At 44.9% G+C, this 118,070-nt stretch overlaps 3 protein-coding genes across 3 annotated transcripts; 2 read left to right on the forward strand and 1 right to left on the reverse strand.

Annotated features, from left to right (window-relative positions):
- Positions 1–13,868: 13,868 nt before the first annotated feature.
- On the forward strand, positions 13,869–30,011 carry LOC137325632 (di-N-acetylchitobiase-like). Its single transcript, XM_067990898.1, has 8 exons — positions 13,869–14,000; positions 18,551–18,689; positions 22,161–22,369; positions 23,904–24,075; positions 24,164–24,261; positions 25,422–25,583; positions 28,224–28,405; positions 29,933–30,011. The coding sequence occupies exons 1-8, from the start codon at positions 13,869–13,871 to the stop codon at positions 30,009–30,011; spliced, it is 1,173 nt and encodes a 390-aa protein (XP_067846999.1).
- A 6,217-nt stretch (positions 30,012–36,228) lies between these two features.
- LOC137325633 (di-N-acetylchitobiase-like) lies at positions 36,229–78,949 on the forward strand. Its single transcript, XM_067990899.1, has 8 exons — positions 36,229–36,435; positions 47,296–47,434; positions 54,030–54,238; positions 55,786–55,957; positions 56,046–56,143; positions 57,678–57,839; positions 60,916–61,097; positions 78,700–78,949. The coding sequence occupies exons 1-8, from the start codon at positions 36,229–36,231 to the stop codon at positions 78,947–78,949; spliced, it is 1,419 nt and encodes a 472-aa protein (XP_067847000.1).
- Positions 78,950–81,077: 2,128 nt separating this feature from the next.
- Positions 81,078–95,765, reverse strand: LOC137324948 (di-N-acetylchitobiase-like). The gene is made up of 7 exons (XM_067989639.1): positions 95,634–95,765; positions 91,024–91,162; positions 87,120–87,328; positions 85,413–85,584; positions 85,227–85,324; positions 83,905–84,066; positions 81,078–81,263 (listed from the first exon to the last, which is right to left on the reverse strand). Exons 1-7 carry the CDS (start codon positions 95,763–95,765, stop codon positions 81,078–81,080), a joined length of 1,098 nt encoding a protein of 365 aa, XP_067845740.1.
- Between the last annotated feature and the right edge of the window lie 22,305 nt (positions 95,766–118,070).

A 118,070-nucleotide genomic window follows, 5' to 3' on the forward strand; every position in this document is an offset into this window, starting at 1 on the left:
TATCGTATCAGGCAATGGAACCCTGTGTGAGAACCTCTCTGGATGCATCGAGGGCATCCTGAAAACTATCGTGCAGGGAACCCCCAGCTTCTGTCGCGACACTACAGACTTTCTACAAAAACTCAGTACCCACGGACCTGTTGAACCATGAACACTTCTCACCACGATGGACGTCTCGGCACTCTACACCAGTATCCCCCACGATGACGGCATCGCTGCAACAGCATCAATACTCAACACCAACAACAGCCAATCTCCAGTCGCCATCCTACAACTCATCCGCTTCATCCTGGATCACAATGTCTTCACCTTCAAAAACCAGTTCTTTACCCAAACACACGGAACAGCCATGGGGACCAAATTCGCACCCCAATACGCCAACATTTTCATGCACAAGTTCGAGCAGGACTTCTTCACTGCACAGGACCTCCAACCAACGCTATACACCAGATACATCGACGACATTTTCTTTCTATGGGCCCACGGTGAGGAATCACTAAAAGGGACTACACGATAACATCAACAAATTCCATCCCACCATCAAGCTCACCATGGACTACTCCTCAGAATCAGTTTCTTTCTTGGACACACGAATCTCCATCAAAGACGGGCACCTCAGCACCTCACTCTACCGCAAGCCCACGGACAACCTCACGATGCTCCACTTTTCCAGCTTCCACCCTAACCACGTCAAAGAGGCCATCCCCTATGGACAGGCCCTGCGAATACACAGGGTCTGCTCAGACGAGGAGGAACGCGATGGACACCTACAGACGCTGAAAGACGCCCTAGTAAGAACGGGATATGATGCTCGACTCATCGATCGACAGTTCCGACGGGCCACAGCGAAAAATCGCGTAGACCTCCTCAGAAGTCTAACACGGGACGCAACCAACAGAGTACCCGTCGTCATCCAGTACTTCCCCGGAGTGGAGAAACTACGCCATGTTCTCCGCAGCCTTCAACATGTCATCAATGATGACGAACACCTCGCTATGGCCATCCCCACACCTCCACTACTCGCCTTTAAACAGCCACCCAACCTCAAACAAACCATCGTTCGCAGCAAATTACCCAGCCTTCAGGAGAACAGCGTCCACGACACCACACAACCCTGCCACGGTAACCTCTGCAAGACATGCCAGATCATCGACACAGATACCACCATCACACGAGAGGACACCACCCACCAGGTGCATGGTTCATACTCCTGTGACTCGGCCAACGTTGTCTACCTCATACGCTGCAGGAAAGGATGCCCCAGAGCATGGTACATTGGCGAGACCATGCAGACGCTGCGACAACGGATGAACGGACACCGCGCAACAATCGCCAAACAGGAGGGTTCTCTCCCTGTTGGGGAACACTTCAGCAGTCAGGGACATTCAGCCACCGACCTTCGGGTAAGCGTTCTCCAAGGCGGCCTTCGAGACACAAGATAACGCAAAATCGTCGAGCAGAAATTGATAGCCAAGTTCCGCACCCATGAGGACGGCCTCAACCGGGATCTTGGGTTCATGTCACACTACACGTAACCCCACCAGCGAACAAATGTTATCTGTTTTTAATATAACGGGTCATTGACTGTCTTCCTTATCTCTCTCTCTCTCTTTTTTTGGGGGTTTGTATATTCGGTGGCCTTTTCAGGTGACACCTTTCTGTCTGCTCACTGTGATTGCCTTGGCAACGGGCCGTAATCACCAGGCATTGTTCTGCATTTTTAAAATGCGAAGGATTCGAAAATGTCATTTCCACACCGCCTGAGGAAGGAGGAAGCCTCCGAAAGCTTGTGGGATTAAAAATAAAATTGTTGGACTATAACTTGGTGTTGTAAAATTGTTTACAATTACCAATCTTTGTGTCATTGGCAAACTAAGATATGAGACTTTCTATGCCTTCATCTAAGTCGTTAATAAATATTGAGAATAATTGAGGCCCCAAGACAGATCCAAGACAGGTCTGGCTCTAAACATTAGAGCCAGACCTTTCAGGAGCGAGATTATCCAATCCAATATTTCACATTTCTCCTCCTTAACTACAATCTTTGCATCGTCCCCCTCCTTTGTGAAGACAGACGCAGACAGGGTACAATTTCAAAATTTGCAAATGACACAAAACTTGGAAGTGTAGTGAACAGTGAGGAGGATAGTGATAGACTTCAAGAGGATATAAACAGGCTGGAGGAATGGGCTGACACGTGGCAGATGAAATTTAACGCAGAGAAGTGCGAAGTGATACATTTTGGCAGGAAGAACGAGGAGAGGATATGCTAAATGGTTCGATTCTAAAGGGGGTGCAGGAACAGAGTGACCTGGTGGTATATGTGAACAAATCTTTGAAGGTGGCAGGACAGGTTGAGAAAATGGTTGAAAAAGCATATGGGATTCTGGGCTTTATAAATAGAGGCATAGAGTACAAAAGCAAGGAAGTTATGGTGAACCATTATCAAACTATGGTTCGGCTACAACAGGAGTGTTGTGTCCAATTCTGGGCACCGCACTTAAGGAAGGATGTGAAGACCACAGAGAGGGTGCAGAAAAGATTTATTAGAATGGTTCCAGGAATGAGGGACTTTGGTTACGTGGATAGACTGGAGAAGCTGGGGTTGTTCTCTTTAGAGCAGAGAAGGTTGAGAGGAGATTTGATAGAAGTGTTCAAATCATGAAGGGTTTAGGTAAAGTAAATAAAGAGAAACTGTTCCAATTGGTAGAAGGGTCGAGAACAAGAGAACACAGATTTAAGGTGATTGGCAAAAGAACCAACGGCAACATGAGGAAAAACTTTTTGACGCAGCGAACAGATATGATCTGGAATGCGCTGCCTGAAAGGGTGGGAGAAGCAGATTCAATTGTGGCTTTCACAAAGGAATTGGATGAATACCAGAAGAGAAAAAATTTGCAGGGCTACGGGGAAAGAGTGGAAGAATGGGACTAACTGGATTGCTCTTACAAAGAGTCAGCGCGGGCTCGATGGGCCGAATGGCCTCCTTCTGTGTTCTAACCATTCTATGATTCCATGATCTAAACAACCGCAAACGTAACACCCCAATTCAAGAAGGGAGTGAGACAGAACGAAGGTAACTATCGACCAGTTCGCCTAAAATCTGTCATTGGGAAAATGCTAGAATCCATTATTAAGGAAGTACTAGCAGGACATTTGGAGACTCAGAATACAATCAAGGAGAGTCAACATGGTTTTATGAAGGGGAAATCATGTCTGACAAATTTATTCGAGTTCTTTGAGGAAGTAATGGGCAGGGTGGATAAAGGGGAACCAATGGATGCAGTATATTTGGATTTCCAAAAGGCATTCGAGAAGGTGCCACTTAAAAGATTACTGCACAAGATAAGAGCTCATGGTGTTGGGGGTAATATACTGGCATGGATAGAGGATTGGCTAACTAACAGAAAACAAAGAGTCGGGATAAAAGAGTCATTTTCAAAATGGCAATCTGTAACTAGTGGGATGCTGCAGGGATCAGTGCTGGGGCCTCAACTATTTACAATATTTATCAATGACTTGGATGAAGGAACAGAATGTCTTGTGGCCAAATTTGCTGACGATACAAAAATAGGTGGAAAAGCAAGTTGCGATGAGGACACAAAGTGTCTGCAAAGGGATATTGACAGGTTAAGTGAATGAGCAAAAATTTGGCAGATGGAATACAATGTGGGAAAATGTGAAGTCATCCACTTTGGGAGGAAAAATAAAAAAGCAAAATATTATTTGAATGGAGAAACAACACAAAATGCTGCGGTACAGAGGGATCTGGGTGTCCTCGTACATGAAACACAAAAAGTCAACATACAGGTGCAGCAGGTAATCCGGAAGGCAAACGGAATATTGGCCTTTCTTTCCAGGGGGATGGAGTATAAAAGCCGGGAAGTCATGCTACAAATGTACAGGGTGCTGGTGAGACCACACCTGGAGTACTGCGTACAGTTCTGGTGCCCTTATTTAAGGAAAGACATACTTGCATTGGAGGCACTTCAGAGAAGGATCACAAGGTTGATTCCGGGTATGAAAGGGTTGTCTTATGAGGAAAGATTGAACAGGTTGGGTCCGTACTCATTGGAGTTTAGAAGAATGAGAGGAGATCTTATTGAAACATACAAGATTCTGAGGGGGACTCGATCGGGTAGATGCTGAGAGGATGTTACCCCTCATGGGGGAATCTAAAACTAGGGGGCATAGTCTCAGAATAACGGGTCGCACGTTTAAGACGGAAATGAGGATGAATTTCTTCTCCCAGAGGGTCGTGAATCTTTGGAATTCTTTACACCAAAAAGCTGTGGAGGCTGAGTCATTGAATCCATTCAAGACTGTGTTCGACAAATTTTTGATCAGCAAGGGAGTCAAATGGATATGGGCAAAGGGCGGGAAAGTGGAGTTGAGGTAAAAATCAGATCAGCCATGATCTCATAAAATGGCGGAGCAGGTACGAGGGGCCGAATGGCCTACTCCTGCTCCTATCTCTTATGGTTCACAGGAGGGTCAATATGGTTTGTGTAAATTGATCTATTTGAAAAGTTCACAGCTCATCTCATTTTTCTGCAAATGTTCATGCACAATGTTTTAACAAACAGAACTGGGTTTGGTGCTTTGTATGTCAGCTCCCATTTTTTGGCAATTCTCCAACTACACACATTTTCTACCATACAAACCATACGCACCGTACAAATCGACTGCAGTTATACGGCGCCTTGGTGAGACCACACCTGGAGTATTGTGTTCAGTTTTGGTCTCCTTACCTTCGAAAGGATATGCTTGCCACAGAGGGAGTGCAGTGAAGGTTCACCAGATTGATTCCTGGGATGGCAGGACTGTCGTATGAGGAGAGATTGGGTCGACTCGGCCTGAATTCACTCGAGTTTAGAAGAATAAGAGGGGATCTCATGGAAACATATAAAATTCTGACAGGGCTAGACAGACTGGATGCAGGGAGGATGTTTCCCTTGGCTGGGGGGTCGAGAACGAGGGGTCACAGTCTCAGGGTACGGGGTAGGATATTTAGGACTGAGATGAGGAGAAATTTCTTCACTCAGAGGGTGGTGAACCTGTGGAATTCTCTACCACAGAAGGCTGTGGAGGCCAAGTCACTGAATATATTTAAGATGGAGCTAGATAGATTTCTAGACACAAAAGGCATCAAGGGGTATGGGGAGAGAGCGGGAATATGCTATTGAGATGGAGGATCAGCCATGATCATATTGAATGTTGGAGCAGGCTCGAAGGGCCGAATGGCCTACTCCTGCTCTTATTTTCGATGTTTCTATGTTCTGAACTTTGCTGAATCCTGTACACAGAGAATATTGAATCATGAAACACTGCAAAGTTTGCATTCTACAAAGAATGGACAATGCACAACTCTCCATTGTGTTTTGATTGATAGTCTTACCATGTAGATATAATACGGGGCTTTCTGATCATCATCCCAAGATCTGCCAGTAATTGATTTGTGCACTTGCTGTATGATCTCTTTGTCTGGGACCTGATGTCCAGCTGCATCACTGCAAGGGGCACCTCTGAAAGGAATCTTTGGCAATGCACATCAACCAGCCTGAAAAATACAAAAGGATGAAAATATAGTACTTGTGAATATAGTTACATTGGCAACTTCAAAATTGCAGTCACAGCATGACTGATCTCGAAGAGTCAAGGCTGAAGAAACATAAGCTTTATAATTTAGAGAGGAGGGTCTCTCACTGAAATATATAAATTAAATAGTACATTTACAGATAAGGACAAGGTTGTAACTTCAAACAGACAGCAACAAGACTGAATATAAAAGATTAAGGGGTGATCTAATTGATGTGTTTAAAATGATTAATGGAATTGATAGGGTGGATGGAGAGAAAGTAATTCCTCTGGTGGGAGAGTCCAGAACAAGGGGGCATAACCTTAAAATTAGAGCTGGGCCGTTCAGGGGTGATGTCAGGAAGCTACACGTGTGGTGCCGGAGGATTGGAGGACTTTTAATGTTGTACGGTTGTTTAACAAGGGAGAAAAGGATAGACCGAGTCATTACAAGCCAGTCAGTCTGACCTCGGTGGTGGGCAAATTACTGGAAACAATTCTGAAGGACAGCTTTAATCGTCATTTAGAAAGGCACGGATTAATCAAGGACAGTCAGCATGGATTTGTGAAGGGAAAGTCGTGTCTGACTAACTTGATTGAAATTTTTGAGGAGGCAACAAGGAGTTTGATGAGGGTAACGCGTTTGATGTGGTCTACATGGATTTTAGCAAGGCTTTTGACAAGGTCCCACATGGCAGACTGCTCAGAAAAGTAAAAGCCCATGGGATCCAAGGGAAAGTGGCAAGTTGGATCCAAAATTGGCTCAGTGGCAGGAAGCAAAGGGCAATGGTCAACGGGTGTTTTTGTGACTGGAAGGCTGTTTCCAGTGGGGTCAGTACTAGGTCAGCAGGGCTCAGTACGAGGTCTCTTGCTTTTTCTGGTACATATCAATGATTTAGACTTAAATGTAGGGGACGTGATTAAGAAGTTTGCAGATGATACAAAAATTGGCCGTGTGGTTGATGGTAAGGAGGAAAGTGATAGACTACAGGAAGATATCAATGGACTGGTCAGGTGGGCAGAAAAGTGTCAAATGGAATTCAATCCAGAGAAGTGTGAGGTAATGCATTTTGGGAGGACAAGCAAGGCAAGGGAGTACACAATAAATGGTAGGATACTAAGAAGTGTCGAGAAACAGAGGGACCTTGGAGTGCATGTCCACAGATCCCTGATGATAGCAGGACAGGTCGATAAGGTGGTTAAAAAGGCATAAGAGATACTTTCCTTTATTAGCCAAGGCACAGAATATAGGAGCAGGGAGGTTCTGCTCGAACTCCATAAAACATTGGTTGGTCCACAACTTGAGTACTGCATGCAGTTCTGGTCACCACATTACAGGAAAGATCTGATTGCATTGGAGAGGGTACAGAGGAGATTTATGAGGATATTGCCAGGACTGGAGAATTTTAGCCATGAGGAAAGATTGGATAGGCTGGGGTTGTTTTCTTTGGAACAGAGAAGGCTGAGGGGTGATTTAATTGAGGTGTATAAAATTTTGAGTGGCCTCGATAGAGTGACAATTGTAAACAATTTTACAACACCAAGTTATCGTCCAACGATTTTTATTTGAAATCTACAAGCTTTCGGAGGTTTCCTCCTTCCTCAGGTAAATGTTCAGGAGCTCCTTGAAGCCTACGCATTTATACATCACAGAACAATACATGGTGTTTACAGACTGCCCCTGCAACTGCCCGTTGCCAAGGCAATCACCGTGTTCAGACAGAGAGGTGTCACCTACAGAACCCCCGAATACACATTCAACAAAAAAACAAACAGGAAAAAAAAACAGAGAGAGAGAGAGGCAGAAACATCCGGAAGGCAGAGAAAGCCAGCAAATGACCCATTATATTAAAAACAGATAGCTTTTGTTCGCTAGTGGGGTAACGTGTAGCGTGACATGAACCCAAGATCCCGGTTGAGGCCGTCCTCATGGGTGCGGAACTTGGCTATCAATTTCTGCTCGACGATTTTGCGTTGTCGTGTGTCTCGAACGCCGCCTTGGAGAACGCTTACCCGAAGATCGGTGGCTGAATGTCCCTGACTGCTGAAGTGTTCCCCGATTGGGAAGGAACCCTCCTGTCTGGCGATTGTTGCGCGGTGTCCGTTCATCCGTTGTCGCAGTGTCTGCATGGTCTCGCCAATGTACCATGCTCCGGGGCATCCTTTCCTGCAGCGTATGAGGTAGACAACGTTGGCCGAGTCACAGGAGTATGAACCATGCACCTGGTGGGTGGTGTCCTCTCGTGTGATCGTGGTATCTGTGTCGATGATCTGGCATGTCTTGCAGAGGTTACCGTGACAGGGTTGTGTGGTGTCGTGGACGCTGTTCTCCCGAAAGCTGGGTAATTTGCTGCGAACGATAGTCTGTTTGAGGTTGGGTGGCTGTTTAAAGGCGAGTAGTGGAGGTGTGGGGATGGCCATAGCGAGGTGTTCGTCGTCATTGATGACATGTTGAAGGCTGCGGAGAACATGGCGTAGTTTCTCCGCTCCGGGGAAGTACTGGACGACAAAGGGTACTCTGTTGGTTGCGTCCCGTGTTAGACTTCTGAGGAGGTCTATGCGATTTTTCGCTGTGGCCCGTCGGAACTGTCGATTGATGAGTCGAGCGTCATATCCCGTTCTTACCACGGCATCTTTCAGAGTCTGTAGGTGTCCATCCCGTTCCTCCTCGTCTGAGCAGACCCTGTGTATTCGCAGGGCCTGTCCATAGGGGATGGCCTCTTTGACGTGGTTAGGGTGGAAGCTGGAAAAGTGGAGCATCGTGAGCTTGTCCGTGGGCTTGCGGTAGATTGAGGTGCTGAGGTGCCCGTCTTTGATGGAGATTCGTGTGTCCAAGAAAGAAACTGATTCTGAGGAGTAGTCCATGGTGAGCTTGATGGTGGGATGGAACTTGTTGATGTTATCGTGTAGTCTCTTTAGTGATTCTTCGCCATGGGTCCATAGAAAAAAAATGTCGTCGATGTATCTGGTGTATAGCGTTGGTTGGAGGTCCTGTGCAGTGAAGAAGTCCTGCTCGAACTTGTGCATGAAAATGTTGGCGTATTGGGGTGCAAATTTGGTCCCCATGGCTGCTCTGTGTGTTTGGGTAAAGAACTGGTTGTCGAAGGTGAAGACATTGTGATCCAGGATGAAGAGGATGAGTTGTAGGATGGCGTTTGGAGATTGGCTGTTGTTGGTGTTGAGTATTGATGCTGTCGCAGCGATGCTGTCATCGTGGGGGATACTGGTGTAGAGTGCCGAGACGTCCATCGTGGTGAGAAGTGTTCCTGGTTCAACTGGTCCGTGGGTACTGAGTTTTTGTAGGAAGTCTGTAGTGTCGCGACAGAAGCTGGGGGTTCCTTGTGTACAGGGAAGAGTATAGAGTGTACAGGAAGGATCTGTTTCCCTTAGCAGAGAGGTCAATAACCAGGGGACATAGATTTAAAGTAATTGGTGGAAGAATTAGAGGGGAGATGAGGAGAAATCTTTTCACCCAGAGGGTGGTGGGGGTCTGGAACTCACTTCCTGAAAGGGTGGTAGAGGCAGAAACCCTCATCGCATTTAAAAAGTACTTGGATATGCACTTGAAGTACCGTAACCTACAAGGCCACAGACCAAGAGCTGGAAAGTGGGATTAGGCTGGATAGCTCTTTTTCAGACTGCACAGACACGATGGTTCGAATGGCCTCATTCTATGCCTTAATTTTCGATGATTCTATACATTGTGATTTTCACATTGAACTGTGTGTATCTTTAAACTTGATGAAATAAAGTACATTTTGTAATTTAAAAAAATGATTGGAAACTTTCTTCGAGTCAGTGTGAGTGGAGCACTGTTCTTTATTGGTTTGATGGTTGATGAGGTCACTAAGGGAGTGAAAGGGGAGGGGGGACGAGAGGGACTTACTCACGTGGCTCAAGGTCTTGAGCGGCCAATAATTCGAGCTCTTATCTGCTGCCGTCATTGGAGTTTTTCACAAACATTTCATTCATTATGCTCGATACAAAATATACCCGTAAACTGTGGATTCAGTATCTGTTGCCATTTTGTAACAACGTGAACCACTTTCAGTTGCATATTAACAAGGTTTTACATAGAATGACAAACAGAGAATGTACAGCACAGAAACAGGCCATTCGGCCCAAATGATCTCTGCCTCCTCGCACCCCTCTTCATCTAACCCTATCAGTATATCTTTCTCGTGCTTTCTCCCCCATGCGTTGATGCAGCTTCCCCTTAAATGCATCTATGCTATTTGAACATAAGAACATAAGAAATAGGAGCAGGACTAGGCCAGACGGCCCCTCGATCCTGCTCCGCCATTCAATAAGATCATGGCTGATCTTCGACCTCAACTCCACTTTCCCGCCCGATCCCCATATCCCTTGATTCCCCTAGATTCCAAAAATCTATCCATATCAGCCTTGAATGTACTCAACGACTGAGCATCCACAGTCCTCTGGGGTAGAGAAATCCAAAGATTCACAACCCTCAGAGTGAAGAAATTGCTCCTCATCTCAGTCCGAAATGGCTGACCCTTTATCCCGATATCAGAGCCAGACCTTTCAGGAGTGAGATTGGAAAACATTTCGACACACAAAGGGTCGTAGAAGTTTGGAACTCTCTTCCACAAACGGCAATTGATACTAGCTCAATTGCTAAATGTAAATGTGAGATGGATAGCTTTTTGGCAACCAAAGGTATTAAGGGATATGGTCCAAAGGCAGGTCTCTGAAGCTGGATCACAGATCAGCCATGATCTTATCAAATTGTGGAGCAAGCATGAGGGGCTGAATGGCCTACTCCTGTTCCTATGTTCCTATATTGTGCCCTCTAGCTCTGGACTCTTCAGCCAGGGGAAGCAGCCTTTTGGCATTTACCTTGTCAAGCCCTCTCAGAATCTTATATGTTTCAATGAGATCATCTCTCATTCCTCTAAACTCCAGAGAGTATCGGCCCATTGTACTCAATCTCTCATCATTGGACAACCCTCTCATCCCAGGAATCAATCGAGTGAACCTTCGCTGCACCATCCCCAGGGCAAGTATATCCTTCCTTAGGTCAGGAGGCCAAAACTGCACACAGTATTCCAGGTGTGGTCTCCATAAGCCCCTGTACAATTGTAGCAAGACTTCCTCACTCTTGGACTCCAACCCCCTTTGCAATAAAGGCCAACATACCATTTGTCTTCCTAATTGCTTGTTGTACCGGCATGTTAACTTCCTGTGTTTTGTGTACCAGGACACCCAATTCTCTCTGAACACCAACATTTAATAGTTTCTCTCCATTTAAAAATTTTCTGTTTTTCTATTCTTCCGACCAAAGTGAATAACCTCACATTTCTCCACATTATAATCCATCTGCCACCTTCTTGCCCACTCACTTAACCTCTCTATATCACTTTTTGTGCCCTCCTCACAGCTGACTTTGCCCCAACTACTCCTTGTGGGAGCAAATTCCACAGAAGTAACAGATGTCAGGGCAGCAATCTGACTCCCAACGGTACTAAAATCAAGCAAAGCAATGACCCTCCGTTCCCCTCTCCCTCTATCCAGGAGTCTGTCCTGCACCAGCTTGAGTTTGTACCGGCTGCTATCATTTCCACCTGATGCAAAACAGCATTTTAAAACATCCGAGATCTTTTTAAACTTTCTGTGGAATCTTTTTAATTTTAGGAGGAAGCAAACACTCCCATTCACTCCCTCCCTATCATTAAAAATTAACTGGGAGAAAGTGGAGCTCTGCACCAGCATCCATCCAGACATGCACAGTACTCCTTTACAGCTGATATCAGTATAACTTTGGTCTGGCGACTCTGTACCGCACTCGGCAGAGACTGGTAGCTGCAGCATATCTGCAGCCTGAGTGATGAAAGGTAAAGTAAAAGGCAAATTTACCACTGATATCAGGGATTTCAAAGAGTGATCAACAGATGGGATGAATTCCCAGATCCGGTAGATGGGACGAAAATCCGAGGAATCATTTAAATAGCAACTGGATGCAACAATGGGGTGGGGATTTGGGAGTTTTCTGGATGGGCCGAGTGGCCTGCCTCGTAATTATCTTGTGTGTACATTAAATTTGATAACATTGTACGACTGCGTCACATTTGTCTTGAATTCCTCTGAGCATCAGTCAACTGTGATATTAACCCACTTATTTTGTGCCTGAGTTAAAATAGAGCGAAATACCTTCAAGAAAGAACTTGCATTTATATAGCACCTTTCATGCCCTCAGGACATCTCAAGTCAATTTGCAGCCAATGAATAACTTTTTGAAGTGGAGTCACTGTCTTTTTGTCGGCAAAATGCAGCCACCTATTTTGTTCACCGCTGAGGTCCAAAAAACAGAAAATGAGATAAATAACCAGTTATAAATGTGTCCTGGTCAAATTCTATCCCTCAACCAACACCGAAACAAAAACCAGATGATCTGGTCATTTATTTTATTGCTGTTTGCGCGAGCTGACCGTGTGCAAATTGGCTGTCGCTTTTCCAACCTTTACAACAGTGATTACGCTTCATGAGCACTTCATTGGCTGTGAACAACAATAACAACTTGCATTTATATAGCGCCTTTAATGTTGTAAAACATCCCAGGACGTTTCACAAGAGCGATTATCAAACAAAATTTGACATTGAGCCACATAAGGAGATATTAGGACAGGTAACTAAAAGCTCGGTCAATGAGGTAGTTTTTTTTATTCGTTCATTCGGTGTGGGCGTCGCTGGCCAGGCCAGCATTTATTGCCCATCCCTAATTGCCCTTGAGAAGGTGGTGGTGAGCCGCCTTCTTGAACCGCTGCAGTCCGTGTGGTGAAGGTTCTCCCACAGTGCTGTCAGGTGGGAAGTTCCAGGATTTTGACCCAGCGACGATGAAGGCACGGTGATATATTTCCATGTCGGGATGGTGTGTGACTTGGAAGGGGACTTGCAGGTGGTGTTGTTCCCATGTGCCTGATGCCCTTGTCCTTCTAGGTGGTAGAGTTCGCGGGTTTGGGAGGTGATGTCGATGAAGCCTTGGTGAGTTGCTGCAGTGCATCCTGTAGACGGTACATACTGCAGCCACAGTGATGAAGGGAGTGAATGTTTAGGGTGGTGGATGGGGTGGCAATCAAACGGGTTGCTGTGTCCTGGATGGTGTCGAGCTTCTTGAGTGTTGTTGGAGCTACACTCATCCAGGCAAGTGGAGATTATTCCATCACACTCCTGACTCGTGTCTTGTAGATGGTGGAAAGGCTTTGGGGAGTCAGAAGGTGAGTCACTCGCTGGAGTGTCTTCAAGGAGGAGAGAGAGGGAGAGAGGCAAAAAGGCTGAGGGAGGGAATTCCAGAGCTTAAGGCCGAGGCAGCTGAAGGCATGGCCGCCAGTGGTGGAGCGATTAAAATCGGGGATGCGCAAGAGTCCAGAATTGGAGGAACGCAGAGTTGTCGGAGGGTTGGACAGCTGGAGGCAGTTACAGAGATAGGGAGGGGAGAGGCCATGGTGGGATTTGAAACAAGGATGATTGTAAAGGTTAGAAACGCGGCAGCCAATTTGCGCACAGTAAGCTCCCGCAAACAGCAATAAAATTAATGACCAAATAATCTGGTTCACATTTCGTTGTTGGTTGAGAGATAGATTTTAAATTCGAGGTGTTGGTGGACTGGGAACCAATGTAGGTCAGCGAGCACAGGTGTGATTGGTGAATGGGAATTGGTGTGAGTTAGGATACGGGCAGCAGAGTTCTGGATGAGCTCAAGGTTTTGGAGGGTGGAAGATGAGAGGCCGGTGGGGGAGCATTGGAACAGTCAATTCTTGAGGTATCAAAGGCATGGATGAGGATTTCAGCAGCAGATGAGCTGAAGCAGGGTTGGAGAAGACAATGTTATGGAGGTGGATGTAGGCAGTCTTGGTGATGGAGAGGATTTGTGGTCAGAAGCTCATATCAGGGTCAAATAGGACTCCAAGTTTGCAAACGGTCTGGTTCAGCCTCAAACAGTGGTCATGGAGAGGGATGAAGCACTTTGAGACATTCTGAGGTCATGAAAGGCGCTAAAAAATGCAAGTTCTTTCTTTTTCCTTTATTATTTTCTCTGTTTGCTGTTGGCCAAGATTTGGAGGAAGGGGGAGAAGAGAACGTCCCTTTAAATGTTGCATTTCAGAGTATGAAGATTGTTTCAACATTTCACGATTGCCACATCCACCAACACAGAGAGAGAGAGAGAGAGAGACTCAGGAGGTGTCATCATCAGTCACATCCGGGTGGATGTAAATAAATGATCTTGCTGCATCTGGTGGATCTTCATATCGGGCAGAGCTCAGGCGGAGAGGATGCGCTGGAGTTTGGAATTGGCGCAGGCCCTGGTCGTGCTCGTGCTGTGGGTCTGCTGCGGCTCTGGGTCCGGCTGTCCATGTTCGGATCGGATTCTGTGCGAACCCGTGACCGTGGAGCATGAGTTCGAGGTGGGTGTTCGGGGGCTGGGGTGGGTGTTTGGGGGCTGGGGGTGGGTGTTCGGGGGCCGAGGGTGGGTGTTCGTGGGCTGGGGGATTGTGTTTGGGGGCCGAGGGTGGGTGTTCGAGGGTCGTGGGTGGGTGTTCGTGGGTCGTGGGTGGGTGTTCGGAACAGTCTGAGGGGTGTGGGTCGGGGTGAGGGACAGGTGGAGCTATTGGGATGGGGGTAGAGGGGCGGGGGGAATGTCCGATTATTGTTGAAATGCAAAGTGTATCATATTATAATCCGTATGTTAAAGTGTTAATATTGGTATAGTTACAGTTTGTATAAAATAGGACGAACAGTAGTATTGAGCAGTGCAAAGATATTTTAACAAGTGTAGCATCCATAAAATGTGTTTTTAAATATATTTCTGCAATGTGCAGAGTCTTAAATGATGTGTGATCTAACTCCTGCAGTGTGTCTGTCTAATACCATGGTTAAGGTCACCGGTTTGTGGTTTCCACAGAATATTGAAAATCCTGGAATCTCATGTCATAAAAATGACATTTGACTTTTTCACTCATTGTAAAACTGGGACCTTGGCCACGATTAAACTGAATACAACGTAACAGATCTTTATAAAATACATTGGTTGCAAAATGACTCTGTAACTGCTGACTGTATTGATGAGGTCAGTATTTACTTCAGAGCAATGTTACTAAGTGGGCAGTGTGGCAGCAACAAGTGCACCACCAATATAACCTGCAGGCTCGATGTGTTCATTCTGCTTTTATCCCACTTCTCCCACCTTCCCACCAAAAAAACATTCTTCTGACAGATGGGTGGGATAAAAGTCTCCTCTGTCTGTTGGTTCCAAGAATGAATAAACTTGAATTTATGTCGCACCTCATGTCCTCAGGATGTCCCAAAGAACTTCACATGAAATGAATCACTTTTTGAAGTGTTGTCGGCAAACTCAGCGGCAATTTTTAAAAATTTGTTCATGGGATGTGGGCGTCGCTGGCAATGCCAGCATTTATTGCCCATCCCGAATTGCCCTTGAGAAGGTGGTGGTGAGCCGCCTTCTTGAACCGCTGCAGTCCGTGTGGTGAAGGTTCTCCCACAGTGCTGTTAGGTAGGGAGTTCATGATTTTGATCCAGCGACGATGAAGGAATGGCGATATAATTCCAAGTTGGGATGGTGTGTGACTTGGAGGGGAACTTGCATGTGGTGTTGTTCCCATGTGACTGCTGCCCTTGTCCTTCCAGGTGGTGGAGGTGGCGGGTTTGGGAGGTGCTGTCGAAGAAGCCTTGGAGAGTTGCGACAATGCATCCCGTGGATGGTACACACTGCAGCCACTGTGCGCCGGTGGTGAAGGGAGTGAATGTTTAGGGTGGTGGATGGGGTACCAATCAAGCGGGCTGCTTTGTCCTGGATGGTGTGGAGTTCTTGAGTGTTGTTGGAGCTGCACTCATCCAGGCAAGTGGAGAGTATTCCATCACACTCCTGACTCGTGCCTTGTAGATGGTGGAAAGGTTTTGGGAGTCAGGAGGTGAGTCAATCACCACAGAATACCCAACCTCTGACTTGCTCTTGTAGCCACCGAATTTATATGGCTGGTCCAGTTCAGTTTCTGGTCAATGGTGACCCCCAGGATGTTGATGATAATGCCGTTGAATGTCAAGGGGAGGTGGTTAGACTCTCTCTTGATGGAGGTGGTCATTGCCTGGCACTTGTCTGGCGTGAATGTTACTTGCTACTTTTCAGCCCAAACCTGGATGTTGTCCAGGTCTTGGTGCATACGGGCTCGGACTGCTTCATTATCTGATGGGTTGAGAATGGAACTGAACACTGTGCAATATTCAGTGAACATCCCCATTTCTGACCTTATGATGGAGGGAAGATCATTGATGAAGCAGCTGAAGATGGTTGGGCCTTGGTCACTGCCCTGAGGAACTCCTGCAGCAATGTCTTGGGGCTGTGATGATTGTCCTCCAACAAGCACTACCATCTTCCTTTGTGCTAGGTATGACTCGAGCCACTGGAGAGATTTCCCCCTGATTCCCATTGACTTCAATTTTACTCGGGCTCCTTGGTGCCACACTCGGTCAAATACTGCCTTGATTTCAAGGGCTGTCACTCTCACCTCACCTCTGGAATTCAGCTCTTTTGTCCATGTTTGAACCAAGGCTGTAATGAGGTCTGGAGGCGAGAACCAAACTGAGCATCGGTGAGCAGGTTAATGGTGAGTAAGTGTCGTTTGATAGCATTGTCGATGACACCTTCCATCACTTTGCTAATGATTGAGAGTAGACTGATGGGGCAGTAATTGGCCGGATTGGATTTGTCCTGCTTTTTGTGGACAGGACATACCTGGACAATTTTCCACATTGTTGGATAGATGCCAGTGTTGTAGTTGCACTGGAACAGTTTGGCTGGAGGCGTCGCGAGTCCTGGAGCACGAGTCTTCAGCACTACAGTCGGGATGTTGTCGGGGTCCATAACCTTTGATGTATGCAATGCACTCAGCTGTTTCTTGATATCACGTGGAGTGAATCGAATTGGCTGAAGACTGTCTTCTGTGATGGTGGGGATGTCAGGAGGAGGTTGAGATGGATCATCTACTTGGCACTTTTTGCTGAAGATGGTTGCAAATTCTTCAGCCTTGTCTTTTGCACTCACGTGTTGGACTCCGCCATCATTGAAGATGGGCATGTTTACAGAGCCTCCTCCTCCCGTTAGTTGTTCAATTGTCCACCACATTTCACGACTGGGTGTGGCAAGACTGCAGAGCTTTGATCTGAACCGTTGGTTGTTGTGGAATCTCTTATCTATGTGTATAGCATGTTGCTTCCGCTGTTTAGCATGCATGTAGTCCTGTGTTGCAGCTGCACCCAGTTGGCACCTCATTTTTAGGTACGCCTGGTGCTGCTCCTGACATGCTCTTCTGCACTCCTCAATGAATCAGGGTTGATCCCCTGGCTTTTTGGTAATGGTAGAGAGTGGAATATGCCGGGCTATGAGGTTACAGATTGTGCTGGAATACAATTCTGCTGATATGTGCAGAGCAAGGTCCCACAAACAGCAAATTGCATGAATGAACAGTTAATGTGTTTCTGCTGATGTTGGTTGAGAGATAATTGTTGGCCAGGACACCAAGAGAACTCCCTGCTCTTCAATATTGCCAGCGTTCTATTAGATCCACTTTAACATCTCATCCAAAAGACAACCCCTCCAACAATGCAGCACTCTCTCATTACTGCACAAAAGTGTCAGCTCAGATGATGCATGTTTGATAGTCTCAGTCCAACTCAAAGGGCCCAAATCACAAAACTGTGATGAACTAAACTGCAGCACTAAACAGGCAGTCTCATTTGAGAACACAGGATGGTTGGTGTGGGAAATGGAAAAATGTCACACTGGTGCAGTATGGGCTGTTTCTCTTTCTCGGGAACTATATTCTGATCTAGTCTTGCTGGTCTCATGGTAGAAATGCTTGATTTGACACCAGGTACCTTGAATGCAAAATTTTTTAAACTGGAACACTAAAATCCCTTGTATAAAGAGTTTATTTAGTTTAAGTTGTCCTTTTGAAGTGTATTGAGCACCAACACTTGGAATGGAGTATTGGGATGTGAGCTCCGTTTCCTCATGTTGTTCAGTTCCTCTCACCTGCACTATTGTGGAGATGGAAGTTCTGAGAGGTTGTTGCTCTTTAGCATATTCTTTTTTTCTGGTGGCTGCATTTAGATCGACATTGGTGGCAACCTGAGAATCAGTTCACCAGCCGTTCCTTACCCCGTAACCTGGGGAAATGATAATGGGCCAAATTTTGCTCTAACAGGGCATCTAACGGTGCTTGCCGCTACTTGGACCTGCCCTTGCACGTTTTTGAGTGGCAAGTTGCTGAAAGTGCGAACTTATAACGGGGCAGTGAGTGAAACAGGGCATTTGGGAGCTGAGTGAACAGGCCAAGAAACAGGGTATCTCCTTAACCAATGAGATTGAAGGTAGTGAAATTAACAGTGCAAGGATTGAGAAGTGAGTGAAAGGGGAAGTGAAAAAAAGTTTTAATTTTAAAATTGACATTTTTAAAATCTCCAACAGCAATTAAATCCTGAAGGAATGAGACTCCACTCTTGTAATAGTTAATTATCAGTGCCAGAGATCTTGATTGCCGATAATGAACACATTCACCGTCGTTAAAAAGTTACTTGGACTGGAATGGAAAAGACGTAACTTTCCATGGCGAGTTCAGTTTGAATCTCCTGCACAAATACATGAACTTCACGTCGTTCAATGCATTTTAAGGTTGAGCAAGATAACTGGATGCTGTTTTCGTGAAGCTAACAGCGGAGCAGCCCAACTCGGTCAGCAACTTGTGGATGTTTGAGTTTAACTGCGTATCTGCCCCTCGCCTGAAGTTGCTGTACCATTTACACATAAATAAAACGAGCCCCATTCGCCTCACCGTTATTTTGTCAACAAAATCTGGGCCATTGATTGTGAAAATATATATTTTTAAATGGCAGTTTTCTGCCCTTCATTACTGCAATTGACTGCTTTATTTTGTACCAGGTCTTTGTCTTTGATGTTGGAGGAAAGGATTGGAAGTATTATGACTGGTTTAAGGTTACGACTATTGCAGCCTTTGGACCTTACGATCCTGAGCTTTTGTGTTATGCTCATGCGAATCAAGTTCGAGTTGTCCTGAGAGGTAAGTAATTTTATCACAGAAAAAACAAATGTCCTTCTGTCTTCCAATGCAAGCTGTATTATTGAGAACCACATAAAAGGACATTCAGTGCACAGCCTTGAATTGCTATTTTTGACATTACAGTGCTGAAATTCCCCTCCAGCTCCGGTACAGCTCTCGCAAATTATTCTACATTCCATCTATTGCATGTGAAAAATCTTATATCCACACACACCTCCTGTCAACAAAACCTTACTTTCTGTTCTCAAGTTTTTCACACTTTTGTTGCAACTTTTTCCATTTATAAATTCCTCTGTCCACATTTATAATGGGAACTGTCTCCGTAAACTTGATGCACTGTAATTACATCCTCCCCACCAGTGGTGGCACTGTAGCACCTCTGTTTTGCATCTTTCAGCTCAAATTGCCATTTAATTAAAAATTACAATTGATCAAAGTATTATATTAAAAATTAGGACAAAATTCATGATTTCACAATGGGGACTGAGTTACATCTGAACACCCTGGTTGAATTATCCCCCACACTCCAATCCTGCTTCGTCTGAATACTACACAAGTCTGGACTCTCTTTGTCCATTGCCATGGGAGATTGACTGGTGATGTATTTTTATTCTACTTTTCACCTCCCAAACTTGCTGGATTCGTGAGCACTGAGTGGGAGTCTTCTGATCTAGGAGTAGGGGAGGGGGAGAATTCTGAGGAGGGAGATTGTGGGATCCAGCAAGGACTCAGGAGATGGTCAGGGATTGCTGGGATCTGGCAGTATTGGGGAGATCGGGGAATGGAGGGTCTAACATGTCTTGTTGGGGAGGAGGGTGGTCTAATGGAATGCGACCAAACTGCTATTGACATCTTTGGAAGCATCAGTCCCTCACCCCTCACATGTTCCTGCAAGTTAGGTGCCCGAACCACCGCTTCCCTCATCGTCGCCCTATTCCGATCTTCTGTACTTGCCTGGAGCATTTAAGCAGAAATGCTTGGTTAAGAAAGCCGTAAAAAGCACAAACAAATCATTGGGATTCATTTCTGGAGGAAAATAATTCACAGCAGAGAAGTTATGTTAATCATGTATAGGTCCTTGGTTAGAAAACACTGAGAGTACTGTGCACAGTTCTGGTCTCCATACTACAAAAAGATACAGAAGTACTGGAGAAAGTGCAAAAAGGATTTACAAGGATGATATCAGAACTGAGAGTATAACTATCAGGAAAGACTGAACAGGCTGGGGCTCTTTTCTCTAGAAAAGGGAAGACTGAGTGGTGATCTGATAGAGGTCTTTAAAATTATGAATTGGCAAGATGTAACGAGTGCCACAGGAATCAGTGTCCTAGTACATGAATCACAAAAAGTTAGTATGCAGGTACAGCAAGTGATTAGGAAGGCAAATGGAATATTGTAATTTATTGCAAGGGGAATGGAATATAAAAGTAGAGATGTTTTGCTACAGTTGTACAGGGCATTGGTGAGACCACATCTCGAATACTGTGTGCAGTTTTGGTCTTCTTATTTAAGAAAGGAAATAATTGCTTGGAGGTAGTTCAGAGAAGGTTCACTCGACTGATTCCTCAGATGAGGGGGTTATCTTTTGAGGAAAGGTTGGATAAGTTGGGCCTGCATACACTGGAATTTAGAAGAACGAGAGGTTATCTTATTGAAACATATGAGATCCTGAGGGGACTAGAAGGGTAGATGATGAGAGGAGGTTTCCCTTTGTGGGAGATACTAGAACTAGGGGCCACCAGTTTAAAAATAATGGGTCTCCCATTTAAGACGGAGGTGTGGAGGAATTTTTTCTCTCAGAGGGTCGTGAGTCTGTCGAACTCCCTTGCCAGGGAGCGGTGGAGGCAGGGTCATTGAATATTTCTAAGGCTGAGTTAGATAGACTCCTGATTAACAAGGGAGTCAAAGGTTATAGTCGGTAGACAGGTAAGTGGGGTTGAGGTCACAATCAGATCAATCATGATCTTACCAAATAGTAGAGCAGGCTCGAGGAGCCGAATGGCCTACTCCAGCTCTCGTATGTTCATATGTTCATAATTTTCCATTTGTGGGCAAGTCGAAAACTAGAGGTCATCCAAAACTATAAGATAGTCACAAATAAATCCAATAGGGAATTCAGGAAAAACTTCTTTCGTCAGTGAGTGGTAAGAATGTGGAACTTGCAACCACATGGAGTGGCTGATGCAAATGACATAGATGCATTTAAGGGGAAGCTGCAGAAGTATATGAGGGAGAAGGATATGTCCAGGCTTTGGAGACAGGCTGAGGCCTTCAAATAAAAACTGTTCACACCATCACTTGATGGCCGTCGTGTGGAACTATATAACCACAGGCCACATTATAGGCAAAATCCAATTACAAAGGTGACAGGACAGGCGTCACCAGATGTGAACACAATTAAAATAGAAAAACAAAAGATACTGTTGACAAAGAATTTTTGAACAGAAAGATGACAGGACATACTGTTTTTAATAACCTATAAATAGATAGGTGGAACTTTTATTCCCTGGCACAGCAGCAGTCTGCCACTGATGCCAGGATTTAGAATGAAGAATGCAGTTTAATGAAAGCCCGACCCAATTGTGTCCAGAGCCCAGCACACACGCTCCATTCTTCCGACTCTGGGCGACTGAGATTTCTCCTCTTCCTCCATCAATGGCTTAACCTTCAGCTGTTACCCTCTTGAACTCCAGATTCTTCTTCTTCAACCTCTTTGTCTTGCTATTTCTCTTCCTATCTTCGAAAGCCTCATCAAAACCGACCTGTTTGACTGCGCCTTTGGTCTCTTCCCTCACGTGTCAGCATGGCTCAGCTTTAGCACTGTGTCTCTCCTCCTGGGTCAGAAGGTTTTGGGTTTACTCCAGGACTTGACACATCAGTGCAGTACTGAGGGAATGCTGCATTGCCAGAGGTGCTGTTGTAAACAATTTTACAACACCAAGTGAAAATTGGAACCAAGTCCAACGATTTTATTTGAAAATCACAAGCTTTCGGAGGCTTCCTCCTTCCTCAGGTGAATGTTTCAGAGCTGCTGTGATTCAGATGAGACCTTAAACAAGGGCTCCACCTGCCTATTCTGTTGGATGTAAAAGATGCCATTGGCACAATTCAAAGAACAGGGAGTTCTCCTGGTGTCCTGGACAACATTCATCCCTCAACCTACATCACCAAATTAGATGAACTGGCCATTTATCTAATTTCCTATTTGTGGGGCCTCTCTGGGTACAAATTAGCGACCACATCTGCTTACAAAGCAACAGTGATTATGCTTCAAAAATAATTAATTGGCGATGAAGCATTTAAGGACATCCTGAGGATGTGTCAGGCACTATGTAAATACAAATTCGAGCTAAATCTTCCTCTACTACTTCCTACTTGATGTTGGCAATTCTGTCCTGCATAGTGTCTTGGGACACAATGTTGTGCGAATGATGCTCTATAATTGGAAGTTGTTTCTTCACCCTTCACCAGGAGTTTTTTCACTATGGAACACTGTATACAAACAACGCCGAGAAAAGTGGGTCGATAAGCAATTGCAGTTGGCAAAAAGGCAATTTATGGATGGAATCAATTTGGATGTGAACATTGCTGATAAAAAACCATCTATAGGTTATTTCAAGATCCCTCAACTGGTTTCCGAAACCATGGATGTGTTCCACCGTGAAATACCTGGGTCTCAGGTAAAGAAGCCATTTTTTTAATTAAATGGGGATAAGCAATTTACTTTCTACTTAATCATAAAGGAAGATTGATATTTTTCTGGATAAGTGAATTGAAATCATGATTTTTCGCTGCTGTTTATCAGTGCATCATCTTGTTACAAAGCTGCTTTGACAATTGCTGAGGTTAGAAATTTGAGATTGAATCAGTTTAAGCTGGATATACAGCAAACTTGATGCTGCATCACTTGTAGCCCAGAATGATACAAGTGACTTGAGTTCCAGCTTCCATGGATGGCATAGTTCGAACTGTAATTTTCACATAGGTTCTCAGAAGGTTCCAGCACAGTCGGAGGCCGTTCGGCCCAGCGTGCCTGTGTTGGCTCTTTGAAAGAGCTATCCAATTAATCCCACTCCCCTGTTCTTTCCCCATAGCCCTGGAATTTTTTCCCCTTCAAGTATTTATCCAATTCCCTTTTGAAAGTTACTGTTGAATCTGCTTCCACCACCCTTTCTGGTTTTATATTCCAGATCATAACAACTCTCTGTGTAAAAAAAATTCTCCTCATCTCCCCTCTCATTCTTTTGCCAATCTCCTGAAAGCTGTGTCCTCTGGCTATCAACCCTCCTGCCACTGGGAACATTTTCTCCTTATTTACTCCGTCAAAACACTTCTTCAAAGGAAGAAATGTTTGTCTTAATGTCAAGCCCTATAACATCCTTCAGAAATGTCCCACAGTTTATATCTAATGAGTTACTTTGAAATAAAGGGACCATTAAATAGGCAAAAAAGGAAATCACTCGCTGCATTTTTATTGGGTAAAGTTTGAAGCAGACTTTTACTGCTGAGAAGTTTGCACATAACGGACTTTGCTAACTCAGATTACAGTGATTTAATTCTTGACCTTCGGCTCCCGAATGCCTTCTTGTTCAGGCAGTGACTACATGAGCCATGCAAATCCTGGTTCGTGCTGAGTTATCTGATTTCAGCTGGGATGTTGGAGGGCACAATTTACCCCGAGTGCCACTGGGTCGGGGAAGGTCAAATGAACCATCGGATCATTATCTGGAAACCTCCCACTGGAAGTGTGACCGTGCAGATGGCCACCAATTGGGTTAGACCCCCAACCATGTTAAAATAGCCTGCCAGCACTCAATGTCTGGCCTCGCGTAAAAGAACTTTGGCCACTTTGACTCGGTATTGGAGTGTGGCTGGCCCTTTTGGGACTACAATTTGGTTACAACTTAATGCCTTTTGGAGAGGAGGAGAGAAAACTGACAGAAAATTGGAGGAAGAAGGTGAGTGAGCAGTGGGGAATTGAACCTGATTAATATTTGATAACCGAGGATCCTATTAATTCTAACTCACTATTTGCCCCAACTTTATCCTGTTCCTTTTTATACAGTCATGAACACTGTCGAACTCCTAACCTGTTAAATTCACAGTTCCCATGGACCATGCGCGAGTGCATATAAAAACCATATAACTACTAGTGATATCCAACAAAAGGTATGAGATGAAACTAACTTCTTCTTGTTACTCTTTGGCCCTTAGGTCACATTTAACGTGCCTTGGTCTCCAGACTGCATTGATGGCCGATGCTATGACTTTTTGAGAATTGCAAATTCCTGTGACTTTTTATTTGTGATGTCCTATGATATGCAGAGTCAAATGTGGGACAATTGCTTTGCAAAGGCAAATGCTCCCTATTACCAGACTTTATCAGGTATGTACAATAAGACCATCTGGTTCAGGGTCTACCTGCCCGATATCAATGTGAATCTAAGACCCTCATTATTTTTTTCCCCATTTAGGTTACTCCGCTTATATCAATCTGGGTATTGATTCCAGAAAGCTCGTGTTGGGAGTTCCATGGTATGGTTATGACTATCCTTGCACACAGTTTTTTGAGGTAAGGTGTTGTCATTATCTGGCTTTCAGTAATCCGAATTATTTAGAATAGACTATTGTAAACCATTACAAAAGAGCCAGAGGTGATCTGGGGAAACATTTTTTTTACGCAGCGAGTTGTTATGATCTGGAATGCACTGCCTGAAAGGGTGGTGGAAGCAGATTTAATATTCACTTTCAAAAGGGAATTGGATAAATACTTGAGGGGAAAAATTTACAGGGATATGGGGAAAGAGCAGAGGAATGGGACTAATTGGATAGTTTATGTGACGAGCCAGCACAGGCATGATGGGCCGAATGACCTCCTCCCTTGCTGTACTTACTATGATACTATGATGTTATGATTGTCTTGTTGCTGTGCAAAATATCCCATTGATTCACTGTTCTGGAGAAATTATTTGTTTGCAGTGCTTGCTCTCTGGGCTTACCTTATCTGTGCTATTTAACATTTTATTCCACTGAGGCCTCCCCTTAACTGCATTCTTCTCGGCTGTAAATCTTAAGCTTCTCTAATCTTTTCTCAAAGCTCATCCTTTTAACACAAGGAATCATAAGAACATAGGAACAGGAGGAGGCCATTCAGCCTCTCAAGCTGTTCCGCCATTCAATTAGATCATGTCTGATCTGTATCTTCATTCCATCTACACACCTTGGTTCCATAACCCTTAATACCCTTCCCGAACAAAAATCTATCAATTTCAGTTTTGAAGTTTTCAATTGACCGAGCCTCAACAGCTTTTTGGGGGAGAGAATTCCAGATTTCCACGGCCCTTTTCGTGAAGAAGTGCTTCCTGACATCACCCCTGAACAGCCTTGCTCTAATTTTCAGGTTATGTCCCCTTGTTCTGGACTCTCCCACCAGAGGAAATACTTTCTCTCTATCTACCCTTTCAACTGCTTTGATCATCTCAAACACATCAATTACATCACTCCGTAATCTTCTATATTCAGTCTTGTTGCTGTCTATTTGAAATTACAACCTTGTCCTTGTCTATAAATGTACTATTTAATTTTATATATTTCAGTGAGAGACCCTCCTGTCTAAATTGTAAAACTTATTTTTCTCTAATTGTTCCTCTTTACACTTAGAGATCAGTCATGTTGTTACTGCATTTTTGAAGTTATCAAAGTAACTATATTTTCATCCTTTTGTATTTTCAGACTGGTAGGTGTGTATTGGAAAATATTCCTTTCCGAGGTGCCCCTTGCAGTAATGCAGCTGGACGTCAGGTCCCATACAAAGAGATCGTACAGCATGTGCACAAATCAATTACTGGCAGATATTGGGATGATGAGCAGAAAGTCCCGTCTTATATCTACATGGTAAGACTATCAATCAAAACACAATGGAGAGTTGTGCATTGTCCATTCTTTGCAGAATGCAAACCTTGCAGTATTTCATGATTCAATATTCCCTGTATACAGGATTCAGCACAGTTCAGAATGTACAGTTTATACAGTAGAAAATGTGTGTAGTTGGAGAATAGCCAAGAAAATGGGAGTTGACAGACAAAGCACCAAACCCAGTTCCGTTTGTTAAGACATTGTGTATGACCAGTTGCAAAAAATGAGATGAGCTGTGGTCTTTTCAAATCGATCACTTTGCACAACCCATATTGACCCTCCTGTGAAAATTAGCGATTGTTTGGTTTGTGAAATGTGTGCCCCTGTCTCCCATTTGATGATCAATTTAGCACAAAAGATTGACGGTAGCGTGCCCTGTACATAAGAAAACTGCACAGTAGCAAATACCACACACTCTCGACCTACTGCGTTCTAATGTCCTTCAGGGAAGGAAACCTGCCGTCCTTACCCGGTCTGGCCTATATGTGACTCCAGACCCACAGCAATGTGGTTGATTCTTAATTGCCCTCTGAAATGGCCTCGCAAACCACTCAGTTGTAAAATCCAGATACGAAAAGTCATAATAAGAATAAAACCGGATGGACCACCCGGCATCGGACCACTAGGCACCGGACACGACAACGGCAAACCAAGCCCAGTCGACCCTGCAAAGTCCTCCTCACTCACATCTGGGGACTTGTGCCAAAATTGGGAGCGCTGTCCCACAGACTAGTCAAGCAACAGCCTGACACAGCCATACGCACATATCTTTCAACCAACTTCCCAGACTCTTCCATCACCATCCCTGGGTATGTCCTGTCTTCATCAATGACCTTCCCTCCATCATAAGGTCAGAAATGGGGATGTTCGCTGATGATTGCACAGTGTTCAGTTCCATTCGCAACCCCTCAAATAATGAAGCAGTCTGATCCCGCACGCAGCAAGACCTGGACAACATCCAGGCTTGGGCTCATAAGTGGCAAGTAACATTCGCGCCAGATAAGTGACAGGCAATGCCCATCTCCAACAAGAGAGGGTCCAACCACCTCCCCTTGACATTCAACGGCATTACCATCACCAAATCCCCCACCATCAACATCCTGGGGGTCACCATTGACCAGAAACTTAACTGGACCAGCCATATAAATACTGTGGCTACGAGAGCAGGTCAGAGGCTGGGTATTCTGTGGCGAGTGACTCACCTCCTGACTCTCCAAAGCCTTTCCACCATCTACAAGGCACAAGTCAGGAGTGTGATGGAATACTCTACACTTGCTTGGATGAGTGCAGCTCCAACAACACTCAGGAAGCTCGACACCATCCAAGATAAAGCAGCCGCTTGATTGGTTCCACCACCCTAAACATTCACTCCCTTCACCACCGGCGCACAGTGGCTGCAGTGCGTACTATCCACAGGATGCACTGCAGCCACTCGCCAAGGCTTCTTCGACAGCACCTCCCATACCCGCGATCTCTACCATCTAGAAGGACAAGAGCAGCAGGCACATGGAAACAACACCACCTGTATGTTCCCTTCCAAGTCACATACCATCCCGACTTGGAAATATATCGCCGTTCCTTCATCGTCGCTGGGTCAAAATCCTGGAACTCCCTTCCTAACAACACTGTGGGAGAACCGTCACCACACGGACTGCAGCAGTTCAAGAAGGCGGCTCACCACCACATTCTCAAGGGCAATGAGGGATGGGCAATAAATGCCGGCCTCGCCAGCGACGCCCACATCCCATGAACGAATATAAAAAAATACCTAGTCACATGTCGAATTGACGTTGGCCAAGTTTGCTGAGATACTTGATGCACTGCAGTCAAAGGCTGTGATGCTTGAGCTTTCAGCAGTAACATTGAAATCATGTTTTCCACCTTTCGATTGCAATATTTTGTTCCTTTGAGCAATTTGAAAAGATTATTTTGAAATGATAGAATGTTCCACATTGAGTTAAATCAGACCTTGGATAATTCGATTTATTTTTTTAAATCATTTTCTCTGGAGGCCCATGCTAACTCTGACTTGCAAGTCATCTATCTCTTTCTATTTCCCCCAAATCATTTTTTTCCCAATCAAACACCATAATCTTTTGACTTGTTGCATCTGAATTGACATCTGGGCTGTTCATGTGGATTTTTCGAAGTTGCTGTACTGAGGGAGTGCTGCACTGTCGGAGGTGCCGTCCTTCAGATGACACGTTAAACTGAGGTCCCGTCTGTGCTTTCAATGTGTGCCTTATGTTCATATGTTGCACAGCATCCAGATGAGTTAATTGGTTTGGGTGTTAAAAAAGATAGACTTGGAGCTGCTCCTGCTCCGTTCCCGTTACTTGTGTGGACGTGCAGCGGAAAACCGCGTTTGTGCACGGAAATGGAGTTTCTGCCGACGGTCAGGGGACGGAGTGGGAGAAGCCCTGAGGAAATTGCCGGCCGTAGCCGTAAGTCCCTAATTTTTGAGTTTGTTTTGCTCATTTGTCATTGTGCATTTTCTCATCGTACATTTCAGTCCATTCTGTCTTCTGCTGATGAAGATTTTCAGCATAGTGTCTCGAACTGAGCATTGACACAAACCCCTCGCTCCTATCTGTGTAACTCTTTATTTTTTTATGGCAGGTTAATAATACATTTCATGAGGTCTGGTATGACGATCCACAGAGCATTTCAATTAAGTCAGCGATCATGAAGAAATTGAGACTCCGTGGCATAGGCATGTGGAATGGAAATATGCTGAACTACAGTGATGATCATTTCATAGTAAAGCAAACTGAAGACATGTGGAATGCTCTTTGCCCTTTGTGAGGAAAATAGCGACCTTGAACCATCTAATCTTAACAGAATGTAATCATTTAATTTTGCAAGTAAACTCAGCAAAAAGTGAGCAAGCTTCCAACATTAGAAATTAAAGATAACGCAGATCTTGGAAACAGATGTAACATTTTGTCAAGCTAACGAATTTCTATTCAATGAAAAGAAAATGTACGAATACAATTTGTACTCCAAGATCTGGTCACTTCAGGCATCTCAAGTTGTTTACAAAATGCATCAAATCTGTATTGACTTTCATAATGCTTAATGATAGTGCAGGTTAAAACATCTCGCCGCTAATTATTTACAATTCAGGAAACAAGTCAGCTTTCCCGTTGGGTAATAATCCAATTCTGATATGCACACGCGTGTTGTCTGTTTTATGCACATCTTAATTCTTGACAATGATTTTGATGATTTTATTTTGCTTAGTTATCATTTTGAACCAAGATAACTTTAATTTTCATCTTTCCTCCATTAAGGGGGGGTGAACGGACCAGATAATAGTATCCTGTGTGCTGGTAGTATTTATATTTAATTGTAATATTACAAGACAATGTAACTATTTGAATTTTATTCCACCTGAGTGCTTCACAATTGTCTATTCTTGAAAAGCAATTTAAATTTTTACGGGAACACGTATTTCACAAAATAAAATGTGATGTTTCCAAAGTAAGTGTTTTAGTTCTGTTGCTCCAGGAAAGTGGGGATTGTGTAAATATAAAACAATTGTGGTACCGGTTAAAAAAATTCCCCTCAAGTCTAATCTTGGCACATATATTTAGTAGTCCTTAGTTAATCACTTGCCCTCCCCGTTGCCAACATGTGAAACTCAGTGTTGGGGGGAGGGAGGTCTGTGTCCCATTTTATCTTTATTTACTTTGTAATATTACCCAGCAAGAATTGTCCTGGTCTTTATTCCTGACACAGTTTTCTTCTTTCACAATATTGTTTGACGAACTCTGTGCGTGAGATTATGGTCCAACCATCTCATAGATGAAAATGATAAGACAAAGAAGGCAATAAAATTGGTGCTGTCATTGAATAATACGTAAGTAAGACCATACTTGATCTTCAATATCTTTAACTGATTTCTCGAGGTAAAGTGATCGTTTCGTCGAACAGGAAGCAAAGTTGTCAGAATGGGGGACGGCGAATCAGTCCACTGATCTAATCTTTCCATGTTAGCAGACTGGAGCCCGCTGGCAATTGTACCAATGGGCACAGGAACCAGTTTAGAGCAGGCACTGAATTGGCAATGCAGAGAGCTGTCAGGGAGATCACACTGCTCATTAGGATCCGTGAGCATCATTAAAGCTGAAAGAGCTGGAAACATTACTTCATCTTATCAAGTTAATCATGGGCTGGGTGAGAAAAGGACACTTTCTTTTTTTCTTTTCCCTTTTTTTCTTGAGAATGATAAGGCAAGTTCTTTCCTTTCTTTCCTTTCCTCTTTTTTCTTTTTCGATCTTTTCTCTTTTTCTTTTCTGTTCTCTTTTTTCTTTTCTTTCTTCTAGTTTCCGTTATCCTGTGCTCTCGAGCATTTCCAGCTGTTTCAATAGGATTTGTACGTTTGCTTTAAAACAAAAGCATTGAAGCAATTCCGACCCAAAATGGAATAAGACTCTTAGTTAATGGTGTGGAAAGACCTCTGAACCAGCAAGTTCCAAGTCCAAGTGATGAGTGGCCTTTCCACTCCTAAAGGGATATTGGTGACAGATTTACATTTCAGTAACCTCTTCACATTCCTGCAAACCCGTTAACTTGCCTATTCTGCATTACTTATCAGGTAACAAGCAATAAAGACTTCAGATCCAGAATTTCTTCTTTTACTTACTTTAGGATAAATGTTAGTATCATTTTAGAGTGGTGAATTGCACAAATAGAGTCATTTCTTTTCTACAAATGTATTTATTTGAGAAAATAGCGCGATATATATATGTGAGAATACTGAGAAAATCCGACTTCTGAGAAAGAGGAAAGGATATCACACCACGGTTTCCCGAATTTCCCTCTGTCGACGAGGGTTGGGCAGGTTGCTGAGGCCTAAGCAAGGTACATTCTTGGGGTCTGGGTAGAGGGAGAGGTGCCCACTACCGGGGCCCTGACCCTCCAAAAGAGGCTTCATCAGGTCTTCAGCTGCTGCCCAGGGATAACCACCACCCATCTCCTGGTGACCTCTGTGGTCAGCAGTGCGAGGTGGGTTGCATTTACCAGTGGCAGTGCGGCCAAGGATCTGCTGGAGGCCTTCCCTGATGTGATGGGAGGTGGAGAAGGTGGGAATATCCAGGTCGCTGGGAATGCTGCAGTCGGCATCATCGCAAGATATTCCTTGATTCATTATAGTGCAACTCACTGCAGGCATACTTTGAAAGTTGTTGGAACAAAATATAGTTCAGAATTTGTTAATATGTGACAGTGGAATACCCTAATATAGAATCATAGAAATTTACGGTACAGAAGGAGGCCATTCGGCCCATCATGTCTGTGCCGACCAATAAAGAGCCATCTCGCCTCATCCCACTTTCCAGTTCCTGGTCCATAGCCCTGTAGGTTGCGGCATTTCAAGTGCATATCCAAGTACCCTTTAAATGCAATGAGGGTTTCTGCCTCTACCACCCTTTCAGGCAGTGAGTTCCAGACCCTCACCACCCTCTGGATGAAAACATTTTTCTTCAACTCCCCTCTACCAATTACTTTCAATCTATGCCACCTGGTCATTGATCCCTCTGCTGAGGGAACGAGATCCTTCCTATCCACTCTCGCTCGGCCCATCATGATTTTATACACCTCATTTAAATCTCCCCTCAGCCTCCTCTGTTCCAAAGAAAACAACCCCAGCCGAACTAATTTTTCCTCTTAGCTAAAATTCTCCTGTCCTGGCAACATCCTCATAAATCTCCTCTGTACCCTCTCTAGTGCAATTACATCTTTCCTGCAATGTGATGACCAGAAATGTATGCAATACTCCAGCTGTGGCCTAACTAGTGTTTTATACAGTTCAAGCATAACCACCTTGCTCTTAAATTCTATGCCTCGGCCAATAAAGGAAAGTATCCCATTTGCCTTCTTAGCGAGAAACAGGCTGAATATCGAAAGTTCAGAGGGAAAGTGAAAAAGGAAATAAGAGGGGCAAAGAGAGAATATGAGAATAGATGGGCGGCCAACATAAATGGGAATGCAAAAGTCTTCTATAGGCATGTGAACAGTAAAGGGGTAGTAAGAGGAGGGGTGGGGCCATTAAGGACCATAAAGGAGAACAACTCATGGAGGTAGAGGGCATGGCTGAGGTACTAAATGAATACTTTGCATCTGCCTTTACCGAGGAAGAAGATGCTGCCAGGGTCTCAGTAATGGAAGACATAGTTGAGATATCAGATGGATTAAAAATTGATGAAGAAGAGGTACCAGAGAGGCGAGTTATACTTAAAGTAAATAAGTCACGCGGTCTGGATGGGATGCACCCTACGTTGCTGAGGGAAGTAAGGGTGGAAATTGTGGAGGTACTGGCCATAATCTTCCAAACATCGTTAGATACGGTGGTGTTGCCAGAGGACTGGAGAATTGTAAATGTTCACCCTTGTTCAAAAAAGGGTGGAAGGATAAACCCAGCAACTATAGGCCAGTCAGTTTAACCTCGGTGGGGGGAAACTTTTAGAAACGATAATCTGGGACAGAATTAGCAGTCACTTGGACAAGTGTGGATTGATGAGGGGAAGCCAGCACAGTTTTGTTAAAGGCAAATCGTGTTTAACTAACTTGATGGAGTTTTTTGATGAGGTAATAGAGAGGGTCGATGAGGGCAATGCAGTTGATGTGGTGTATATGGACTTTCAAAAGGCGTTTGATAAAGTGCCACATAATAGGCTCGTCATCAAAATTGAAGCCCATGGAATAAAAGGGGCAGTAGCAGCATGGATACAGAATTGGCGAAGTGACAGGAAACAGAGGATAGTGGTGAACGTTTATTTTTTCGGATGGGAGGGAGGTGTACAGTGGTGTTCCCCAGGGGTTGGTACGAGGACCACTGCTTTTCTTGATTATATTAATGACTTGGACTTGGGTATGGAGGGCACAGTTAAAAAATTTGCAGATGATACAAAACTTGGAAATGTAGTGAACAGTGAGGAGGATAGTTATAGACATCAAGAGGATATAGACAGGCTGGTGGAATGGGCGGACACGTGGCAGATGAAATTTAATGCAGAAAAATGCAAGGTGATACATTTTGGTAAGAAGAACGAGGAGCGGCAATATAAACTAAAGGACACAATTGTAAAAGGGGTGCATGAACAGAGAGATCTGGGGGTGTATACACACAAATCTTTGAAGGTGGCAGGGCAGGTTGAGAAAGTGGTTAAAAACCATATGGAGTCCTGGGATTTATAAATAGAGGCATGGAGTACAAAAGCAAGGAAGTCATGATGAACCTTTATAAAACCCTGGTTCGGCCACAGCTGGAGTATTGTGTCCAGTTCTGGGCACCGCACTTTTGGAAAGATGTGAAAGCCTTCGAGAGGGAGCAGAAGAGATTTACTGGAATGATTCCAGGGATGAGGGACTTTAGTTACGTGGATAGACTGGAGAAGCTGGGGTTGTTCTCTTTGGAACAAAGAAGGTTGAGAGGAGATTTGACAGAGGTATTCAAAATCATGAAGGGTCTCGACAGAGTAGATAGGGTTGGCAGAAGGGTCAAGAACCAGAGGACATATATTTAAGGTGATTGGAAAAGAACCAAAGGTGACATGAGGAAAAGCTTTTTATAAACAGCGAATGGTTAGGATCGGGAATGCACTGCCCGAGGGGGTGGTGGAGGCAGATTCAATTATGGTCTTCGAAAGGGAATTGGAAAAGTACTTGAAAGGAAAATGTTTGCAGGGCTACGGGGATAAGGCGTGGGAGTGGGACGAACTGGATTGTTCTTATGCAGAGCCGGCACGGACTCAATGGGCTGAATGGCCTCTTCCATGCTATAACCTTTCTATGATGCTGTGATTCTCTGATTCTAACCACCTTATCTACCTGACCTACCTTCAGGTATCTGTAGACATACACTCCAAGGCCCCTCTGTTCCTCTACACTTCTCAGTATCCTCCCATTTATTGTGTACTCCCTTGCCTTGTTTGCCCTCCACAAATGCATTACCTCACACTTCTCCGGATTGAATGCCATTTGACACTTTTTTGTCCACCTGACTGGTCCATTGATATCTTCCTGCAGTCTACAGCTTTCTTCCTCACCATCAACCACACGGCCAACGTTTGTATCATCTGCAAACTTCTCAATCATACCCCCTACATTTCAGTCAAAATCATTGATATATACCAGAAAAAGCAATGGTCCTAGTGCTGAGTCCTACGGAACCCCACTGGAAACAGCCTTCCAGTCACAAAAACACCCGTCGACCATTACCCTTTGCTTCGATGCACTGCAGCAACTCACCAAGGCTTCTTCGACAACACCTCCCAAACCCGCGATCTCTACTGCCTAGAAGGACAAGGGCAGCAGGCACATGGGAACAACACCACCTGCACGTTCCCTTCCAAGTCACACACCATCTCGGCTTGGAAATATATCGCCGTTCCATCATCGTCGCTGGGTCAAAATCCTGGAACTCCCGACCTAACACCACTGTGGGAGAAACTTCACCCCTCGGACTGCAGCGGTTAAAGAAGGTGGCTCACCACCACCTTCTCAAGGGCAATTAGGGATGGGCAATAAATGCTGGCTTTGCCAGCGATGCCCACATCCGATGAACGAATTAAAAAAAAGCCAATTCTGGATCCAACTTGCCACTGTCTCATTGATCCCATGGGCTTTTACTTTTCTGACCAGTTTGCCATGTGAGACCTTATCAAAAGCCTTAATAAAATCCATGTAGACGATATCAAACACGTTACCCTCATAGACGCTCCTTGTTACCTCCTCAAAAAATTCAATCAAGTTCTTCAGATACGACCTTCCCTGAACAAATCCATGCTGACTGTCCTCGATTAATCCGTGCCTTTCTCAATGAGGTTAGGCTGACTGGCCTGTAATTACTCGGTCTATCCCTTTCTCCCATTTTAAACAATGTTACAACGTTAGCAGTCCTCCAATCCTCCAGCACCAGGCCTGGAACCAGACAGGATTGGAAAATGATGGTCAGAGTCTCCGCTATTTCCTCCCTTGCTTCACGTAACAGCCTGGGATACATTTCATGCTGGCCTTGTGATTTATCTACTTTCAAGGATGCTAAACCCCTTAATATTTCCTCTCTCACTATGCTTATCCCGTCCAATATTTCACACTCCTCCTTAACTACAATGTCTGCATCGTCCCCCTCTTTTGTGAAGACAGACGCAAAGCATTCAGTCAGAGCCATGGCAGATGGCTTTGAGCCTCTCTCCTTGCATTTCTTACAAGTCAATGCCAAAGTAAACAACTGTCCACTTTGACTGTGGAAAGTTTTCTGAACAAACATTTTTTTAAAAGCACAGCAGAATCGACAGTCATCACCTGCTGACACATCACTGCAATCTGTGAGTCTGAGTTTTTTCCTCCATACATCACTCAATGTACAGATCTGTCCAGATACTTTCGAGGTGAAAATCATAACAATGGTATTGAAATGCAGAGGGGAAAATCATCACTTTTAAAAATATCTCCATTTTCCATCGTGGTTCTGTCATTAATCCCATATTTTCCTATTTACAGATTTCACCGTTCCTGACGTTACGATCTTCAATAAGAATTCTGTGGACCTCAGTCGCTCAGTAGATTCCCAGAGTGACTGTTTGTGCAGGTGTACTGAAGCATAAAGACATACGGCTACCTTGTCTTTAAGGAGGATGCAGAGTGTATACATTAACTTTATATTCATTTGTGAATTTAGAATAATATGAAAATTCTGAACTACAGTGTTCATAACAAGATGGACTAACTGTCCAGTAAATTCAACATTCTGAAATGTTCTTTCAAATAGGCCAATAAGTTTTTATTTCTTAGCAACAAATTGTTTGTGAATCATTTATGTCGATAGGAATAAACAATTACTGAAAGTATTCTGTCAGCAACTGAATATGATCCCGGATCTTTTTCTAGTTTCTCCCTTGTCTTCCCTCAAGCCCTTTCTGAGCCCATCTTGTCAACGAGACCCACCTCCTGCTCCATTTACCCCTAAACTGCTGACCACCCAATTTTACTTCATGGCCCCCATGCTAGCTGACATTGGAAATGGTTCCCTCTCCTCAGGTTACTGCCCCCACCCCGCTCCCTATCAAAACCAACATCATCACTCCTCCTTCTCAAAAACTCACCCTTGACCCCTCCGTCCTTGCAAACTACCACCCCATCTCCAACCCCTGCTTGATCTCCAAACTCCTTGAGCGTGTTGTTGCCTCTCAAATCTCAACTCACCTTTCACGCAACTCCATGGTTTAATCCCTTCAATCAGGTTTCCACTCCTGCCACAGCACAGAATCTGCTCTAATCAAAGTCACAAATAACACATAAATGCCGTGGCTGCAAGAGCAGGTCAGATGGTGGGTAATTCAATTGAGGGATCTGTGTATTCTACTTTTTAAACTCTAGAAATGACCAGATGGTCCAAAATCGGCTTTTTCTCTCCTGTACATTCCTGTGTTCCTACAAGTAGAATCCCACAAAGGTTGAATCCCTGTGTCCTGCCTCTGTACCATAATTGGTGAGCTTCTTACAGTCTGTTGTGTCAGTGTGAGTAGAGCACTGTTCTTTATTGGTGGTTGTCATGGAACTTTCTGGGAGTCCTGCAGGGAAAGGAGAGGGTGGATCCGATCGGGTAGTCCCTGACCAGATGGTCGATACCATTTGGCAGAACCCCTTGTCACCAGAACTGACCAACATGCACCAAGATGGAGCCTGGATGGTGGTGAGAAGGGGCCTCCGAGTGCGGTCCTTCCAACACGCACGAAATCTCAGTGCAACCGCGAGCTGCCCTCGAGGATGCAGCGGGGACAAGACCGTCGTCAACCTCCTGATGGACTGCCCCTTCGCGCAGAAGGTATGGAGAGAGATGCGTTGGTATCTGTCCCGATTCATCCCCAACAGCTGGGTAATACAGGACGCTGTGCTCTATGGCCTGTTCCCAGGGACACACACCGAGACAGATATCAACTGCTGCTGGAAAACTATCAACTCGGTGAAGGAGGCCCTTTGGTTGGCCCGAAATCTGTTGGTCTTCCAGCTGAAGGAGCTGTCCACGACCGAGTGTTTCTGACAGGCACATTCCAAGGTCCAGGAGTAGATGCTGCGGGATGCACTGAAGCAAGTGCAGCCCAAGCAAAGGCTCTATGGGGAAAGGCCACCGAGTAAGGCCATCCCACTTTGTATTGTACAAAATGTATTCGATGATATGTACTGTGTTTTGAATTGTAATAATTCAATTATTGTACGATCTGCATTGTATTGGTTCGAACTACATTGATTGAAATTGTGTCTTTTTACGTTGAACTGTGTGTATCTTTCAATATGATGAAATAAAGTGTATTTTGAAATAGAAAAAAAAATATCGAGTTTCTTAAAGTCTGTTGTGTCAGTGTGAGTAGAGCACTGTTCTTTATTGGTTTGATGGTTGATGAGGTCACTAAGGGAGTGAAGCTCTTCTCTGCTGCCGTCATTGGAGTTTTTCACAAACATTTCATTCATTATGCTCGATACAAAATTTCCCCGTAAACTGTGGATTCAGTATCTGTTGCCATTTTGTAACAATGTGAACCACTTTCAGTTGCATATCAACAAGGTTTTACATAGAATTACACACATAGAATGGACAGCACCAAAACAGGCCATTCGGCCCAAATGATCGATGCCTCCTCCCACCCCTCTTCATCTAACCCTATCAGTACATCCTTCTAGCGCTTTCCCCCATGCGTTTATCCAGCTTCCCATTAAATGCATCTATGCTATTTGAACATAAGAACATAAGAAATAGGAGCAGGACGAGGCCATACAGCCCCTCGATCCTGCTCAACCATTCAATAAGATCATGGCTGATCTTCGACCTCAACTGCACTTTCCGGCCCGATCCCCATATCCCTTGATTCCCCTCGATTCAAAAATCTATCCATCTCAGCCTTGAATGTACTCAACGACTGAGCATCCACAGTCCTCTGGGGTAGAGAATTCCAAAGATTCACAACCCTCGGAGCGAAGAAATTGCTCCTCATCTCGGTCCTTAATGGCTGACCCCTTATCCCGATATTGTGCCCTCAAGCTCTTGACTCGTCAGCCAGGGGAAGCAGCCTCTTAGCATCTACCTTGTCAAGCCCTCTCTGCATCTTATATGTTTCAATGAGATCATCTCTCATTCCTCTGAACTCCAGAGAGTATAGGCCCATTGTACTCAATCTCTCATCATTGGACAACCCTCTCATCCCAGGGATCAATCTAGTGAACCTTCGCTGCACCGTCCCCAGTGGTCAAGTATATCCTTCCTCAGGTAAGGAGGCCAAAACTGCACACAGTATTCCAGGTGTGGTCTCCATAAGCCCCTGTACAATTTGTAGGGGGTGGTGGTGTGTGTCAGCTTCGCCTCTGACTTCTGAGTGGTTTGAATCGCTCCCACTCCCTGGGTTCTCAACCTTGGACTTAGTTGTGACAAAGTGCAGCAGACAACTGGTTTTGGTGCAAGAAACTTTGACCTTTATTCAAGAGAGAAAATACAACACAACAATCTTAACACTCTAATAAAATGGGGAACACTTCGGTACACACGAGGGAAATTACAGTGGAATGATAGCTCACCCCTCCAAATCCCACTATACTAGCTAAGTTGGACTCTAAAGGGCCAGAGTTAATGGTTGGTGGCAATATTCGGTTGGTTGTTTCGTAAGGCCCTTGTTGCCGCGAGGTGTCTGATGGTCACTGGGGCTGTTGCTCTGGTTTCTTCTTGTGTGTCAGCCTGCTTCTGGAGCTACTGACCTTCCCTGTTGAACTGCTTTCCTGTTGCCCCCTCGCCTTGTTGTTCGCTGAAGCTGCTCTTCCTTCCAGAGACAGCCAGAACAAGACAAGCAGCACACAAGCGCCAGCAAGAACCAGAGAGAGAGCGAGAGAGGTTTCGAGTTTCCACTTCTATATCCCTCTCTTACAACGGTCTTCGTCACTTTAAAAAAAACACTTCATGCCTGTTTAAACAGTTCTTACAAAGTCCTTAAGAATCTTTGATGGCTTTTTGATGGTCCCTCATCATGTTGCAATTGCTTCTCCCGATGGGTCATTGTTAATTCCAATTTTTCGAGCTTGTCACTCAAGGCTTCCTTTTGTATCCAACGTCCAAGGTGTTGATCGGTTTTGCTTTCAAACAAAGATGTGGTCCCATCATGTCTGGAGCAGTTGTCTCTTTCAATGGCAGTGAGTGTTGACCACCTGCTGTAGGTTTTGCATTAAAACAGAGACATGTCTGAAGCAGTAATTCTCCCACATTCCACAGTGTGTATTGTGGATTCGTCTGGTGACCTCTCACCTATCCTTCCATCTTAGGATTTCAGTCACTGGTCAAAGTTTTCCATACTCAGGGAAAAGGTAAATTCCAAAGTCCTTTTCTTTAGGGTTTTTCTCCGAGTTTTGGGAGATCTGTGAATTTTGAGAATCTTACAATTGTAGCAAGACTTCCTTACTCTTGGACTCCAACCCCCTTGCAATAAAGGCCAACAGACCATTTGACTTCCTAATTGCTTTCTGTACCTGCATGTTGACTTCCTGTGTTTTGTGTACCAGGACACCCAATTATCTCTGAACACCAACATTTTATAGTTTCTCTCCATTTCAAAAATATTCTGTTTTTCTATTCTTCCGATCAAAGTGAATAACCTCACATTTCTCCACATTATAATCCATCTGCCACCTTCTTGCCCACTCACTTAACCTCTCTCTATCCCTTTTTGTGCTCTCCTCACAGCTTACTTTGCCCCAACTATTCCTTGTAGGAGCAAATTCCACAGAAGTAACAGATGTCAGGGCAGCAATCTGACTCCCAACGGTACTAAAATCAAGTAAAGCAATGACCCTCCGTTCCCCTCTCCCTCTGTCCAGGAGTCTGTCCTGCACCAGCTTAAGTTCGTACCAGTAAAGTGAGACCCTCTCCGTTCCCCTCTCCCTCAGTCCAGGAATCTGTTCCGCACCAGCTTGAGTTTGTACCGGCTGCTATCATTTCCACCTGATGCAAAACAGCATTTTAAAACATCCGAGATCTTTTTAAACATTCTGTGGAATCTTTTTAATTTTAGGAGGAAGCAAACACTCCCATTCATTCCCTCCCTATCGTTAAAAATTAACTGGGAGAAAGTGGAGCTCTGCACCAGCATCCATCCAGACATGCACAGTACTCCTTTACAGCTGATATCAGTATAACTTTGGTCTGGCGACTCTGTACCGCACTCGGCAGAGACTGGTAGCTGCAGCATATCTGCAGTCTTAGTGATGAAAGGTAAAGTAAAAGGCAAATTTGCCACTGATATCAGGGAGTTCAAAGAGTGATCAACAGATGGAATAAATTCCCAGATCCGGAAGATGGGACGAAAATCCGAGGAATCATTTAAATAGCAACTGAATGCAACAATGGGGTGGGGATTTGGGAGTTTTCTGGATGGGCCGAGTGGCCTCCCTCATCTGTAATTATTTTGTGTGTACATTAGATTTGATAACATTGTACGACTGCTTCACATTTGTCTTGAATTCCTCTGAGCATCAGTCAACTGTGATATTAACCCACTTATTTTGTGCCTGAGTTAAAATAGAGCGAAATACCTTCAAGAAAGAACTTGCATTTATATAGCACCTTTCATGCCCTCAGGACATCTCAAGTCAATTTGCAGCCAATGAATAACTTTTTGAAGTGGAGTCACTGTCTTTTTGTCGGCAAAATGCAGCCACCTATTTTGTTCACCGCCGAGGTCCAACAAACAGCAAATGAGATAAATAACCAGTTATAAATGAGTCCTGGTCAAATTCTATCCCTCAACCAACACCGAAACAAAAACCAGATTATCTGGTCATTTATTTTATTGCTGTTTGCGCGAGCTGACCGTGTGCAAATTGGCTGTCGCTTTTCCTACCTTTACAACAGTGATTACGCTTCAAGAGCACTTCATTGGCTGTGAACAACAATAACAACTTGCATTGAAATAGCGCCTTTAATGTAGTAAAACGACCCAGGATGCTTCACAAGAGCGATTATCAAACAAAATTTGACATTGAGCCACATAAGGAGATATTAGGACAGGTAACTAAAAGCTCGGTCAAAGACGTCGTTTTTTTTTATTCGTTCATTCGATGTGGGCATCGCTGGCAAGGTCAGCATTTATTGCCCATCCCTAATTGCCCTTGAGAAGGTGGTGGTGAGCCGCCTTCTTGAACCTCTGCAGTCCGTGTGGTGAAGGTTCTCCCACAGTGCTGTTAGGTGGGGAGTTCCTGGATTTTGACCCAGCGACGATGAAGTCATGGTGATATATTTCCAAGTCGGGATGGTGTGTGACTTGAAGGGGAACGTGCAGGTGGTGTTGTTCCCATGTGCCTGATGCCCTTTTCCTTCCAGATGGTAGAGTTCGGGGGTTTGGGAGGTGCTGTCGAAGAAGCCTTGGTGAGTTGCTGCAGTGCATCCAGTAGATGGTGCACACTGCAGCCACAGTGATGAAGGGAGTGAATGTTTAGGGTGGTGGATGGGGTGGCAATCAAACGGGTTGCTTTGTCCAGGATGGTGTCGAGCTTCTTGAGTGTTGTTGGAGCTACACTCATCCAGGCAAGTGGAGATTATTCCATCACACTCCTGACTCGTGTCTTGTAGATGGTGGAAAGGCTTTGGGGAGTCAGAAGGTGAGTCACTCGCTGGAGTGTCTTCAAGGAGGAGAGAGAGGTAGAGAGGCAAAAAGGCTGAGGGAAGGAATTCCACAGCTTAAGGCCGAGGCAGCTGAAGGCATGGCCGCCAGTGGTGGAGCGATTAAAATCGGGGATGCGCAAGAGTCCAGAATTGGAGGAACTCAGAGTTATCGGAGGGTTGTACAGCTGGAGGCAGTTACAGAGATAGGGAGGGGAGAGGCCATGGTGGGATTTGAAACAAGGATGATTGTAAAGGTAGGAAACGCGGCAGCCAATTTGCGCACAGTAAGCTCCCGCAAACAGCAATAAAATAAATGACCAAATAATCTGTTTACATTTCGTTGTTGGTTGAGGGATAGATTTTAAATTCGAGGTGTTGGTGGACTGGGAGCCAATGTCGGTCAGCGAGCACAGGTGTGATTGGTGAATGGAACTTGGTGTGAGTTAGGATACGGGCAGCAGAGTTCTGGATGAGCTCAAGGTTTTGGAGGGTGGAAGATGAGAGGCCGGTGGGGGAGCATTGGAATAGTCAAGTCTTGAGGTATCAAAGGCATGGATGAGGATTTCAGCAGCAGATGAGCTGAGGCAGGGTCGGAGAAGGCAATGTTATGGAGGTAGATGTAGGCAGTCTTGGTGATGGAGAGGATTTGTGGTCAGAAGCTCATATCAGTGTCAAATAGGACTCCAAGTTTGCAAACGGTCTGGTTCAGCCTCAAACTGTGGTCATGGAGAGGGATGAAGCACTTTGAGACATTCTGAGGTCATGAAAGGCGGTATACAAATGCAAGTTCTTTCTTTTTCCTTTTTTAGTTACTCTGTTCGGTGTTGGGCTGAAGGTTAGCCAAGATTTGGAGGAAGGGGGAGAAGAGCACGTCCCTTTAAAAGTTGCATTTCAGAGTATGAAGATTGTGTCAACATTTCACTATTGCCACATCCACCAACACAGAGAGAGAGAGAGAGAGAGACTCAGGAGGTGTCATCATCAGTCACATCCGGGTGGATATAAATGAATGATCTTGCTGGGTCTGGTGGATCTTCATATCGGTCGGAGCTCAGGCGGAGAGGATGCGCTGGAGTTTGGAATTGGCGCAGGCCCTGGTCGTGCTCGTGCTGTGGGTCTGCTGCGGCTCCGGGACTGGCTGTCCATGTTCGGATCGGGCTCTGTGCGAACCCGTGACCGTGGAGCATGAGTTCCAGGTGGGTGTTCGGGGGCCGGGGGTGGGTGTTCGGTGGCCGGGGGTGGGTGTTCGGGGGCCGGGGGTGGGTGTTCGGGGGCCGGGGGTGGGGGCCCCCTGCTCATGGGCTTGTTTACCACGGTGGGTGGGTGTTTGTTGAAATATTGGAGCCAAAGGTGCCTGGGGAGTGAGGTGAATTTAAAGGTCACGGATTGGGCTGAGTTGGGTTGGGGGACACGGGCTGGGCTGAGTTGGGTTGAGGGGCACAGCCTTTCTTGGAATTGGGGCACGGGCTGGGCTGGGGGCCGGCGGTGGAACAGAGAGCTCCAGCCTGGAGCATGGGTGAGAGATGGGCTGCAGAGGGGTCGTTGATATGGTCCAAATGTCAGGAACAGTCTGAGGGTGTGGGTCAGGGTGAGGGACAGGTGGAGCTATTGGGATGGGGATAGTAGGGGGAGGAATGTCCGATTATTGTTGAAATGCAAAGTGTCTCATATTATAATCCGTATGTTAAAGTGTTAATATTGATACAGTTACAGTTTGTATAAAATAGGACCAACCGTAGTATTGAGCAGTGCAAAGATATTTTAACAAGTGCAGCATCCATAAAATGTGTTTCTTAAAATATTTCTCCAATGTCCAGAGTCTGAAATGATGTGTGATCTAACTCCTGCAGTGTGTCTGTCTAATACCATGGTTGAGGTCACCGGTTTGTGGTTTTCACAGAATATTGATCCCCAAAACACCAGTTAAAAATCCTGGAATCCCATGTCATAAAAATGACATTTGACTTTTTCACTTATTGTTAAACTGGGACCTTGGCCACGATTAAACTGAATACAACGTAACAGATCTTTAAAAAATACATTGGTTGCAAAATGACTCTGTAACTGCTGACTGTATTGATGAGGTCAGTATTTACTTCAGAGCAATGTTACTAAGTGGGCAGTGTGGCAGCAACAAGAGCACCACCAATATAAACTGCAGGCTAGATGTGTTCATTCTGCTTTTATCCCACTTCCCCCACCTTCCCACTCACAAAACATTCTTCTGACAGATGGGTGGGATAAAAGTTTCCTCTGTCTGTTGGTTCCAAGAATGAATAAACATGAATTTATGTCGCACCTCATGTCCTCAGGATGTCCCAAAGAACTTCACATGAAATGAATTACTTTTTGAAGTGTTGTCGGCAAACTCAGCGGCAATTTTTAAAAATTTGTTCATGGGATGTGGGCATCGCTGGCAAGGCCAGCATTTATTGCCCATCCCTAATTGCCCTTGAGAAGGTGGTGGTGAGCTGCCTTCTTGAACCGCTGCCGTCCGTGTGGTGAAGGTTCTCCCACAGTGCTGTAAGGTAAGGAGTTCCATGATTTTGACCCAGCGATGATGAAGGAATGGCGATATATTTCCAAGTTGGGATGGTGTGTGACATGGAGGGGAACATGCATGTGGTGTTGTTCCCATGTGACTGCTGCCCTTGTCCTTCCAGGTGGTAGAGGTCGTGGGTTTGGGAAGTGCTGTCGAAGAAGCCTTGGAGAGTTGCGACAATGCATCCCGTGGATGGGACACACTGTGTGCCGGTGGGGAAGGGAGTGAATGTTTAGGGTGATGGATGGGGTACCAATGAAGCGGGCTGCTTTGTCCTGGATGGTGTGGAGTTCTTGAGTGTTGTTGGAGCTGCACTCATCCAGGCAAGTGGAGAGTATTCCATCAAACTCCTGACTCGTGCCTGGTAGATGGTGGAAAGGCTTTGGGGAGTCAGGAGGTGAGTCACTTGCCACAGAATACCCAGCCTCTGACTTGCTCTTGCAGCCACAGAAATTATGTCGCTGGTCCAGTTAAGTTTCTGGTCAATGGTGACCCCCAGGATGTTGATGGTGGTGGATTCGGCGATGGTAATGGAGTTGAATATCAAGGGGAGGTGGTTAGACACTCTCTTGTTGGAGATGGTCATTGCCTGGCACTTACCTGGCACAAATATTACTTGCCACTTATGATTCCAAACCCGGATGTTGTCCAGGTCTTGCTGCATGCGGGCACGGACTGCTTCATTATCTGAAGGGTTGCGAATGGAACTGAACACTGTGCAATCATCAGTGAACATCCCCATTTCTGACATTATGATGCAGGGAAGGTCATTGATGAAGCAGCTGAAGATGGCTGGGCCTTGGACACTGCCCTGAGGAACTCCTGCAGCAATGTCTTGGGGCTGAGATGATTGGCCTCCAACAACCACTGCAACCTTCCTTTGTGCTAGGTGTGACTCCAGCCACTGGATAGTTTTCCCCCTGATTCCCATTGACTTCAAATTTACTCGGGATCCTTGGTGCCACACTCGGTCAAATGCTGCCTTGATGTCAAGGGCAGTCACTCTCACCTCACCTCTGGAATTCAGCTCTTTTGTCCATGTTTGGACCAAGGCTGTAATGAGGTCTGGAGCTGAGTAGTCCTGGCGGGAACCAAACTGAGCATCGGTGAACAAGTTTTGATGAGTAATGTCATTTGAGAGCATTGTCGACGACACCTTCCATCACTTTGCGAATGATTGAGAGCAGACTGATGGGGCAGTAATTGGCCGGATTGGATTTGTCCTGCTTTTTATGGACAGGACATACCTGAGCAATTTTCCACATTGTTGGATAGTTGCCAGGGTTGCAGCTGTACTGGAACAGTTTGGCTGGATGTTGTCGGGGTCCATAACCTTTGATGCATCCAATGCACTCAGCTGTTTCTTGATATCACTTGGAGTGAATCGAATTAGCTGAAGACTGACTTCTGTGATGGTGGGGATGTCAGGAGGAGGCCGAGATGGATCATCTACTCGGCACTTCTGGCTGAAGATGGTTGCAAACGCTTCATGTCTTGTCTTTTGCACTCACGTGCTGGTCTCTGCCATTATTGAGGATGGGGATGTTTACAGAGCCTCCTCCTCCCGTTAGTTGTTTAATTGTCCACCACCATTCACGACTGGATGTGGCAAGACTGCAGAGCTTTGATCTGATCCGTTGGTTGTTGTGGAATCACTTAGCTCTGTGTATAGCATGTTGCTTCTGCTGTTTAGCATACATGTAGTCCTGTGTTGTAGCTTCACCCGGTTGGCACCTCATTATTAGGTACGCCTGGTGCTGCTCCTGACAAGCTCTTCTGCACTCCTCAATGAACCAGGGTTGATCCCCTGGCTTGTTGGTAATGGTAGAGAGTGGAATATGCCGGGCTATGAGGTTACAGATTGTGCTGGAATACAATTCTGTTGATATGTGCAGAGCCATGTCCCACAAACAGCAAGTTGCATGAATGAACAGTTAATGTGTTTCTGCTGATGTTGGTTGAGAGAAAAGTGTTGGCCAGGACACCAAGAGAACTCCCTGCTCTTCAATATTGCCAGCGGTCTATTAGATCCACTTTAACATCTCATCCAAAAGACAACCCCTCCAACAATGCAGCACTCTCTCATTATTGCACAAAAGTGCCAGCTGAGATGATGCATGTTTGATCGTCTCAGTCCAAAGCAAAGGGCCCAAATCACAAAACTGTGATGAACTAAACTGCAGCACTATATAGGCAGTCTCATTTGAGAACACAGGATGGTTGGTGTGGGAAATGGAAAAATGTCACACTGGTGCAGTGTGGGCTGTTTCTCTTTCTCGGGAATTATATTCTGATCTAGTCTTGCTGGTCTCATGGTAGAAATGCTTGATTTGACACCAGGTACCTTGAATGGAAAATTTTTTAAACTGTAACTCCAAAGTCCCTTGTAAAATGAATTTATTGAGTTTAAGTTGTCCTTTTGAAGTGTATTGAGCACCAACACTTGGAATGGAGTATTGGGATGTGAGCTCCTTTTCCTCATGTTGTTCAGTTCCTCTCACCTGCACTATTGTCGAGATGGAAGTTCTGAGAGGTTGTTCCTCTTTAGCATATTCTTTTTTTCTGGTGGCTGCGTTTAGATCGACAATGGTGGTAACCTGAGAATCAGTTCACCAGCCATTCCATACCCGACAACCTGGGGAAATGATAATGGGCCAAATTTTGCTCTAACAGGGCATCTAACGGTGCTTGCCGTTACTTGGACCTGCCCTTGCACGTTTTTGAGTGGCAAGTTGCTGAAAGTGTGAACTGATAACGGGGCAGTGAGTGAAACAGGGCATTTGGGAGCTGAGTGAACAGGGCAAGAAACAGGGTATCTCCTTAACCAATGAGATTGAAGGTAGTGAAATTAACAGCGCAAGGATTGAGAAGGAACTGTAAATTAGAGTGGGCGAATTCAATGTCAAATCAGGTACAGAAAGAGAAATAAAGAGAGGAAAAGAAAGATTGGATTAAAAGAGGGGAAAAAAAGCGAGTGAAAGGGGAAGAAAAAAAAGTTTTAATTTTAAAATTGCCATTTTTAAAAGCTCCAACAACAATTAAATCCTGAAGGAATGAGACTCCACTCTTGTAATAGTTAATTTTCAGTGCCAGAGATCTTGATTGCCGATAATGAACACATTCACCGTCGTTAAAAAGGTACTTAGACTGGAGTGGAAAAGACGTAACTTTCCATGGCGAGTTCAGTTTGAATCTCCTGCGCAAATACATGAACTTAACGTCGTTCAATGCATTTTAAGGTTGAGCAAGATAGCTGGATGCTGTTTTCGTGAAGCTAACAGCGGAGCAGCCCAACTCGGTCAGCAACTTGTGGATGTTTGAGTTTAACTGCGTATCTGCCCCTCGCCTGAAGTTGCTGTACCATTTACACATAAATAAAACGAGCCCCATTCGCCTCACCGTTATTTTGTCAACAAAATCTGGGCCATTGATTGTGAAAATATATATTTTTAAATGGCAGTTTTCTGCCCTTCATTACTGCAATTGACTGCTTTATTTTGTACTAGGTCTTTGTCTTTGATGTTGGAGGAAAGGATTGGAAGTATTATGACTGGTCTAAGGTTACGACTATTGCAGCCTTTGGACCTTACGATCCTGAGCTTTTGTGTTATGCTCATGCGAATCAAGTTCGAGTTGTCCTGAGAGGTAAGTAATTTTATCACAGAAAAAACAAATGTCCTTCTGTCTTCTAATGCAAGCTGTATTATTGAGAACCACATAAAAGGACATTCAGTGCACAGCCTTGAATTGCGACCTTACAGTGCTGAAATTCCTCTACAGCTCCTGCACAACTCGAGCTAATAATTCCACATTCCATCTATAATATATTAAAATCTTACATCCACACGCACACCTCCTGTCTACAAAACCTTACTTTCTGTAGTCAAGTTTTTCACACTTTTGTTGCAACTTTTTCCATTTATAAATTCCTCTGTCCACATTTATAATGGGAACTGTCTCCGTAAACTTGATGCACTGTAATTACATCCTCCCCACCAGTGGTGGCACTGTAGCACCTCTGTTTTGCATCTTTCAGCTCAAATTGCTATTAAAATAAAAATTACAATTGATCAAAGTATTATATTAAAAATTAGGACAAAATTTATGATTTCACAATGGGGACTGAGTTACATCTGAACACCCTGGTGGAATTATCCCCCACACTCCAATCCTGCTTCGTCTGAATACTACACAAGTCTGGACTCTCTTTGTCCATTGCCATGGGACATTGACTGGTGATGTATTTTTATTCTACTTTTCACCTCCCAAACTTGCTGGGTTCGTGAGCACTGAGCGGGAGTCTTCTGATCTAGGAGTAGGGGAGGGGAAGAATTCTGAGGAGGGAGATTGTGGGATCCAGCAAGGACTCAGGAGATGGTCAGGGATTGCTGGGATCTGGCAGTATTGGGGAGATCGGGGAATGGAGGGTCTAACATGTCTTGTTGGGGAGGAGGGTGGTCTAATGGAATGTGACCCAAACTGTTATTGACATCTTTGGAAGCATCAGTCCCTCACCCCTCACATGTTCCTGCAAGTTAGGTGCCCGAACCACCGCTTCCCTCATCGTCGCCCTATTCCGATCTTCTGTACTTGCCTTGAGCATTTGAGCAGAAATGCTTGGTTAAGAAAGCCTTAAAAAGCGCAAACAAATCACTGGGGTTCATTTCTAGAGGAAAATAATTCACAGCAGAGAAGTTATGTTAATCTTGTATAGGTCCTTGGTTAGAAAACACTGAGAGGACTGTGCACAGTTCTGGACTCCATACTACAAAAAGATACAGAAGTATTGGAGAAAGTGCAAAAAGGATTTACAAGGATGATATCAGAACTGAGAGAGCATGATTATCAGGAAAGACTGAACAGGCTGGGGCTCTTTTCTCTAGAAAAGAGAAGGCTGAGAGGTGATCTGATAAAGGTATTTAAAATTATGAATGGTTTCGATCGGGCACGTGGAGTTCCTCAGGGCAGTGTCCTCGGCCTAACCATCTTCAGCTGCTTCATCAATGACCTTCCCTCCATCATAAGGTCAGAAATGGGGATGTTCACTGATGACTGCACAGTGTTCACTTCCATTCGCAACCCCTCAGATAATGAAGCAGTCCGAGCCTGCATGCAGCAAGACCTGGACAACATCCAGGCTTGGGCTCATAAGTGGCAAGTAACATTCGCGCCAGATAAGTGCCAGGCAATGACCATCTCCAACAAGAGAGAGTCTAACCACCTCCCCTTGACATTCAACGGCATTACCATCGCCGAATCCCCCACCATCAACATCCTGGGGGTCACCATTGACCAGAAACTTAACTGGACCAGCCATCTAAATACTGTGGCTACGAGAGCAGGTCAGAGGCTGGGTATTCTGCGGCGAGTGACTCACCTCCTGATTCCCCAAAGCCTTTCCACCATCTACAAGGCACAAGTCAGGAGTGTGATGGAATACTCTCCACTTGCCTGGATGAGTGCAGCTCCAACAACACTCAAGAAGCTCGACACCATCCAAGATAAAGCAGCCCGCTTGATTGGCACCCCATCCACCACCCTAAACATTCACTCCCTTCACCACAAGCGCACTGTGGCTGCAGTGTGCACCATCCACAGGATGCACTGCAGCAACTCGCCAAGGCTTCTTCGACAGCACCTCCCAAACCCGCGACCTCTACCACCTAGAAGGACAAGGGCAGCAGGCGCATGGGAACAACACCACCTGCACGTTCCCCTCCAAGTCACACACCATCCCGACTTTCAAATATATCGCCGTTCCTTCATTGTCGCTGGGTCAAAATCCTGGAACTCCCTTCCTAACACCACTGTGGGAGAACCGTCACCACACGGACTGCAGCGGTTCAAGAACGCGGCTCACCACCACCTTCTCGAGGGCAATTAGGGATGGGCAATAAATGCCGGCCTTGCCAGCGACGCCCACATCCCGTGAACGAATAAAAAAAAAAATTGGCAAGATGTAACCAGTGCCACAGGAATCAGTGTCCTAGTACATGAATCACAAAGAGTTAGTATGCAGGTCCAGCAAGTGATAAGGAAGGCAAATGGAATATTGTCATTTATTGCAAGGGGAATGGAATATAAAAGTAGAGATGTTTTGCTACTGTTGTACAGGGCATTGGTGAGACCACATCTAGAATACTGTATGCAGTTGTGGTCTTCTTATTTAAGAAAGGACATAATTGCTTTGGAGGCAGTTCAGAGAAGGTTCACTCGACTGATTCCTCAGATGAGGGGGTTATCTTTTGAGGAAAGGTTGGATAAGTTGGGCCTGCATACACTGGAGTTTCGAAGAACGAGAGGTTATCTTATTGAAACATACAAGATCCTGAGGGGACGAGAAGGGGTAGATGATGAGAGGAGGTTTCCCTTTGTGGGAGATACTAGAACTCGGGGCCACCAGTTTAAAAATAACGGGTCTCCCATTTAAGACGGAGATGAGGAGGAATTTTTTCTCTCATAGGGTCATGAGTCTGTGGAACTCCCTTCCCAGAGAACGGTGGAGGCAGGGTCATTGAATATTTCTAAGGCTGAGTTAGACAGACTCCTGATTAACAAGGGAGTCAAAGGTTGTAGTCGGGAGACAGGTAAGTAGGGTTGAGGTCACAATCAGATCAATCATGACCTTACCAAATAGCAGAGCAGGCTCGAGGGGCTGAATGGCCTACTCCTGCTCTCGTATGTTCATATGTTTGTAATTTTCCGCTTGTGGGCGAGTCGAAAACTAGAGGTAATCCAAAACTATAAGATAGTCACAAATAAATCCAATAGGGAATTCAGGAAAAACTTCTTTCGTCAGTCTGTGGTGAGAATGTGGAACTTGCTACCACATGGAGTGGCTGATGCAAATGGCATGGATGCATTTAAGGGGAAGCTGCAGAAGTGTATGAGGGAGAAGGATATGTCCAGGCTTTGGAGACAGGCTGAGGCCTTCAAATAAAAACTTCACTTGTCTTTAATGTCTTCACTTCAAGCAAAGACACTAAAAGACACAAATGAAAATTAGGTGAATAAATATAAACATGTTATTGTGAAATGTCATTTTTTGAATTTGTATTTTATTTTAGAAACTCTTATTTTATAAATTAAATATTGCAGTTACTGAGGAAAAACATGGTCCATGAAAAACAGTTTCAGCTGCAGGTTGAGAAATCTGTTCCACACCATCACTTGGTGGCCGTAGTGTGGAACTGCATCACCACAGGCCACATTATGGGCAAAATCCAATTATAAAGGAGACAGGACGGGCGTCACTGGATGGGAACACAATTAAAATAGAAAAACAAAAGACACTGTTGACACAGAACTTTTGAATAAAAAGATGACAGGACACACTGTTTTTAATAACCTATAAATAGATAGGTGGAACTTTTATTCCCTGGCACAGCAGCAGTCTGCCACTGATGCCAGGATTTAGAATGAAGAATGCAGTTTAATGAAAGCTCGACCCAATTGTGTCCAGAGCCCAGCACACACGCTCCATTCTTCCGACTCTGGGCGACTGAGATTTCTCCTCTTCCACCATCAATGGCAGAACCTTCAGCTGTTACTGCCTTGAACTCCAGATTCTTCTTCTTCAACTTCTTTGTCTTGCTATTTCTCTTCCTATCTTCGAATGCCTCATCAAAACCTACCTGTTTGACTGTGCCTTTGGTCACTTCCCTCAAGTGTCAGCTTGGCCATTTATCTAATTTCCTATTTGTGGGACCTTGCTGGGCACAAATTAGCGACCACATCTGCTTACAAGACAACAGTGATTACGCTTCCAAAATAATTTATTGGCTATGAAGCATTTAAGGACATCCTGAGGATGTGAAAGGCACTATGTGAATGCAAATTCTAGCTAAATCTTCCTCTACTACTTCCTACTTGATGTTGGCAGTTCTGTCCTGTAAAGTGTCTTTGGACACAATGTTCTGTGAATGATGCTCTGTAAATGCTCTGTAAATCGACCTCCATCTGAACTTGCAGCACTCCGTTCTCTCAGTTCCAACTTTGACATTGTCATTAAACCTGCTGACAAGGGCGGCTCTATTGTAGTTTGGTGAACAGACCTCTACCTCGCAGAGGCTGAACGCAACTCTCCAACACCTCCTCCTATCTCCCCCTGGACCATGACCCCACCGCTGAACATCAAGTCATACTTTCCCAGACTATGACTAACCTCATCTCCTCTGGGGATCTTCCCCCCATGGCCTCCAACCTCATAGTCCCCCAACTCTACACAACCCGCTTCTACCTACTCCCCAAGATCCACAAACTGGACTGCCCCGGTAGACCAATTGTTTCAGCCTGTTCTTGCCCCATGGAATTTATTTCTTCCTCTTCCAATGCCCTCCGTAACTTTAACAGTTTCCAGTTTCCCGGCCCTATCCATCTCCTTTTCACCCTGGACGTCCAGTCCCTCTACACCTCCATCCCTCACCACGACGGCCTGCTTCCTTGAACGGAGACCCAATCAGTCCCCATCCACCACCACCCTCCTCAGCCTGGCTGAACTTGTTCTTATGTTGAACAACTTCTCCTTTGACTCCACTCACTTCCTCTAAATAAAAGGTGTTGCTATGGGAACTCATACGGGGGCGAGCTATGCCTGCCTTTTTGTCGGATATGTGGAATACTTTTGTTCCAGTCCCACTCAGGACCCCTCCCTCACCTCTTTTTGCAGTACATTGATGACTGTATCGGTGTTGTTTCCTGCTCCCGCCCTGAACTGGAATATTTGATCAACTTTGCTTCCAATTTCCAACCTCCTCCTGCCTTCACATGGTCCATCTCTTTCCCTTCCTCGACTTCTCTATCTCCATTTCTGGGGATAGGCTGTCAACCAACATCTATTATAAGCCCACTGACTCCCACAGCTACCTTGATTACCTCTCACCACACTTCCTGTAAGAACTCTATTCATTCTCCTGGTTTCTCCGTCTCTGTTGCATCTGTTCTGACGATGCCACCTTCCACATCAGTGCTTCCGATAAGTCTTCCTTTTTCCTCAACCGAGGATTCCCCTCCACTGTAGTTAATGGCCCTCGACCATGTCCATCCCATTTCCCGTACTTCTGCCCTCACCCTTTCCCCTCCCTCCCAGAACCATGATAGGGTCCCCCTTGTCCTTACCTTGCACCCCTACTAGCCTCCACATTCAATGTATCATCCTCTGCCATTTCCACCACCTCCAGCGCGATCCCACCAACAAAAGCATCTTCAACTCCCCCCTGTTTCAGCATTCTGAAGGGACCATTCCCTCTGCGACACCCTGGTCCCCTCTTCCATCATCCCCAAAACCCACTCCCCTTCGTTCAAAATCCTGAAGAGTTTAGATGAAGTAAATAAGCAGAAAATGTTGCCATTGGCAAAAGGGTCAAGAACCAGAGGACACAGATTTAAGATGATTGGCAAAAGAACCGAAGGCGACATGAAGAAAAGCTTTTTTACGCAGCGAGTAGTTATGATCTGGAACGCTCTGCCTGAAAGGATGGTGGAAGCAGATTCAATCATGGCTTTCAAAAAGGAATTGGATAAATACTTGAACGGAAACTTTTGCAGGGCTACGAGAAAAAAGCAGGGAAATGGGACGAACGGGATTGCTCTTTCAATGAGCCGGCAGAGGCTCGATGGGCTGAATGGCCTCCTTCTGTGCTGTAACCATTCTATGATTCCATGATTGTATAGTGTACTGTATTTGCTGCTCACAATGCAGTCTCCTCTACACTGGGGAGACCAAACGCATGTTGGGTGACCGCTTTGCTGAACACTTCCGCTCAGTCCGCAAACGTGACCCTGACCTTCCGGTCGCTTTCCTCTTTAATTCTCTGTCCCACTCCCACTCTGACCTCTCTGTCCTCGGCCTCTTACACTGTTCCAATGAAGTTGATAGAATGATAAGGGACAGGAGGAGGCCCTTCAGCCCATCGTGTCTTTACCTTTCCCATTCCCACCCTCCTTGACTTGCACCATCATCCCTTTTGTCATTTAATCTCTCTTGCCCTCCACCCATCACAGACCTTCCCTTTTGTTCTTTTGTCCCCTCCCCTTCCTTCCCCACCCCCCCCCCCCCTTTCTCTGCCTCTGCACTTGCTTAAAAACTGTTCAATCTCGAACTTCTTCCAGTTCTGAGGAAAGGTCATCGACCTGAAACATTAACTCTGTTTCTCTCTCCACAGATGTTGCCCGGATTGCTGAGTATTTTCAGCATTTTCTGTTTTTATTTCTGTATAAATGGACATTGTTTGTTCACCAGGAGTTCCAACATACAAAGACATTATGGACAGAAATCACCAAAGAAAATGGATCAATCACAGAGTCAACTCTGTAAAAAGACAATTTATGGATGGAATCAATTTGGACCTGAAGTTTTCTGCTGAAAATAATTCTGCCATCAAATTGTTGATAACTGACCTGGTTGCCGAAACCACGAAGAAATTCTACATTTTAATACCTGGGTCTCAGGTAAAGGAGCCGTTATTTATTAAATGGGGATAAGCAATTTAGTTTCTACTTAATTGTAAAGACCATTGATATTTTTCTGGATAAGTGAATTGAAATCCTGATTTTTAGCTGCTGTTTATCAGTGCATCATCTTGTTCCAAAGCTGCTTTAACCATTGCTGAGGTTAGAAATTTTAGATTGAATCAGTTTAAATGGATATACAGCAAACTTGATGCTGCACCACTTGTAGCCCAGAATGATACAAGTGACTTGAGGCCCGGCTTCCCGGACCAGCATTGTTCGAACTGTAATTTTCACATCGGTTCTTAGAATGTTACAGCACAGAAGGAGGCCATTCGGCCCATCATGCCTGTGCCAGCTCTTTGAAAGAGCGATCTAATTCGTCCCACTCCCCTGCTCTTTCTCCATTGACCTGCAATTTTTTCCCTTCAATTATTTATCCAATTCCCTTTTGAAAGTTACTATTGAATCTGCTTCCACCGCCCTTTCAGGCAGTGCATTCCAGATCATAACAATTCACTGTGTACGAGGACACCCAAGTCTCTCTGAACACCAACATTTAATAGTTTCTCACCATTTAAAAATATTCTGTTTTTCTATTCTTCCTACCAAAGTGAATAACCTCACATTTCCCCACACTGTACGCCACCTTGGATCACTATTATACTCTCTGGAGTTTAGAAGAGTGAGAGATGATCTCATTGAAACATAAAAGATTATGAGGGGGCTTATGAGGTTGTTTCCCATGGCTGGAGAGTCTCGAACAAGGGGCATAGTCGCAGGATAAGGGGTCGGCCATTTCAGACTGAGATGAGTTGGAATTTTTTCATTCAGAGGGTTGTGAATCTTTGGAATTCTCTTCCCCAGAAGGCTGTGGATGCTGAGTTGTTGATTATATTCAAGGCTGAGATAAATAGATTTTTGGACTCTTGGCAGAATCAAGGGATATGGGGATTGGGCTGGAAAGTGGATTTGAGGTCAAAGATCAGCCACAATCTGTTTGAATGGCGGAGCAGGCTCAAGGTGCAATGTGGCCTACTCCTGCTTCTGTTTCTTATGTTCTTCTGTTCTTAGACCTTGTTAACTCAGATTGCAGTGATTTAATTCTTGACCTTAAGCCCTACACTCAAATAGCCTGCCAGCACTCAATGTCTGGCCTCGTGTAAACAAACTTTGGCCAATTTGACTAGGTATTGGAGTGTGGCTGGCCCTTTTGGGACTGCAGTTTGGTCACAACTTAATGCCTTTTGAAGAGGAGGAGAGAAAACTGACAGAAAATTGGAGGAAGAAGGTGAGTGAGCAGTGGGGAATCGAACCTGATTAATATTTGATAACCGAGGATCCTATTAATTCTAACTCACTATTTGCCCCAACTTTATCCTGTTCCTTTTTATACATTCATGAACACTGTCGAACTCCTAACCTGTTAAATTCACAGCTCCCATGGAGCATGTGCGAGTGCATATAAAAACCATATAACTACTAGTGATATCCAACATAAGGTATGAGATGAAACTAACTTCTTCTTGTTACTCTTTGGCCCTTAGGTCACATTTAACGTGCCTTGGTCTCCAGACTGCATTGATGGCCGATGCTATGACTTTTTGAGAATTGCAAATTCCTGTGACTTTTTATTTGTGATGTCCTATGATATGCAGAGTCAAATGTGGGACATTTGCTTTTCAAAGCCAAATGCTCCCTATTACCAGACTTTATCAGGTATGTACAATAAGACCATCTGGTTCAGGGTCTACCTGCCCGATATCAATGTGAATCTAGGACCCTCATTATTATTTTCCCCATTTAGGTTACTCCGCTTATATCAATCTGGGTATTGATTCCAGAAAGCTCGTGCTGGGAGTTCCATGGTATGGTTATGACTATACTTGCAGGCAGTTGTTTGAGGTAAGGTGTTGTCATTATCTGGCTTTCAGATATCCTAATTATTGAGAATTAACTTTAGTAAACCGTTGTCTTGTTGCTGTGCAAACTATCCCATTGATTCCCTTTTCTGAGGAAATTAATTGTTTGCATTGCACAAGAAATGAGAGTGAAGTCAGTTCACCTGAAACTCATCCCTCTGGTACATTATCTGTCCGAACAGGGCATCGAATTATATTTTGGAACAGTCCAGTATTTTTGCCTCTGTTCACTTGCTTGTAGACTATTTCAAAAACTTCTCTTTACATAAAGAAGATTTTTGATATCTGTTCTATGTTTACTTTTCACTAATTTCCACATGCATCCATTGGCTGGGCTTACCTTACCCGTGCTATTCAACATTTTATTCCACTGAGGCCTCCCCTTAATTGCATTCTTCTGAGCTACAAATCTTAAGCTTCTGCTAATCTTTTCTCAAAACTCATTCCTTTACAATTTTTTTTATTTGTTCATGGGATGTGGGCATCACTGGTAAGGCCAGCATTTTTTGCCCATCCTTCACTGCCCTTGAGAAGGTGGTGGTAAGCCACCTTCTTGAACCGCTGCAGTCCGTAGCAAAGATTGTACAACTGAGTGGCTTGCTTGGCCAATTCAGAGGGTGATTAAAAATCAACTATATTGCTGTGGGTCTGGAGTCACATATCGGCCAGAGTGGATGAATTCGTGAACAGATGAAATACAACAATCCCATAGTCTCATGGCCACCATTACTGAAAATAGTTTTTTTAAATTTCAGATTTTATTTAGTTGAAATTAAATTTCCCAGCTGCTGTAGCAGAATTTGAACTCATGATTCCAGATTATTCGTCCAGGTATCTGGTTCATTCGTCCAGTAACATAACAACAATGCTACCATACCCAGTGGGAGACATTGGAATATAGGAACAGGAGTAGTCCATTCTGCCCCTCGAGCCTGTTCCACCAATCGATCATGGCTAATCTGGATCTTAACTCCATTTACCCACCTTGGTTCTGTAACCCTTAATACCCTTACCGAACAAAAATCTATCAGTCTCAGCTTTGAAATTTTCAATTGACCGAGCCTCAACAGCTTTTTGAGGTCCAGAGTTCCAGATTTCCACCACCCTTTGTGTGAAGAAGTGCTTCCTGACAACACCCCTGAATGGCCAAGCTCTAATTTTAAGGTTATGTCCCCTTGTTCTGGACTCTCCCACCAGAGGAAATAGTTTCTCTCTATCTACCCTATCAACTGCTTTGATCAATTCAAACACATCAATTAGATCACCCCTTAATCTTCGACATTCAGTCTTGTTGCTGTCTATTTCAAGTTACAACCTTGTCCTTATCTATAAATGTACTATTTAATTTATATATTTCTGTGAGAGACCCTCCTCTCTATATTGTAAAGCTTATGTTTCTCTAATTGTCCCTCATAGCCTTTACACTTAGAGACCAGTCATGCTGTTACTGCATTTTTGAAATGACCAAAGTAACTCTATTCACAAGTGTTATTTTTTCATCCTTTCGTACTTTTCAGGGTGGTAGGTGTGTATTGGAAAAGATTGCTTCCCGAGGTGCCCCTTGCAGTGGTGCAGCTGGACGTCAGGTCCCATACAAAGAGATCGTACAGCATGTGCACAAATCAATTACTGGCAGATATTGGGATGATGAGCAGAAAGCCCCATATTATATCTACATGGTAAGACTATCAATCAAAACACAATGGAGAGTTGTGCATTATCCATTCTTTGTAGAATGCAAACATTGCAGTGTTTCATGATTCAATATTCTCTGTGTACAGGATTCAGCAAAGTTCAGAATGTACAGTTTCTACAGTACAAAATGTGTGTAGTTGGAGAATAGCCAAGAAAATGGGAGTTGACATACAAAGCACCAAACCAATTCCGAGCTGTAGACTTTTCAAATCGATCACTTTACACAACCCATATTGACCCTCCTGTGAAAATCATCATAGTTTAGTTCGTGAAATGTGTGCCCCTGTCTCCCATTTGATGATCAATTTAACACAAAAGATTGACGGTAGCGTGCCCTGTACATAAGAAAACTGCACAGTAGCAAATACCACACACTCTCGACCTACTGCATTCTACCTAGTCACATGTCTAATTGACATTGGCCAAATCTTGCTGAGATACTTGACGCACTGCAGTCAAAGGCTGTGATGCTTGAGCTTTCAGCAGTAACATTTAAATCATGTTTTCCACCTTTCGATTGCAATATTTTGTTACTTTGAGCAATTTGAAAAGATTATTTTGAGATGATAGAATGTTCCACATTGAGTTAAATCAGACCTTGGTTTATCCTATTGTTTTAAATTGTTTTCTCTGGAGGCCAATGCTAACTCTGACTTGCAAGTCATCTATCTCTTTCTATTTTCCCCCAAATCATTTTTTTCCCCAATCGAACACCATAATCTTTTGCCTTGTTGCATCTGAATTGACATCTGGGCTGTGCATTGGATTTTTCTAAGTTGCTGTACTGAGGGAGCGCTGCACTGTCGGAGGTGCCATCTTTCAGATGACACGCTAAACTGAGGTCCCATCTGCGCTTTAAATGTGTGTCTTATGTTCATATGTTGCACAGCATCCAGATGAGTTAATTGATTTGAGTGTTAAAAATGATAGATTGGGATTTCCTTGGAGCTGCAGGGGCACAATTTCAAAATTTGCAGATGGCCCAAAACTTGGAAGTGTAATGAACAGTGAGGAGGTTAGTTATAGACTTCAAGAGGACATAGACAGGCTGGTGGAATGGGCGGACACGTGGCAGCTGAAATTCAACGCAGAAAAGTGTGAAGTCACACATTTCAGTCGGAAGAAAGGTGAGGCAATGTAAACTATGGGATGCAGGAAAGGAGAGATCTGGGGGTTGATGAGCACAAATCGTTAAAGGTGGCAGGGCAGGTTGAGAAAGCATACAGGATGCTGGGCTTTATAAATAGAGGCATAGATTACAAAAGCATGGAGGTTATGATGAATACTTATAAAATGCTGGTTCGGCCACAATTGGAGCATTGTGCCAGTTCTGGGCACCGCACTTTTGGAAGGATGTGAAGGCCTTAGAGGGGGTGCAGAAGAGATTTATGTGAATGATTCGAGGGATGAGGGACTTCAGTTACGTGCATAGACTGGAGAAGCTGGGGTTGTTCTCCTTCGAGCAGAGAAGGTTGAGAGGAGATTTGATAGAGGTGTTCAAAATCATGAAGGGTCTGGAGAGAGTAGATAGAGAGAAACTGTTCCCATTGGTGGAGGAGTCAAGAATGAGGACATAGATTTCAGGTGATTGGCAAAAGAACCAAAGGTGATATGAGAAAAAACTTTTTTACAAAGCGAGTGGTCGTGGTCTGGAATGCACTGCCTGAAGATGTGGTGGAGCAGATTCAATAGTGGCTTTCAAAAGTGAATTCGATATAATATCGCCGTTCCTTCATCGTCGCTGGGTCAAAATCCTGGAACTCCCGACCTACAGCACTGTGGGAGAACCTTCACCACACGGACTGCAGCGTTTCAAGAAGGCGGCTCACCACCACCTTCTCAAGGGTAATTAGGGATGGACAATAAAGCTGGCCTTGCCAGCGATGCCTACATCCCATGAACGAATAAAAAAAAACTTTCAAAAGGGAATTCGATAAGTACTTGAAAGGAAAAGCTTTCCAGAGCTAAGGGGCGAGGGCGGGGGAATGGGACTAGCTGGATTGCTCTTGCAGGGAGCTGGCATGGATGTGACGGGCCGTATGGCCTCCTTCCGTGTTGTAACCATTCTATGATACTATGATTCTGCATCTTCAGCAAAGCTAATCCACTGTAATCAGAAATGTGTGCTTGAGTGTGAAGCATTGTTTCCGACATAGACTGTTGGATTTCATATTAAAAATTAAGCTGACAGTTTGGGCAATTTGGCTTGAATCTAAGACGGAGATCCTCTTTTTGATGCTTTCCTGTCAGGACACCTGTATTTAAATGTCAAGCCCATGGAGGAACTTCGGCTCATTTTCAAAGCTTCGTTGTTTGAACAGAGAGTTAGTCCACAATGACAAAACGTTGGAATTTTAAAAACAAAATCTCTACACTACAGGTAGGAAATAAAAAGCCGGTATCAGTAAAAGTTAAAGAATGGCATTTATATTGTGCTTTATCGATTGTCTCTCTGAATCATCCCAAAGTGCTTCTCACAATAAGTTACTTTGAAGTGCAGTAACATCGTTATATCACTGACTTGAAATTAAGCTGTGGGATGTTAACGGATGAACGCTTAATTCAATCAGTGAACAGTCTCGCGATATTTTAATGATGACATTAACCTATTAAATCATTTGTACTCTATCCCACGCTGTCATTTTTAGAACAACATTTTCATTGATTTTTCCAATTTTAGTAATTTAAAGAATTCAAAAAGTTGACATTTATTCAGATTCAATGTTCTGTTATCATAGTGAAGGCTCAGTGGTCAGACTCTTTCTAAAATTAGTTTCTATTTTGATTCCTAATCAGGTGTGATGTGTAAATGTACTAAGACACTTTACAGATTACTTACAGTTCATGTAATGTTACAGTGCTTTTCACAATCCGTTTCAACTAAGGTTTGGAACAATCCACCTCTTTACCTTTCTTTTCCTCAGCCCACCTGAGCTTGTCTTTTCATGCAAGCATTTTAAATCGAGCTGCTGAAGATTTTCAGCACTGTGTCTCGAACTGTGCATTTACCTAAACCGCTCGCTCCTATCTGTGTAACTCTCTTTTGTTTTCTTATGGCAGGTTAACAATACTTATCATCTGGTCTGGTATGACGATCCGCAGAGCATTTCAATTAAGTCTGCGATCATGAAGAAATTGAGACTTCGTGGCATCGGCATGTGGAATGGAAATATGCTGAACTACAATGATGATCATTTCATAGTAAAGCAAACTGAAGACATGTGGAATGCTCTTTGCCCTTTGTGAGGAAAATGGCAACCTTGAACCATCTAACCTTAACATAATGTAATCATTTCATTTTGCAAATAAACTCAGCGAAAAGTGAGCTAGCTTCCAACATTAGAAATTAAAGATAACGCAGATCGAGGGAACAGATTTAAAATTTTATCTAGCTAACGATTTCCAATTCAATGAGAAACAAATGTACTAATGTGATTTGTACCACAAGATCTGGTCGCTTCAGGCATCTTAAGTTGCTAACAAAGTGCGCCAAACCTGTATTGACTATCATAATGCTTAATGATAGTGCAGGCTAAAACTTCTTGCCACTAAATACTTAATATTCAGGGAACAATTCAGCTTTCCCGTTGGGTAATTATGCAGTTCTGACATGCACATGTGTGCTGTCTGTTTTATGCACATTTTAATTCCTGAATGTTCATTTTTATGATTTTTTTGTCTTGGGTTCTCATTTTTAAGAAAGGAGAGAGAGGGAAACCAGGGAATTATAGACCAGTTAGCCTAACATCTGTTGTGGGGAAAATGCTGGAGTCTATAATTAAGGATAGGGTGACTGAACACCTCGAGAATTTTCAGTTAATCAGAGAGAGCCAGCATGGATTTGTGAAAGGTAGGTCGTGCCTGACAAACCTGATTGAATTTATTGAAGAGGTGACTAAAGTAGTGGACAGGGGAATGTCAATGGATGTTATTTATATGCGCTTACAGAAAGCATTTGATAAGGTCCCACATCAGAGACTGTTAGCGAAGATAGAAGACAATGGAATCGAGGGAAAAGTACGGACTTGGTTCAGAAGTTGGCTGAGCGAAAGGCGACAGAGAGTAGGGATAATGGTAAGGTACTCACATTGGCAGGATGTGACCAGTGGAGTCCCGCAGTGATCTGTCTTGGGGCCTCAATTATTCACAATATTTATCAACGACTTAGATGAAGGCATAGAAAGTCTCATATCTAAGTTTGCCGATGACACAAAGATTGGTGGCATTGTTAGCAGTGTAGATGAAAACATAAAATTACAAAGTGATATTGATAGATTCGGTGAATGGGCAAGACTGTGGCAAATGGAATTCAATGTAGACAAATGTGAGGTCATCCACTTTGGATCAAAAAAGTATAGAACAGGGTACTTTCTAAATGGTAAAAAGTTGAAAACAGTGGATGTCCAAAGGGACTTCGGGGTTCAGGTACATCGATCATTAAAGTGTCATGAACAGGTGCAGAAAATAATCAATAAGGCAAATGGAATGCTGGCCTTTTTATCGAGAGGACTGGAGTACAAGGGGGCAGAAATTATGCTGCAGCTATACAAAACTCTGGTTAGACCGCACCTGGAGTACTGTGAGCAGTTCTGGGCTCCGCACCTTTGGAAGGACATATTGGCCTTGGAGCGAGTGCAGCGTAGGTTTACTAGAATGACACGTGGACTTCAAGGGTTAAGTTACGAGGCTCTAAGCTCTGGAATTCCCTCCCTAGACCTGTCTGCCTCTCCAACTCTCTCACCTCCTTTAAGGTGCTCCTTAAAACCTACCTCTTTGACCAAGCTATTCGTCACCTGTCCTAATATCTCCTTATGTGGCTCAGTGTCAAATTTTGTTTGATAATCGCTCCTGTGAGTACTTTGGCACTTTTTACTACATTCAAGGCACTATATAAATGCAAGTTGTTGTTGTTATTCATAGACAATGAATCACTTTTGTAGTGCAGTCGCTGTTGTAAAGATGGGAAACGCAGAAGCCAATTTGTGCACAGCAAGCTCCCGCAAACAGCAATGAAATAAATGACCAGATAATCTGGATCATGTTTAGTTGTTGGTTGAGGGATCGACGTTGACCAGGACACATTGAGAACTGGTTATTTATCTCACTTGCTGTTTGTTGGACCTCGGCTGTGCGCAAAATTGGTGGCTGCATTTTGCCTGCATAACAACAGTGACTCCACTTCAAAAAGTTATTCATTGGCTGCAAAGTACCAAGGGCATGAAAGGTGCTATAGAAATGCAAGTTCTTTCTTGAAGGCATTTAGCTCTATTTTAACACAGGCACTAACCCCTTTTAAAATAAGTGGGTGAATATCACAGTTGACTGATGGTCAGAAGAATTCGCTACAAATATGAAGCATTCGTACAATGTTATCAAATTTAATGTACACAAAAGAAAATTGCAGATGAGAGAGGCCACTCGGGCCATCCAGAAAACCCTCAAATCCCGACCCCATTATTGCATCCAGTTGCTACTCAAATGAATCCAAGGATTTTGTCCCAGCTACTGGATCTGGGAATCCATTGCCTCTGTTGATCACTCTTTGAACTCCCTGATACCAGTGCTAATCCCTTTTACTTTGCATCTCATTACGAAGGCTGCAGATATGCTGCAGCTACCAGTCTCTGCCCAGTGCGGTACAGAGTCGGCACCCCAAAGTTATATTGAGTTCAGCCGTAAAGGAGTCCTGTGCATGTCTGGATGGATGCTGGTGCAGAGCTCCACTTTCTGCCAGCTAATGTGTAATGATAGGGAGGGAGTGAATGGGAGCTCCTGCTTCTTCCTAACATTAAAAAAATTCCACAGAAAGTTTGAAAAGTTCTCCGGAGTTTTAAAAAGCTGTTTTGCATCAGGCTGAAATTGTAGAGCAGCCGGTACGAACTTAAGCTGGTGCAGGACGGACCCCTGGACTGAGGGAGAGGGGACCGGTGGGGGTCTCACTTTACTTGCTTTAAGTACCGTTGGGAGTCAGATTGCTGGCCTGACATCTGAGTTATGCGACTACTACTGTGGATCTTGCTATCACAAGGAGTAGTTGAGGTGAATACCATAGATGCATTTAAGGGGAAGCTGGATAGACACATGAGGGAGAAAGGAATAGAAGGAAATGCTGTTAGGGTTAGATGAGGAGGGGTGGGAGAAGGCACCTGTGGAGCATAAACAGGGGCATGGACCAGATGGGCCGAATGGCCTGTTTCGGTGCTGTACATTCTATGTATGTAATTCTATGTAATACCTTGTTGATATTCATCTGAAAGTGGTTCACATTTTAGCAAAATGGCATCAGATACTGAATCCATAGTTTACGGGTATATTTTGTATCGAGAATAATGAATGAAATGTTTGTGAAAAACTTCATTGACGGCAGCAGATAAGAGCTCGAATTATTGGCCGCTCAAGACCTTGAGCCACGTGAGTAAGTTCCTCTCGTCCCCCCTCCCCTTCACTCCCTTAGTGACCTCATCAACCATCAAACCAATAAAGAACAGTGCTCAACTCACACTGACACAACAGACTGTCAGGAACTTGACAATTTTTTTTGATATTTGAAAATAGACTTTATTTTATCAAATTTAAAGATACACACAGTTCAATGTAAAAAGGCACAATTTCAAGCATTGCAGTTCGAACCAATACAGTGCAGATCGTACACACTATGATCCCATTATTAGAAAACACAGTTTTTTTTTTATTCGTTCATGGGATGCAGGCATCGCTGGCGATGCCGGCATTTATTGCCCATTCCTAATTGCCCTTGAGAAGGTGGTGGTGAGCCGCCTTCTTGAACCGCTGCAGTCCGTGTGGTGACGGTTCTCCCACAGTGCTGTTAAGAAGGGAGTTCCAGGATTTTGACCCAGCGACGATGAAGGAACGGCGATATATTTCCAAGTCGGGATGGTGTGTGACTTGGAGGGGAACGTGCAGGTGGTGTTGTTCCCATGTGCCTGCTGCTCTTGTCCTTCTAGGTGGTAGAGGTCGCGGGTTTGGGGGGTGCTGTCGAAGAAGCCTTGCCGAGTTGCTGCAGTGCATCCTGTGGATGGTACACACTGCAGCCACTGTGCGCCGGTGGTGAAGGGAGTGAATGTTTAGGGTGGTGGATGGTGTGCCAATCAAGCGGGCTGTTTTATCTTGGATGGTGTCGAGCTTCTTGAGTGTTGTTGGAGCTGCACTCATCCAAGCAAGTGGAGAGTATTCCATCACACTCCTGACTTATGCCTTGTAGATGGTGGAAAGGCTTTGGGGAGTCAGGAGGTGACTCACTCACCGCAGAATACCCAGCCTCTGACCTGCTCTCGTAGCCACAGTATTTATATGGCTGGCCCAGTTAAGTTTCTGGTCAATGGTGACCCCCAGGATGTTGATGGTGGGGGATTCGGTGATGGTAATGCCGTTGAATGTCAAGGGGAGGTGGTTAGACTCTCTCTTGTTGGAGATGGTCATTGCCTGGCACTTATCTGGCACGAATGTTACTTGCCACTTATGAGCCCAAGCCTGGATGTTGTCCAGGTCTTGCTGCATGCAGGGTCGGACTGCTTCATTATTTGAGGGGTTGCGAATGGAAGTGAAGACTGTGCAATCATCAGCGAACATCCCCATTGCTGACCTTATGATGGAGGGAAGGTCATTGATGAAGCAGCTGAAGATGGTTGGGCCTAGGAAACTGCCTTGAGGAACTCCTGCAGCAATGGCCTGGGGCTGAGATGATTGGCCTCCAACAACCACTACCATCTTCCTTTGTGCTAGGTATGACTCCAGCAAATGGAGATTTTTCCCCCTGATTCCCATTGACTTCAATTTTCCTCGGGCTCCTTGGTGCCACACTCGGTCAAATGCTGCCTTGATGTCAAGGGCAGTCACTCTCACCTCACCTCTGGAATTCAGCTCTTTTGTCCATGTTTGGACCAAGGCTGTAATGAGGTCTGGAGTTGAGTGGTCCTGGCGGAACCCAAACTGAGCATCGGTGAGCAGGTTATTGGTGAGTAAGTGCCGCTTGATGGCACTGTCGACAAAACCTTCCATCACTTTGCTGATGATCGAGAGTAGACTGATGGGGCGGGAATTGGCCGGATTGGATTTGTCCTGCTTTTTGTGGACAGGACATACCTGGGCAATTTTCCACATTGTCGGGTAGATGCCAGTTTTGTAGCTGTACTGGAACAGCTTGGCTAGAGGCGCAGCTAGTTCTGGAGCACAAGTCTTCAGCACGACAGCTGGGATGTTGTCGGGGCCCACAGCCTTTGCTGGATCCAGTGCACTCAGCCGTTTCTTGATATCACGTGGAGTGAATCGAATTGGCCGAAGACTGGCTTCTGTGATGGTGGGGATATCGGGAGGAGGCCGAGATGGATCATCCACTCGGCACTTCTGGCTGAAGATGGTTGCAAACGCTTCAGCCTTGTCTTTTGCACTCATGTGCTGGACTCGACCATCATTGAGGAAGGGGATGTTTGCAGAGCCTCCTCCTCCCGTTAGTTGTTTAATTGTCCACCACCATTCACGACTGGATGTGGCAGGACTGCAGAGCTTTGATCTGATCCGTTGGTTGTGGAATCGTTTCGCTCTGTCTGCAGCATGTCGCTTCCGCTGTTCAGCATGCATGTCGTCTTGAGTGGTTGCTTCACCAGGTTGGCACCTCATTTTTTGGTACGCCTGGTGCTGCTCCTGGCATGCTCTTCTGCACTCCTCATTGAACCAGGGTTGATCCCCTGGCTTGTTGGTAATGGTAGAGTGAGGAATATGCCGGGCCATGAGGTTACAGATTGTGCTGGAATACAATTCTGCTGCCAGCAGATTTCATGAGGTCCAGAGTCAATGTTGAGGACTCCCAGGGCTCACTCCCTCCTGACTGTGTGTCACTGTACCGCCACCTCTGGTGGGTCTGTCCTGCTGGTGGGACAGGACATCCCCAGGGATGGTGATGGAAGAGTCTGGGACGTTGGCTGAAAGGTATGATTCTGTAAGTTTGGCTATGTCAGGCTGTTGCTTGACTGGTCTGTGGGACAGCTCTCCCAATTTTGGCACAAGTCCCCAGATGTTAGTCAGGAGGACCTTGCAGGGTCGACTGGGCTTGGTGTTTTTTTGCCGTTGTCGTGTCCGGTGCCGAGTGGTCCGTCCGGTTTTATTCTTGTCATGACTTTTCGTAGCGAGATTTTACAACTGAGTGGCTTGCTGGGCCATTTCAGAGGGCAATTAAGAATCAACCACATTGCTGTGGGTCTGGAGTCACATGTCGGCCAGACCGGGTAAGGACGGCAGGTTTCCTTCCCGAAAGGACATTAGTGAACCAGATGGGTTTTTAGGACAATCCGGTAGTTTCATGGCCATTATTACTGATACTCGTATTTTAATTCCAGATTTTTATTTAATTAATTAAATTTAATGAATTGAATTTAAATTCACCAGCTGCCGTGGCGGGATTTGAACTAATGATTCTGGATTTTAGTCCAGGCCTCTGGATTACTAGTCCAGTAACATAACCACTATGCTACCGTACACATTGCGGTAAAATGTTCCACATTCTTACCACTCACTGACTAAAGAAGTTTTTCCTGAATTCCCGATTGGATTTATTTGTGACTATCTTATAGTTTTGGATTACCTCCAGTTTGGCACTCGGCCACAAGCGGAAAATTACGAACATATGAAGATACGAGAGCTGGAGTAGGCCATTCAGCCCCTCGAGCCTGCTCTGCTATTTGGTAAGGTCATGATTGATCTGATTGTGACCTCAACCCCACTTACCTGTCTACCGACTATAACCTTTGACTCCCTTGTTAATCAGGAATCTATCTTCCTCAGCCTGAGAAATATTCAATGACCCTGCCTCCACCGCTCTCTGGCAAGGGAGTTCCACAGACTCACGACCCTCTGAGAGAAAAAATTCCTCCTCACCTCCGTCTTAAATGGGAGACCCATTATTTTTAAACTGGTGGCCCCTAGTTCCAGTATCTCCCACAAAGGGAAACCTCCTCTCATCATCTACCCCTTCTAGTCCCCTCAGGACCTTGTATGTTTCAATAAGATAACCTCTCGTTCTTCTAAACTCCAGTGTATACAGGCCCAACTTATCCAACCTTTCCTGAAAAGATAACCCCCTCCTCTGAGGAATCAGTCGAGTGAACCTTCTCTGAACTACCTCCAAGCAATTATTTCCTTGCAGCATATGCTAAAGAGGAACAACCTCTCAGAACTTCCATCTCCACAATAGTGCAGGTGAGAGGAACTGAACAACATGAGGAAAAGGAGCTCACATCCCAATACTCCATTCCAAGTGTTGGTGCTCAATACACTTCAAAGGACAACTTAAACTAAATAAACTCTTATTACATGCAACTTTAGAGTTACAGTTTAAAAAAATTTCCATTCAAGGTACCTGGTGTCAAATCAAGCATTTCTACCATGAGACCAGCAAGACTAGATCAGAATATAGTTCCTGAGAAAGAGAAACAGCCCACACTGCACCAGTGTGACATTTTTCCATTTCCCACACCAACCATCCTGTGTTCTCAAATGAGACTGCCTATTTAGTGCTGCAGTTTAGTTCATCACAGTTTTGTGATTTGGGCCCTTTGATTTGGACTGAGACTATCAAACATGCATCATCCAAGCTGACACTTTTGTGCAGTATTGAGAGAGTGCTGCATTGTTGGAGGGGTTGACTTTTGGATGAGATGTTACAGTGGATCTAATAGAACGCTGGCAATATTGAAGATCAGGGAGTTCTCTTGGTGTCCTGGCCAACACTTTTCTCTCAACCAACATCAGCAGAAACACATTAACTGTTCATTCATGCAACTTGCTGTTTGTGGGACCTTGCTCTGCACATATCAGCAGAATTGTATTCCAGCACAATCTGTAACCTCAGAGCCTGGCATATTCCACTCTCTACCATTACCAACAAGCCAGGGGATCAACCCTGGTTCATTGAGGAGTGCAGAAGAGCTTGTCAGGAGCAGCACCAGGCGTACCTAATAATGAGGTGCCAACCGGGTGAAGCTACAACACAGGACTACATGTATGCTAAACAGCAGAAGCAACATGCTATACACAGAGCTAAGTGATTCCACAACAACCAACGGATCAGATCAAAGCTCTGCAGTCTTGCCACATCCAGTCGTGAATGGTGGTGGACAATTAAACAACTAACGGGAGGAGGAGGCTCTGTAAACATCCCCATCCTCAATAATGGCAGAGACCAGCACGTGAGTGCAAAAGACAAGGCATGAAGCGTTTGCAACCATCTTCAGCCAGAAGTGCCGAGTAGATGATCCATCTCGGCCTCCTCCTGATATCCCCACCATCACAGAAGACAGTCTTCAGCTATTTCGATTCACTCAACGTGATATCAAGAAACAGCTGAGTGCATTGGATACATCAAAGTTTATGGACCCCGACAACATTCTGACTGTAGTGCTGAAGACTCGTGCTCCAGGACTAACGACGCCTCCAGCCAAACTGTTCCAGTACAGCTACAACACTGGCAACTAACCAACAATGTGGAAAATTGCTCAGGTATGTCCTGTCCATAAAAATCAGGACAAATCCAATCCGGCCAATTACTGCCCCATCAGTCTGCTCTCAATCATTAGCAAAGTGATTGAAGGTGTCGTCGACAATGCTCTCAAACGACATTACTCACCAAAACTTGCTCACCGATGCTCAGTTTGGTTCCCGCCAGGACTACTCAGCTCCAGACCTCATCACAGCCTTGGTCCAAACATGGACAAAAGAGCTGAATTCCAGAGGTGAGGTGAGAGTGACAGCCCTTGACATCAAGGCAGCATTTGACCGAGTGTGGCACCAAGGATCCCGAGTAAATTTGAAGTCAATGGGAATCAGGGGGAAAACTATCCAGTGGCTGGAGTCATACCTAGCACAAAGGAAGGTGATAGTGGTTGTTGGAGGCCAATCATCTCAGCCCCAAGACATTGCTGCAGGAGTTCCTCAGGGCAGTGTCCATGGCCCAGCCATCTTCAGCTGCTTCATCAATGACCTACCCTCCATCATAAGGTCAGAAATGGGGATGTTCACTGTTGATTGCACAGTGTTCAGTTCCATTCGCAACCCTTCAGATAATGAAGCAGTCCTGGACAACATCCAGGTTTGGGATCATAAGTGGCAAGTAACATTCGTGCCAGATAAGTGCCAGGCAATGACCATCTCCAACAAGAGAGAGTCTAACCACCTCCCCTTGGCATTCAACTGCATTACCATCGCGAAATCCACCACCATCAGCATCCTGGGGGTCAGCATTGACCAGAAAATTAACTGGACCAGCAACATAATTTCTGTGGCTTCAAGAGCAAGTCAGAGGCTGGGTATTCTGTGGCAAGTGACTCACCTCCTGACTCCCCAAAGCCTTTCCACCATCGACCAGGCACGAGTCAGGAGTCTGATGGAATACTCTCCACTTGCCTGGATGAGTGCAGCGCCAACAACACTCAAGAACTCCACACCATCCAGGACAAAATGTTGGTGTTCAGAGGGAATTCGGTGTCCTGGTACACAAAACACAGGAAGTTCACATGCAGGTACAGAAAGCAATTGGTATGTTGGCCTTTCTTGCAAGGGGGTTGGAGTCCAAGAGTAAGGAAGTCTTGCTACAATTGTAAGATTCTCAAAATTCACAGATCTCCCAAAACTCAGAGAAAAACCCTAAAGAAAAGGACTTTGGAATTTACCTTTTCCCTGAGTATGGAAAACTTTGACCATTGACTAAAATCCTAAGATGGAAGGATAGGTGAGAGGTCACCAGACGAATCCACAACACACACTGTGGAATGTGGGAGAATGACTGCTTCAGACATGTCTCTGTTTTAATGCAAAACCTACAGCAGGTGGTCAACACTCACTGCCATTGAAAGAGGCTACTGCTCCAGACATGGTGGGGCCACATCTTTGTTTTAAAGCAAAACCGATCAACACCTAGGACGTTGGATACAAAAGGAAGCCTTGAGTGACAAGCTCGAAAAATAGGAATTAACAATGACCAATTGGGAGAAGCAATTGCAACATGATGAGGGAGCATCAAAAAGCCATCAAAGATTCTTAAGGACTTTGTCTGAACTGTTTAAACAGGCATGAAGTGTTTTTTTCAAAGTGACGAAGGCCGTTGTAAGAGAGGGATATAGAAGTGGAAAATCGAAACCTCTCTCTCTCTCTCTCTGGTTCTTGCTGGCGCTTGTGTGCTGCTTGTCTTGTTCTGGCTGTCTCTGGAAGGAAGAGCAGCTTCAGCGAACAACAAGGCGAGGGGGCAACAGGAAAGCAGTTCGACAGGGAAGGTCAGTAGCTCCAGAAGCAGGCTGACACACAAGAAGAAACCAGAGCAACAGCCCCAGTGACCATCAGACACCTCGCGGCAACAAGGGCCTTACGAAACAACCAACCGAATATTGCCACTAACCATTAACTCTGGCCCTTTAGAGTCCAACTTAGCTAGTATAGTGGGATTTGGAGGGGTGAGGTATCATTCTACTATAATTTCCCTCGTGTGTACCGAAGTGTTCCCCATTTTATTAGAGTGTTAAGATTGTTGTGTTGTATTTTCTCTCTTGAATAAAGGTCAAAGTTTCTTGCACCAAAACCAGTTGTCTGCTGCACTTTGTCACAACTAAGTCCAAGGTTGAGAACGCAGGGAGTGGGAGCGATTCGAACTGCTCAGAAGTCAGAGGCGAAGCTGACACACACCACCACCCCCTACAAATTGTACAGGGGCTTATGGAGACCACACCTGGAATACTGTGTGCAGTTTTGGACTCCTTACCGAAGGAAGGATATACTTGACCCCTGGGGACGGTGCAGCGAAGGTTCACTCCATTGATTCCTGGGATGAGAGGGTTGTCCTATGATGAGAGATTGAGTACAATGGGCCTATACTCTCTGGAGTTTAGAGGAATGAGAGATGATCTCATTGAAACATATAAGATGCAGAGAGGGCTTGACAAGGTAGATGCTAAGAGGCTGCTTCCCCTGGCTGAAGAGTCAAGAGCTCGAGGGCACAATATCGGGATAAGGGGTCAGCCATTAAGGACTGAGATGAGGAGCAATTTCTTCGCTCCGAGGGTTGTGAATCTTTGGAATTCTCTACCCCAGAGGACTGTGGATGCTCAGTCGTTGAGTACATTCAAGGCTGAGATGGATAGATTTTTGAATCGAGGGGAATCAAGGGATATGGGGATCGGGCGGGAAAGTGGAGTTGAGGTCGAAGATCAGCCATGATCTTATTGAATGGCGGAGCAGGATCGAGGGGCTGCATGGCCTAGTCCTGCTCCTATTTCTTATGTTCTTATGTTCAAATAGCATAGATGCATTTAATGGGAAGCTGGATAAACGCATGGGGGAAAGCGCTAGAAGGATATACTGATAGGGTTAGATGAAGAGGGGTGGGAGGAGGCATCGATCATTTGGGCCGAATGGCCTGTTTTGGTGCTGTCCATTCTGTGTGTGTAATTCTATGTAAAACCTTGTTGATATGCAACTGAAAGTGGTTCACATTGTTACAAAATGGCAACAGATACTGAATCCATCGTTTATGGGGAAATTTTGTATCGAGCATAATGAATGAAATGTTTGTGAAAAACTCCAATGACGGCAGCAGAGAAGAGCTTCACTCCCTTAGTGACCTCATCAACCATCAAACCAATAAAGAACAGTGCTCTACTCACACTGACACAACAGACTGTAAGAAACTTGATAATTTTTTTTCTATTTCAAAATATACTTTATTTCATCATATTTAAAGATACACACAGTTCAACGTAAAAAGACACAATTTCAATCAATATAGTTCGAACCAATACAATGCAGATCGTACACACTATGATCTCATTATTACAATTCAAAACACAGCACATAGCATCGAATACATTTTGTACAATACAAAGTGGGATGGCCTTACTCGGTGGCCTTTCCCCATAGAGCCTTTGCTTGGGCTGCACTTGCTTCAGTGCATCCCGCAGCATCTACTCCTGGACCTTGGAATGTGCCTGTTAGAAACACTCGGTCGTGGACAGCTCCTTCAGCTGGAAGACCAACAGATTTCGGGCCAACCAAAGGGCCTCCTTCACCGAGTTGCTCGTTTTCCAGCAGCAGTTGATATCTGTCTCGGTGTGTGTCCCTGGGAACAGGCCATAGAGCACAGCGTCCTGTATTACCCAGCTGTTGGGGATGAATCGGGACAGATACCAACGCATCTCTCTCCATACCTTCTGCGCGAAGGGGCAGTCCATCAGGAGGTTGACGACGGTCTTGTCCCCGCTGCATCCTCGAGGGCAGCTCGCGGTGGCACTGAGATTTCGTGCGTGTTGGAAGGACCGCACTCGGAGGCCCCTTCTCACCACCATCCAGGCTACATCTTGGTGCATGTTGGTCAGTTCTGGTGACAAGGGGTTCTGCCAAATGGTATCGACCATCTGGTCAGGGACTACCCGATCGGATCCACCCTCTCCTTTCCCTGCAGGACTCCCAGAAAGTTCCATGACGACCACCAATAAAGAACAGTGCTCGACTCACACTGACACAACAGACTGTATGAAGCTCACCAATTATGGTACAGAGGCAGGACACAGGGATTCAACCTTTGTGGGATTCTACTTGTAGGAACACAGGAATGTACAGGAGAGAAAAAGCCTATTTTGGACCATCTGGTCATTTCTAGAGTTTAAAAAGTAGAATACACAGATCCCTCAATTGAATTACCCACCATCTGACCTGCTCTTGTAGCCACGGCATTTATGTGTTATTTGTGACTTTGATTAGAGCAGATTCTGTGCTGTGGCAGGAGTGGAAACCTGATTGAAGGGATTAAACCATGGAGTTGCGTGAAAGGTGAGTTGAGATTTGAGAGGCAACAACACGCTCAAGGAGTTTGGAGATCAAACAGGGGTTGGAGATGGGGTGGTAGTTTGCAAGGACGGAGGGGTCGAGGGTGAGTTTTTGAGAAGGAGGAGTGATGATGTTGGTTTTGATAGGGAGCGGGGTGGGGGCAGTAACCTGAGGAGAGGGAACCATTTCCAATGTCAGCTAGCATGGGGGCCATGAAGGAAAATTGGGTGGTCAGCAGTTTAGGGGTAAATGGAGCAGGAGGTAGGTCTTGTTGACAAGATGGGCTCAGAAAGGGCTTGAGGGAAGACAAGGGAGAAACTAGAAAAAGATCCGGGGTCATATTCAGTTGCTGACAGAATACTTTCAGTAATTGTTTATTCCTATCGACATAAATGATTCACAAACAATTTGTTGCTAAGAAATAAAAACTTGTTGGCCGATTTGAAAGAACATTTCAGAATGTTGAATTTCCTGGACAGTTAGTCCATCTTGTTATGAACACTGTAGTTCAGAATTTTCACATTATTCTAAATTCACAAATGAATATCAAGTTAATGTGTACACTCTGCATCCTCCTTCAAGACAAGGTAGCCGTGTGTCTTTATGCTTCAGTACACCTGCACAAACAATCACTCTGGGAATCTACTGAGCGACTGAGGTCCACAGAATTCTTATTGAAGATCGTAACGTCAGGCACGGTGAAATCTGTAAATAGAAAAATATGGGATTAATGACAGAACCACGATAGAAAATGGAGATATTTTTAAAAGTGATGATTTTCCCCTCTGCATTTCAATACCATTGTTATGATTGTAACCTCAAAAGTATCTGGACAGATCTGTACATTGAGTGATGTATGGAGGAAAAAACTCAGACTCACAGATTGCAGTGATGTGTCAGCAGGTGATGACTGTCTATTATGCTGTGCTTTTAAAAAAATGTTTGTTCAGAAAACTTTCCACAGTCAAAGTGGGCAGTTGTTTACTTTGGCATTGACTTGAAAGAAATGCAAGGAGAGAGGCTCAAAGACATCTGCCATGGCTCTTCCTGAATGCTTTGCGTCTGACTTCACAAAAGAGGGGGACGATGCAGACATTGTAGTTAAGGAGGAGTGTGAAATATTGGACGGGATAAGCATAGTGAGAGAGGAAATATTAAGGGGTTTAGCATCCTTGAAAGTAGATAAATCACAAGGCCAGCATGAAATGTATCCCAGGCTGTTACGTGAAGCAAGGGAGGAAATAGCGGAGACTCTGACCATCATTTTCCAATCCTGTCTGGTTCCAGGCCTGGTGCTGGAGGATTGGAGGACTGCTAACGTTGTAACATTGTTTAAAACGGGAGAAAGGGATAGACCGAGTAATTACAGGCCAGTCAGCCTAACCTCATTTAGAAAGGCACGGATTAATCGAGGACAGTCAGCATGGATTTGTTCAGGGAAGGTCGTGTCAGACCAACTTGATCGAATTTTTTCAGGAGGTAACAAGGAGGGTCTATGAGGGTAGCATGTTTGATATCGTCTACATGGATTTTATCAAGGCTTTTGACAAGATCTCACATGGCAAACTGGTCAGAAAAGTAAAAGCCCATGGGATCCAAGGGACAGTGGCAAGTTGGATCCAGAATTGGCTTTTTTTTTATTCGTTCATGGGATGTGGGCATCGCTGGCAAAGCCAGCATTTATTGCCCATCCCTAATTGCCCTTGAGAAGGTGGTGGTGAGCCACCTTCTTTAACCGCTGCAGTCCGAGGGGTGAAGTTTCTCCCACAGTGGTGTTAGGTCGGGAGTTCCAGGATTTTGACCCAGCGACGATGATGGAACGGCGATATATTTCCAAGCCGAGATGGCGTGTGACTTGGAAGGGAACGTGCAGGTGGTGTTGTTCCCATGTGCCTGCTGCCCTTGTCCTTCTCGGTAGTAGAGATCGCGGGTTTGGGAGGTGCTGTCGAAGAAGCCTTGGTGAGTTGCTGCAGTGCATCGAAGCACAAGGTAATGGTCGACGGGTGTTTTTATGACTGGAAGACTGTTTCCAGTGGGGTTCCGTAGGACTCAGCACTAGGACCATTGCTTTTTCTGGTATATATCAATGATTTTGACTGAAATGTAGGGGGTATGATTGAGAAGTTTGCAGATGACACAAACGTTGGCCGTGTGGTTGATGGTGAGGAAGAAAGCTGTAGACTGCAGGAAGATATCAATGGACCAGTCAGGTGGACAAAAAAGTGTCAAATGGCATTCAATCCGGAGAAGTGTGAGGTAATGCATTTGTGGAGGGCAAACAAGGCAAGGGAATACACAATAAATGGGAGGATACTGAGAAGTGTAGAGGAACAGAGGGGCCTTGGAGTGTATGTCTACAGATCCCTGAAGGTAGGTCAGGTAGATAAGGTGGTTAGAATCAGAGAATCACAGCATCATAGAAAGATTATAGCATGGAAGATGCCATTCAGCCCATTGAGTCCGTGCCGGCTCTGCATCAGAACAATCCAGTTCGTCCCTCTCCCACGCCTTATCCCCGTAGCCCTGCAAACATTTTCCTTTCAAGTACTTTTCCAATTCCCTTTCGAAGACCATAATTGAATCTGCCTCCACCATCCCCTCGGGCAGTTCATTCCCGATCCTAACCACTCGCTGTGTGAAAAAGCTTTTCCTCATGTCACCTTTGGTTCTTTTCCAATCACCTTAAATATATGTCCTCTGGTTCTTGACCCTTCTGCCAACCCTATCTACTCTGTCGAGACCCTTCATGATTTTGAATACCTCTATCAAATTTCCTCTCAACCTTCTTTGTTCCAAAGAGAACAACCCCAGCTTCTCCAGTCTATCCACGTAACTAAAGTCCCTCATCCCTGGAATCATTCCAGTAAATCTCTTCTGCTCCCTCTCGAAGGCTTTCACATCTTTCCAAAAGTGCGGTGCCCAGAACTGGACACAATACTCCAGCTGTGGCCGAACCAGGGTTTTATAAAGGTTCATCATGACTTCCTTGCTTTTGTACTCCATGCCTCTATTTATAAAGCCCAGGATTCCATATGGTTTTTAACCACTTTCTCAACCTGCCCTGCCACCTTCAAAGATGTGTGTGTATACATCCCCAGATCTCTCTGTTCATGCACCCCTTTTACAATTGTGTCCTTTAGTTTATATTGCCGCTCCTCGTTCTTCTTACCAAAATGTATCACCTTGCATTTTTCTGCATTAAATTTCATCTGCCACGTGTCCGCCCATTCCACCAGCCTGTCTATATCCTCTTGATGTCTATAACTATCCTCCTCACTGTTCACTACATTTCCAAGTTTTGTGTCATCTGCAAATTTTTTAACTGTGCCCTCTATACCCAAGTCCAAGTCATTAATATAATCAAGAAAAGCAGTGGTCCTCATACCAACCCCTGGGGAACACCACTGTATACCTCCCTCCCATCCGAAAAAATAAACGTTCACCACTATCCTCTGTTTCCTGTCACTTAGCCAATTCTGTATCCATGCTGCTACTGCCCCTTTTATTCCATGGGCTTCAATTTTGATGACGAGCCTATTATGTGGCACTTTATCAAACGCCTTTTGAAAGTCCATATACACCACATCAACTGCATTGCCCTCATCTATCCTCTCTGTTACCTCATCAAAAAACTCGATCAAGTTAGTTAAACACGATTTGCCTTGAACAAATCTGTGCTGGCTTCCCCTCATCAATCCACACTTGTCCAAGTGACTGCTAATTCTGTCCCAGATTATCGTTTCTAAAAGTTTCCCCCCACCGAGGTTAAACTGACTGGCCTATAGTTGCTGGGTTTATCCTTCCACCCTTTTTTGAACAAGGGTGAACATTTACAATTCTCCAGTCCTCTGGCACCGCCACCGTATCTAACGATGTTTGGAAGATTATGGCCAGTACCTCCGCAATTTCCACCCTTACTTCCCTCAGCAACGTAGGGTGCATCCCATCCAGACCGGGTGACTTATTTACTTTAAGTATAACTAGCCTCTCTGGTACCTCTTCTTCAACAATTTTTAATCCATCTGGTATCTCAACTATGTCTTCCATTACTGAGACCCTGGCAGCATCTTCTTGCTCGGTAAAGGCAGATGCACAGTATTCATTTAGTACCTCAGCCATGCCCTCTACCTCCATGAGTGGTTCTCCTTCATGGTCCTTAATGGCCCCACCCCTCCTCTTACTACCCCTTTACTGTTCACATGCCTATAGAAGACTTTTGCATTCCCATTTATGTTGGCCGCCCATCTATTCTCATATTCTCTCTTTGCCCCTCTTATTTCCTTTCTCACTTTCCCTCTGAACTTTCTATATTCAGCCTGGTTCTCGCTAAGAAGGCAAATGGGATACTTTCCTTTATTGGCCGAGGCATAGAATTTAAGAGCAAGGTGGTTATGCTTGAACTGTATAAAACACTAGTTAGGCCACAGCTGGAGTATTGCATACATTTCTGGTCATCACATTACAGGAAAGATGTAATTGCACTAGAGAGGGTACAGAGGAGATTTATGAGGATGTTGCCAGGACAGGAGAATTTTAGCTAAGAGGAAAAATTAGTTCGGCTGGGGTTGTTTTCTTTGGAACAGAGGAGGCTGAGGGAAGATTTAAATGAGGTGTATAAAATCATGAGGGGCCGAGCGAGAGTGGATAGGAAGGACCTCGTTCCCTCAGCAGAGGGATCAATGACCAGGTGGCATAGATTGAAAGTAATTGGTAGAGGGGAGTTGAAGAAAAATGTTTTCATCCAGAGGGTGGTGAGGGTCTGGAACTCACTGCCTGAAAGGGTGGTAGAGGCAGAAACCCTCATTGCATTTAAAGGGTACTTGGATATGCACTTGAAATGCCACAACCTACAGGGCTATGGACCAGGAACTGGAAAGTGGGATCAGGCGAGATGGCTCTTTATTGGTCGGCACAGACATGATGGGCCGAATGGCCTCCTTCTGTACCGTAAATTTCTATGATTCTATATTAGGGTATTCCACTGTCACATATTAACAAATTCTGAACTATATTTTGTTGCAGCAACTTTCAAAGTCTGCCTGCAGTGAGTTGCACAATAATGAATCAAGGAATATCTTGCGATGATGCCGACTGCAGCATTCCCAGCGACCTGGATATTCCCACCCTCTCCACCTCCCATCACATCAGGGAAGGCCTCCAGCAGATGCTTGGCCGCACTGCCACTGGTAATGCAACCCACCTCGCACTGCTGACCACAGAGGTCACCAGGAGAGGGGTGGTGGTTATCCCTGGGCAGCAGCTGAAGACCTGATGAAGCCTCTTTTGGAGGGTCAGGGCCCCGGTAGTGGGCAACTCTCCCTCTGCCCAGACCCCAAGAATGTACCTTGCTTAGGCCTCAGCAACCTGCCCAACCCTCGTCGACAGAGGGAAATTCGGGAAACCGTGGTGTGATATCCTTTCCTCTTTCTCAGAAGTCGGATTTTCTCAGTATTCTCACATATATATATTGCGCTATTTTCTCAAATAAATACATTTGTAGAAAAGAAATGACTCTATTTGTGCAATTCACCACTCTAAAATGATACGAACATTTATCCTAAAGTAAGTAAAAGAAGAAATTCAGGATCTGAAGTCTTTATTGCTTGTTACCTGATAAGTAATGCAGAATAGGCAAGTTAACAGGTTTGCAGGAATGTGAAGAGGTTACTGAAATGTAAATCTGTCACCAATATCCCTTTAGGAGTGGAAAGGCCACTCATCACTTGGACTTGGAACTTGCTGGTTCAGAGGTCTTTCTACACCATTAACTGAGAGTCTTATTCCATTTTGGGTCGGAATTGCTTCAATGCTTTTGTTTGATAGCAAACGTACAAATCCTATTGAAAGAGCTGGAAATGCTCGAGAGCACAGGATAACGGAAACTAGAAGAAAGAAAAGAAAAAGGAGAACAGAAAAGAAAAAGAGAAAAGATCGAAAAAGAAAAAAGAGGAAAGCAAAGAAAGGAAAGAACTTGCCTTATCATTCTCAAGAAAAAAAGGGAAAAGAAAAAAAGTGTCCTTTTCTCACCCAGCCCATGATTAACTTGATAAGATGAAGTAATGTTTCCAGCTCTTTCAGCTTTAATGATGCTCACGGGTCCTATTGAGCAGTGTGATATCCCTGACAGCTCTCTGCATTGTCAATTCAGTGCCTGCTCTAAACTGGTTCCTGTGCCCATTGGTACAATTGCCAGCGGGCTCCAGTCTGCTAACATGGAAAGATTAGATCAGTGGACTGATTCGCCGTCCCCCATTCTGACAACTTTGCTTCCTGTTCGACGAAACGATCACTTTACCTCGAGAAATCAGTTAAAGATATTAAAGATCAAGTATGGTCTTACTTACGTATTATTCAATGCAGCACCAATTTTATTGCCTTCTTTGTCTCATCATTTTCATCCATGAGATGGTTGGACCAAAATCTCACGCACAGAGTTCGTCAAACAATATTGTGAAAGAAGAAAACTGTGTCAGGAATAAAGAGCAGGACAATTCTTGCTGGGTAATATTACAAAGTAAATAAAGATAAAATGGGACACAGACCTCCCTCCCCCCAACACTGAGTTTCACATGTTGGCAACGGGGAGGGCAAGTGATTAACTAAGGACTACTAAATATATGTGCCAAGATTAGACTTGAGGGGAATTTTTTTAACCGGTACCACAATTGTTTTATATTTACACAATCCCCACTTTCCTGGAGCAACACAACTGAAACACTTACTTTGGAAACATCACATTTTATTTTGTGAAATACGTGTTCCCGTAAAAATTTAAATTGCTTTTCATGAATAGACAATTGTAAAGCACTCAGGTGGAATAAAATTCAAATGGTTACATTGTCTTGTAATATTACAATTAAATAAAAATACTAGCAGTACACAGGATACTATTATCTGGTCCGTTCACCCCCCCTTAATGGAGGAAAGATGAAAATTAAAGTTATCGAGGTTCAAAATGATAACCAATCAAAATAAAATCATCAAAATCATTGTCAAGAATTAAGATGTGCATAAAACAGACAACACGCGTGTGCATATCAGAATTGGATTATTACCCAACGGGAAAGCTGACTTGTTTTCTGAATTGTAAATAATTAGCGGCAAGATGTTTTAACCTGCACGATCATTAAGCATTATGAAAGTCAATACAGATTTGATGCATTTTGTAAACAACTTGAGATGCCTGAAGTGACCAGATCTTGGAGTACAAATTGTATTCGTACATTTTCTTTTCATTGAATAGAAATTCGTTAGCTCGACAAAATGTTAAATCTGTTCCCTCGATCTGCGTTATCTTTAATTTCTCATGTTGGAAGCTAGCTCACTTTTTGCTGAGTTTACTTGCAAAATTAAATGATTACATTCTGTTAAGATGAGATGGTTCAACGTCGCCGTTTTCCTCACAAAGGGCAAAGAGCATTCCACATGTCTTCAGTTTGCTTCACTATGAAATGATCATCACTGTAGTTCAGCATATTTCCATTCCACATGCCTATGCCACGGAGTCTCAATTTCTTCATGATCGCTGACTTAATTGAAATGCTCTGTGGATCGTCATACCAGACCTCATGAAATGTATTATTAACCTGCCATAAAAAAATGAAGAGTTACACAGATAGGAGCGAGGGGTTTGGTTCAATGCTCAGTTCGAGACACTATGCTGAAAATCTTCATCAGCAGAAGACAGAATGGACTGAAATGTACGATGAGAAAATGCACAATGACAAATGAGCAAAACAAACTCAAAAATTAGGGACTTACGGCAACGGCCGGCAATTTCCTCAGGGCTTCTCCCACTCCGTCCCCTGACCGTCGGCAGAAACTCCATTTCCGTGCACAAACGCGGTTTTCCGCTGCACGTCCACACAAGTAACGGGAACGGAGCAGGAGCAGCTCCAAGTCTATCTTTTTTAACACCCAAACCAATTAACTCATCTGGATGCTGTGCAACATATGAACATAAGGCACACATTGAAAGCACAGACGGGACCTCAGTTTAACGTGTCATCTGAAGGACGGCACCTCCGACAGTGCAGCACTCCCTCAGTACAGCAACTTAGAAAAATCCACATGAACAGCCCAGATGTCAATTCGGATGCAACAAGTCAAAAGATTATGGTGTTTGATTGGGAAAAAAATGATTTGGGGGAAATAGAAAGAGATAGATGACTTGCAAGTCAGAGTTCGCATGGGCCTCCAGAGAAAATGATTTAAAAAAATAAATCGAATTATCCAAGGTCTGATTTAACTCAATGTGGAACATTCTATCATTTCAAAATAATCTTTTCAAATTGCTCAAAGTAACAAAATATTGCAATCGAAAGGTGGAAAACATGATTTCAATGTTACTGCTGAAAGCTCAAGCATCACAGCGTTTGACTGCAGTGCATCAAGTATCTCAGCAAGACTTGGCCAATGTCAATTAGACATGTGACTAGGTATTTTTTTTTATTCGTTCATGGGATGTGGGCGTCGCTGGCGAGGCCGGCATTTATTGCCCATCCCTCATTGCCCTTGAGAAGGTGGTGGTGAGCCGCCTTCTTGAACTGCTGCAGTCCGTGTGGTGACGGTTCTCCCACAGTGTTGTTAGGAAGGGAGTTCCAGGATTTTGACCCAGCGACGATGAAGGAACGGCGATATATTTCCAAGTTGGGATGGTATGTGACTTGGAAGGGAACATACAGGTGGTGTTGTTTCCATGTGCCTGCTGCTCTTGTCCTTCGAGATGGTAGAGGTCGCGGGTTTGGGAGGTGCTGTCGAAGAAGCCTTGGCGAGTTGCTGCAGTGCATCCTGTGGATAGTACGCACTGCAGCCACTGTGCGCCGGTGGTGAAGGGAGTGAATGTTTAGGGTGGTGGAACCAATCAAGCGGCTGCTTTATCTTGGATGGTGTCGAGCTTCCTGAGCGTTGTTGGAGCTGCACTCATCCAAGCAAGTGGAGAGTATTCCATCACACTCCTGACTTGTGCCTTGTAGATGGTGGAAAGGCTTTGGAGAGTCAGGAGGTGAGTCACTCGCCACAGAATACCCAGCCTCTGACCTGCTCTCGTAGCCACAGTATTTATATGGCTGGTCCAGTTAAGTTTCTGGTCAATGGTGACCCCCAGGATGTTGATGGTGGGGGATTTGGTGATGGTAATGCCGTTGAATGTCAAGGGGAGGTGGTTGGACCCTCTCTTGTTGGAGATGGGCATTGCCTGTCACTTATCTGGCGCGAATGTTACTTGCCACTTATGAGCCCAAGCCTGGATGTTGTCCAGGTCTTGCTGCGTGCGGGATCAGACTGCTTCATTATTTGAGGGGTTGCGAATGGAACTGAACACTGTGCAATCATCAGCGAACATCCCCATTTCTGACCTTATGATGGAGGGAAGGTCATTGATGAAGACAGGACATACCCAGGGATGGTGATGGAAGAGTCTGGGAAGTTGGTTGAAAGATCTGTGAGTATGGCTGTGTCAGGCTGTTGCTTGACTAGTCTGAGGGACAGCGCTCCCAATTTTGGCACAAGTCCCCAGATGTGAGTGAGGAGGACTTTGCAGGGTCGACTGGGCTTGGTTTGCCGTTGTCGTGTCCGGTGCCTAGTGGTCCGATGCCGGGTGGTCCATCCGGTTTTATTCTTATTATGACTTTTCGTATCTGGATTTTACAACTGAGTGGTTTGCTAGGCTATTTCAGAGGGCAATTAAGAATCAACCACATTGCTGTGGGTCTGGAGTCACATATAGGCCAGACCGGGTAAGGACGGCAAGTTTCCTTCCCTGAAGGACATTAGAATGCAGTAGATCAAGAGTGTGTGGTATTTGCTACTGTGCAGTTTTCTTATGTACAGGGTACGCTACCGTCAATCTTTTGTGCTAAATTGATCATCAAATGGGAGACAGGGGCACACATTTCACAAACCAAACAATCGCTAATTTTCACAGGAGGGTCAATATGGGTTGTGTAAAGTGATCGATTTGAAAAGACCACAGCTCATCTCATTTTTTGCAACTGGTCATACACAATGTCTTAACAAACGGAACTGGGTTTGGTGCTTTGTCTGTCAACTCCCATTTTCTTGGCTATTCTCCAACTACACACATTTTCTACTGTATAAACTGTACATTCTGAACTGTGCTGAATCCTGTACACAGGGAATATTGAATCATGAAATACTGCAAGGTTTGCATTCTGCAAAGAATGGACAATGCACAACTCTCCATTGTGTTTTGATTGACAGTCTTACCATGTAGATATAAGACGGGACTTTCTGCTCATCATCCCAATATCTGCCAGTAATTGATTTGTGCACATGCTCTGCGATCTCTTTGTATGGGACCTGACGTCCAGCTGCATTACTGCAAGGGGCACCTCGGAAAGGAATCTTTTCCAATACACACCTACCAGTCTGAAAATACAAAAGGATGAAAATATAGTTACTTTGGTAACTTCAAAAATGCAGTAACAACATGACTGATCTCTAAGTGTAAAGAGGAACAATTAGAGAAAAATAAGTTTTACAATTTGGACAGGAGGGTCTCTCACTGAAATATATAAAATTAAATAATACATTTATAGACAAGGACAAGGTTGTAATTTCAAATAGACAGCAACAAGACTGAATATGGAAAATTACGGAGTGATGTAATTGACGTGTTTAAGACGATCAAAGCAGTTGATAGGGTAGATAGAGAGAAAGTATATCCTCTGGTGGGAGAGTCCAGAACAAGGGGACATAACCTGAAAATTAGAGCAAGGCTGTTCAGGGGTGATGTCAGGAAGCACTTCTTCACGAAAAGGGCCGTGGAAATCTGGAATTCTCTCCCCCAAAAAGCTGTTGAGGCTCGGTCAATTGAAAACTTCAAAACTGAAATTGATAGATTTTTGTTCGGGAAGGGTATTAAGGGTTATGGAACCAAGGTGTGTAGATGGAATGAAGATACAGATCAGACATGATCTAATTGAATGGCGGAACAGCTTGAGAGGCTGAATGGCCTCCTCCTGTTCCTATGTTCTTATGATTCCTTGTGTTAAAAGGATGAGCTTTGAGAAAAGATTCGAGAAGCTTAAGATTTACAACCTAGAAGAATGCAGTTAAGGGGAGGCCTCAGTGGAATAAAATGTTAAATAGCACAGATAAGGTAAGCCCAGAGAGCAAGCACTGCAAACAAATAATTTCTCCAGAACAGTGAATCAATGGGATATTTTGCACAGCAACAAGACAATCATAACATCATAGTATCATAGTAAGTACAGCAAGGGAGGAGGTCATTCGGCCCATGATGCCTGTGCTGGCTCGTCACAAGAACTATCCAATCAGTCCCATTCCTCTGCTCTTTCCCCATCGCCCTGTAAATTTTTCCCCTCAAGTATTTATCCAATTCCCTTTTGAAAGTGAATATTAAATCTGCTTCCACCACCCTTTCAGGCAGTGCATTCCAGATCATAACAACTCGCTGCGTAAAAAAAATGTTTCCCCAGATCACCTCTGGCTCTTTTGTAATGGTTTACAATAGTCTATTCTAAATAATTCGGATTACTGAAAGCCAGATAATGACAAAACCTTACCTCAAAAAACTGTGTGCAAGGATAGTCATAACCATACCATGGAACTCCCAGCACGAGCTTTCTGGAATCAATTCCCAGATTGATATAAGCGGAGTAACCTAAATGGGGAAAATAATAATGAGGGTCTTAGATTCACATTGATATCGGGCAGGTAGACCCTGAACCAGATGGTCTTATTGTACATACCTGATAAAGTCTGGTAATAGGGAGCATTTGCCTTTGCAAAGCAATTGTCCCACATTTGACTCTGCATATCATAGGACATCACAAATAAAAAGTCACAGGAATTTGCAATTCTCAAAAAGTCATAGCATCGGCCATCAATGCAGTCTGGAGACCAAGGCACGTTAAATGTGACCTAAGGGCCAAAGAGTAACAAGAAGAAGTTAGTTTCATCTCATACCTTATGTTGGATATCACTAGTAGTTATATGGTTTTTATATGCACTCGCACATGCTCCATGGGAGCTGTGAATTTAACAGGTTAGGAGTTCGACAGTGTTCATGACTGTATAAAAAGGAACAGGATAAAGTTGGGGCAAATAGTGAGTTAGAATTAATAGGATCCTCGGTTATCAAATATTAATCAGGTTCAATTCCCCACTGCTCACTCACCTTCTTCCTCCAATTTTCCATCAATTTTCTCTCCTCCTCTCCAAAAGGCATTAAGTTGTGACCAAATTGTAGTCCCAAAAGGGCCAGCCACACTCCAATACCGAGTCAAATTGGCCAACGTTCTTTTATGTGAGGCCAGACATTGAGTGCTGGCAGGCTATTTTAACATGGGTGGGGGGACTAACCCAATTGGTGGCCATCTGCACGGTCACACTTCCAGTGGGAGGTTTCCAGATAATGATCAGATGGTTCATTTGACCTTCCCCGACCCAGTGGCACTCGGCGTAAATTGTGCCCTCCAACATCCCAGCTGAAATCAGATAACTCAGCACGAACCAGGATTTGCATGGCTCATGTAGTCACTGCCTGAACAAGAAGGCATTCGGGAGCCTCAGGTCAAGAATTATATCACTGTAATCTGAGTTATCAAAGTCCGTTATGTGCAAACTTCTCAGCAGTAAAAGTCTGCTTCAAACTTTACCCAATAAAAATGCAGCGAGTGATTTCTTTTTTTGCCTCCTTAATAGTCCCTTTATTTCAAAGTAACTCATTGGATATGAACTGTGGGACATTTCTGAAGGATGTCAAAGGGCTCTACATTAAGACAAGTTTTTCTTCCTTTGAAGAAGGGTTTTGATGGACAAAATAAGAAGAAAATGTTCCCAGTGGCAGGAGGGTTGATAGCCAGAGGACACAGGTTTAAGGAGATTGGCAAATGAATGAGAGGGGAGATGAGGAGAATTTTTTTTACACAGAGAGTTGTTATGATCTGGAATGCAAAACCAGAAAGGGTGGTGGAAGCAGATTCAATAGTAACTTTCAAAAGGGAATTGGATAAATAATTGAAGGGCAAAAAATTCCAGGGCCGTTGGGAAAGAACAGGGGAGTGGGATTAATTAGTTCGCTCTTTCAAAGAGCCAGAACAGGCACGCTGGGCCAAATGGCCTCCTACTGTGCTGTAACCTTCTGAGAACCTATGTGAAAATTACAGTTCGAACCATCCCATGCATGGAAGCTGGAACTCAAGTCACTTGTATAATTCTGGGCTACAAGTGATGCAGCATCAAGTTTGCTGCATATCCAGCTTAAACTGATTCAATCTCAAATTTCTAACCTCAGCAATTGTCAAAGCAGCTTTGTAACAAGATGATGCACTGATAAACAGCAGCGAAAAATCATGATTTCAATTCACTTATCCAGAAAAATATCAATCTTCCTTCATAATTAAGTAGAAAGTAAATTGCTTATCCCCATTCAATGAAAAAAATGGCTCCTTCACCTGAGACCCAGGTATTTCACGGTGGAACACACCCATGGTTTCAGAAACCAGTTGAGGCATGAAGAAATAGCCGACAGATGGATTTCCAGCAGCAATGTTCACATCCAAATTGATTCCATCCATAAATTGCCTTTTTGCCAACTGCAATTGCTCATCGATCCAATTTGCTCGGCGTTGTCTGAATACAATGTTCCATAGTATAAAAACTCCTGGTGAAGGGTGAAGAAACAACTTCCAATTATAGAGCATGTTTCGTACAACATTGTGTCCCAAGAAACTTTGCAGGACAGAACTGCCAACATCAAGTCGGAAGTAGTAGAGGGAGATTTAGCTCGAATTTGCATTGACATAGTGCCTGACACATCCTCAGGATCTCCTTAAATGCTTCATAGCCAATTAATTATTTTTGAAGCGTAATCACTGTTGCTTTGCAAGCAGATGTGATAGTTAATTTGTGCCCAGAAAGGCCCCACAAACAGGAAATTAGATAAATGGCCAGTTAATCTGTTTTGGTGATGTCGGTTGAGGGATGAATGTTGTCCAGGACACCAGGAGAACTCCCTGTTCTTTGAATTGTGCCAATGGGGTCTTTTACATCCACTTGAACAGGCAGGTGGAGCCTTTGTTTAAGGTCTCATCTGAAACACAGCACCTCTGGCAATGCAGCATTCCCTCAGTACTGCACTTCTGTGTCAAGTCCTGGAGTAAACCCAAAACCTTCTGACCCAGGAGGAGAGACACAGTGCTACCACTGAGCTAAGCTGACACTTGAGGGAAGTGACCAAAGGCACAATCAAACAGGTAGGTTTTGATGAGGCTTTCGAAGATAGGAAGAGAAATAGCAAGACAAAGAGGTTGAAGAAGAAGAATCTGGAGTTCAAGACAGTAACAGCTGAAGGTTCTGCCATTGATGGTGGAAGAGGAGAAATCTCAGTCGCCCAGAGTCGGAAGAATGGAGCGTGTGTGCTGGGCTCTGGACACAATTGGGTCGGGCTTTCATTAAACTGCATTCTTCATTCTAAATCCTGGCATCAGTGGCAGACTGCTGCTGTGCCAGGGAATAAAAGTTCCACCTATCTATTTATAGGTTGTTAAAAACAGTGTGTCCTGTCATCTTTTTATTCAAAAGTTCTGTGTCAACAGTGTCTTTTGTTTTTCTATTTTAATTGTGTTCACATCCAGTGACGCCCGTCCTGTCTCCTTTATAATAGGATTTTGCCCATAATGTGGCCTGTGGTGATGCAGTTCCACACTACGGCCACCAAGTGATGGTGTGGAACAGATTTCTCTGCCTGCAGCTGAAACTGTTTTTCATGGACCATGTTTTTCCTCAGTAACTGCAATATTTAATTTATAAAATAAGAGTTTCTAAAATAAAATACAAATTCAAAAAATGACATTTCACAATAACATGTTTAAATTTATCCAACTAATTTTCTTTTGTGTCTTTTCGTGTCTTTGCTTGAAGCAAAGACTTTAAAGACAAGTGAAGTTTTTATTTGAAGGCCTCAGCCTGTCTCCAAAGCCTGGACATATCCTTCTCCCTCATATACTTCTGCAGCTTCCCATTAAATGCATCTATGTCATTTGCATCAGCCACTCCATGTGGTAGCAAGTTCCACATTCTTTCCACTCACTTACGAAAGAAGTTTTTCCTGAATTCCCTTTTGGATTTATTTGTGACTATCTTATTGATTTGGATTACCTCTAGTTTTGGACTCGCCCACAAATGGAAAAATACGAACATATGAACATACGAGAGCTGGAGTAGGCCATTCAGCCCCTCGAGCCTGCTCTGCTATTTGGTAAGGTGATGATTGATCTGATTGTGACCTCAACCCTACTTACCTGTCTACCTACTACAACCTTTGACTCCCTTGTTAATCAGGAATCTATCGCACTCAGCCTTAGAAATATTCAATGACCCTGCCTCCACCGTTCTCTGGCAAGGGAGTTCCACAGACTCACGACCCTGTGAGAGAAAAAATTCCTCCTCATTTCCGTCTTAAATGGGAGACCCATAATTTATAAACTGGTGGCCACTAGTTCTAGTATCTCCCACAAAGGGAAACATCCTCTCATCATCTACCCCTTCTCGTCCCCTCAGGACCTTGTATGTTTCAATATGATAACCTCTCGTTCTTCTAAACTCCAGTGTATACAGGCCCAACTTGTTCAACCTTTTCTCTCAAGATACCCCCTCTTCTGAGGAATCAGTTGAGTGAACCTTCTCTGAACTACCTCCAAAGCAATTATGTCCTTTCTTAAATAAGAAGACCAAAACTGCACACAGTATTCCAGATGTGGTCTCACCAATGCCCTGCACAACTGGAGCAAAACATCTCTACTTTAAGATTCCATTCCCCTTGCAATAAATGACAATATTCCATTTGCCTTCCTAATCACTTGCTGTACCTGCATACTAACTTTTTGTGATTCATGTACTAGGACACTGATTCCTGTGGCACTCGTTACATCTTGCCAATTCTTCTCTCCATATGCCCGATCGAACCCATTCATAATTTTAAATACCTCTATCAGATCACGTCCCAGCCTTCTCTTTTCCAGAGAAAAGAGCCCCAGCCTGTTCAGTCTTTCCTGATAGTTATACTCTCTCAGTTCTGATATCATCCTTGTAAATCCTTTTTGCACTTTCTCCAGTACTTCTGTATCTTTTTGTAGTATGGAGTCCAGAACTGTGCACAGTCCTCTCAGTGTTTTCTAACCAAGGACCTATACAAGATTAACATAACTTCTCTGCTGTGAATTATTTTCCTCTAGAAATGAACCCCAGTGATTTGCTTGCGCTTTTTAAGGCTTTCATAACCAAGCATTTCTGCTTAAATGCTCAAGGCAAGTACAGAAGATCGGAATAGGGCGACAATGAGGGAAGCGGTGGTTCGGGCACCTAACTTGCAGGAACATGTGAGGGGTGAGGGACTGATGCTTCCAAAGATGTCAATAGCAGTTTGGGTCCCATTCCATTAGAACCCACTCCTCCCCAACAAGACATGTTAGACCCTCCATTCCCTCATCTCCCCAATACTGCCAGATCCCAGCAATCCCTGACCATCTCCTGAGTGCTTACTGGATCCCACAATCTCCCTCCTCAGAATTCTTCCCCTCCCCTACTCCTAGATCAGAAGACTCCCGCTCAGTGCTCACGAATCCAGCAAGTTTGGGAGGTGAAAAGTAGAATAAAAATACATCACCAGTCAATCTCCCATGGCAATGGACAAAGAGAGTCCAGACTTGTGTAGTATTCAGACGAAGCAGGATTGGAGTGTGGGGGATAATTCAACCAGGGTGTTCAGATGTAACTCAGTCCCCATTGTGAAATCATGAATTTTGTCCTAATTTTTAATATAATACTTTGATCAATTATAATTTTTATTTAAATAGCATTTTGAGCTGAAAGATGCAAAACAGAGGTGCGACAGTGCCACCACTGGTGGGGAGGGTGTAATTACAGCGCATCAAGTTTACGGAGACAGTTCCCATTATAAATGTGCAATTTCAAATAAAATTGCTGGACTATAACTTGGTGTTGTAAAATTGTTTACAATTGTCAACCCCAGTCCATCACCGGCATCTCCACATCATTATAAATGTGGACAGAGGAATTTATAAATGGAAAAAGTTGCCACAAAAGTGTGAAAAACTTGACAATAGAAAGTAAGGTTTTGTAGACAGGAGGTGTGTGTGTGGATGTAAGATTTTAATATATTATAGATGGAATGTGGAATTATTAGCTCGAGTTGTGCAGGAGCTGTAGAGGAATTTCAGCACTGTAAGGTCGCAATTCAAGGCTGTGCACTGAATGTCCTTTTATGTGGTTTTCAATAATACAGCTTGCATTGGAAGACAGAAGGACATTTGTTTTTTCTGTGATAAAATTATTTACCTCTCAGGACAACTCGAACTTGATTCGCATGAGCATAACACAAAAGCTCAGGATCGTAAGGTCCAAAGGCTGCAATAGTCGTAACCTTAGACCAGTCATAATACTTCCAATCCTTTCCTCCAACATCAAAGACAAAGACCTAGTACAAAATAAAGCAGTCAATTGCAGTAATGAAGGGCAGAAAACTGCCATTTAAAAATATATATTTTCACAATCAATGGCCCAGATTTTGTTGACAAAATAACGGTGAGGCTAATGGCGCTCGTTTTATTTATGTGTAAATGGTACAGCAACTTCAGGCGAGGGGCAGATACGCAGTTAAACTCAAACATCCACAAGTTGCTGACCGAGTTGGGCTGCTCCGCTGTTAGCTTCATGAAAACAGCATCTCGCTATCTTGCTCACCGTTAAAATTCATTGAACGACGTAAAGTTCATGTATTTGCGCAGGAGATTCAAACTGAACTCGCCATGGAAAGTTACGTCTTTTCCATTCCAGTCTAAGTACCTTTTTAACGACGGTGAATGTGTTCATTATCGGCAATCAAGATCTCTGGCACTGAAAATTAACTATTACAAGAGTGGAGTCTCATTCCTTCAGGATTTAATTGCTGTTGGAGATTTAAAAATGGAAATTTAAAATTCAAACTTTTTTTTACTTCCCCTTTCACTCACTTTTTTCTCTCTCTTTTAATCCAATCTTTCTTTTCCTCTCTTTATTTCTCTTTCTGTACCTGATTTGACATTGAATTCGCCCACTCTAATTTACACTTCCTTCTCAATCCTTGCGCTGTTAATTTCACAATCCTTCAATCTCATTGGTTAAGGAGATACCCTGTTTCTTGCCCTGTTCACTCAGCTCCCAAATGCCCTGTTTCACTCGCTGCCCCGTTATCAGTTCGCACTTTCAGCAACTTGCCACTCAAAAACGTGCAAGGGCAGGTCCAAGTAACGGCAAGCACCGTGAGATGCCCTGTTAGAGTAAAATTTGGCCCATTATCATTTCCCCAGGTTACGGGGTAAGGAACGGCTGGTGAACTGATTCTCAGGTTACCACCATTGTCGATCTAAATGCAGCCACCAGAGAAAAGAATATGCTAAAGAGAAACAACCTCTCAGAACTTCCATCTCCACAATAGTGCAGGTGAGAGGAACTGAACAACATGAGGAAAAGGAGCTCACATCCCAATACTCCATTCCAAGTGTTGGTGCTCAATACACTTCAAAAGGACAACTTAAACTAAATAAACTCATATTACAAGCAACTTTAGAGTTACAGTTTTAAAACTTTTCCATTTAAGGTACCTGGTGTCAAATCAAGCATTTCTACCATGAGACCAGCAAGACTAGATCAGAATATAGTTCCCTCGAAAGAGAAACAGCCCATACTGCACCAGTGTGACATTTTTCCGTTTCTCACACCAACCATCCTGTGTTCTCAAATGAGACTGCCTGTTTAGTGCTGCAGTTTAGTTCATCACAGTTTTGTGATTTGGGCCCTTTGATTTGGACTGAGACTATCAAACATGCATCATCCAAGCTGGCACTTTTGTGCAGTAATGAGAGAGTGCTGCATTGTTGGAGGGGTTGTCTTTTGGATGAGATGTTAAAGGGGATCTAATAGACCGCTGGCAATATTGAAGAGCAGGGAGTTCTCTTGGTGTCCTGGCCAACACTTTTCTCTCAACCAACATCAGCAGAAACACATTAACTGTTCATTCATGCAACTTGCTGTTTGTGGGACCTTGCTCTGCACATATCAGCAGAATTGTTTTCCAGCACAATCTGTCACCTCATAGCCCGGCATATTCCTCTCTCTACCATTACCAACATGCCAGGGGATCAACCCTGGTTGATTGAGGAGTGCAGAAGAGCATGCCAGGAGCAGCACCAGGCGTACCAAAAAATGAGGTGCCAACCAGGTGAAGCTGCAACACAGGACGACATGCATGCTAAACAGCGGAAGCAACATGCTATACACAGAGCAAAATGATTCCACAACCAACGGATCAGATCAAAGCTCTGCAGTCTTGCCACACCCAGTCGTGAATGGTGGTGGACAATTAAACAACTAACGGTGTGGAGGAGGCTCTGTATAGATGCTCATCCTCAATGATGGCAGAGTCCAGCACGTAAGTGCTGAACAAGGCTGATGTGTTTGCAACCATCTTCAGCAAGAAGTGCCAAGTTATGGGCCCCGACAACATCCCGACTGTAGTGCTGATTCGTGCTCCAGGACTAGCAATGCCTCCAGCCAAACTGTTCCAGTGCAGCAACAACACTGGCATCTATCCAACAATGTGGAAAATTGCTCAGGTATGTCCTGTCTACAAAAAGCAGGACAAATCCAATCCGGCCAATTACTGCCCCATCAGTCTACTCTCAATCATTAGCAAAGTGATGGAAGGTGACATCGACAATGCTATCAAACGACACTTACTCACCAATAACCTGCTCACCGATGCTCAGTTTGGTTCCCGCCTCCAGACCTCATTACAGCCTAGGTCCAAACATGGACAAAAGAGCTGAATTCCAGAGGTGAGGTGAGAGTGACAGCCCTTGAAATCAAGGCAGTATTTGACCGAGTGTTGCACCAAGGAGCCCGAGTAAAATTGAAGTCAATGGGAATCAGGGGGAAAACTCTCCAGTGGCTGGAGTCATACCTAGCACAAAGGAAGATGGTAGTGCTTGTTGGAGGCCAATCATCTCAGCCCCAAGACATTGCTGCAGGAGTTCCTCAGGGCAGTGTCCAAGGCCCAACCATCTTCAGCTGCTTCATCAATGACCTTCCCTCCATCATAAGGTCAGAAATGGGGATTTTCACTGAATATTGCACAGTATTCAGTTCCATTCGCAACCCCTCAAATAATGAAGCAGTCCGTGCCCGTATGTAACATGACCTGGACAACATCCAGGTTTGGGCTGATAAGTGGCAAGTAACATTCACGCCAAGTGCCAGGCAATGTCCATTTCCAATGTGAGAGAGTCTAACCACCTCCCCTTGATATTCAACGACATTATCATCAACATCCTGGATGTCACCATTGACCAGAAACTTAACTGGACCAGCCATATAAATTCTGTGGCTACAAGAGCAAGTCAGAGGCTGGGTATTCTGTGGCGACTGACTCACCTCCTGACTCCCCAAAGCCTTTCCACCATCTACAAGGCACGAGTCAGGAGAGTGTGATGGAATACTCTCCACTTGCCTGGATGAGTGCAGCTCCAACAACACTCAAGAAATCCACACCATCCAGGACAAAGCAGCCCGCTTGATTGCTACCCCATCCACCACCTGAAACATTCAATCCCTTCACCACCGGAGCACAGTGGCTGCAGTGTGTCCCATCCATGGGATGCATTGTCGCAACTCACCAAGGCTTCTTCGACAGCGCCACACAAACCCGCAAACTCTACCAACTCGAAGGACAAGGGCAGCAGGCACATCGGAACAACACCATATGCACGTTCCCCTCCAAGTCACACACCATCTCAACTTGGAAATATATCAACGTTCCTTCATCGTCGCTTGTCAAAATCATGGAACTCCTTACCTAACAGCACTGTGGGAGAACCTTCACCACACGGACGGCAGCGGTTCAAAAAGGCGGCTCACCACCACCTTCTCAAGGGCAATTAGGGATGGGCAATAAATGCTGGCCTTGCCAGCGACGCCCACATCCCATGAACGAATTTTTAAAAATTGCTGTTGAGTTTGCCGACAACACTTCAAAAAGTAATTCATTTCATGTGAAGTTCTTTGGGACATCCTGAGGACATGAGGTGCTCCATAAATTCAAGTTTATTCATTCTTGGAACCAACAGGCAGAGGAAACTTTTATCCCACCCATCTGTCAGAAGAATGTCTTGTTTGTGGGAAGGTGGGGGAAGTGGGATAAAAGCAGAATGAACACATCGAGCCTGCAGGTTATATTGGTGGTGCTCTTGTTGCTGCCACACTGCCCACTTAGTAACATTGCTCTGAAGTAAATACTGACCTCATCAATACAGTCAGCAGTTACAGAGTCATTTTGCAACCAATTTATTTTTTAAAGATCTGTTACGTTGTATTCAATTTAATCGTGGCCAAGGTCCCAGTTTTACAATGAGTGAAAAATGTCATTTTTATTGCATGAGATTCCAGGATTTTCAATATTCTGTGAAAACCACAAACCGGTGACCTTAACCATGGTATTAGACAGACACACTGCAGGAGTTAGATCACACATCATTTAAGACTCTGCACATTGGAGAAATATATTTAAAAACACATTTTATGGAAGCTGCACTTGTTAAAATATCTTTGCACTGCTCAATACTACTGTTTGTCCTGTTTTATACAAACTGTAACTATACCAATATTAACACTTTAACATACGGATTATAATATGATACACTTTGCATTTCAACAATAATCGGACATTCCCCCCCCCACTACCCCCATCCCAATAGCTCCACCTGTCCCTCACCCCGACCCACACCCCTCAGACTGTTCAGAACATCCACCCACGACCCACGAACACCCACCCTCGGCCCCCAAACACCATCCCCCAGCCCCCGAACACCCACCCCCGGCCCCCGAACACCCACCCCCGGCCCCCGAACACCCACCTCGAACTCATGCTCCACGGTCACGGGTTCGCACAGAGCCCGATCCGAACATGGACAGCCGGTCCCGGAGCCGCAGCAGACCCACAGCACGAGCACGACCAGGGCCTGCGCCAATTCCAAACTCCAGCGCATCCTCTCCGCCTGAGCTCTGCCCGATATGAAGATCCACCAGATGCAGCAAGATCATTTATTTACATCCACCCGGATGTGACTGATGATGACACCTCCTGAGTCTCTCTCTCTCTCTCTCTCTCTGTGTTGGTGGATGTGGCAATAGTGAAATGTTGAAACAATCTTCATACTCTGAAATGCAACATTTAAAGGGATGTTCTCTTCTCCCCCTTCCTCCAAATCTTGGCCAACAGCAAACAGAGAAACTAATAAAGGAAAAAGAAAGAACTTGCTTTTGTATAGCGCCTTTCATGACCTCAGAATGTCTCAAAGTGCTTCATCCCTCTCCATGACCACTGTTTGAGGATGAACCAGACCGTTTGCAAACTTGGAGTCCTATTTGACCCTGATATGAGCTTCTGACCACAAATCCTCTCCATCACCAAGACTGCCTACATCCACCTCCATAACGTTGCCTTCTCTGACCCTGCCTCAGCTCATCTGCTGCTGAAATCCTCATCCATGCCTTTGATACCTCAAGACTTGACTATTCCAATGCTGCCCCACCGGCCTCTCATCTTCCACCCTCCAAAACCTTGAGCTCATCCAGAACTCTGCTGCCCGTATCCTAACTCACACCAAGTCCCATTCACCAATCACACCTGTGCTCGTTGACCTACATTGGCTCCCAGTCCACCAACACCTCGAATTTAAAATATATCCCTGAACCAACAACTAAATGTAAATCAGATTATCTGGTCATTTATTTTATTGCTGGTTGCGGGAGCTTTCTGAGCGCAAATTGGCTGCCGTGTTTCCTACCTTTACAATCATCCTTGTTTCAAATCCCTCCATGGCCTCGCCCCTCCCTATCTCTGTAACTTCCTCCAGCTGTACAACCCTCCGACAACTCTGAGTTCCTCCAATACTGGACTCTTGCGCATCCCCGGTTTTAATCGCTCCACCACTGGAGGCCGTGCCTTCAGCTGCCTCGGCCTTAAGCTCTGGAATTCCCTCCCTCAGCCTTTTTGCCTCTTTCCCTCTCTCTCCTCCATTAAGACACTCCGGCGAGTGACTCACCTCCTGATTCCCCAAAGCCTTTCCACCATCTACAAGGCAAGAATCAGGAGTGTGATGGAATACTCTCCACTTGCCTGGATGAGTGCAGCTCCAATAACACTCAAGAAACTCGACACCATCCAGGACAAATCAGCCCGTTTGATTGGCACCCCATCCACCACCCTAAACATTCATTCCCTTCATCACCGGTGCACCTTGGCTGCAGTGTGTACCATCTACAGGATGCACTGCAGCAACTCGCCAAGGCTTCTTCGACAGCAGCTCCTGAACCCGCGACCTCTACCACCTAGAAGGACAAGGACTGCAGGCAGATGGGAACAACACCACCTGCACGTTCCCCTCCAAGTCACGCACCATCTCGACTTGGAAATATATCACCGTGCCTTCATCGTCGCTTGGTCAAAATCCTGGAACTCCCCACCTAACAACACTGTCGGAGAATCTTCACCACACGGACTGCAGCGGTTCAAGAAGGCGGCTCACCATCATCTTCTCAAGGGCAATTAGGGATGGGCAATAAATGCTGACCTTGCAAGTGACACCTGAAAGAGGAGATGGTGTTTGTCAGCTTCACCTCTGACTTCTGAGCGGTTCGAATCGCTCCCACTCCCTGGGTTCGAGACCTTGGACTTAGTTGGGGGTTGTGACAAAGTGCAGCAGACAACTGGTTTTGGTGCAAGAAACTTTGACCTTTATTCAAGAGAGAAAATACAACACAACAATCTTAACACTCTAATAAAATGGGGAACACTTCGGTACACACGAGGGAAATTACAGTAGAATGATACCTCACCCCTCCCATTCCCACTTTACTAGCTCAGTTGGACTTCTAAAGGACCAGAGATAATGCTCACCAAATGAATCCTTGGCAGTAATTCACCCAGATGTAAGTCAGGAATAGATCGTAGAGTGGAAACTTTGCGGATCTTCGATTATCTCTCGAGTTGGTTGTCTTGGTCGCGGTGGCTCAATATTACCCGGTTGATTGGTGGTAATATTCGGTTGGTTGTTTCGTAAGGCCCTTGTTGCCGCGAGGTGTCTGATGGTCACTGGGGCTGTTACTCTGGTTTCTTCTTGTGTATCGGCCTGCTTCTAGAGCTGCTGACCTTCTCTCTGTTGCCCCTCGCCTTGTTGAACTGTCGCCTCCCGAGCTGTCGAACTCCTGGCTGAACTGAACTGAACAATCCTTTGCACTGGAAGGTCTGGCTGAGCGTTTCTCTCACGTAGGGTTCGTTGGTTTCACTGGAAGCTGCTCTCCTTCCAGAGACAGGCAGAACAAGAGAAGCAGAACACAAGAGCCAGCAAGAGCCAGAGAGAGCGAGAGAGGTTTCGAGTTTCAACTTCTATATCCCTCTCTTACAATGGTCCTCGTCACTTAAAAGAAAGCACTTCATGTCTGTTTAAACAGTTCTTACAAATTCCTTAACAACCTTTGATGGCTTTTGATGGTCCATCATCATGTTGCAATTGCTTCTCCCGATGGGTCATTGTTTTAATTCCGATTTTCTGATCACCTGGTATACAGGCTTCAATTTGTATCCAACGTCCTAGGTGTTGATCGGTTTTGCTTCAAAACAAAGGCATGGCCCCATCATGTCTGGAGCAGTTGCCTCTTTCAATGGCCTACTGCCTTTCGAATTAGTGCTGAGTGTTGACCACCTGCTGTAGGTTTTGCATTAAAACAGAGACATGTCTAAAGTAGTAATTCTCTCACATTCCACAGTATGTGTTGTTGATTCCTCTGGTGACGTCTTACCTATCCTTCCATCTTAGGATTTTAGTCAATGGCCAAAGTTTTCCATACTCAGGGAAAAGGTGAATTCCCAGAAATCTTACAGTCGCCCCTACGAGGAAGCGAGTCCCTTCAAGGACGTGGATTCCTCAAAAAGTACTTTTCCCTGTTGATGCTTCCTGGTGTGGCGCGTGTGTGAGTCGTCCCAATATTTCATCACCCTGAAATGGTTAGAAAAGAGTCCAAAGTCCTTTTCTTTAGGGTTTCTTTTTTCCTCCGAGTTTTTGGGGGATCTGTGAATTTTGAGAATCTTACACTCCCCACTGTGATACTTTACTTGCTAGAGAATCATACTGGGTGAGCAAAATTCTCGATCCTCGAGAGTCAACCTTCCCCTGTAGTTTACCTATCTAAGACCCGAAACATTCATTCCCCTTTAGGTGTTGTGTTCAGATGCAGGCACAGGTAAGAATTAACATTCACCACCAAGCACGGAGGGGGTCCAACACCCCTGCACCACTTGGAAAATATGGTACACACAGAGAAAAATAATACACGGTCACAAAACTTTATCGACCTCGACTCAATACAAACACTCTTCAACAATAATACTGAAACTACCAACCACCTTGTTTAAAATGTAACTAAAACACCCAAACTTAACAATCTGATAATTAAATAACAGAAGCTATGTACATCCGCCTCCCGTCCCCGGGGGGCCAGGCTAATCCCTGTTCGGGCTACAGCACACTGCTCCCTTCGGTGTGGCCGCCCTGTCCTTTACCTTTGGACCCTCGCAGCCTGCGGCTGCTGGCTGGGGACCTCTGTCCTCAGATCGATCCCTGACTTGAGGGGCTGCCCTGTTAAACTGGGGAGCCGGTGACCACGGTTTCTTTGGCCATGGCGTTCGTGGGGACCTTCCAGGGACTCTGGCTGGTGGGGGTTTTCTGGCTGGTGGGTCTTCAACCCGAGCCACTGTCCCCTCTTGTGCTGTCTGTGGAATCTCCACTGCTGCTGGCTGGGGATTTCTATCCTCAGGCTGTACCTCTTCTAAACCTGTGTCAGAGGCAGGTAACTCTCTGCCCTCAAGTCCCACCTCGTCTGAGTCCCAGATGAGCGGGGGAGTGTCCCAAACGGTGGGTGGGATGGCCCTTCCCTTAAAACAAGTCACTGCACCTGCTTGTGCAGTCTGTGAGTTTGCCCCTGCTGCAGGCTGAGGATTTTTAATCTCAGACCTTCCCCCAACTGTCTGTTCCCTTTTCTCGGATTTAAACAACTTACATTGTCCCATCTTACATTGGTCAGAGAGGGACTGGAAGAGCTTACTCTCCAGGGAGAATAGCAGCATTTTGGCCTGTTCAGCATCATTACACTCGTTGATGCTTGCTGCTTGTTCCACTTCCCTGAAGTGGACCGAGGGGGTCCCCATTTCCGCAAGTTTAGTTAAATGGCTTACCATGGCCCTAAACTGTTGGGTGCCGTGGGGAACTAAGAACTGGTTTTGGAGGGCTCCCTCATCCCCGTTATCAGCGGGCGGGCCGAACCTTTGCTGCCGGGCCGGGCACATCGGCCCCGGTCCCAGCCTCTCTTGCTGGGGGTTTTCCTCCTCAGCTTCTGCCCCTAATTCCACCCCCCACTCCTGCCAGATTTCGCTAAAGCTTGGCGCTCCGGGTGGTGGTCGTGGGCCTTCCTGCTCCTCAACCGGGTCGTCCCTTTGGCACTACCTGTGGTGTCTGAACCGTTCTCCCCAGGTTCCCTGTGAAGTTGACCTGGGCTGCCTTCGGGCTTATGAGGCACACCATGCCTTTTCCCGTCCTTCGAGCAAGGTTCAGACTCTCTATCTGCTTCTGGCAGGGGCCATGGTCTGCATCCTCAAACCCCTGTGCGCTCACTATCTTATAGGCTGCCTGTAAGCCTTTTACTTTCTCCTCCTGCTCTCTTGCTTGTCTTGCCAGGCGGGCATTCTTTTCCCGCAACCTCAGCTCATTGTTCTTGGCCTCGGTGACCTGACACTGTAAATATTCCTGCCGGGTCTTATGCTCCCCCACTAACTGCACCCTTTCCTGGTTCAGAGCCTGCAATGCGAACAGTAACTTTTCCCCTACTAGGGCCTTTGTTTGGACTTCCAGGGCTGACTCCCGAATCTCAGCTGCCTGTGCTTCAACGAGCCTGTCCAAAAGCTGGATCTGTTTCTTGAAGCACATCAGCCAGACTGCCTTTTCTATGGATTTTTTATGATCCTTCCCTTCTGTCCATTTCTCTGCAGCATCTACCGGGCGCCCAGCCTTTAACAGATCAGTGACCCATTTTTTTTCCATATTCACCTTACTGAACACATCATCTGAAATCCTCTCTTCCATTACAGTGTGTCAGCTTCACCTCTGACTTCTGAGTGGTCCGAATCGCTCCCACTCCCTGGGTTCTAGACCTTGGACTTATTTGGTGGTTGCAACAAAGTGCAGCAGACAACTGGTTTTGGTGCAAGAAAAACTGGGTTTATTGAAGTCACAAACTTGTAACATTCGGTTTACACTGAGATTATACAGAACTACAAAAGTACACTTAGTTAAGAATGGGGAACACACGGCATAATGAGGGAAAATCACGCTACTAATCCCCTTACCCTTGTCCCACCCCCAAAACCTAACTAAATTGAACTAGGAGAGGTCAGGGATCATGCTCACCAACCAGGGTTCCTTGACAGTTCGAAATCCAGCCAGGTAAGCCGGTTGCAGTTTTGGGATACGCTCTTTGTGTCCTTTGGGGCCTGCCGTCCCCACGTGGTCCTGGTCTGTGGAATCTGCGAAGGTTCTTCAGTTGGGTGGAGTTCGCTGATGCGGTAAGGCGCGGTTGTGGGTGGTCGATCTTCGTGGAGGGCTGCGGTTGCGGCCTTGTTGTCTTCGGTTGAGCCTGCCACACCGTGCCCCTCGCCGTGATGTTGCCTGCGGGCCTGCGAACCTCTGGATCTCCTTCCTCCGCTCAGCTCAGCTATCTCTCCCTGCTTAAACTCTGCTTAAAACTGCTTAAAACCTGCTTAAAACCTGCCCCCTTCGTAACTGGTGGCCCATTTATTCTGTTTTTTAAAAATTTCTTATCTGAGCGCCAAATCAAGGTTCGTTCTTTGTCTGATTTAGGTGGGCTTCTTGAGGTGATTATATTTTTTCACCTTAACTGATTTTGGGGCAGTTGTCTCGTTGTTTTTAATGGGCTCTCATAATGTTTATCGTTGCCTTCCTGCCCCCGGAACTAGTCTTGAACTGAAAGCCATTGTATATGTGAAGTCTTGATGGGCTTGCATAATTGCTCCATTGTTGCCTTCCTGCCTTAGTGATTATTTATGCAAGGTTTTGATGGGCTTTAGTTTCGTGTAAGATGAAGTCTTTCTCTGGGTTGATTGTTTTAAAGGGAAGAATGCATATTCTGTCTCCTCTCGTTGTCTGGTTTCAGGCAACAATCCACACTGCACCCAACAAGCCCGGGCATGTCAAGTCCCAGGCCCTCATGGGCCTAACCTCCTGTCTGCAGGGTTCCACATTTAACCCAGCAGTTGGGTCCTCTGCCATTAAAGTCCAAAAGTCATATCCTTGTTGATGATATGAAAAATGTGGGAATTTTGAGAACCCTTCAACCACCAAAAGAAACTGGCCCAGAAATTGCAATGAGTGGAGAGTGAACCTCGCCCACTGCTCGTTAGTTATAAATTCGCCCACTTGCTTTAACGGTGAGCTGCAAAAAGTGCAGTGGGCTTTCCCGGGCTTCTTTGAGGTGTGAGAGTGGGGAAAGGATCTATTTTTCCACCAACCTATCAGTTTGAAGCGTCCTTGACAAGCTGCGCAGTCAGAACCAGAGAGTGAAAGCTCCAACAGTGAATTAATTTTAAAATCAGTTAGAGAGAGCGAGATAAAGAGAGGGTAAGATATATCGAATTAAAAGCCAGAGATAAAAGAGACAGACAGAAAAAGTTTCAAACATTATAAATGTCCAACAACAATTAAAATCGGAAGTAATGAAACTCCTCATTTTTAAACATTAATTTTCAGTGCCAGAGAGATTTGTTGGCAGACATTAAGACTTACCACACTGCTAAAAGTTAGTTTAGGCCTAAAAAAACACAGCGTACCTTTTTTATGGAGAGATTAGTTTGTTTCCAGTTGGGCAGTGCAGCAAGTTCACGCTGGTCCATTTATTCAGCTGACGAGCTGTCCCTCCCGCGCAGCTTTCAAGCGAACAGGGCAAACGGGAGAGCAATTTCCAGATTTCCGCGGTTAACTGCGCATGTACGCTCGCCGGAACTTGCTCTTCTACTTGGCCTGAAATTACGGTGAGACCTGTTACCCTCGCCGTTATTTCATGTGCAATTTCCAGGGCCATTCGCTGATAATTTATCTCACTGCAGTTTGTAGGACTTTGCTGTGACGACATTGGCTGCTGTATTTGTCTCCATAACATTAGTGAGTGCATTTCAAGAGTAATTCTCTGGCTGTGAAGTGCTCTGGGAAGTCCTGAGGATGTGAAAGGCACGATGTTAATGTTCATTTGTTCTTTCTTTCTTACGGGATGGAGCTCAAAAGAGGAAATACATGGATAGATTGGATTGAACAATTTCATACATAGAGTGATAAATGTTTGGAATGGACTGCCCAAGACTGGTAACATGATCAATTTTAAGAGGAGGTTGGAGAGGCAGATGGTGAGAAATCCAATTGAGGGATCTGCGTATTCTACTTTTTAAACTCGAGAAATGGCCAGAAGGATCAACATGGGCATTTTCTCTCCTGTACATTCCTGTGTTTCTACGAGTAGAGTCCCACAAAGGTTGTATCCCTGTGTCCTGTCTCTGTACCATAATTGGTAAGTTTCTTCCAGTCTGTTGTGTCAGTGTGAGTAGAGCACTGTTCTTTATTGGTTTGATGGTTGATGAGGTCACCAAGGGAGTGAAGGGGAGGGGTGACGAGAGGAACTTACTCACGTGGCTCAAGGTCTTGAGCGGCCAATAATTCGAGCTCTTATCTGCTGCCGTCATTGGAGTTTTTCACAAACGTTTCATTCATTATGCTCGATACAAAATATACCCGTAAACTATGGATTCAATATCTGATGCCATTTTGTAACAAAGTGAACCACTTTCGGGTGAATATCAACAAGGTATTACATAGAATTACATTCATAGAATGTACAGCACAGAAACAGGTCATTCGGCCCATCGAGTCTGTGCCGGTGTTTCTGCTCCACACGAAACTCCTCTCACCCCTCTTCATCCAATCCAATCAGCATTTCCTTCTATTCCTTTCTCCCTCATGTGTTTATCCATCTTCCCCTTAAATGCTTCAATGATATTCACCTCAACGACTCCATGTGATAGCGAGTTCCACAGTAGTCGCCGCATAACTCAGATGCCAGGCCAGCAATCTGACTCCCAACGGTACTAAAATCAAGTAAAATGAGACCTCCCTCCCTTCCCCTCTCCCTCAGTCCAGGAGTCTGTCCCGAACCTTTTTGAGTTCGTATCGGTAAAGTGAGACCCCCTCCGTTCCCCTCTCCCTCAGTCCAGGAGTCTGTCCCTAACATAGGAATATAGGAACAGGAGTAGGCCATTCAGCCCCTTGTGCCTGCTCCGCCATTTGATAAGATCATGGCTGATCTGTGATCTAGCTCCATAAACCTGCCTTTGGCCCATATCCCTTAATACCTTTGATTGCCAAAAAGCTATCTATCTCAGATTTAAATTTAGCAATTGAGCTAGTATCAATTGCTGTTTGCGGAAGAGAGTTCCAAACTTCTACCATCCTTTGTATGCAGAAATGTTTTCTAATCTCACTCCTGAAAGGTCTGGCTCTAAATTTTTGACTGTGCCCCCTGCTCCTAGAATCCCCAACCAGCGGAAATAGTTTCTCTCTATCAACCCTATCTGTTCTCCTTAATATCATATAAACTTCGATCAGATCACCCCTTAACCTTCGAAACTCCAGAGAATACAACCCCAATTTGTGGAATCTCTCCTCGTAACTTCACCCTTGAAGTCCAGGTATCATTCTAGTAAACCTACGCTGCACTCCCTCCAAGGCCAATATGTCCTTCCCAAGGGGCAGAGCCCAGAACTGCTCACAGTACTCCAGGTGCGGTCTAACCAGGGTTTTGTGTAGCTGCAGCATAACTTCTGCCCCCTTTACTCCAGTCCTCTCGATATAAAGGCCAGCATTCCATTTGCCTTATTGATTATTTTCTGCACCTGTTCATGACACTTCAATGATCGATGTACCTGAATCCCTCGGTCCCTTTGGACATCCACTGTTTTTAACTTTTTACCATTAAGAAAGTACCCTGTTCGATCCTTTTTTGATCCAAAGTGGATGACCTCACATTTGTCTACATTGAATTCCATTTGCCACAGTTTTGCCCATTCACCGAATCTATCAAGATCACTTTGTAATTTTATGTTTTCATCTACACTGCTTACAATGCCACCAATCTTTGATGTGGACAACAACCCGGACGTCCTATCGTATCAGGCAATGGAACCCTGTGTGAGAACCTCTCTGGATGCATCGAGGGCATCCTGAAACCCATCGTGCAGGGAACCCCCAGCTTCTGTCGCGACACTACAGACTTTCTACAAAAACTCAGTACCCACGGACCTGTTGAACCATGAACACTTCTCACCACGATGGACGTCTCGGCACTCTACACCAGTATCCCCCACGATGACGGCATCGCTGCAACAGCATCAATACTCAACACCAACAACAGCCAATCTCCAGTCGCCATCCTACAACTCATCCGCTTCATCCTGGATCACAATGTCTTCACCTTCAAAAACCAGTTCTTTACCCAAACACACGGAACAGCCATGGGGACCAAATTCGCACCCCAATACGCCAACATTTTCATGCACAAGTTCGAGCAGGACTTCTTCACTGCACAGGACCTCCAACCAACGCTATACACCAGATACATCGACGACATTTTCTTTCTATGGGCCCACGGTGAGGAATCACTAAAGGGACTACACGATAACATCAACAAATTCGATCCCACCATCAAGCTCACCATGGACTACTCCTCAGAATCAGTTTCTTTCTTGGACACACGAATCTCCATCAAAGACGGGCACCTCAGCACCTCACTCTACCGCAAGCCCACGGACAACCTCACGATGCTCCACTTTTCCAGCTTCCACCCTAACCACGTCAAAGAGGCCATCCCCTATGGACAGGCCCTGCGAATACACAGGGTCTGGTCAGACGAGGAGGAACGCGATGGACACCTACAGACGCTGAAAGACGCCCTAGTAAGAACGGGATATGATGCTCGACTCATCGATCGACAGTTCCGACGGGCCACAGCGAAAAATCGCGTAGACCTCCTCAGAAGACTAACACAGGACGCAACCAACAGAGTACCCGTCGTCATCCAGTACTTCCCCGGAGCGGAGAAACTACGCCATGTTCTCCGCAGCCTTCAACATGTCATCAATGATGACGAACACCTCGCTATGGCCATCCCCACACCTCCACTACTCGCCTTTAAACAGCCACCCAACCTCAAACAAACCATCGTTCGCAGCAAATTACCCAGCCTTCAGGAGAACAGCGTCCACGACACCACACAACCCTGCCACGGTAACCTCTGCAAGACATGCCAGATCATCGACACAGATACCACCATCACACGAGAGGACACCACCCACCAGGTGCATGGTTCATACTCCTGTGACTCGGCCAACGTTGTCTACCTCATACGTTGCTGGAAAGGATGCCCCAGAGCATGGTACATTGGCGAGACCATGCAGACGCTGCGACAACGGATGAACGGACACCGCGCAACAATCGCCAAACAGGAGGGTTCTCTCCCTGTTGGGGAACACTTCAGCAGTCAGGGACATTCAGCCACCGACCTTCGGGTAAGCGTTCTCCAAGGCGGCCTTCGAGACACAAGATAACGCAAAATCGTCGAGCAGAAATTGATAGCCAAGTTCCGCACCCATGAGGACGGCCTCAACCGGGATCTTGGGTTCATGTCACACTACACGTAACCCCACCAGCGAACAAATGTTATCTGTTTTTAATATAACGGGTCATTGACTGTCTTCCTTATCTCTCTCTCTCTCTTTTTTTGGGGGTTTGTATATTCGGTGGCCTTTTTAGGTGACACCTTTCTGTCTGCTCACTGTGATTGCCTTGGCAACGGGCCGTAATCACCAGGCATTGTTCTGCATTTTTAAAATGCGAAGGATTCGAAAATGTCATTTCCACACCGCCTGAGGAAGGAGGAAGCCTCCGAAAGCTTGTGGGATTAAAAATAAAATTGTTGGACTATAACTTGGTGTTGTAAAATTGTTTACAATTACCAATCTTTGTGTCATTGGCAAACTAAGATATGAGACTTTCTATGCCTTCATCTAAGTCGTTAATAAATATTGAGAATAATTGAGGCCCCAAGACAGATCCAAGACAGGTCTGGCTCTAAACATTAGAGCCAGACCTTTCAGGAGCGAGATTATCCGATCCAATATTTCACATTTCTCCTCCTTAACTACAATCTTTGCATCGTCCCCCTCCTTTGTGAAGACAGACGCAGACAGGGTACAATTTCAAAATTTGCAAATGACACAAAACTTGGAAGTGTAGTGAACAGTGAGGAGGATAGTGATAGACTTCAAGAGGATATAGACAGGCTGGAGGAATGGGCTGACACGTGGCAGATGAAATTTAACGCAGAGAAGTGCGAAGTGATACATTTTGGCAGGAAGAACGAGGAGAGGATATGCTAAATGGTTCGATTCTAAAGGGGGTGCAGGAACAGAGTGACCTGGTGGTATATGTGAACAAATCTTTGAAGGTGGCAGGACAGGTTGAGAAAATGGTTGAAAAAGCATATGGGATTCTGGGCTTTATAAATAGAGGCATAGAGCACAAAAGCAAGGAAGTTATGGTGAACCATTATCAAACTATGGTTCGGCTACAACAGGAGTGTTGTGTCCAATTCTGGGCACCGCACTTAAGGAAGGATGTGAAGACCACAGAGAGGGTGCAGAAAAGATTTATTAGAATGGTTCCAGGAATGAGGGACTTCGGTTACGTGGATAGACTGGAGAAGCTGGTATTGTTCTCTTTAGAGCAGAGAAGGTTGAGAGAAGATTTGATAGAAGTGTTCAAATCATGAAGGGTTTCGGTAAAGTAAATAAAGAGAAACTGTTCCAATTGGTAGAAGGGTCGAGAACAAGAGAACACAGATTTAAGGTGATTGGCAAAAGAACCAACGGCAACATAAGGAAAAACTTTTTGACGCAGCGAACAGATATGATCTGGAATGCGCTGCCTGAAAGGGTGGGAGAAGCAGATTCAATTGTGTCTTTCACAAAGGAATTGGATGAATACCAGAAGAGAAAAAATTTGCAGGGCTACGGGGAAAGAGTGGAGGAATGGGACTAACTGGATTGCTCTTACAAAGAGTCAGCGCGGGCTCGATGGGCCGAATGGCCTCCTTCTGTGTTCTAACCATTCTATGATTCCATGATCTAAACAACCGCAAACGTAACACCCCAATTCAAGAAGGGAGTGAGACAGAACGTAGGTAACTATCGACCAGTTCGCCTAAAATCTGTCATTGGGAAAATGCTGGAATCCATTATTAAGGAAGTACTAGCAGGACATTTGGAGACTCAGAATACAATCAAGGAGAGTCAACATGGTTTTATGAAGGGGAAATCATGTCTGACAAATTTATTCGAGTTCTTTGAGGAAGTAATGGGCAGGGTGGATAAAGGGGAACCAATGGATGCAGTATATTTGGATTTCCAAAAGGCATTCGAGAGGGTGCCACTTAAAAGATTACTGCACAAGATAAGAGCTCATGGTGTTGGGGGTAATATACTGGCATGGATAGAGGATTGGCTAACTAACAGAAAACAAAGAGTCGGGATAAAAGAGTCATTTTCAAAATGGCAATCTGTAACTAGTGGGATGCTGCAGGGATCAGTGCTGGGGCCTCAACTATTTACAATATTTATCAATGACTTGGATGAAGGAACAGAATGTCTTGTGGCCAAATTTGCTGACGATACAAAAATAGGTGGAAAAGCAAGTTGCGATGAGGACACAAAGTGTCTGCAAAGGGATATTGACAGGTTAAGTGAATGAGCAAAAATTTGGCAGATGGAATACAATGTGGGAAAATGTGAAGTCATCCACTTTGGGAGGAAAAATAAAAAAGCAAAATATTATTTGAATGGAGAAACAACACAAAATGCTGCGGTACAGAGGGATCTGGGTGTCCTCGTACATGAAACACAAAAAGTCAACATACAGGTGCAGCAGGTAATCCGGAAGGCAAACGGAATATTGGCCTTTCTTTCTAGGGGGATGGAGTATAAAAGCCGGGAAGTCATGCTTCAACTGTACAGGGTGCTGGTGAGACCACACCTGGAGTACTGAGTACAGTTCTGGTGCCCTTAATTAAGGAAAGACATACTTGCATTGGAGGCACTTCAGAGAAGGATCACAAGGTTGATTCCGGGTATGAAAGGGTTGTCTTATGAGGAAAGATTGAACAGGTTGGGTCCGTACTCATTGGAGTTTAGAAGAATGAGAGGAGATCTTATTGAAACATACAAGATTCTGAGGGGGACTCGATCGGGTAGATGCTGAGAGGATGTTACCCCTCATGGGGGTATCTAAAACTAGGAGGCATAGTCTCAGAATAACGGGTCGCACGTTTAAGACGGAAATGAGGATGAATTTCTTCTCCCAGAGGGTCGTGAATCTTTGGAATTCTTTACACCAAAAAGCTGTGGAGGCTGAGTCATTGAATCCATTCAAGACTGTGTTCGACAAATTTTTGATCAGCAAGGGAGTCAAATGGATATGGGCAAAGGGCGGGAAAGTGGAGTTGAGGTAAAAATCAGATCAGCCATGATCTCATAAAATGGCGGAGCAGGTACGAGGGGCCGAATGGCCTACTCCTGCTCCTATCTCTTATGGTTCACAGGAGGGTCAATATGGTTTGTGTAAAGTGATCTATTTGAAAAGTTCACAGCTCATCTCATTTTTCTGCAAATGTTCATGCACAATGTTTTAACAAACAGAACTGGGTTTGGTGCTTTGTATGTCAGCTCCCATTTTTTGGCAATTCTCCAACTCCACACATTTTCTACCATCCAAACCGGACAAACCGACTGCAGTTATACGGCGCCTTGGTGAGACCACACCTGGAGTATTGTGTGCAGTTTTGGTCTCCTTACCTTCGAAAGGATATGCTTGCCACAGAGGGAGTGCAGTGAAGGTTCACCAGATTGATTCCTGGGATGGCAGGACTGTCGTATGAGGAGAGATTGGGTCGACTCGGCCTGAATTCACTCGAGTTTAGAAGAATAAGAGGGGATCTCATGGAAACATATAAAATTCTGACAGGGCTAGACAGACTGGATGCAGGGAGGATGTTTCCCTTGGCTGGGGGGTCGAGAACGAGGGGTCACAGTCTCAGGGTACGGGGTAGGATATTTAGGACTGAGATGAGGAGAAATTTCTTCACTCAGAGGGTGGTGAACCTGTGGAATTCTCTGCCACAGAAGGCTGTGGAGGCCAAGTCACTGAATATATTTAAGATGGAGCTAGATAGATTTCTAGACACAAAAGGCATCAAGGGGTATGGGGAGAGAGCGGGAATATGCTATTGAGATAGAGGATCAGCCATGATCATATTGAATGTTGGAGCAGGCTCGAAGGGCCGAATGGCCTACTCCTGCTCTTATTTTCGATGTTTCTATGTTCTGAACTTTGCTGAATCCTGTACACAGAGAATATTGAATCATGAAACACTGCAATGTTTGCATTCTACAAAGAATGGACAATGCACAGCTCTCCATTGTGTTTTGATTGATAGTCTTACCATGTAGATATAATACGGGGCTTTCTGATCATCATCCCAAGATCTGCCAGTAATTGATTTGTGCACTTGCTGTATGATCTCTTTGTCTGGGACCTGATGTCCAGCTGCATCACTGCAAGGGGCACCTCTGAAAGGAATCTTTGGCAATGCACATCGACCAGCCTGAAAAATACAAAAGGATGAAAATATCGTACTTGTGAATATAGTTACATTGGCAACTTCAAAATTGCAGTCACAGCATGACTGATCTCGAAGAGTCAAGGCTGAAGAAACATAAGCTTTACAATTTAGAGAGGAGGGTCTCTCACTGAAATATATAAATTAAATAGTACATTTACAGATAAGGACAAGGTTGTAACTTCAAACAGACAGCAACAAGACTGAATATAAAAGATTAAGGGGTGATCTAATTGATGTGTTTAAAATGATTAATGGAATTGATAGGGTGGATGGAGAGAAAGTAATTCCTCTGGTGGGAGAGTCCAGAACAAGGGGGCATAACCTTAAAATTAGAGCTGGGCCATTCAGCGGTGATGTCAGGAAGCTACAAGTGTGGTGCCGGAGGATTGGCGGACTTTTAATGTTGTACGGTTGTTTAACAAGGGAGAAAAGGATAGACCGAGTAATTACAAGCCAGTCAGTCTGACCTCGGTGGTGGGCAAATTACTGGAAACAATTCTGAAGGACAGCTTTAATCGTCATTTAGAAAGGCACGGATTAATCAAGGACAGTCAGCATGGATTTGTGAAGGGAAAGTCGTGTCTGACTAACTTGATTGAAATTTTTGAGAAGGCAACAAGGAGTTTGATGAGGGTAACGCATTTGATGTCGTCTGCATGGATTTTAGCAAGGCTTTTGACAAGTTCGCACATGGCAGACTGCTCAGAAAAGTAAAAGCCCATGGGATCCAAGGGAAAGTGGCAAGTTGGATCCAAAATTGGCTCAGTGGCAGGAAGCAAAGGGTAATGGTCAACGGGTGTTTTTGTGACTGGAAGGCTGTTTCCAGTGGGGTCAGTACTAGGTCAGTAGGTCTCAGTACGAGGTCTCTTGCTTTTTCTGGTACATATCAATGATTTAGACTTAAATGTAGGGGACGTGATTAAGAAGTTTGCAGATGATACAAAAATTGGCCGTGTGGTTGATGGTAAGGAGGAAAGTGATAGACTGCAGGAAGATATCAATGGACTGGTCAGGTGGGCAGAAAAGTGTCAAATGGAATTCAATCCAGAGAAGTGTGAGGTAATGCATTTGGGGAGGACAAGCAAGGCAAGGGAGTACACAATAAATGGTAGGATACTAAGAAGTGTAGAGAAACAGAGGGACCTTGGAGTGCATGTCCACAGATCCCTGATGATAGCAGGACAGGTAGATAAGGTGGTTAAAAAGGCATAAGAGATACTTTCCTTTATTAGCCAAGGCACAGAATATAGGAGCAGGGAGGTTCTGCTCGAACTCCATAAAACATTGGTTAGTCCACAACTTGAGTACTGCATGCAGTTCTGGTCACCACATTACAGGAAAGATCTGATTGCATTGGAGAGGGTACAGAGGAGATTTATGAGGATATTGCCAGGACTGGAGAATTTTAGCCATGAGGAAAGATTGGATAGGCTGGGGTTGTTTTCTTTGGAACAGAGAAGGCTGAGGGGTGATTTAATTGAGGTGTATAAAATTTTGAGTGGCCTCGATAGAGTGACAATTGTAAACAATTTTACAACACCAAGTTATAGTCCAACGATTTTTATTTGAAATCTACAAGCTTTCGGAGGTTTCCTCCTTCCTCAGGTAAATGTTCAGGAGCTCCTTGAAGCCTACGCATTTATACATCACAGAACAATACATGGTGTTTACAGACTGCCCCTGCAACTGCCCGTTGCCAAGGCAATCACCGTGTTCAGACAGAGAGGTGTCACCTACAGAACCCCCGAATACACATTCAACAAAAAAACAAACAGGAAAAAAAAACAGAGAGAGAGAGGCAGAAACATCCGGAAGGCAGAGAAAGCCAGCAAATGACCCATTATATTAAAAACAGATAGCTTTTGTTCGCTAGTGGGGTAATGTGTAGCGTGACATGAACCCAAGATCCCGGTTGAGGCCGTCCTCATGGGTGCGGAACTTGGCTATCAATTTCTGCTCGACGATTTTGCGTTGTCGTGTGTCTCGAAGGCCGCCTTGGAGAACGCTTACCCGAAGATCGGTGGCTGAATGTCCCTGACTGCTGAAGTGTTCTCCGACTGGGAGGGAACATTCCTGTCTGGCGATTGTTGCGCGGTGTCTGTTCATCCGTTGTCGCAGTGTCTGCATGGTCTCGCCAATGTACCATGCTCCGGGGCATCCTTTCCTGCAGCGTATGAGGTAGACAACGTTGGCCGAGTCACAGGAGTATGAACCATGCACCTGGTGGGTGGTGTCCTCTCGTGTGATGGTGGTATCTGTGTCGATGATCTGGCATGTCTTGCAGAGGTTACTGTGGCAGGGTTTTGTGGTGTCGTGGACGCTGTTCTCCTGAAAGCTAGGTAATTTGGTGTGAACGATAGTATGTTTGAGGTTGGGTGGCTGTTCAAAGGCGAGTAGTGGAGGTGTGGGGATGGTCATAGCGAGGTGTTCGTCGTCATTGATGACATGTTGAAGGCTGCAGAGAACATGGCGTCGTTTCTCCGCTCCGGGGAAGTACTGGACGACGAAGGGTACTCTGTTGGTTGCGTCCCGTGTTAGTCTTCTGAGGAGGTCTATGCGATTTTTCGCTGTGGCCCGTCGGAACTGTCGATCGATGAGTCGAGCGTCATATCCCGTTCTTACCAGGGCGTCTTTCAGAGTCTGTAGGTGTCCACCCCGTTCCTCCTCGTCTGAGCAGACCCTGTGTATTCGCAGGGCCTGTCCATAGGGGATGACCTCTTTGACGTGGTTTGGGTGGAAGCTGGAAAAGTGGAGCATCGTGAGCTTGTCCGTGGGCTTGTGGTAGATTGAGGTGCTGAGGTGCCCGTCTTTGATGGAGATTCGTGTGTCCAAGAAAGAAACTGATTCTGAGGAGTAGTCCATGGTGAGCTTGATGGTGGGATGGAACTTGTTGATGTTATCGTGTAGTCTCTTTAGTGATTCCTCACCGTGGGTCCATAGAAAGAAAATGTCGTCGATGTATCTGGTGTATAGCGTTGGTTGGAGGTCCTGTGCAGTGAAGAAGTCCTGCTCGAAATTGTGCATGAAAATGTTGGCGTATTGGGGTGCAAATTTGGTCCCCATGGCTGTTCCGTGTGTTTGGGTAAAGAACTGGTTGTTGAAGGTGAAGACATTGTGATCCAGGATGAAGAGGATGAGTTGTAGGATGGCGTTTGGAGATTGGCTGTTGTTGGTGTTGAGTATTGATGCTGTCGCAGCGATGCCGTCATCGTGGGGGATACTGGTGTAGAGTGCCGAGACGTCCATCGTGGTGAGAAGTGTTCCTGGTTCAACTGGTCCGTGGGTACTGAGTTTTTGTAGGAAGTCTGCAGTGTCGCGACAGAAGCTGGGGGTTCCCTGTGTACAGGGAAGAGTACAGAGTGTACAGGAAGGATCTGTTTCCCTTAGCAGAGAGGTCAATAACCAGGAGACATAGATTTAAAGTAATTGGTAGAAGAATTAGAGGGGAGATGAGGAGAAATCTTTTCACCCAGAGGGTGGTGGGGGTCTGGAACTCACTTCCTGAAAGGGTGGTAGAGGCAGAAACCCTCATCGCATTTAAAAAGTACTTGGATATGCACTTGAAGTACCGTAACCTACAAGGCCACAGACCAAGAGCTGGAAAGTGGGATTAGGCTGGATAGCTCTTTTTCAGACTGCACAGACACGATGGTTCGAACGGCCTCATTCTATGCCTTAATTTTCGATGATTCTATGCATTGTGATTTTCACATTGAACTGTGTGTATCTTTAAACTTGATGAAATAAAGTACATTTTGTAATTTAAAAAAATGATTGGAAACTTTCTTCGAGTCAGTGTGAGTGGAGCACTGTTCTTTATTGGTTTGATGGTTGATGAGGTCACTAAGGGAGTGAAAGGGGAGGGGGGACGAGAGGGACTTACTCACGTGGCTCAAGGTCTTGAGCGGCCAATAATTCGAGCTCTTATCTGCTGCCGTCATTGGAGTTTTTCACAAACATTTCATTCATTATGCTCGATACAAAATATACCCGTAAACTGTGGATTCAGTATCTGTTGCCATTTTGTAACAACGTGAACCACTTTCAGTTGCATATTAACAAGGTTTTACATAGAATGACAAACAGAGAATGTACAGCACAGAAACAGGCCATTCGGCCCAAATGATCTCTGCCTCCTCGCACCCCTCTTCATCTAACCCTATCAGTATATCTTTCTCGTGCTTTCTCCCCCATGCGTTGATCCAGCTTCCCCTTAAATGCATCTATGCTATTTGAACATAAGAACATAAGAAATAGGAGCAGGACTAGGCCAGACGGCCCCTCGATCCTGCTCCGCCATTCAATAAGATCATGGCTGATCTTCGACCTCAACTCCACTTTCCCGCCCGATCCCCATATCCCTTGATTCCCCTAGATTCCAAAAATCTATCCATATCAGCCTTGAATGTACTCAACGACTGAGCATCCACAGTCCTCTGGGGTCGAGAAATCCAAAGATTCACAACCCTCAGAGTGAAGAAATTGCTCCTCATCTCAGTCCGAAATGGCTGACCCTTTATCCCGATATCAGAGCCAGACCTTTCAGGAGTGAGATTGGAAAACATTTCGACACACAAAGGGTCGTAGAAGTTTGGAACTCTCTTCCACAAACGGCAATTGATACTAGCTCAATTGCTAAATGTAAATGTGAGATGGATAGCTTTTTGTCAACCAAAGGTATTAAGGGATATGGTCCAAAGGCAGGTCTCTGAAGCTGGATCACAGATCAGCCATGATCTTATCAAATTGTGGAGCAAGCATGAGGGGCTGAATGGCCTACTCCTGTTCCTATGTTCCTATATTGTGCCCTCTAGCTCTGGACTCTTCAGCCAGGGGAAGCAGCCTTTTGGCATTTACCTTGTCAAGCCCTTTCAGAATCTTATATGTTTCAATGAGATCATCTCTCATTCCTCGAAACTCCAGAGAGTATCGGCCCATTGTACTCAATCTCTCATCATTGGACAACCCTCTCATCCCAGGAATCAATCGAGTGAACCTTCGCTGCACCATCCCCAGGGCAAGTATATCCTTCCTTAGGTCAGGAGGCCAAAACTGCACACAGTATTCCAGGTGAGGTCTCCATAAGCCCTTCTACAATTGTAGCAAGACTTCCTCACTCTTGGACTCCAACCCCCTTTGCAATAAAGGCCAACATACCATTTGTCTTCCTAATTGCTTGTTGTACCGGCATGTTAACTTCCTGTGTTTTGTATACCAGGACACCCAATTCTCTCTGAACATCAACATTTCATAGTTTCTCTCCATTTAAAAATTTTCTGTTTTTCTATTCTTCCGACCAAAGTGAATAACCTCACATTTCTCCACATTATAATCCATCTGCCACCTTCTTGCCCACTCACTTAACCTCTCTATATCCCTTTTTGTGCCCTCCTCACAGCTTACTTTGCCCCAACTACTCCTTGTGGGAGCAAATTCCACAGAAGTAACAGATGTCAGGGCAGCAATCTGACTCCCAACGGTACTAAAATCAAGCAAAGCAATGACCCTCCATTCCCCTCTCCCTCTATCCAGGAGTCTGTCCTGCACCAGCTTAAGTTCGTACCGGTAAAGTGAGACCCTGCCCGTTCCTCTCTCCCTCAGTCCAGGAATCTGTTCCGCACCAGCTTGAGTTTGTACCGGCTGCTATCATTTCCACCTGATGCAAAACAGCATTTTAAAACATCCGAGATCTTTTTAAACATTCTGTGGAATCTTTTTAATTTTAGGAGGAAGCAAACACTCCCATTCACTCCCTCCCTATCGTTAAAAATTAACTGGGAGAAAGTGGAGCTCTGCACCAGCATCCATCCAGACATGCACAGTACTCCTTTACAGCTGATATCAGTGTAACTTTGGTCTGGCGACTCTGTACCGCACTCGGCAGAGACTGGCAGCTGCAGCATATCTGCAGCCTTAGTGATGAAAGGTAAAGTAAAAGGCAAATTTGCCACTGATATCAGGGAGTTCAAAGAGTGATCAACAGATGGAATGAATTCCCAGATCCGGTCGATGGGACGAAAATCCGAGGAATCATTTAAATAGCAACTGAATGCAACAATGGGGTGGGGATTTGGGAGTATTCTGGATGGGCCGAGTGGCCTCCCTCGTAATTAACTTGTGTGTACATTAAATTTGATAACATTGTACGACTGCGTCACATTTGTCTTGAATTCCTCTGAGCATCAGTCAACTGTGATATTAACCCACTTATTTTAAGGGGAGTTAGTGCCTGAGTTAAATTAGAGCGAAATACCTTCAAGAAAGAACTTGCATTTATATAGCGCCTTTAATGTAGTAAAACGACCCAGGATGCTTCACAAGAGCGATTATCAAACAAAATTTGACATTGAGCCACATAAGGAGATATTAGGACAGGTAACTAAAAGCTCGGTCAATGAGGTAGTTTTTTTGATTCGTTCATTCGGTGTGGGCGTCGCTGGCCAGGCCAGCATTTATTGCCCATCCCTAATTGCCCTTGAGAAGGTGGTGGTGAGCCGCCTTCTTGAACCGCTGCAGTCCGTGTGGTGAAGGTTCTCCCACAGTGCTGTTAGGTGGGAAGTTCCAGGATTTTGACCCAGCGACGATGACGGCACGGTGATATATTTCCAAGTCGGGATGGTGTGTGACTTGAAGGGGAACGTGCAGGTGGTGTTGTTCCCATCTGCCTGATGCCCTTGTCCTTCTAGGTGGTAGAGTTCGCGGGTTTGGGAGGTGATGTCGATGAAGCCTTGGTGAGTTGCTGCAATGTATCCTGTAGATGGTACATACTGCAGCCACAGTGATGAAGGGAGTGAATGTTTAGGGTGGTGGATGGGGTGGCAGTCAAACAGGTTGCTGTGTCCTGGATGGTGTCGAGTGGAGATTATTCCATCACACTCCTGACTCGTGTCTTGTAGATGGTGGAAAGGCTTTGGGGAGTCAGAAGGTGAGTCACTCGCTGGAGTGTCTTCAAGGAGGAGAGAGAGGGAGAGAGGCAAAAAGGCTGAGGGAGGGAATTCCAGAGCTTAAGGCCGAGGCAGCTGAAGGCATGGCCGCCAGTGGTGGAGCGATTAAAATCGGCGATGCGCAAGAGTCCAGAATTGGAGGAACGCAGAGTTGTCGGAGGGTTGTATAGCTGGAGGCATTTGCAGAGATAGGGAGGGGAGAGGCCATGGTGGGATTTGAAACAAGGATGATTGTAAAGGTTAGAAACGCGGCAGCCAATTCGCGCACAGTAAGATCCCGCAAACAGCAATAAAATTAATGACCAAATAATCTGGTTTACATTTCGTTGTTGGTTGAGGGATAGATTTTAAATTCGAGGTGTCGGTGGACTGGGAACCAATGTAGGTCAGCGAGCACAGGTGTGATTGGTGAATGGGAATTGGTGTGAGTTAGGATACGGGCAGCAGAGTTCTGGATGAGCTCAAGGTTTTGGAGGGTGGAAGATGAGAGGCCGGTGGGGGAGC

The sequence above is a fragment of the Heptranchias perlo genome, chromosome 9 (assembly GCF_035084215.1).
Source record: "Heptranchias perlo isolate sHepPer1 chromosome 9, sHepPer1.hap1, whole genome shotgun sequence".
Taxonomy (NCBI): Eukaryota; Metazoa; Chordata; class Chondrichthyes; order Hexanchiformes; family Hexanchidae; genus Heptranchias; species Heptranchias perlo.

What these genes read in the sequence shown, in the direction of transcription:
- LOC137325632 (XM_067990898.1), top strand. Translation starts at nt 13,869, where the DNA reads ATGCGCTGGAGTTTGGAATTGGCGCAGGCCCTGGTCGTGCTCGTGCTG. An exon ending in CTATTACCAGACTTTATCAG is followed by an intron (nt 24,076 to 24,163) that starts GTATGTACAATA and finishes TTCCCCATTTAG; the next exon opens with GTTACTCCGCTTATATCAAT. An exon ending in TGGAATGCTCTTTGCCCTTT is followed by an intron (nt 28,406 to 29,932) that starts GTGAGGAAAATA and finishes TCTTTCTTCTAG; the next exon opens with TTTCCGTTATCCTGTGCTCT.
- LOC137325633 (XM_067990899.1), top strand. Translation starts at nt 36,229, where the DNA reads ATGGTCGATACCATTTGGCAGAACCCCTTGTCACCAGAACTGACCAAC. An exon ending in ACTGCCCCTTCGCGCAGAAG is followed by an intron (nt 36,436 to 47,295) that starts GTATGGAGAGAG and finishes ATTTTGTACTAG; the next exon opens with GTCTTTGTCTTTGATGTTGG. An exon ending in CTTGCAGGCAGTTGTTTGAG is followed by an intron (nt 56,144 to 57,677) that starts GTAAGGTGTTGT and finishes CGTACTTTTCAG; the next exon opens with GGTGGTAGGTGTGTATTGGA.
- LOC137324948 (XM_067989639.1), bottom strand. Translation starts at nt 95,765, where the DNA reads ATGCGCTGGAGTTTGGAATTGGCGCAGGCCCTGGTCGTGCTCGTGCTG. An exon ending in CCGTGGAGCATGAGTTCGAG is followed by an intron (nt 91,163 to 95,633) that starts GTGGGTGTTCGG and finishes ATTTTGTACTAG; the next exon opens with GTCTTTGTCTTTGATGTTGG. An exon ending in GTGAAATACCTGGGTCTCAG is followed by an intron (nt 85,585 to 87,119) that starts GTGAAGGAGCCA and finishes TTTGGCCCTTAG; the next exon opens with GTCACATTTAACGTGCCTTG.